This window comes from Tachypleus tridentatus, chromosome 2 (assembly GCF_004210375.1).
Source record: "Tachypleus tridentatus isolate NWPU-2018 chromosome 2, ASM421037v1, whole genome shotgun sequence".
Lineage (NCBI taxonomy): Eukaryota > Metazoa > Arthropoda > Merostomata > Xiphosura > Limulidae > Tachypleus > Tachypleus tridentatus.
In genome coordinates this window covers 134189184-134320531 of record NC_134826.1, presented here as the reverse complement: position 1 = coordinate 134320531, position 131348 = coordinate 134189184, and the positions used below count along the sequence as shown (strand labels likewise).

Sequence of the window (131348 nt, the reverse complement as noted above, 5' to 3'; positions counted from 1 at the left end):
GGAAAGTTACAGTTACATTCTTGGTATTCTTAATAATTCTATATGTTAAAAACAAATCTATGTGTTCTGAAAGTTACAGTTACAGTCTTGGTATTCTAATAGTTCTATAGATTAAAACAAATCTATGTGTTTTGAAAGTTACAGTTACAGTCTTGGTATTCTAATAGTTCTATAGGTTAAAACAAATCTATGTGTTCTGAAAGTTACAGTTACAGTTTTGTATTCTCTAATAGTTCTATAGGTTAAAACAAATCTATGTGTTCTGAAAGTTACAGTTACAGTCTTGGTATTCTAATAGTTCTATAGGTTAAAACAAATCTATGTGTTCTGAAAGTTACAGTTACAGTCTTGGTATTCTAATAGTTCTATAGGTTAAAACAAATCTATGTGTTCTGAAAGTTACAGTTACAGTCTTGGTGTTCTAATAATTCTATATGTTAAAACAAATCTATGTGTTCTGAAAGTTACAGTTACAGCCTGGTATTCTAATATTCTATAGGTTAAAACAAATCTATGTGTTCTGAAAGTTACAGTTACAGTCTTGGTATTCTAATAATTCTATAGGTTAAAACAAATCTATGTGTTCTGAAAGTTACAGTTACAGTCTGGTATTCTAATAGTTCTATAGATTAAAACAATCCATGTGTTTTGAAAGTTACAGTTACAGTCTTGGTATTCTAATAGTTCTATAGGTTAAAACAAATCTATGTGTTCTGAAAGTTACAGTTACAGTGTTGGTATTCTAATAGTTCTATAGGTTAAAACAAATCTATGTGTTCTGAAAGTTACAGTTACAGTCTTGGTATTCTAATAGTTATATATAAAAACAAATCTATGTGTTCTGAAAGTTACAGTTACAGTCTTGGTATTCTAATAGTTCTATAGGTTAAAACAAATCATGTGTTCTGAAAGTTACAGTTACAGTCTTGGTATTCTAATAATTCTATAAAAACAAATCTATGTGTTCTGAAAGTTACAGTTACAGTCTTGGTATTCTAATAGTTCCATAGATTAAAACAAATCTATGTGTTCTGAAAGTTACAGTTACAGTTTTGTATTCTAATAGTTCTATAGGTTAAAACAAATCTATGTGTTCTGAAAGTTACAGTTACAGTCTTGGTATTCTAATAGTTCTATAGGTTAAAACAAATCTGTGTGTTCTGAAAGTTACAGTTACAGTCTTGGTATTCTAATAGTTCTATAGGTTAAACAAATCTGTGTGTTCTGAAAGTTACAGTTACAGTCTTGGTATTCTAATAGTTCTATATGTTAAAACAAATCTATGTGTTCTGAAAGTTACAGTTACAGTCTTGGTATTCTAATAATTCTATATGTTAAAACAAATCTATATGTGTTCTGAAAGTTACAGTTACAGTCTTGGTATTCTAATAGTTCTATAGGTTAAAACAAATCTATGTGTTCTGAAAGTTACAGTTACAGTCTTGGTATTCTAATAATTCTATATGTTAACACAAATCTATGTGTTCTGAAAGTTACAGTTACAGTCTTGGTATTCTAATAGTTCTATAGGTTAAAACAAATCTGTGTGTTCTGAAAGTTACAGTTACAGTCTTGGTATTCTAATAGTTCTATAGGTTAAAACAAATCTGTGTGTTCTGAAAGTTACAGTTACAGTCTTGGTATTCTAATAGTTCTATAGGTTAAAACAAATCTATGTGTTCTGAAAGTTACAGTTACAGTCTTAGTATTCTAATAGTTCTGGTGCTTTTTTATTTCTATATGCCGAGACTGATTCCATGAATATGAATACTTCAATAAAGTGTTAGTTTAATATTTACACTTCTCTTGCGACTCAACATTATCAACTTTAATGCTCGAAAATAATTTGATATTATGTGTAAAAGTTTTTGAAACTAATTATACGTATAATTAAGAGAAAGGGAAGTCACCAGCAGCCCTTTCCGCCACATATTTTGATTCTGTATCTTTGAGGCAAATCACAGAATGAGTTGTCAATTTTTATATTGTACCTACAAGTTTTATTTGGTTGAAATTAAGCACAAAGCTACACAATAAGTCATCTGTGTTGTACCTACCACAGGCATATAAACCGTATTCTAGCATTTTAAGTCTACTGACATCCTGCTGTTCCACTGAGGTGCATGCCAATAGTTGATAACGCGGAGTATACTGAACAACATTTCGTTTTGAACCTTGGATTCTTAGATCCGCAGATTAATAAGTACAACTAAAACACCGATGGCTGTTCTTTTCAAACATATGATAATTTAAATATCTATTTAATTATCTCTTGAAACTAATTAGTTTCGTAATTGAACACATTTAAACTATTTACACACGCTATTTTTTATTTGCCCGTGAATTTTGTGGTTACAGAGTTTCTAATGAAATATCAGTCACAGAGAACGTGAAAAGAAAAAATATTATTAATAGTGTAATTAAACCCAACGCTTACCACTACGGTCGCGTTATTCATTAGCTCCAACAACTGAAAATTACTCGATATCTGGACCCTGTAACCGGTCAGTTATCTTAGGAATAAACTTTTAGTCGTCTAACTGACGTTTTGTGAAGCTATGAAGTTATCAATTGTCGTATTTATTGAAAACAAAATGCTCCCCAAATAGTTTGATATCTGTTTCTATTTTAAGCTTAATAACACCAAAGAAACAACACGTTGTCTTCAGGTGTTACGCTTGCCTCGTAGTTTGTTTGTTTAAAATTAAGCACAAAGCTATCTCTGTTTTGCCCACCATGAGTATCGAAAAACCAGATTTTTGCCGTTCCCAATTTACCCACGAATAATAGAACTGAACATCACATTACATTACATTACATTACAACACCCCCACGGCTGAAAGGGCGAGCATATTTGGTGCGACCGGGATTCAGAACCCGCCACCCTCAGATTACGAGTCGAACGCCTTAACACACCTGGCCATGCCTGGCCGCCTTGTAGTTAACCATTCTACTTGGTTTATGATATTATCCACTGGTTCACTGAATATTTATTACCTTGATGAAGTTTATCAGCGTCAGGACGAGGGGATTTTCGTAAATTATTTACAAACACAAATAATTTCTATAAAATACACCTTATTTTAACAGTACTAAAAGTATGTATATATATAATAAAAATAGTTTTTTAAATGACAAAGGATTTAAAGTTTGTTATCTATACCATACATATTGTTGTCTATATTTTGTTATGTATACCATTCATAATGTTATCTATAGTTTATTATGTATACCATTCATAATGTTATCTATATTTTGTTATCTATAGCATACATAATGTTATCTATATTTTGTTATCTATACCATACATAATATTATCTATATTTTGTTATCTATACCATACATAATATTATCTATATTTTGTTATCTATACCATACATAATATTACCTATACCATACATAATATTACCTATACCATACATAATGTTATCTGTATTTTTGTTATGTATACTATACACAATGTTATCTGTATTTTGTTATGTATACCATACACAATGTTATCTATATTTTGGTATATATATACCATACATAATGTTATCTATATTTTGTTATATATACCGTACATAATATTACCTATACCATACATAATGTTATCTATATTTTGTTATCTATACCATACATAACGTTATCTATATTTTGTCATCTATACCATACATAATTTTATCTATATTTTGTTATATATACCATACATAATGTTATCTATATTTTTGTTATATATACCATACATAATGTTATCTATATTAAGTATGTCATTAGTGGCTTCTGTGAGACTATCACCGATGCTTCACTGAATTACAAAGGTAGGATTTTCTTATAAAATCACGTTGTGGTATGAATTATTTAGACAATGTAGACTTAACGCAATTAGTGGACCTCGTGAATCATCAGTTCAGAGTGACATCTGAACAAATGAAACAAACTAAGAGAAACGGGTTACATAAAACTGGACTATTATGTCGTACAACCAATGACGTGCGTTTTCCAATCCACTATTACCGCAGAACAACCCGTTTTAGTAGTGTTAAACATGCGTGAGCTGGTCAGACGATAGTTGAGCAAATTTCTCTTTGTCACGAACGAACCTTGAATTCGCCAGATACGTGACCTGTACTCATTTAAAAGAAGTAATCAGAATTCTATCGAACCTCGGTTTCACGGAGAAAAGACACGACGGTGGCATCCGTGTGTGAAATGACCACACTGACCTCTGTGTACTAAACGTGGCATTATGAAAAGTTTGTTATAAGACAGCCTTACAAGTAACTAGTTGGTTAACTTCCGGAAGGGGGGTATCGAGTGGTTGGAATAGCCAGCAGGCTCATCTTGTTTAAATCCCATTTTATAACGAGGGGGAGGAGGTAGCCTTTAATCATGTAAATCAGCTCTGAGCATTCACTATTGTCAAAAAGTAAACAGCTCTGATGAAATAATGTGTGGTTTTGCTCCAAGATCACATTAATGTCCAAAAATGATCGCACGCTTAATTAATAAACAAATTTTTTTCTGATAATTTACTGGACTATGAAGTCTGTACTGTCCTATTATTATTCGCGGATATGGACTTCCAAAGTACACATTAACATATCAGATCACGTGACACTTATTTTGCATACGAATGAACTCAAGAGTATCCATGATATTACTTGCGATAGACGGAATACGGGGAACTCCAATTATTCATTAATTATTTTGAGCAGTGTGCAAAAAAAAAAAAATATTAGTTCCATATAGAATAACATAGAAATGTCAGTTTCTTCACAATGCCATATAAAATTATTTTCAAATACAGCCTGTCATGAACAGATGGTTTGGACGTTTGACTCTAAATTTGAGGAGCGCGGGTTCGTCTTTGTCCCACCAAACATTCTCGCCATTTCAGCTGTGGAGCTGTTATAATGTAACGACCAATCCCACAATTCGTTAGTGAGAGAGTAGTCCAAGAGTTGGCGGTGAGTGGTGACGATGCCTTCTCTCTAGTCTTTCACGGCTAAATTAAGGACGGCTAGAACAGATAGCCCTTGTTTAGCTTCACGAGAAATTCAAAACAAGCTAAATCTTATCAAAAAATAGATATTATAGAATTGATTGGAAAGTAAAATATATAAACATTTCATTTTATAAGACCATTAGTGTTACATGCTACCAGGAAGGTCATCAGTTCCTCACAGAATTCACGTACAAACATACTTTGTATGTTCTCGTTTTAAGAAACCTTACATTCACATTATTTACCATACCAAGCCTACAGCCACAGTTAAAAGGTTTCATGAGTTTTTAACAGGATACGATTTATTTACAGAAACGAATGTAAACTTCTGTCCCTTTTCAAGTAACATGTAAACAATATTCTTGTGTTGATTCTAACACTAAACATCATATTACAAACTACCAGAAAACATCATCTTATAAATTAGCAGTAAACGTTACCTTACAGATCCCTCATGAACTTAAAGAAAGTATTACTTTACAAACTACCAGAAAACATCATCTTATATATCAGCAGTAAACGTTACCTTACAGATCCCTCATGAGCTTAAAGAAAGTATTACTTTACAAACTACCAGAAAACATCATCTTATAGATCAGCAGTAAACGTTACCTTACAGATCCCTCATGAACTTAAAGAAAGTATTACTTTACAAACTACCAGAAAACATCATCTTATAGATCAGCAGTAAACGTTACCTCATAGAACCAAAGAAAATGCTGTCGTTCTATCAACTGACCGAAGCCATCACCGTATAGAGCCACAGAAATTATGGACACCTGGTGACCCGGCATGGCCATGGAGTTACAGCGTTGGACTCGTAATTTGAGGTGAGTTCGAGACTACTTGTCCCTCCAAATATGCTGAATCTTTCAGCCGTGGGGGCGTTATAATGTAACAGTCAATCTAATTATTCATTGCTAAAAGAGTAGCTCAAGCGTTGGCGGTGGACAGTGATGACTAGCTGTCTTCCCCCTAGTTTTACATTGTTAAATTAGGAACGGCTAGCGCAGATAGCCCTCGTGTAGCTTTGCAAGAAATTTAAAACAAACAAACTTATAAACCACCAGAAAACATCACTTCATAAGCTTATTACATCTTTATCACCGATCTAGAAGTGCTCAAAATTCAATAGTTCCTTAGAACTGACTAATTCAAATTAGTACGAAAATAATTAGGTTTATGTTTATGTCTATTTCCAATGTTAAAATTATTAGATGGTTGTCATCGGTTAACAGTTTGTCTCAAGTTTACAACTTCAATTCGACATTTCAATGTTAATACATGTTTTGTTTGTATTTGTAGGCCCACAGGTGACGCGAGGGTTCTTCAGAGTGCCGGATATTTCAAATTTCGAACGTGTTTTCTAGTTACGATTCTGTAACAAATGAGTTCTTTTTTTTGCACCTACCGACCATTTCCGAAACTTTTAAGATACATTGCTTATTACAATGTGATGCCTGCTCGTCGATTTTGAGAGTTTAGACTAGTGTAAAAGTGTGTTCAATCAATCCGCTAGCTAAATGTCTTATTTTCCCATATTTGCTCATAGCCTCGTCTTCTCGTAAAATATCAACGGTTTGTATACATACGCTATCTTAATCCTCATAAAATGTATATACATGCAATGTTTTCTTTGATATCACACAGAAACATGTGAAACTTTCTGTTTATTAACACATAAACATGACGTGTCTGCAAGTTTGTTTGTTTGTGATTAAACACAGAGCTACACAATGGGCTTCGCTCTGCCCACCAAGGGTATCAGGTCTAGTTTATAGAGTTTCAAGTCCGCACACATAACACTGGGGGAAAGGGGATGTCTGTATGGAACTCTTACGCACAACTTCCCCTTTTTGTTAACATTTGGAAACAACTGTTGTCTGTTCTATTTAATAACACTTATAAACAACACATGTCTGTAAGAAACTTTCATGTTTGAATTTCTTCTTAATAACACTTAGAAACATCACGTGTCTGTAAGAAGCTTCCATGTCTACATTTCTTTTTAGTAACGCTTAGAAACATCGCATATCTATAGCACATCTACGTTCACATTTCTCTTTAATAACATTTATAAACATCACATATCTATAGTACTTCTAGGTTCACATCTCTTTTTAATAACACTTAGAAACATCACATATCTATAGCACATCTAGTTTCACATTTCTCTTTAATAACATTTAAAAATGTCACGTGTCTGTAAGAAACTTCCATTCTACATTTCTTTTTAATAACACTTAGAAACATCACATATTTCTGGCACATCTAGGTTCACATTTGTCCATACTAGTACATAAAACTGAATTCATTTATCCAATAGAGTGATTAACATGGTCCCTCATCAATGAGTTCCACCTCGATTTTGTGTAGTGTTTCTTGCGATATTTAACAGAAACTCCATTTCCATATTTCGGTGCTGTATATCTAAACTTCAGTTTCCATCCAGAATATTAACTTTACATAAAGCTAGCTAACTCTAGTACCATAGGTGATCATGTAAATCTTCAAGTCTTACCTCTAAGCCTAACCATCGTGAAGTTATAGCCTTTTCTTTATACAAGTTTATTCCCCAGTACAGCGATAAACTTTCTTACCTACAAGCCTAATTTTACAGTAGAATTTTGCTATGATGGTACAATTAAAACTCAGACCGTGATATTATGGTAATGATACTCTTAGATCACCATATCTTAAATCGTTATGCCACTGCAATGATATACCAAAGATAACCAAATCTCAAGTCGTGATGTCACTGTAATAATACACCAAAGATAACCAGATCTCATATCATGAAGATACTGCAATAATACGAAGGAGGTAGGCAAAGTTCAAATATTTAAAGTAAGAACGTTTCAAGTGGACATTTGACTCTCAAGAAAAAATATATTTTGTAATTATATATAAACCATGCATATTAGGACTACTCATTTAGTGAACTGCAACCAAAGTGATCGTTCTGTATCAGGTATAGAGTTCAAAATAACTGTAAATTTGCTCTATAATCAGATCACATCTCTAAACCCATAAATGGTCCCGAAACTATAACATCGTTAATTTCTGTTCACATGTAACCAGATGTAACTAGTGAACTTATATGAAAGTTTGTTTCTTTGTTTGTTTGTGTTTTAATTTCGCGCAAAGCTACACGAGGGCTATCTGCGCTAGCCGTCCCTAATTTAGCAGTGTAAGACTAGAGGATTTTGGTTTGGTTTGAATTTCGCGCAAAGCTACTAGAGGGCTATATGCGCGAGCCGTCCCTAGCTCAGCAGTGTAAGACTAGAGGGAAGGCAGCTAGTCATCACCACCCACCACCATCTCTTGGGCTACTCGTTTACCAACGAATAGTAGGATTGACTGTCACATTATAACGCCCCAACATCTGAAAGGACAAGCATGTTTGGTGTGACGAGGATTCAAACCAGTGACCCTCGGATTACGAGTAGAGCGCCTTAACCACCTGGCCGTGCCGGGCTCTCACACGAAGGAAACTACGGTTTACACTTAAAAGGTTTAAATGGACAAGTATTCAACTAACAGAAGTTCAAGCTATCCCTACTAATTCCGTAAAACATTTATTAAAATAAACATTTCTGAAATAGAGAGAGAGAGAGAAAGAAAAGAGTGCAAGACTGTGGCAAAAAGATGGTTTAGTAATATGAAGAGAAACGTTCATCAGTGATTAAATTACGAGTAAGACAATTATACAAAAATGTGATTTCCTGTACAGACTCTGCAATGGATATGATGCAATTTATAAAGACAGGCATGACTTGCATGCCGACGTTTTTATGGTTGACACATAAAATATTACGTTGCTCGACTGGCAACCCAGATTTCGTCTCTATGCGGAAAGACGTGAATGAATCTACCATAAAATGATTCTTTTTGAATGCCGGTCTTAAGTATCAAATCAGAAACACTTGCGTAAGATGGCGTGCAGAAGACGTAAACCTTGACACTGTTGGCTTTAGAATCGTTACATAAACCTAAAATATGTTGTTTCCTCCACTACATGGAGTTCGAATGGAAAAATTCAATGTAGGGGTGATTTCATTTAATATATTTTTCCCGATTACATATCATGAATTCTTTAATTGTATATTCAATCGATAATTACGACTCAGATAAAGTCTACAGTTCTAGCTGCTGAAATTATTATTATTATTATATTTACTGGTATTCGCTTTAGCCAACTGAAACAATGTAAATATATAAACCTTCACATTTTATTGCGTTTTATTACCTTTGGATTTACGCTTTAAATTACATCATAACATTCTGTAGTGGTTTCCTGATATCAATAAACAGTGAACACCAATAAGAATTTGAAATATTTAAAAGTAATTTTAGCTAATTTTTAAAATGGCAGAGTTAACTTTTGAATCACAAAAACTAAAGCGACTATAAGAAATAGAGAAGGAATGTTAGAATAAGCAGTTAGAACAATCTAGTTTGGACGTAGTTTCAGATTCAGTAGCTATTTCAAACAACAATGAAGTTCATAAAAATATAATAATTTCTGATTGTTGTTCTACACAAAACTTACAATCACTCAATTCACTTCCTTATTGCCATCTTGTGGACACTGAAAGAGTTAATGTAAAGAATGTTTGTGTGTGTTTTCTTATAGCAAAGCTACATCGGGCTATCTGCTGAGCTCACCAAGGGGAATCGAACCCCTTATTTTAGCGTTGTAAATCCGGAGACATACCGCTGTACTAGCGAGGGGCAAAGAATGTTTGTAATTAAACACAAAGGTACAGAACGGGCTGCATGTGGTCTGCCAGCCACAAGTATCGAAACCCGGTCTCTAGCGTTGTAAGATATGGTGCTGTGCTACTTAGGTGCATACAGAAAATATTTAGTTAATTATCAAGGGTGTGGCGATATAGCGATGCAATGTTTATATCGTGTAGTGAAGCGTGGTACAATTGTTTCGTTACATCGTCTGATACGATACAATTCATGTGTCTTCACAAAATTTCGTGAGTTTCCAATTAACATTGTAATACTGTTTGTTTGTTTTTTGAATTTCGCACAAAGCTACTCGAGGGCTATCTGTGCTAGCCGTCCCTAATTTAGCAGTGTAAGACTAGAGGGAAGGCAGCTAGTCATCACCACCCATCGCCAACTCTTGGGCTACTCTTTTACCAACGAATAGTGGGATTGACCGTAACATTATAACGCCCCCACGGCTGAAAGGGCTAGCATGTTTGGTGCGACGGGGATTCGAACTCGCGACCCTCAGATTGCGAATCGCACGCCTTAACACGCTTGGCCATGCCGGGCCTCATTGTAATACTTTTGTCCATAATAAATCAGAATTTCTAATGAAGTATTTTGCTGAAAAAAATTAATTATTCAATGAAAAAAGTGAGTATTGAATACTACATATCTTTATTTATCAAAACGTCTCCCGCTGGGACATTGGTAAGTCTACGGAGCTACAATACTAAAATCAGTGGTTCGATTCCCCTCAGTCAACACAGCAGACAGCTCGACGTGACTTTGCTATTAGAAAAATACACTCTTTACTAAAAACATTACGTGAAAGTAAGAAAACAAATATCATTTTTTTTATTTGTACTTCTCTTGCCAGATTGTCAGTTGATCAAATCTGAGAATTTCAAAAAATCGCTGCAAAATAATGCTAGTGATACAAATAATAAATTACAGACAAGACTGTCAATCTTTGTAACAAACAGTTGGTAAAACTTCTGTATATAGATACGTATTTTATCGACTAATATTGAGACACACACCCATATTACGGCCCGGCATGGCCAGGTGGTTAAGGCACTCGACTCGTAATCCGAGGGTCGCTGGTTTGAATCCTCGTCACACCAAACATGCTTGTCCTTTCATCTGTGGGGCCGTTATAATGTGACGGTCAATCCCACTATTCGTAGGTGAAGAGTAGCCCAAGAGTTGGCGGTGGGTGGTGGTGACTAGCTGCCTTCCCTCTAGTCTTACACTGCTAAATTAGGGACGGCTAGCACAGATAGCCCTCGCGTAGCTTTGCGCAAAATTCAAAACAAACAAACACCCATATTAAATAAACATATATATATTTGTTTATCAAACATAATAACATAAAATTTAAATAGAACTTAAAATAAGAACATATTTCTAACATTAGCCTGTTTAATTCGTTCAGGTTCTATTTTTGTTCACCAATTTCCATAGATAATGAAATTTTTCGTGATATTTTTCCTACACGTAGAGAACTACAAATGTCTGTTGGCGCAGTTTATTGTAGCTATACAATATTGTCTTATTGTTAAATAATAATGTAAATCATCCTCATGTTTTATTGTTTATTCCTCATTTAAGCTGTAAAACTGCGCGTAAAAACAACGCAGGAATCGAACTCCGAATTTTACAGTAATAAGTGTTCAAGCTTACGGCTGAGCAACAGGAGCCAACCACAATTAGACTCAGCTCCCTTATAAGGTTAAATATATTGTTTCGTGCAATTTATTTGTAAATACAGGATTGTAATGTTTTTGTTTAGCAACGTACAATAAGGTCAGCGTTATTGGGTTAAGTATCTTACTTTGTTTAATACACCTGTAGACACGGAGCCGTCGGTAACATGCATTGTTTCTGTTTAGTAATATGCAGTGCGGTCAGTCACAAAATCAACTACCTTAGTTTCATATAAAAAAAACATTACTGATTTATTCATAAACGATTTTTCTCCGGATCTGAACAGTTGCTTAAGATCTGAGAGTACGAATATTTTGCGTCGGAAAGGATTTACGTACTCTCTCAAAAATCAGTCAGTTTTCGGTGGCACCGCACTATCATAGGCTATATGAGCTGTGCCTATAACGGGTATCGAACCCCATATTTTATTGTTATGAGCCCTAAAGATTACCACTGAACTACAGTGAAAGGCATCAGTTTTGTCGGAGTTTGGAAATATACACATTTTCATAAGCAAAACACTTCATAGTTCTGTATTAAAATCACTATTGAATTGGAACCATGTTTATCGTTTAAAATAATTTTAAATTCTTATATTTAATACAGATGAAATAAAGTTTTCAATTCTTATATTCTTTATGAGAAGTTTGGCGTATCGGAGGCAGAATGAGACGGTACTAGGGTTGAAAAGTTTATGGTGATTCTAACCAGAGCCATCTCTTACATTACTTGTATAGAAGAGCCGTAATTCTCTGACTTGTTGTCTGCCATACAGGCGAGAAGGTCAGGTCCCCTGAAAATGACTAATTACGTTGTAAACTACAGTTTTGGCGATTAATGCCTTGTTTAGTAAGTGTTTATGTTGGTTTCAGCGAGTAAAGACGCGAGAGTATAATTGTTGTACTTCTTAACTGTCCACCAATACGTATTCGTTTTAAGTTTTATCTCATATTTTCAACTTACGCTTGTACATCCACTTTAATTGTCAAGCAGTTATACTGCTCCCAGTGGCATGTTTGCAGACTCACACTAATAAAAACCGGGTTTTGATAGTCATGTTGGGCAGAGCACAGATAGCACATTGTGTAGCTTTGCACTTTATTCAAAATAGACAAACCAATTATATTATTTTATGCAAAAGCAATGGTAGTAGCCAGATGGTTAAGGCATTTAGCTCGTAATCCCTGAGTCGCGGATTCGAATCTCAGACACACTAAACTGTCGTGGGAGCGTTATAATGTGACGGTCAATTCCACAAAGCAATGGTGGTGGGTCTTTATCTTACTGTTAAAGCTGGTTCACTTCCTAATATTACAGAATGTGTATCCATAAAACGTAAATTACAGCCCTTCAAGACATGGTTGAGCCCATCTAAGCCACCCCTCAGAAAAGCCTTTTGCTAGTACAGCGATATGTCTTCGGATTTACAACGCAAAATCACGGGTTCGATTCCCCTCGGTGGGCTCAGCAGATAGCCCCATGTGGTTTTGCTATAAGAAAACACAGCACACTCCTCAGAAAGAGATTTATACTACCCCTAACTTTGAGTTAAAACACTTTTCAATACGTTATTGTCAATTTAATCCTCTGGTTCTTCCATCATCTTCCGTATTTTAATTACTTGTAAAACTAATGCATTCCAATCAAGAATACCAGCAAAATATAACTCCTGAGAAGTTAAAAATATCATTATATAAAATAAGCAGAAAATGCTCAACACGTGCGTTTTATTTTAAATATTTGTTTTGAATGTAGCGCAAAGCTACACGAGAGCTATCTGCGCTAGCCGTCCCTAATTTAGCAGTGTAAGACTAGAGGAAAATCAGCCAGTCATCACCACCCACCGCCAACTCTTGAGCTACTCTTTTACCAACGAATAGTAAGATTGACTGTAACGTTATAACGACCCCACTACTAAAAGAGCGAGCATGTTTGGTGAGACGGGGATTTGAACCCGCGACCCTCATATTACGTGTCGAGCACCTTAACCACCTGGCCATGCTGTGCTTTTTATTTACTTGAGAGTACGTTATGCCTTAAATTTATATTTTCATTATCGATACAATATTTTTTGTGTTACACTTTGCTAAGGCGTGCGACTCGTAATCTAAGGATCGCGGGTTCGTATCCCGGTCGCGCCAAACATGCTCGCCCTTTCAGCCGTGGGGGCGTTATAATGTGACGGTCAATCCCACTATTCGTTGGTAAAAGAGTAGCCCAAGAGTTGGCCGTGGGTGGTGATGACTAGCTGCCTTCCCTCTAGTCTTACACTGCTAAATTAGGGACGGCTAGCACAGATAGCCCTCGAGTAGCTTTGTTCGAAATTCAAAACAAACAAACAAACAAATACACTTTGCTATTATTAGGTACAGGTTTTTCATTGTGTTGTTCCTATGTTCAAGGTTGTTTTTTTTAATTTGCTAGTAAACATAATTCAATGTCCAGTTCACGTAACGATAACAAATTATTTTAGATTTTCCTTAAACTTTTTACAAGCTTAAACACTGAGAAAATTATAGGCCACTTTTGCAAATAACGATAAATGCACGACACTAACGTAAGAATAAACTTAATTGTACCACTTCGTTTGTTTGTTTTGGAATTTCGCACAAAGCTAGTCGAGGGCTATCTGTGCTAGCCGTCCCTAATTTAGCAGTGTAAGACTAGAGGGAAGGCAGCTAGTCATCACCACCCACCGCCAACTCTTGGGCTACTCTTTACCAACGAATAGTGGGATTGACCGTCACATTATAACGCCCCCACGGTTGGGAGGGCGAGCATGTTTAGCGCGACGCGGGCGCGAACTCGCGACCCTCGGATTACGAGTCGCACGCCTTAACGCGAAAGGCCATACCGGGCCGTACCACTTCGTAACTGAAACGAAAACACATATTGTTTCAATCTACCAGTTAGAAACAACCCTGCTTTCTTCTATTGTTCCTGAATCTCGTATTTATGAGATACCCTTGAATTTACTCGAAAACGTAACGTTAAAACTTTTAAAACTTTCTATTTATGCGAGGCTTAGATTATTAAACGTTTGATCTCTCTGCCATCATTACGACCCGTAGCTGTCTCTAGTTAAAAAACAAATTATAACATTAAAAATATACCTTAAATCAATATCCGTTTAGTGTGTGTGTGTGTGTGTGTTCTTATAACAAAGTCACAGTGGGCTATCTACTGAGCCCAGCAAGGGGAATCGAACCCCTGATTTTAGCGTTGCAAATCCATAGACTTACCGCTGCACTAGCTGGGGTCAATATCCGTTTAGACTGAAAATTACACAGAGAAGATATTTAAGAAATCCTAAATTTTTTTATACTTTGCTCAAAATATTAAAATACAATCAAATAAATATTTCACCAAAAACGTTATATTTGTTTTAATTGTTGTGATATTTTTTGTAGTCTGTCTCTTCAAATTAATCACTTTATGTTTGCTGAACTCCGAGTTCAAGCCCTACAGCTCAAGCCATCATGGCTTTATCAAACTCCTTCAAACAACATATTCCGTTTCTGTGTTAAGTTTCTCCATTGTGGTGACTTTCTTTGGATCATTTTAAATTTTTCATTTCACAAGACATTCATTTATGAAAAAAGACTATCCGCCTCCGTACCTCATTTTGAATTACTGACCATTGGAATGCAACTAGTCAGTAGCACCATATCATCGACGGTTCACGTTAAAGGATGATTAACTGTCACTCTTATAACTCACCGGGGTGGGGTACGATATTTTTTGGTAGGGCACAGATTCGAACCAAACTCGCTAGTTTCAGTAAACCAGGGTTCTACTACAGAACCACCCTGCCCCTCACCCTCAAATCCTACTTTTAACAGAACCAAACTGAATTAAAATGCAAATATTCGCTCTACAGGAATTTGTCAAACAATGATAATCTCAGGAGATTTGAAGGAAAGAGCTTGGATGCTGTTTCAAGGAATATGTTTTTGGAAAATGTTAATTATCATTTGATGTGTAATACCATTTATCATCAACTTACTTTCGCTGAAATTACAGGGAGTGGACGAGTGTAAACTGAATAATATCATTGCGAGCTTAGCGCCATCTGTGAAAAGTATATATCGTAATAATATTATTTTATCGTGTTTCGTTTGAAAAGCTTCGAAACGATTAAAGCTTTATAATTCAATATTCAAACTGTATATCTAAAACAAATACTATTAAAACAAATTATATTATAATAAACTGAGATTTATACTCAGATCTAACTAAAAGTTTCTTGTTTTCTCATTCCCGTCGCGCTAAACATGCTTGCCCTTTCAGCCGTGGGGGGCGTTATAATGTTACGATCAATCTCACTATTCGTTAGTAGAAAAGTAGCCCAATAGTTGGCGGTGGGTGGTGATGACTAGTTGCCTTCCCTCTAGTCTTACACTACTAAATTATGGAAGGCTAGCACAGATAACCCTCGAGTAGCTTTGTGCGAAATTCAAAAACAAACAAACAATAAATCAAGTTCAGACATTTGCGACACTTTGATATCGAGGTATCGATATATCAGTATTTGTGATGTGTTACTTACGTACTTTACTTGTTGCATAACTACGCTTCATAATCTGTAACTTTTCACCTTTGGTCGTTACACAACTCAATCTCTGGGTTATAACTTATCATCCTTTGTCACCACATATCCCTGTGCTGTGCTACATCACTCGTCAACTTTTCTCGTGAAACATCCTGGACGCTTGCATTTATTTGCATCTTTAATAACAGAGGACAAACACCCCATTGTGTAGCTTTGTGCTTAATTCCAATCAAACAAACAAACACAGACTACGAGCACAACGCCCTCACCACTTAGCCATACCAGACCAATTAAAACACAAACAATTATCCTTCAGTTAGATAAAAATGGACTTCTAGTGTAATCTGGAGTTCGGTTTCCTACAGTAGACGCTGTACATAACCCACTGTGTAGCTTTCCACTGAGAGACACATGAATGTCAGTTCCCATTTGACGTTTTTATGCATTTACATGTGAATAATTGGAAATTTAAACATGCCTTTCATGTGCAATGTTTTACATATTAAATACGATGTGGTCTTTAACATTAGTGTGTTGGAAAATTAAGATAACATAAATTATGTAAATTCGTGTTAGCGTTTAAGTTGAATGTCGATAGATGGCAGTAAAAGTTCTGTCCATTGAGGCATTATGGATAACACGTAGAATGTCTTTCATACTTTTCATAACGTGAATGAAATAAGACAAAATCAACGCTTTGTTTCGAAAAATGGTGGTTCTCTGCATGAACTATATTCGTTATAAAGGTGAACGCAGTACATGTCCACATAGGGTTGTACTTAGACAAGCCAAAACAGGAATTTGTAGTTTGAGTAAATAATTACCTACATTTCTTTCCTAATTATTACCTATTACCTACATTTCTTTATAACGCCTATTGGCACATTTTAAGTTCCCAGTTTCTTTAGTTATCTTCTTTTATGTTCATCTATGGTAAAGGATTACTTGACATGGTAGCTAACTTTATACATTGTAATGATAATACACACTGATAGCTGATACGGTTGGTTCATGATGATTTACTGTAGCTACTAACTGTTTGATCGCATTAGTTCAAGATGTAAAACGCTAATCTTCAGATGGAAATTATCATGGAGATATTTCTGGGAATACAGTGGGTATCTATAGCTCTATATAACTAACTCTCTGTTTATAAAGCACAGCAATGGGTACATATATGCCTAGACTCAGATATAACCTCTACTAAGCTCGTATAACATCTCATCAATTGAAAAGTTACCTTTTCAAATAAAATATGAACCTCTAAAACAACGCTTTAAATAAATGTATTTTAAAATAATTATTCTACGAATATATGTAATAAGCGTTATTATCATTATTGTAATATATACATATATTGATTTTTTTACGTCTTCATTTCATACAAAATATAGAGACTGGCTCTCTAAGTACAAAGATTGTATAGTGTACAAAGCATTGAACATACACACGTTAAAAATCACCTGATGTTCGTCTATTATTGGCTTGTAATATTGTTTAACGTAAATCTTTAAAGGAACACCATATATTTGTAAAAACGCTAACTTCAAGGGGTAATTATAACATCGTTTACCTTAGAATTATGACTGTTTTTAGCTTATGTAAAATATAAAATGAACAAATCGAGTTTTAAAACATTTGGACCTTTGGGTATATTATTTAATATTCTACAAGAGGTTTGAGTGCAATGTACTAAACCGTTTTTGTTGAAGATGACAAAAAAATAATAATAATTACAAACGGTCCATTTTGAGCGGATTTTCTTTACCTTTCAAGTCCAACATAATGCTTTTTTGCGTATTTTTATATGTATACAGCCTTCGCAGTCAACAGTTAAAGTTTCAAAGTGTTATTTAGGCTGAATATTTACTAGTTAAGGTGCTTTCTGTTTGCTCGAAAGTTCTATTAGGGTTTTGTACGATTCCTTGTTATTCATGCCAAGCGTGTTAAGGCATGCAACTCGTAATCCGAGGGTCGCGGGTTCACATCCCCGTCGCGCCAAACATGCTCGCCCTTTCAGCCGTGGGGGCGTTATTATGTGACGGTCAATCCCACTATTCGTTGGCAAAAGAGTAGCCCAAGAGTTGGCGGTGGGTGGTGATGACTAGCTGCTTTCCCTCTAGTCTTACACTGCTAAATTAGGGACGGCTAGCACAGATAGTCCTCGAGTAGCTTTGTGCGAAATTTCAAAAAACAAACAAACAGTTTCTATTATTAACCTCGATAGTGTTTCATGCTACAAATTAAATCGTAATTTATTTCATCAACAACAGATGGCAATACTTAACTTGAAAATCGAAATTAAAAAAAAAGTTATACGACAGACTCATAATAAAACGCCAGAAACTGGGTTTCGATATGAGAAGAGCACAGTTAGTTCGTTATGTAGCTTCTTTTCTTAACAGCAAACAAAACACTTTATATAAGCAAATGTTTGGTTTGTTTTTCATTTCGCGCACAGCTACACGAGGGCTATCTGCACTAGCCGTCCCTAATTTAATACTAAAAGACTAGATGGAAGGCAGCTAATCACCAACAACCCACCGCCAGCTCTTAGGCCACACTTTTACCAACGAATAGTGGGAATGACTATCAAATTATAACGACCACACGGCTGAAAGAGGAAACATGTTTGGTGCGACGGGGATTAGAACCCGCGACCCTCCGATTACGAGTCGAACGCCTTAACCCACCTTGCCATACCGGGCCAAAGACAAAGTTATCCCTCTTTCTCAGTATTAAACTAATTTATTTCCAATTTAAAAAAAAATACTTAGGTCATTGACTTTAGTATTTCCTTTATTTAAACATTTAAAATATGTTTATATACAAATCTTAATTTCAAATTTAAATGGCATATTTCGTACGAAACATATACAAGCAATCATCTCAATATTTTACATAATGCGCGCAAATTCCTTTATTTCTAAGTGTTTTGAAGCTTTCATTTATTTTTCGTTGCTAAACCAGAAACAGTTTTTCATTTATAAGCACCAATTTCTAAGGATCTCATACAATCAGTTGTTGTTTCTTGTTTTGAATTAAGCGCAAACCTAAACAATGGACTATCTGTACTCTGCCCACCACGGGTATCGAAACCCGGTTTCTAACGTTATAAGTCCGCAGGCATGCCGCTAAGCCACTAGTGGGGTCATACAATCACTTTTAGGACATGTTGAAATAAATGACCGTTTTCATATTCATTCCAACTGCACGCCGATTGTTTATCAGTAAAAAATAAATAAACTTCATAATCACAGTTGTTTCAGCACTTCTCTAATGTTTAGTTTCCCTCTGGGACGTTGGTAAGTCTACAGATTTACAATCCTAAAATCAGGGTTTATATTTCCCTCGATGGGCACAGTAGATAACCTGATGTGGCTTTGCTATAAAAAGAAACTCACAAACACTCTAATATGTGGCTTTCAAGGTTTGTCAAGAAGTCTCTGTATAATAATACAGTTATAAACAACAACATGAACCAATACAGGTGTTTTAAACAACAGGCCACAAACGTTCAGATTGTAGGGAGTTTCATAATTCATTGTTTTCCTCATGACGAGATGTTCTTTACTGTACTATACAGAGACAGGATACGTACTGTTTAAACGTTCTGGAACCTCACTACGTCGTTACAGTCCATGTCACCAAGTCTAAGACGATCATACATCTTGACAATAGTTCTGCAGTCTAATTTCAATGTTGAAAGGCTTCATCTAGAAACTGCAGTGTCTGAATAACATTCTTCCTTCCCTAATACTTGCTATAAGGTATCTACTGTACGAGACCAACAGTTTTCAATGCTCGTTTCAACAGTCCAGTCGCGTAATTGTCCATAGGCGCAACGTCCGGCGACTAGAATGGTACGTCTTCATATGAAATAGTATGAATATCCGTTTTATTCTACAACTTCTTGAGATTGATACGAGCTTATTATGTCCACGTGACTTGAAATTTGATGGTCGCGAGATCGAATTCCCATCATTGAGCATGCTTGTCCTTTCGGCCCTGGGGACGTTGTAATATTATGGTCAGTCCCACTATCCAGTGGTAAAAGAGTAGCCCAAGAGTTGACGGTATGTGGTGATGACTGTCTGCCTTCCCTCTAGTGTTTCATTGCTAAACTAGGGTCGACTAGCCCAGACAGCCCTCGTGTAGTTTTGCACGAAATTCAAAAAACAAACAAACAAGCATTATTCTTTGATATATACGTTATTTGAATATTCATCCAAAACTCAACTTTCCTATTTAGATATTAATTGTTTTAAGATTTATTAAGATGCAATGATTTGTTTAATATCGACTTTTGACTTATTTTTATTTTAATACGTACATATCGGGTAGCGCAGCAGCAAAGCCTATGTAGGCACGTCCAGTCTTCGATTTCCTTTCTTCCTTCTTACCATCTGTAACTCACAAACCACAGTGTGCTTACTTTAAGCCCTCCGTCATCTGTAACTCACAAACCACAATGTGCCTACTTTCATCCCGCACACCAAAAGGCTTCACTACTCCCTAAGACGTGCCTTTTAACCCAAGGCGCCAAGTGCTACGCCATAAGTTATATAGAGCCCAAAATATATGCGATGATATTGTTTAATATCGTCCAAAATGCATGTTAGTCAATAGATGGCACCACCCTTGACGCTAAACGTTATAAAAAAAGTAATGAAAAAATTGTGGTGATGTTGGTATGGACAAATATCAGAAACTAAAGAGGATTTGGGTTGGAACAAAAATCTTCACCCGATTTTCCTGCAACCCACCATCCAATATATCCACCCTTTAAGTGGGTAAATGCAAAAATTGGTAACAAATTTTCCTCCCATTCCAAAAGCTCTCTAGTTTCTGTTCCTTTCCCTACATCAAACAACTTTCGAATAAACATTTTCATTGCAAGTATATCTACAGTTTTGATGGGTTTTATTTACTATATTTCATTTCGTGAATTACTTTGTCATTAAACAGTTAATTAACAGTAATAACGTGATACACACATCAACGTAAATTTTATTTAACAAGATTCGTACTTATTACGTATTCCACTAAGATGTTTACTTTAATCCTCCCCTCTACAGTCCCGTTCCGGCGATTCCGTGGGGCACCCACGTTGTCCACATTGTTTATGGTTGATCTCATCGGCTTTCGTTTTTCTCACCGAGTTTAATGATTCTTTGATGCGTTTAACAACTGTATGGCCAGGTGAGTTAAGGCGTTCGACTCGTAATCCGAGGGTCGCGGGTTAGAATCCCGGTTGCATCAAACATGCTCGCCCTTTTACCCGGGCGGGCGTTATAATGTTACGGTCAATTCCACTATTCGTTGGTAAAAGAGTAGCCCAAGAGTTGGCGGTGGGTGGTGATGAGTAGCTGCTTTCCCTCTAGTCTTACACTGTTCATTTAGGGACGGCTAGCGCACATGGCCCTCCTGTAGCTTTGCGCGAAATTCAAAAACAAACAATAACAACAGTTTGTTGAGCGCCACCTATTAAGAGGTTCTCGGGTAAAGCAAGCTAGAAAAAACAACACGTTACCTAACTTTACATGCTGTCTATGACGTAAACATCGCTTTTGGCAGAAGTTGTACGAATCATTAACTTGTACTCGATATTTATGCACATCTATGAGGTTATTGAGTGTGTCTAGTCGAAATATTTTAGAAAATATTTGTCATTTTCCTTCAAAAAGTGATGTAAGCATTTGATTGTGAATATAGGCCACGTGACATTTTAACGTCATTGCCAGACCCCTCCAATAACATACCACTTATGAGGTGTGTCAAACTTACATACTCTATCTTTTGTCTTGGTGGCATTTGGTTGGTGTAAACAAACGTTCGAACTGACTTTTATGTGCTAATTAAATGGAATGTTTCCTTTCTTTAAAATATAAGTTAATTAAGTAAAATTACTATATTTTATATCTCTAAAATAATTTTAAGATAATGTTATCTAAAACGAAATATATAAATTTGAATTTCTATACTTTCGTTACAATGTGACACTTGTGTTATTACACGATATTTAAATTTACACTGAACTCTAAGCTTAATAAGTGAGTTTGTTTGTTAATGAATTTCGCGAATAGCTACACGAGAGCTATCTGCGCTAGCCGTCCCTAATTTAGCAGTGTAAGACTACAGGAAAGTCAGCTATTCATCACCACCCACCACCACCTCGTAGACTTCTATTTTACCAATAACTAGTGGGACTGACCGTCACATTATAACGCCCCCACGGCTGAAAAGGCGAGCATGTTTGGTGCGATGGGGATTCGAACCCACGACCCTCAGATTACGAGTCGAGTGCCCTATCCACCTAGCCATGCCCGGCCACCTTTGTAGAGTCAGCTGGAATATTCGTCTTGATAACCAACGTTTAAAACGCTGAACGTACATGTAATGCCACAATATTATATAAAGTGTTTTCAATCTACAGATGCAATGTCTTTTCAATAAGGCCCGCCATGGCCAAGAGTGTAAAGGCGTGCGACTCGTAATCTGAGGGTCGCGGATTCGCATTGCCGTCGCGCTAAACATGCTCGCCCTTTCAGCCGTGGGGGCGTTATAATGTGACGGTCAATCCCACTATTCGTTGGTAAAAGAGTAGCCCAAGAGTTGGCGGTGGGTGGTGATGACTAGCTGCCTTCCCTCTAGTCTTACACTGCTAAATTAGGGACGGCTAGCACAGATAGCCCTCGAGTAGCTTTGTGCGAAATTCAAAAACCAAACAAACTTTTCAATAAATGGCTGATTAAATTTTTTTGTTTCATTACCTTATTTTATTATTAAAAATAGTTTCTTAAAATGTTCCATTATTTGCACATTATTTTTATTAACTTCTTTGATAAAAATAGTCCTGGAAACTGAAAACTCTTCGTGCTTGGTAGAAATGAGAGTCCAGTATAAAATAAATAAATAATGACTTAGAGAGACTAAAATACAAATTTAATTAGTAAGGATTTAAGTTTAGCATGTTAATCAGTAAAATTGTTAGCATTAATTTATCAACTTTGAAAATGTCTGTTAAATGTTATTAGCAAATTAGGCCTACAGTAGTTTGTGTCGAAATAATTTGAAGTAAAGCCCGTGGGTGAAAGTGGCTACAGCAGACGTCAAAGATAAAATAAATTATTCAATTGCTGTTGGTTGAACCAGCTCTAAAAATGTATTTTTCTAAATAAATTGTCCAAAAGAACCCGCCCAACGATAGAACATACTTCTGCTGCAATAAACTAGATTCGCCGAATTCACGTCTCATCAATGCTGTAGTAGGCCTAGTACAATTATGTAACGCAACGTTTCTGTTGTTTATTAGGCGTTGATAATAACTGAATCTAAAATACTTTATCATTATATATGATATGACATACTGTCATAATTAATCATTCATTATTATTCAGTGGAATGACTGTTTACTTATTTGTTTGTTAAGTTCTTTTCTTCATCAAAAATGTAAATTTCAGCAAATTGAAGACTGTTTAAAGGCCCGGTGTATTCTTTCATTTGCTCCAGTGGTGGCGCGAAGGATGGGGGAAATTACTCCTGTGTACCATGCAAAGGCTGAACGCTCTTTGGGGCTGGTCACCAATTTTGTTTTGAATATTAGGGACATCAAAATACAGCCTTGCCCCGGACTCAGCGAATCCTCCTTCTGTCACTGAAACGACTAATGTTACCGAAAAATAAATAAAAGAACAAAATAGAGCTCTGCGTTATTGTATTTTAAATGAAAATCAGATTTTGTAAAAATAATCACAACTAAAAAGAAAAATAACATTCATAGATTTGTTGCAATATAAATACTTACATGCTTAAAAGTTCGAATGTGCCACAGAGGTATAAAAGATAACAAAACGAGGCACTTAATTTAAATATACTAAATGATTAGAATATTGTGCGTGTGCCATTACACCTGTTGTTGCTGCTGGGTTTTTTTCACTTTTTGTGGGAATTCAGTTTAAATCCAATAACCTCTCTGTCTTAAACGTTCCATAAGAAATAGTTGAAACATGCGTAATTGCTTTTAAATTAAACTGTCTCGAAAGCTTCGTGTAAGGTTCACAGCTAACTGGAATATAAGGTAGCATACTTGTTTGTTTGACGACGAAACATTTTAGCCAAAGCCAGTTTATCACGTACACTCAACCCCAAGCTTCTCAACTGGCGGGAAACCTGGTTTATTTAAATCGACACGTGTCCAATCTCATATCAGTTGAATTTTCAGTATTTCCCGTAGGGGATTGTTTACCCGCACGAGGTGACATTCCAAAAATATCCAATAAGCTCGAAGTCCTTTCAAAGAATTGGCGAGCATAAGGAAGAGAGAGAGTTTCATTATTATTTGTGACCTTGGCCAGTGGTTTGTTATGTTTTAGGACATACGTTTATCTTACAGTTACAGTACAAAGTTTTTGTCAAGTTACTCCAGGAAAATCCAACCCAACTGAAAGAAAGACGTACATATCCTATTACCAAGTTTCACAACAAGGTAAGGAATTCTTGTCGTTACATGAGTAGCGAATTCATTCACAGCATATCCTTTAAACCATATCTGTTTCGTGCGCTATAAATTGTATAATAAAAATTTACCTGTATAAACCAGACTCGCGTGCGTGTGAGGTTAATTCCCAGAGAGAACTGACGACACACTCTTCACCAAGCAGTTTACCTACACAATAGTATGTGGCTATTTTTATCGTATTTGTATTAGTTCTAGAAATTCTAAAATTCATGTAATACGCAAGTTATGATATCATTTAAGTTATACAATCGTATAAAAAATGTTTAGTCACAACGTAATAATATAATTTATCAATTTTTATTTTCGCAAGTTTACAACAAAACCACATTTTAGGCTTAGTTCAAAATTCATAATCTACTTGTATTTATGTAGTTATACGTAAAATTACATATACGAACCTCCAAATGTTTATATATTATTGTTTTGTAATAGAATGCCCTAGTTAAATTAGTATTTTTACTTTATAAACTGTTTTTGTCCCAGTATTTCCATTCCATTATTATGTATTAGCATATATTCTTGTTCCGTCATAAGCTTTTAATATGCATATAATCCCATATTATTATTATTATGTAGCAGCGTGGAAATTACCGTTACTTTGTAAAATGTTCCTTATGGTAATGTTCCTTTTACCAACATCGTAACTTGTTGTTGTTCCTCTTGACAATGTCCTTATGTTATTGTTGTTACTGTCAGACTCTTTGTAAATGTTCTTATAAGAGGGCTATGATTTACTGAACCCATAATCTACTCATCAGATATATTTAGGCCCGGCATGGCCAAGCGTGTTAAGGCGTGCGATTCGTAATTTGAGGGTCGCGGGTTCGCATCCCCGTCGCGTCAAACATGCTCGCCCTTTCAGCAGTGGGGGCGTTATAATGTGGCAGTCAATCCCACTATTCGTTGGTAAAAGAGTAGCCCAAGATTTGGCGGTGGATGGTAATGACTAGCTGCCTTCCCTCTAGTCTTGCGCTACTAAATTAGGAACGGCTAGCGCAGATAGCCCTGGAGTAGCTTTGTGCGAAATTTAAAAATAAACACAAAAAACAAACAGATATATTTAAATTGTCATCAGAACCTTTTGTGTCTCGTCTACCTTCCCATGTCGTTCTTACTGTTAGTACTGCTCAAAATGTCCAAACACCTTGATTGTACATAAATTTAACATTAATTTTACATAGCAATATAACTCCTATTAATTGGATTTGGAATCTTGTTATATAAATCTTTGTGAATTTCCGAAACCACTACCAACAACTAACTCCCTATGGGGAAAAAAATCATTTCCCTGTTTAACTGTTGTGAACTGAAACCTAACTTACCGTTTGATATTTAATGTGTCGTTATACTCTCATATTTTTCCCGCCTTCTTTTTTTTGGACATTTTGACGCTATTCGTTTTTTTTTTTCTCTACTCTAACATTATGATTATTTTTTAGCAATTTCCTTACGTGTAATTTAGTCAAAACTCTAAGTTTTTCAGCACAATTCATCTTTCGTGCTTCCATGACGTGAAGAAGTATGAAGTTACTATTGACAACCACTGATTAACCCTTTGAATACTGAAAATAAGTTGGTTTGGTTTTTTTTTAATTTCGCGCAAAGCTACTCGAGGGCTAGCTGCGCTAGCCGTCCCTAATTTAGCAGTGTAAGACTAGAGGGAAGGCAGGTAGTCATCACCACCCATCGCCAACGCTTGGGCTACTGTTTTACCAACGAATAGGGAGATTGACCGTCACATTATAACACCCACACGGCTGAAAGGGCGATCCTGTTTGGTGCGACAGGGATGCGAACTCGCGACCCTGAGATTACGAATCGCACGCCTTAACACGCTTGGTCATGCCGGGCGCAGTATTACATGAAATTTGGAAAACTTGCATGCAACAAACTTGAAGTATTTCGATTAGTTAGTTTTAGATTTATACCCAATTACATCAATATAACAATTTCAATAACTCAACTGCTTTAGTTTTAAATTATGTTTAATCCTAGGGTTAAATGTATCAAGACTTATTAATGTATTTTAAATGTGAAGGTTTCTACACGAGTCAAGGATGTGTAAAAGTTGTATTGCGTACAAAGTATAATAAAAAAAAAATATTTTCATGGACAAATTCGCCATCAGTAAATTTATATTATTAATGAAAAAACAAACACTGAGCGGGTAATCAAAAGTGGAGTTGGAAAAAAAACAACATTAATTTTCGATTGTGTGTTGAGTAGATATACTTGTTTTATTCTGTTTTTTATATTCATTTGTTGTCTAGTCGCTCTTATGTCGAACCCAGTGGCATCTCTGTAGACTTCTGATCTGGCATGGCCAAGTGTGTTAAGGCGTTCGACTCGTAATCCGAGGGTCGCGGGTTCGAATCCCGGCCACACCAAACATGCTCGCCCTTTCATCCGTATGGGGCGTTATAATGTGACGGTCAATCCCACTATTCGTTGATAAAAGAGCAGCCCAAGATTTGGCGGTGGGTGGTGATGACTAGCTGCTTTCCCTCTAGTCTTGCACTGCTAAATTAGAGACGGCTAACGCAGATAGTCCTCGAATAGCTTTGCTCAAAATTCAAAAACAAACAATTCTATCTGTCATGGTATTTTTCTAGTAGTTTTATTCCTTTTCAATTTATTTGAAGACTTCCATAGTCTTACCTTCACTTTACTATTCCAGAAAAATCTGAAATCCGTACAGTTGAACTGTGTTGGTTGTGATAAGGGGTTTCTTGTGAGAATTTAACTTTTTCATTTAGATTTACTCATGTATGATCTGGCACATACATCCAGAAGATGGTCTTAACATACAATTGTTTTGCTTTCTTCCATCAATCAGGGTACAAATCAATCTAAATTGTATTCAGTACTACCTATGAATCTCCAATAGTTTTAAAATCACGTGATATCCACGCTAGGTTTTAATAACTAGATGATATATAGTAAATACTAAAGCATTATGTATTTAAAATCTAAATAAAAGGTTGAAAATACAAACTCATTTCAATTGCACTGTTGTCTGGTTTGGTTCGTTTGAAATTGTGCGCAAAGCTGTCGAAGGCTGGAGGAAAGGAAGCTAGTCACCACCGTCCACCAACAACTTTGGGTTATTCTTTTACCAACGAATATTGATACTAATCATTACATTATTATGACATCACAGTTAAAAATGAAAGCATGTTCAGTGATAGAAAATCCGCTGTCTGATTTGATGAGAAGAAATCCACTGAGACAAAGTTTGAAGGCGGTTTGAATGTGTATTGATGAGAAACTATTATCTGTATATGATTATGACAAACTATTATCAAAACGTACATTTGTTATTAAGTTAAACTCTTAAAAAAGTTTTAATATCCATTCAAGCAGTCTTCAAGCTTTACGTCCGTCTGTTGTCTTCTATTTAAACTGATGTGAGTGATTTAATATCCATTCAAGCAGTCTTCAAGGTCTGTTGTCTTCTATTTAAACTGATGTGAGTGATTTAATACCCATTCAAGCAGTCTTCAAGCTTTACGTCCGTCTGTTGTCTTCTATTTAAACTGATGTGAGTGATTTAATATCCATTCAAGCAGTCTTCAAGGTCTGTTCTCTTCTATTTAAACTGATGTGAGTGATTTAATATCCATTCAAGCAGTCTTCAAGGTCTGTTCTCTTCTATTTAAACTGATGTGAGTGATTTAATATCCATTCAAGCAGTCTTCAAGGTCTGTTGTCTTCTATTTAAACTGATGTGAGTGATTTAATATCCATTCAAGCAGTCTTCAAGGTCTGTTCTCTTCTATTTAAACTGATGTGAGTGATTTAATATCCATTCAAGCAGTCTTCAAGGTCTGTTCTCTTCTATTTAAACTGATGTGAGTGATTTAATATCCATTCAAGCAGTCTTCAAGGTCTGTTCTCTTCTATTTAAACTGATGTGAGTGATTTAATACCCATTCAAGCAGTCTTCAAGGTCTGTTCTCTTCTATTTAAACTGATGTGAATGATTGTCATATGGTGTTAAATTCTCCCCCTTATTTTTTTAACGGCTGACATTTTTGAGGTTCATTGGTTGGTCTCGTGGATATAGCCTTTCGTCCTTGTTCGTTCTTCAGATTTTATATTTGTTTTGTTTCTTTTAATTTCGCGTAAAGCTACACTAGGGATAACTGAGCTAACCATCCGTAATTTAGCAGTGTAAGACTAGAGGGAAGGCAACTAGTCATCACCACCCACCGCCAACTCTTAGACTACTTTTTTATCAACGAATAGTGGGATTGATGAAGAAAACATTGAGATTAGGAATCGTGTGCCTTCACCAACTGACCATGCCGAGCCGCCATTGTTCAGGAGAAGAAATTCCACAGGAAAAGGAAAAAAAATTATGGAAAGCTTGGAAAAAAACTCCTGTAAAAGTATATATCCAATGTACGCTAGCGAATTTTTCTTCATCAACTTTAGGAAATCTTAATCAAACACATTTCTCTAAATTTATCTTCTGTGTATTTTTTGTACAGTATCCATTATTCACGTGTCTCTTAAATTCATTTTCTGGGTATCCTTTATGTGGGATCCACGTGTAACATACCAGATATGTAATGGCATGTCTTAAAATTCTAAGAATTTTTTACTTTTTTTACAGTTATGTCAGTTTTAACCACAATACTTCATGACTGAACTGATTTTACAGAACCATTGTGGTCAAAACACGTTTCACCGGACAATCACGTATGCTTAAAATATTCGCATATGTTCACAATTTAAAAATAATACATCAATTTCCTTTTCGTGGCCAAGCTGCAAGTGCGTGGAAAGTCTGTGGTTCGTGTCCAGCTGCTATAAAATCAATTTCTGTTCATTAGGAGTAAAATGTTTTATATATTTCTTTCTCACCAAAGTTAAAATTGATAATAACATTTATGAAACAAATACCAGGGGACATCAGCAAAAATTTATAGAACTTAAAATCCTAAAACCAATGAAACATCAGAACCCACATAAATATTATGTAATTTAAGTTTAAGTAATTATTTTTCTCGGGTCTGTTTTTTCTGCATTATTATCAGAAGCTGGAATCGTAAAAAAACATATACCTCATTCAACACAAACTCCTTAAAAATAACTTAAAACAACAATACTAATCAATAAAAAAACAGTCCGGCATGGCCAGGTGGTTGAGGCACTCAACTTGTAATCCTAGGGTCGCGAGTTTGAATCTCCGTCACACCAAACATGCTCGCCCTTTTAGTTGTGGGGCGTGATATTGTGATGGTCAATCCCATTATTCTTTCGTAAAAGACTAGCCCAAGAGTTGGCTGTGGGTGATAATGACTAGTTGCCTTCCCTCTAGTCTTACACTGCTAAATTAGGAACGGCTAGTGCAGATAGCCCTTGAGTCGCTTTGCGCGAAATTCAAAACAAAAACCAATAAAACAAAAACGTTAGATCTTTACCTTTAAATACATTAAACCTTAAAAGATCTCATGAAATTGTTCTACTTAAAATAATAATGCAAACAATATATTATACTAACCCGAAATAACACTGTGTGCATGTTTTACTGACTAACAGAAACAAATGTTTTACGTGCTGCCATATTGACCAGCTGAAGTAAGTGTTTACATGCTGCCGTATTAAACGTATGAAATTAACGCTGTATTCGGACTACCCTAATCCTTGTTAACAAGTCCGTAATATGTGTATTTTTAATGATATAGTTTGTGTTGCAAGCAGTTACGGTAAGTTCGATTTTTCTTTAACATTTACAATGACGATTATTTCACTTGAGCAGTTCTTCCTTATAAACAATGCCGAGTATACACGTGAGCTTAATGTTTAGCTCAAAATTATTAACAAATTAACTTGTATGTGACCAATGAAATACTAAGATATTCAATGTTACTAGATGCATCCTGGCACAAATTCAAAATGTTCGAGGTCGTAGTAATTTGTTTTATATTCAAGTACTGCATGCAAGTGGTAAAAAGGATAATTATTAATGGACGCTCTTAGTTTTATTCGAACTTACGGCTAAAGATGGAATTTTAAAATATTAATATGAAACTCTACTTCTTTAATACGTTCTGGAATCAGATCTTTGTGCGCGAGGTAACAAATTTAAAAATAATAATTACGAGATTTAAATAACTCTTGTAAACCTAGCCCTACTTTTCCTTCTATGTCTGTCACGATAAATATCACACGGAAACACACACTAAGTTTTCGTAATTAATTTGTTAATATTATTCCACTTATTACAAGATTAACTATATAACTGATATCCTGGTGTGAAATACGTATTACGTTAACTACTAGGAAATTAAATTTTTCTTGGATTTTACATCTGTGTCAAGAGTGCTCCGTTGGATCTGTCTCCAAATTTACGTCACGGTACGTAGAAACTTACCCGGATTTCACGCCCTGTGTCACGTTGTAACGTTAACTCGCGTGTGGTGTAACGTTGTAACTGCTGTCTTATAAATAACAGCATCTTAAAGATTTTGGAAAGTTAATCGAGTCGTAGCGTGTGGATTTAAGCGCAGAAAAAGTGTGAGCTCATACTAAAATGCATAAGATGGTAAATAGTGCTTCTGATTATATAATTTTTGCATCCTCCTATCTTGAAAGTAAGAAAGACTACTGAATAATTTGCGAAAAAAGTATTTAATCGTGTTTTTAATTTTTACCTTCACTGCAATTACCAATGATAGTGAACTTTGGGAAAATATTGTTGTTGTTTTTTCTCTACGAATAAGAATTTGCTGTCACTTTGCTAACATTTTATTTACATCCAAATATGACTTAACATACTTTACCCGAAACTGAAAATAGCTATATTACTGTTTTTGTTTTGTTTTCTTGTTGTTTTTTCGCAATCCAAACCTCGTTTATTTTGCTTAAAGTGGAGATAGTTACGATTGGAAATGAACTATATCCTGCTGCGTAGAACTTGCTGCTTTTGTCATTTCCTTCTGACGAATAGTAAACGTGAGAAGTTCTGTTGTTTAGTGAAATTATTTGTTTATTACTCAGTCACTACGATAACTCTGAAAATACAGATAGTTATTGTAACACTAAAATAAGTGTTACAGTTTGATTACAGATGCTACTGTTGTAAGTCGACGATATTTTTGTATGAAAATCATACTAATCGAAAAGTGTAAGACTTTTTTTGTATTGGTTGAAAATTATTGTTAGATGATATATCATACGTTATCTCGGAGACAAATTGTAAAAGTAACAAATAGAGCGATAATGCTAACATTATGTTTCTTATAGTTAAAACACAGCGCTGCATTTTGTTCATTTATTATTACATTTGTATTATTTTCGTCAGAAATTTCACATGTCAACAAACTGGAATATGTTATTAGTATTATTGTTACGTCAGTAATATAAACAAAACAAATGCTTCTAAAAATATAATAGCATCATTAAGGACAATAATAGTGCTTCTGAACTATGCAAAGCAAGACAATGATTCCTACAACAACTTTATTTTTCTTTAGCGAAGTCACACTTAGCCTATCTGCTGTGTTTACTAAGGGGAATCGAATCCCTGATTTTAGAGTTAAAAGTCCATAGCCTTATCGCTTTCTTACCGACAGACTAAATAATAATACTCCTTTTTGTATGAATATTAACATATGAAAACAAGAAGTTATAAGGTTATATTTATTATTATTGTAATGTTTGTTTGGATTTTTTAGGTTCACATTAACAAGATGGCCTTGCTGTTTTGGACAATTGCTGTTTTAGTTGTAGCCTCATGTGTTGCTGTAATGCCCTCTGGAGAACATCGTAATTCCTCTACTGAAGAGGACAAAGTGGTAGAAGCCAGCAATCGGTTCGCTGTGTCTCTCTTCAAAGAGTTGAATAAAAAAGGCAATATAATTATCTCCCCCTGGAGTTTGTCGACCGTTTTGGGAATGGCGTATCTTGGTGCTAACGGAAGTACGGCTCAAGAAATGGAAGACGTTTTAGAGTACCGAACCGCGGGTATTGAGGGGAAATCGGTCCACAATGGTTTTAAAAAGCAACATAATATTCTAAACGATGCTAATACAAAAAATGAAGTCAGTAGCGTGAATGTAGCACTAATTAACAGTGAATATGAAATTGCTAAGTCCTACAAAGACTACTTAGAACTATACTACAATTCCACAGTAAAAGAACTGAACTTTACACAAGCGGACTCAGTGTTACAGTGGGTTAATACGTGGGGTTATTGGGCATCTCGTGGAAAGATCACAAAAATGCTGACAGAAACCCCACCAAAAGAAACGAGACTCATGCTTCTAAATGGCGTCTACTTCAAAGGGAATTGGTTAAACCCATTTAATCCTGAAGACACACGTCTTGAAGATTTCCTCAATGACGACGGTAAAACAGTGATGGTTCCTATGATGCATATGACTGAAAGTGTAGCATATACTGAAGATGTAAACTTGGGCGTCTATGCCGCAAGTTTCCCTTACGAGGGTGAGAACATGAGTATGATAATACTTCTTCCAGCAGAGAATTACAACTTGACCGATGTAGAAAACCGGTTCACTCCAGTTATTTTGGATGACATCTTATCCAGTATGAACAAATATAAAATAAAAATTGGTTTACCAAAATTTGAGCTAAAAAACGATCACAAACTTAAAGACGTTCTGCAATCCTTGGGCATGCAATCGGCGTTCAGCAAGCATGGGGCTGATTTTTCAGGAATTACCGGGACATACGACCTTTACGTAGATGAAATCTTCCATAAGACCTTTATTCGCGTAAATGAAGAGGGAACAGAGGCTGCAGCAAACACCGTTATCCAAATACACAATAGACGGAAACTACCTGAATTCTTTGTGAATCGACCATTTCTCTTCGTGATCCGTGACAATCGAAACGGTATCATCCTTTCTTGGGGCGTGTCGCCAAGTTAATGTGATTCTGAGAATGTTGCAGTAGTTAATTTTATTTGAATATTTAGGGTACTTGACATTAATACGGGTGTACTAACTTCTTCCTAGCGTAAATTATTTACCACAACTTACAATCTAACGTAAAAACAAAAAAAAACAACAATCTGTTATCATATATCAATCTGTTTTAATTATATTTTTATTATAAAAGTGTAATTTTAATCTAGAGTTAAAAGGAAAATGCAAATAATTTACAAATATAGCGGATGTTTGTTTTTTTTATCTTTAAATATTCTGTAAAATTAAAGTTATTATGCAAAATGTTTTTAAATGTTCTTAAAAGAAATAAACTTGTCTCGTCATACCCGCGTTAGTTTTTTCCAATAATTGAGCTTTACGGGTCTGTACACAAAATAAGTTCTCTGAATAGTATTATAAATTCATTATACGTGTTAATAATCGATGTGTAAAAATAATTTCCTCATTTATAGGTTATTTATAATAGAGGATTGCAGAGGACGCCATTTAAAAAGAAGATAAAGCTAACTACTTATTGTGGATTTTTGAATGTTAGTTTGTTTTATTATTTTTATCTTCAGAATTAGAGGTGAATAGCAAAAATAACTAGATGTAGTAAGAATTGAAACTAAAGTGGTATATTTCAGTAGTGTGACTGTAGTATAACGTTAGATTAGGTTTAGTACACGTAACATTCTTTATGCTTAATTATAATTCAACTTGCAGTGAGATTTAAAGCTAAATAGTTAATAAGTAGTATATTGAAATCTAGTTAATTATTAAAAGTCCTAACAGTATTAACAACAGGCTACTGGTATTTAATCATAGGATCGAATTTGTATTTTAATTCTACAAATGTAATGGTTAAGACTAGTTCGAGGGTTAAGCGTTCCCAGTTTGTTAGGTGCAGCGAAAGGGTTTTACGTTCGAATTCACAATCGTTGTACACCTTTAGGAGAGCTAGTAGTGAGGATGCCCAATTTATATGTATAATTTTTAGGATGGAGGAAAAAGTGAAAGCTGCTCTAACTAAAGTTGAGGAAATAAAGATAAATATAAACTGTGGCAAATGGCAGGAGGACTTGAATAGAATCTTAGACTTTTACATGTAAGAGATTAATAATAACATTCAGAAATTTAGAAAGGGTAGCATTAAGATCAAAACTAGTGAACTTAGTTGTAAAAACTTTATCTTGAGTAACAGTTTTAAGCCCTTGGAACTACTAAAGGGAGGGAAAGCAAATGAATAGAGAAATATATGAATTATGAACTTAAAGATGTTAGTTATAGATGATTCCTTGATGTGGCATATGGAACGAATAGTCTGTAGGTAAATAGGGACAAAAGAGTTACATTATGCTACTTTGGGGCACAGATGAAAGACAACTAACAGAACAAGAGGTGTGAATGGGGCTGGCATTGATGCAGTTTATGTTGTGTACGTAGAGACTAACAATATAGGGAAGAGTAAGTCAGAGGAGATAACGGGTAAGTGGAAGGGGTTGATACGTATTTATAGATAGAGGCCATAAATTCATTTTATCAGGGGGATACTGTCAACATTTAATTGTGGAAATGAACTTGTAAATTGGTCACTAGACCTAAACCCAAGGCTGAAATTAATATGTAAGGATGAGCAGGTTAGATGGTTGGAGTTGTGGAATTGGCTCAGCAGGAAGAGGGAACTTTTTTGGAATGGATGATTTACACTTAAGTAAGATAGGGTCTGGCATGCTTGCAAAGGCTACAAACTCATCTGTAAGAGAAGTTTTAAACTATAACTGGATAGTGGTATGGGCAAAGATAAACTAAATGTAACAAAACTGAGATGTAGAGGAACGTTTAGCATAGGATATCAGTATGAAAGCAATTATAAGAATAGGGTTAATTGTTACTCTATTAATGCTAGAAGTAATGGAAGTGATTGAGAGAGTGGAAATTCGAGAACATTGCTATATTAGGCTTGATGGTTTGCTGCATATAAAAATCAGGAATAATAATATTTTTATTACACACTTCAAAACTAATACATTTTGAAGAGATGCAACAAGAATTATCTATTGTGAATTGGACAGCTGAGCTATTTGGAGACACTGAGCAATTGTGAAAATCTTAATGAAAAAATTTGAATATTCAAAATGAATACATTCTTCACAGAAAGGAAAGGGTATCTGCAAATAAAAAGCTAGGTTGGGCTGCAAAGGGTACAAGAGGTAAAATAAATTTAAAAAAAACATCAGAAATGCCAGTAATTTAAATTGACTTCTATCATAGATCAAGAAAGCTGCTCAAATAGTAAATTAAGACATTTAAAAGTATGTACAAAAAATTTGTCTCAAAACATAAAATTAATATTTTAAAAGTACAGTAAGGATAAAAAAACTTAAGATTGAGAGAGGACTCTTGAGGGATAACAAAGGAAGGCTTGTATTTTATGTGTATGAAATGGCTAGGTTACTAAATTTTGCTGTTTCTTCAGTTTTTACTAATTAAACTACAGCAGTATTCCTCATCTCGACCAACTGATAGATGAGAGCAAAGTTGAACAAAGCAATTGAGTAAATTCTGAATTTGTTAAAATAAAACTGGGAATTTAAAAAAACTGTTAAGACTTCTGGTCTAGATATTTCCCCAAGGTTTGTAAAGGAGGTCAAAGACTGGATATATGAACAAATTGCCACAATATTTTGTAAGTTCTTGAATAGTGGACAAATACCACAGAATTTGTTCCAGTAATTGCAGACCAGTTAGCCTTTATAGTTATGGGAAAATGTTTGGAAAGTCTGATAAAAGATACCTAGCTAAGTCATTTAACAAAGTTTAGAATTTTATTGGATAGTCAATATGGTTTCACTAAGGAAAAATCTTGCCTTACAAATCTTTTGACTTGCTTTGAAAATATTATGGCATATGTAGACGAGGGTAAATGCGTGGGTTTGATGTATCTGGATTTTCAGAAGATGTATGATAAAGTGCCAAATGAAGGCTTGTAAAGAAACTTATCTTTGTAGCTGTGGGGGATAAGTTAACTAATTGAATCGAAGAGTGACTTTATCAGAGAAAGTGGAGGATTGTTATAAATGGAAAGTTCAGTCAAACTGAATTAATATTGCAAGTGGTGTACCTCAGGGCTCAATTTAGGACCATTGTTTGTTTTTAAGTTAATAGCATAGATGAAGGAATGGTCAATAAATTACTTTAATTTGCAGATTATATCAAGGTCTTAGTGTTGCTGACTGTGAAGAGGATGCTGCTGATTTACAAAAGGATTTAAATCATTTAGTGGTTTGAGAAATAAATGGCAGATGGGTTTTATTTATGATAAATGCCAGATAACACATGTGAGTTATCATAATTTGGATTATTTGTATAATTTAGATAGAAATAACCATAACAGTGTCATGAAAGAAAAGTATCTTGGTGTAATAGTTAAGTCCCTTAAGCCATCCAAGCAGTGTGTTGTTGCAAATGGTAAGACAAATATGGTTTCAGGTTGTATCTTGAGAAATATCGAATACAAGTCTAAAAAAAGTTATTTTATTTTATAAGCCACATTTGGACTATTGTGTTCTGTCTTGGGCACTTTGCCTTAAGAAAGTCATTGAATTGTTAGAAAGGGCTCATAGGAGCGTTACTAAAATGGTACCTGGGATGGAGGGGGTTGCCATACCAAAAGAAATTAAGACCCTTTCAGTTGTTTTCTCTTGAAAAATGAAGAGTTAAAGGGAATCTTATTGAAGTGTTTAAGATTGTAAAATGTGTACGTGTTTTCTTATAGCACAGCCACAACGGGCTATTTGCTGAGCCCACGGATGGTAATTGAACCCCTAATTTTAGCGTTGTAAATCCTTAGACTTATCGCTGCACTAACGGGGGCGCGATTGTAAAACGAATTGATAATGTTGAGGCATCAAATTTTTTTTACACTTGACAGCAATAATTATAGAACTAAGGGACACGCACGCACACACACACACACACACACACACACACACACACATATTTAGGCAATGTAAGAGCCATCTTCAACTGAGATAAATTTATTTTTGAAATAGGATGTTTGTTTTATGGAATGGGTTGCCTTCAGATGTTGTGGAAGCAGTAAATTTGTGTGAGTTCACAAGAAAGCTTGATCGATATAATAATAAGGGCTGGCTTTAAGTCTTGTTTTTAAATTTATATATTTAATAGTTTGGCTTAGAGGATGGGACAGCTGACGGAAAAGGGGCATCTAATTTTAAAAATAAAGGTGAAAGCGATACTTAATTCCTATAAACAAAACAAAGATATTTTAAGAATTTAAAAAATAAAAAGTCTTCAACAGTTATATAAAACTAACGTTGCCTATTAAATCAATTTGTAGTTATGTTCACTACTGTAAAGCTTTTATTGACATGACACAATAAGTTAAACAAATATCCCTCGAGAGCGCAAATCAACCATGTCCATGACGTCATATGCAAATAACGGAAAATGTGAACACATGAATTTGTTTGTTCTGAATTTCGCGCAAGGCTACACGAGAGCTATCTGCGCTAGACGTCCCTAATTTAGCAATGTAAGACTAGAATGAAGGCAGCTAGTCATATCCACTCACCGCCAACTCTTGGGCTACGCTTTTACCAACGAATAGTGAAATTGACCGTAACATCATAACGTCCCCACGGCTAAAAGGGCGAATATCTTTGGTGTGACGGGGATTCGAACCCACGATCCTCTAAATTATATTTCGTATTGCTTGACAGAGGTAATACGTATCAGGGCCTTAAGAAGTTGTAAGGCCATGGCCTGACCGCTTTTTCATGGCATGTATAGCTACAGTTTATATATTAAAACTAGTTTCAGTTAAGTCGATGCATTACGTTGTGCGTCAGCAGCGTTTTAGTTTAAATAGCTCAGGACTGAATTTCATATATTAAATTTTGAAATCTTTTCTAGGTGGGCATACCTTCAGACCCACTTAGAAATGGTATGTTCTGCATGCTAGTTGTGTGCCTTTCACATGTCGTGTGTTACATTATTTAGATGCAGCAGTGCCTAAACATCCCATACAGCCATGAGTATTGAGTAATCAAAGTTGTACTTCCTTCCTACATTTTATATCTACTGCATGTCAGTGGTTGTACTAGATAAGTGAAATAGAGTACAATGTTCTTTTATTGTGCGGATTTGATGTTTCCTAAGTGTGAATTAATTATTAGATCCAGGAATGTGATTTTTGGAATTATGCACAAAGCCACACAATGGGCTACCTGTGCTCTGCCCAGTACGCGTATCAAATACCGATTTCTAGTGGTATGAGTCCACAGACATATCGTTATGCCATTGGGTGGCACACTGTGTATATCAAACCTGTCATGACATATCACATATATTAAGCACGTCATCACGTATACAAAGTAATTAAAATATACGTCACACGTAGTATTAAAATCGGTATTACGTCTCACGTTAACACCGCTGAAAACGGTAATAAACGAATTGTTATTATTGCGTATGTTTGGTATCATTTAGTAAATTGGACATCAATAGAACAATGAATCAACGAAATGATTAAAGTAAATCTTAAAATATATAAACACTGCAGTAATTGGTGGATTAATCTTCCATTTCACTATAATAATAATTATTAAAATAATGCATAAAAAAGTTAACTTGTGTTGCTCTTTTACTCACTAGATGGCGTTCCTATTGAATAAATATCCGTGTCTAATTTTAAGAAAATAAACTGTTTTTGCTTGAATGGTATAACATGTCTCTCTGTTATTACTGAACTATTACTAGTTCTTATACAGTACAGTGTTTTATTTCTCCTTTTTGTTTTATTTAATCGTTTAATGCTAAGTCATGTTACTCGTGTAAATATAAATATAATTCTGTAGAATTCACCTGTCAATATTCGTAAAGTATGACAAAGAGCAGTTTTCTGAAACGTTGATAAATAAATTTTGATTGTTTTACTTCGCACATAAGTATTCAAGAGTTAGCTGCGCCAGCCATCCCTAATTTAGAGTAACATACTAGTCAATAATAGGCATTTAGTCAACACTATCTACCGTCATCACGAAAAGTTGTTTAATTATTTGAAAACCATTTCGACACCAAAACTTCCTTTTTCTGTGAGTTTTATTGGTGACTGTGTAACGAAGTTCGTTAAAATTGTTTAAGAACCTGAATTGAACACATCAGAGTGCCAAAGGCGATGTCTTACTCGGGCAAAACAAGAAACTGGTATTTCTAGTTTTAGAGAATAGATATACGTTCAGGCTTGTACAAGTAAATTATTGATATAAGAGGAACTCCTCCCCAGACGTATTATAATTATTCAGTGAGAACTAATTAAATATGAAAATAAAATAAAAATAGATATCAAAATACATCCGTGTTTTTCAGTTATTATTTTATATTTTGCACGTTATGAATAATAGCAGTCATTTTACATATTGCGTCCTTGACAATTGTAAGAAAACAATAACCATAAAGAAGTTTGCTCATTCTTAGAATAAACACGCACACACACTGTGTTCATCTTGCATGTATACTGTTGGCCAAAATCTTAAGGCCAATGAACATGAAAAAAATATGCATTTTGCGTTGTTACACTCGACCACTTATTTGAGTAGAGCTTCGAAAGATGAAAATAAGAAAAGGGAAAATAAAAAAAAAAGTTTTTAGCATTTAATAGGGAAAATGTGAACACTATGAAATTAGCATAAATACTAGCTTGTCAAAAATTAAAGACCGTACCAAAAAAAAAAAGCCCTAAACAGGGTAGGAAATGCCCAACAAGAGGTCTCGGTAGTGAGTTGCACGGCCATCATTGCGTATAACTTCAAACATTCGTTTTGGCGTGTTCGATATAAGCGTTTGAAGAAGGCTGGCTGGAATGTTATTCCAAGTGGTGAAGATGGCTTCACGAAGATCTTGCACTGTTTGGAATTGACGTCTATTTCTATAGACTTCCCTTGCCATCCACCCCAAACATTTCCAATGGGATTCAGTTCGGGCGATCACACTGAATGGAAAAAAAAAAATCACGTTATTCGACATGAGAAAATCCTTTGGCCTGTGGGCATTGTGGATTGCACCGTTGTCCTGTTGAAAGATCCAGTCATTTTCACAGAAGCGAGGGCTTTCAGTAAATAAGAATGCTCTCTCCAATATGCCAGTGTAGCCAGCTGCTGTTTGACACCCCCTGTATAACATGAAGCTCCATTGTTCCATGGAAGGAGAAAGCACCCCAGATCATGATGGAACCTCCTTTACTGTGTCGTGTAGAAAATGTCTCCGGTGAGATATCCTTATCGTGCCAGTAACATTGGAAGCCATCTGGACCATCCAGGTTAATTTTTTTTTCTCGTCAAAGAACAAAACCTTCGTCCACTTTTCTACGTCTCATGTTTGGTGCTTCTCAGCAAAGTTTAACCGAGCTGTTTCGTAGTCTGGTAAGAGGCGTAGCCTTTGAAGACGTTTACGGTTTTCAAAGCCTTTCTCTTGTAGATGCCGTCTTATTGTTCTTGAGCTGCATTCTGCGTCCGTAAGGGCCTTAATCTGGTGTCTTGCCGGACAACTCGTCGAATCCTCCTGCTTAACACCGGCGAACTTTTATTGAGGCGACCACTTGAAATTTTCTTTCCGTATCCTTTAGAGTCTTTTAAGAAATTTGCAACAGCAGTTTTACTACGCCCAATCTCACCAGCGATGGCATGTTGAGAGAGACCTTGCTTTTGCAGCTCGACAATTCTGCCACGTTCAAATTCTGTTAACTTTTTAGTCTTTGCCATCTTTTTACCCAATGTAACACAGGAGATGTCAATGGGAGATGTTGACAACGCTAATGCTCGAACACAAATGACTAAATTTCGTTACGTGTTTACCGATTAACTCTTCATTTCAGTATGGTCTTATATTTTTGACCAGTTAGTGGTTAGGCTAATTTCATAATGTTCACATTTTCCCTATTAAATGCTAAAAACGTTTTTTATTTTTATTTTCCCTTTTCTTATTTTCATCTTTCGAAGCTCTTCTCAAGTAAGTGGTTGAGTCTAACAACGCAAAATGCATATTTTTTCTTTATGTTCATTGGCCTTAAGATTTTGGCCAGCAGTTTATATACACACCGTGTTCGTCTTACCCCACGAACGTTGAATACCGACAAATATTACTAGAAAATCGCTTTTAATCCTGTTCGTAAAAAAACTGTGTGCACATTTCTCTTACCCGCATGTCGGATACAAAAAGTGTTTGCATTGTAGTAGAAATCATTTTTAGGAGGTTATACCATTATCACGGTTTGACTATGTAACATAAGATGTATGTCTGGCCCAGCATGGTCAGATGTTTAGGGCGCTCGCTTCCCAATCTGCGTGTCGCTGGTTCAAATCCCTGTTATAAAGTTACGGTCAATCCTACTATTCGTTTGTAGAAGTGTAGCTCAAGAGTTTGCAGTGGGTAGTGATGACTATCTGCCTTTCCTCTAGTCTTATGGTGTTAAATTAAGGACATCTAGCGCAGATAGCCTTCAAAAACTTTCCGCGAAATTCAAAAACAAACAAAATATGCCATATCTAGGGTAGTCTGGGGGCACACTCCCAAAACATTGAAAATTTAATGCTAGAAGATCGAATATTGAGCCATTTTAACTATAAATACTGTTTACACACAGCTTAACGTATTGAATTAAAAGATGCAAGTCTTACCACATAAGTTATAGCTACACATGCCATGAAAAAGAGGTCGGATCATGACCTGACTGGCCTTACCGCTTCCTGTGGCCGCATTCACTTATCGGCTACACTTGTACAAATTTTACTTATTTGGTACAGTAAGGCCAGTTGATTGAAATGGTTATCGACGAACAACACCTAATACAACATCAGCTAGTGTATTAAGTTACTCTAACTGTCATTATAATTATACAGAGCTTATCTTGTGTGAAATACAGCGGAGAAGGTTACACATTTCACAACTGACTCACAGGATTAGAGACGTACGAGGACATCCGCCTGAGGATGGAGTAGATGAGGGTGTGGGTCCGAAATAAAATATAGGATTTGGTATACAACAAACATAGTGACAATAACTGTCGACAACTCTTGAAAAATCCGAAGTTTCACTACTCACTCACTTGCTTTTATACACACACACCCTACTCTTGCTAATTTACCGTAGTACCTAATGTTTTGTAATTGCAGTGATAAACTACAATTACTGTTCTCTATGCTTATTTTGGTAATCTGCTTAAGATGGAGTGTGTATGTTCCGAAACGTCCAATAAATATCTTGTTTTACCTATTGAGAATGTGACACGTTTTGCACAACTGTTGCCCATTTAACTCTGAGGTTCTTTGTACAACTTGGTTTATTCACGAGTGGAATAAACTTAGAATACAGAGAAGAAAAGTAGGTTAGAATATTTTTTTTTTCCCAACAGGTCACTAATACACGTGGTGTGCCCAACAACTCGGGAAGATTCTTATCCTGAAATAAGATATATTTCACGGTAGCATGGTAGCTGTTACCATGATTACTTCGGGTATTACATATCGACAGGTGGTCTACGCCGTAAATGATATAGATCGTAACAGTATGATGACTGTTACTAAAAGTTTTTAATATTTTTTGATGTTGCGTCGGATATGACGTAACTATTAGGTCTACGTCGTAAATGATGACGTGTTCGAAGCAACGTGATGACTATTACAAAGTATTCTCCAGCTTGTTTGGCGTTACGTTGGTTTTTACGTCAGTTTGGTTTGAAATTCGTACAAGCTACACGAGGGCCATCTGCGCTAGCCGTACCTAATTTTGCAGAGTGAAGGCAGCTAGCCATTACCACTCTCTGAGCTGCTCTTATGCAAACGAATAGTGGGATTGATCGTACCATTTCAATGCTTCTTCGCCTGTTTGGTGAGAAGGAAATTCGAACCTGTGACCTTCAGATTGCAAGTCCAGCGCTCTAACCTCCTAGCCACTGACGTAAGTATTACATTGTTTATTCTTTTAAAAAATATATCTAAACACGCAATGCCTGATCAAGACGATTGTAGGACCTAAGCGCCTTCTGTTCGTAGATCCTATCAGTCTTATAAATTAAACCAAGTATCAACTTTTAAGGAACATTTTCATGGGCCCATGGCTTTCGTAGGCCCTAAGTACAATGCCTAATAAATGATCCGGCCCTGTAGACATGCATACGCACATGCTTCTAACACATCAGTGAGGACAGCAGTAGAACAATGCGTCATTTTCAGCAATCACATTGTTTTGTTTTTTAGCGTATTTCAGCGTTCGTTTTATCTTGTATCAAACAGAACTACTTTCAGTCGAACATGTCCCTCTGTGGTGGAAAAACCTGCATCGGTTTTGTATATCTTATTTTCTACACGTTGAATAAAATGCTCGGGTTTTCACGTAATGACAGATTTAGCCTTCTGAAATCTGCTGATACGTTAATTGTAAAGTTGTGAAACATGTTTGAGAACTCTGGTGTATAATGACGGAACCAGCTCCACTTGTAATAGGTGTTTACTGAAACGAATTTTCCGTTGTTTTCATTTGTATGAAATCCTATTGAAATATACTTGAGCAATATTGGTCAATGTAAATACAACGTTTGCTACGTTGTATCGTTTATTGTTTTGTTTTTATAAATGTGTGTTTTATTGTTGAATGATTTGATTTCCCAATATAATCTTCATTATCTGGTAATAAATATTAAAAATGGATATTGTTTAAAATGCTTAAACCCTTTCTGCCTCTATCTGCCTCTTCAAAATTTGAAAGCTTTCAAATAATAAAAGAACAAATCCACACCAATTTTGTGCACATTCGACATATCAGCCAATGAAATCGTAACTTTCTAGAGCTACTTACACGGTTATACATTAGATATTACATTATGCTTTGAACATGAAATACATTTTGTACAACCTTGGAGCTAATAATGCTTTGGTACGCTGCTTAGTGAATGGCTTATAAGATCTGTGGCCTGGCATGGATAGGTAGTTAAGACACTCGACTCGTAATCTGAGGGTCGCAGGTTCGAATCCTACTATTCGTTGGTAAAATAGTAGCCCAACAGTTGGCGGTGGGTGATGATGACTAGGTGCCATCCCTCTAGTCTTACACTGTTAAATTAGGGACAGCGAGCACAGATAGCCCTCTTGTTGCTTTGCGCGAAATTAAAAAACAAACAAACCCACCAGATATGCTCGCTATTTCAGCCGTGGGGTATAATGTGACGGTCAATCCCACTATTCGTTGGTAAAAAGCACAAGAGATGGCGGTGGAAGGTGATGACTAGTTGCCTTCTCTAGTCTTACACTGCTTAATTATGGACAACTATCGCAGATAGCCCTTGTGTAGCTTTGCGCGAAATTAAAAACAAACAAACTATGAGAATTTTTTACAGCACCAGGTGTATTAGTGACCTAATAAGGAGCTTCCAAAGTTGTTGACCACACCAGGTGTATTCGAGACCTTTTCAACTAAGTCCGTATCTTGAGAGTTTTATTTCAGGATTTGATTTCAAACAGTCTTCAGTTACAGGATGCTGACTGACAAATATATACATATATATTTATTTATTTATTTAAACACCTTGATACATTCTACAAGATACGTATCGACAACCACGAAATGTCACTTTGACCCTTTCAACGATGGATTGTATCAGCATTTATAACTAATATCTCCTTACATAACGTGTTGCATGTTTTAGCTGATGTTCAACATATCATGAAGTTCATGTTGTGGAGTCGCTTCTTGTTTTATTCCTTGTTGTTATGCCAAATACATTATTCGTATAATAAACGAAACGTAAGTGACTTACGATGCCAGATTAACCCTAGTTTGTACTGTTACGGGAAATATAATGTGTTTGATTTATACCGCTGCCAATAAAATTTCCTGAATCTACTAAAACAAAAGAAAGAAATATTGTTCATCGGAATTGCGTTTTTGGACAATTTTATTTTTTTATTTTCCATGAATATCTAAGAGTGTAGTTAACAATTTATGTCTGAAAAACAGTGAAGAATCAAACTGTTATTACTTGTACCTATACATACATATATAGGGATATATATAGGTGGACATGAACTATTATACTACTGCTGTTAAAAATAATTTTAAATTGTATGGTACCACATTGATAATGGGCTGGTAGTGTCTGTCGTCTGAATGAAGATGCTTATTACAGATCCTTACAAGCTAATTAAAAACATCCAACTGTTAGCTATATATATATATGTGTGTGTGTGTGTGTGTGTGTGTGTGTGTAATATAGACATGGTTAGTTAAAAACCTTATGTCATTATACACATAATAGGGTTTTCATTCTGGTAGCTTTTTAATTCAATATTCACAGATAATTATGCTCATTTGAACGATTCTGTGGATCTAGTAGACTTAAGCAATGGCCCCTAATGTGCAGACTTGTTGCCCGTGATAGCATTTTATAACTGAACACGTGTCGTCAGTCTGCGCAATGATTGTGATATGACTCGACACGTGGTGTACTTTATATTGAAACAACATTTACTTGGGATCTCGGCAGCTAAGGTTCTCTGAAATATGCATAATTTTACGATAAGCGATATTTCATGATGACTGTTGGAGACACGGTTACACATATTTTACTTTAATACCAGTTTTGGTTTTCACCACTTCAATCTACATAGATAGTATGACAAAGGATCTGTGGCTGTTAGTCATAGTTATTTTTTTTTCCTGATTTATTATTGCATTTTTTGATATATTAAAGTCTATAGATGGGAATTTCCGCCGAATGATTAAATCATTTCAGGCAGAAATTCATTTGTTTTGAATAGCCAAACGTATAGCCTGTTGCGTCATTATACATTCTATAAAGGAATGAAAACCGGTCTCAGTCACAGAGGTATAACACACGTACGGTTATACAAGAGGCTTGGATGTTCTTCTCTGAACGGTAAGAACTTCATTTTTGTATTTAATCGTGATATAATCTGCAAGAAATAAAAATATTATAGACAGTCCTGACACACACACACTTTCCTTGCACTGATTATAGTGAAATTAAAACTGTTTTTAAGCACAGATTTAGTTTTTATTCTCTTCTGTGTACATAAAGGTCTTGCACTAACGTCAAAATGTCACGTGCTTTATGGTTTACTTCGCCATATTGAGTGTTGACATTCATTTTAGGTAAAAAGCGCCAAATTGGCCTTCTAATATTGTATTATCTAACGTTGTTAGACATTGAGAAACTAACCAGATGCAGAGTTTCGGACCCGTATCACTACTTGATAATGTTTACACATCATTGGTAGCGTTTAAAGCTTTACCTAACTTTGCATTACTGTAGATTGCTGTCGATTAGTAGTAGGGAATTTGTAGCGTCTAAGATGAGGGTGCGCCTAGTGGCACATAGGTCTGTCTACCGACTTATATCGCTAAGAAACGCGTTTCGATACCCGTTGTGAGTAGATCAAAGATAGCCCATTGTGTACCTTTGTGCTTAATTCAAAACAACAACAAAATAGCGGCGTTGAAAGTCGTACAGTGTACAGAAGTCACGTGCACGACCTTTATGTGAGCCCGTCTGTTTTCTTTGTACAATCATTTCTGTGTGTTCATCTTTACGTGCGAATTGTTAGATAAAAACAATATTAGAGCTCGTAGAAAAAGAAATCTATTTACCCAGCGTAGTTTGTCTTAGATAGTGTGTAACACTCGATGATGAAAATACGGCGTAGTTTGTTTTGGGTAGTGTGGGACACTGGATGGTGAAAATACAGCGTAATTTGCGACTGTAATGTATATCACTTTCACGTATCAGCCCTCAAATGTAGTCTCCTATCATGTTTTCGTTATACGCTCCCAGGTCACAAAAGCAAAGTTTAAAGAGAAAAATAGGTCTTTTCCATTTACTTTAGGCATAAGCAATTAGGAAATAACACTTTCTGCCCAGGAACAAGAAAAAGTAAAAATTTGTTACATGGTGTTATTCAACTTGCGTATTTACATCATTCCAGACATGTTTTAATGAAACCTAAAACTCGCGCCAAAATAAACCAGTTATTTCTTAAATGTATCAATTAATTGTTTCGTAACTTCAGTAAAGAACCACAATCTATTGTTATAGATTTACACAACAACAAATTTGGAATATATATATATTGGATTGAATGTTACAAAATTTGACCAAAAACAACGATTCTTAATTCAATCATAACTAGTAGTTACGAATCGGAAAACAACTCCTCAATCTGTACAGGAGAGAGTCGTCAAAGAGTTGATGTGAACGAAAGAGTTAAAGCAATTTGTGACGAAATATATCAACTCCAATAAATATATTAAACCAGTGGTATTTGTAAGATATCCTAGTCCGTTGCTAAACTAAGACACGATGCATTATAATTCTATGAATTGAAGAATGTCAAAAATAACACTATATGACTAAAGTGTTCATTAACCATACTATATCTGTCATGTGAAGTGCCAACAGTGTCTATATCGGGGCTTTTTAGAGTGGCTGGAATACAACATATATAGTAGTGGTCGAGACACTGCTTATATAATAAAGTTTGTTTGTTTGTCTTTGAATTTCGCACAAAGCTACTCGAGGGCTATCTGTGCTAGCCGTCCCTAATTTAGCAGTATAAGACTAGAGTGAAGGCAGCTAGTCATCACCACCCACCGCCAGCTCTTGGGCTACTCTTTTATCAACGAATAGTGGGATTGACCGTACCATTATAACGCCTCCATTAAATAATAAAATAACTTTATCAGTAACTATTTATTAGAAATTACATTAAGTTCGTCAAGTTCAATTTTTATCAGTTTTATGAATCGTTTCACAGATGGGTATTAGAGTTTATGGGCGGATATTGTAATTCAATACCTCTGCCAGTAAGAGCAATTAGCTAAGATGGTTACATTAAGGTATTAATATCATGCATTATCACCATCTAATCATACAACTTCCAAAGCATTATCTAAGGGAGAAAAACCTGTAATAAAGTGTTAAGACACACGTTGGTGGTTCATATTTCGCTAGCTTGATTCCATTATTTCCAGTTCTATAGTAGGAGTCTTAACAACGTTAACATTCTTATCTAACGTGCACACACACGCCCCCAAGTGGCATGTCTGCAGGCGTACACTGCTAGAAACCGGATTTCGACACTTGTGTTGGGCAAAGCACAGATAGCCCTTTGTGTAGGTTTTGTGCACAATATCAAACAACGACTCTCGAATGATTTTACTTGCGAAAATGCTGTCCATACCAGCTGGCATCTGAATATAATACAATATATACGTGTGTGGCACAAGGAAACGTGAAGCTTTCAGTTACTTAAGCTAATTAACCTACATAAATAACTAATAAACGTTCATGTTTTATTTTACATAAGAAACCGCCGTTTCTTGTTCGTTTCTTTATTTATCTACGTGCTATATAACAAAGTGCAAAAAAAAAGTTATAAAATAACGTTAGTTTCTGGTTTTCAGTGTATATATTGTAATTAAAATAAGTTTAATTTATTTCCACAAACTTACAGGTGAAAATCACCCAAGTCATGTTGTTGTCTCTGGCATTTATTTTGGGAACTGTATCCATTTATGATGCTCTCCCATTGGAGGATCAGATTGGTGTCGTCGACTCTGTGCAAAGCGATTACAGATCCGTGATAGCCACCAACCAGTTTGCTTTGTCTGTCCTAAATGCACTGGATAAGAAAGCGAATATTATTATGTCTCCTTGGAGCTTGTCCTTGGCTCTAGGAATGGCCTATCTTGGTGCTTCGGGTAGCACAGGTCGAGAAATGGAAGAGGCTTTGGGGTATCAATCTGCGGGAATTCAAGGCAATCAGGTTCACGAGGGCTTTAGAATACAAGAAAGTGTATTGAAGAGGGTTCAGGTTAAGAATGAACTGAGCAGTGCTAACATTGTTCTTGCCCAGGAAGGGTACACTGTATCTAAGTCCTATAAAGATGGCTTAAAACGATACTACAATTCTTCAACCATAGAAATTAACTTCGGGAAACCACAATCCGTACTCCAGTGGGTAAACGCTTGGGGATACTGGAATTCAAATAGCAAGATCAAACAAATATTGACAGAAACACCACCAGAAACCACCAAGCTGATGTTACTGAATGGCGTATATTTCAAGGGTAATTGGTTAAGTCCGTTTAAACCTGAAAATACGAGTTTAGAAGCTTTCACCAATGAAAGTGGTCGGAAAGTGACTGTCCCTATAATGCACATGATCAGTAATGTGTCCTATGTTGCTTATCACGAGTTAGGCGTCTATGCTGTAAACCTGCCTTACGATGGTGAAGACATTAGCATGATGGTGCTTCTTCCAGAAGAAGATAACAACTTAAACGCTGTAGAAGACAAACTTACACTGGCTGTACTGGAAGACATGTTAGCTCAGATGAAAATGCAACCAATAACTATTGGCCTGCCAAAGTTTGAGCTAAAAGACGATCGCAAACTGAAAGAAACATTGAAGTCTTTGGGCATGCAGTCGGCATTTAGTGAGAATAAAGCTGATTTTTCAAAGATTGCAGGAACAGACGACCTCTACTTGGAAGAGGTCATCCACAAAGCTGTTATCAATGTTAACGAGAGGGGTACAGAAGCAAATGCAAACACCATTATCAGTATAATGAGCAAACGGAAACTTCCAGAGTTCATCGTGGATCGACCGTTTCTCTTCTTGATCCGCGACAGGCGAAGTGGCGCCATCCTCTTTCTAGGACATGTCGTTGAGCTGGAGTGACCATACCTCATATCATTGTATAAGTTTATTCAGCTGTTACAAAGAGTCTTTGTAACGTGTGTCGCATACTTCAAGCACTGCATCTTTATAATCGAACTTGTCTAACTCGCGCTTAATAAAACACATTCTTATTAAATATTACCATAAACGGTTTAAAAAAGGGATATCTGAATATACGTGTCTATGTCAGAATCTACTGTGTTACATGTAATAACCAACTTTGTTAAAGAAATTAAACATCATTCTTAAACGTAGTAACTGTTTTCGGGTTTTCATCTACTTTTTTTTTTTAAGTATGAAATATGTATTATTACTAGGCACACTACACTGTGTCACAGCCAACTGTCTAACACGAATCAGTATACTCACCACAACAGGACAAACATTAGCGACAGTCAACTGGATAACAAGAACCAGTATCCTAACTATAGAGAGACAAACATTACCTACAGTCAGCTGTCTAATAAGAATCAGTGTACTCACCAGAGCAGAACAAACATTAGCGACAGTCAACTGACTAACAAGAACCAGTATCCTAACTATGGAGAGACAAACATTAACTACAGTAAACTATCTAATAAGAACCAATATACTCACTACAACAAGACAAACATTACCTACCATTTTTTGTTTAACAAGAGCCAGTATACTCACCAGTACAGGACAAACATTACCTACGGTCAGCTTTCTAACACGAACCAGTATACTAGGTAGAGAAGGACAAACATTACCTACAATCAACTGTCTAACACGAATCGGTGTACTTACTAGAGCAGGATAAACATTACCTACAGTCAAGTATTCAACTAAATTTACAACTAAAAAAATAACTTCACTTTAAAACATTTGCTCTGCGTGAAAGAAGAAAAAAGATTATTTAGAGATACCTTATTCACTTTAAATAATTTAAGTTTGTTTTCACTTCTGGAGAAACGTTATTGTGGTAAAAGGTCACTCAGGTAAAAAAAATAAAAATGTGTGCTTACAACGAAACGTTAGTTTAGCGGTAAACAGAAATGGTTCAGAAACATCTTTTATTGAGATTGATTCCTGTATAAGGTTTTGGAAACGAATGTGTGAAATATTTGACTCAAAGAAAAGTAGTTCTTTATTCTAACGCTAGGGAATAATGTATTATTGTGAATTAATTTCTAAAGCTACTAAGGTATTTGATTCGAGAATATAAAACAATGTTTAGCAACTCTAGTACTAAGCCAATTTCAGGACAGAATAATTCAGTTGGTAATTTCTTATGATACTGTAGTTAACTAATAGCTTATTACTGTAGAATTGTAACAACGCCTATGTATTATAATTTGTATTTTTTAGTACTAACTATGAAAATTAGTGAATTTCTATAAAAATAAACCAATGTTATATATACCTCTACAAATATATACACGTATAAACGAGGTTATGTGTGTGTGTGTGTAGATACACAAACAAAACTACAATGTTGAAATTCTTCTATTTCTTCGTTGTTTTCAACCAATTTCGTGGCTTCAATAATGAATATTCAGGATATAAATCTACTGATAATCTATAACAAACACACTGTAATATTTATTTTCAACTACATATAATTAACCTCAATTAATTATATACTTTTCGTAATATACAAATATAAAATACGATCCTTAAAAACATTAAAATACCGGTTACACTTAACACGTGTTTTTTCTACCCCCAGTAATACAGTGGTATGTCTATAGACTCGCACCGCTAGAAACTGGTTTTCAATACTCGTGGTGGGCAGAGCACAGATAGCCGATTGCACCAAACATGCTCGCCCTTTCAGCCGTGGAGGCGTTATAATGTTACGGTCAATCCCACTTTTCGTTGGTAAAAGAGTTGGCGGTGGGTGGTGATGACTAGCTGCCTTCCCTGTAGTCTTACACTGCTAAATTAGGGACGGCTAGCACAGATAGCCCTCGAGTAGCTTTGTGCGAAATTCAAAAACAAAAAACAAATTCTTGTTTCTGATTCTGTCTTCTGTTATTCAATTATATCTTCAAAATACCATTGTTGTCTCAATTATTTCACTTGTTTCATCTCCTTCATACCCTAAAAATACGCCACGAAATGCAGGTTTTCATGTTCTAAAACTCGTAAATTTTCGGGAAAGCATGACGGATCCCCTTATGGCTTACATTTTGTCACGAGGGGGCGCGAAAACTGACTTTGTCCCCGGGCGCTGAAAACCGTAGCTACGCCTCTGCAGTAATGTCATTATTAAAGACAGTTTCTGTGGCCAGCTCTTCAAAGTTGTGTGTTATCAGTGTTCAAAAAGAATACCAATCGATACCAGAACTTTCTTATAAGAAAACCGTGGTTACTAACCGTTGGTAACTGATGAAATGAAAATATTATTAATTGATTACTTGGAATTAGGCACCATCCCTCAGATTACGAGTCGCACGCCTTAACACGCTTGGCCATGCCGGGCCGCCAGAAACAAGAATGCATATAAAAAATTAATACAGAATTATTTTATACTAAAATAATAGTCAAATATAACATTGCGAACACTTAAAACATTACTTTGGATATAGTAACCCGAAAAGTTAACATAAAGTAAGAGAAATAGTTTGATATAATGCTTTGGATGTAATTATGTAACGTCAAAGAGAAATTCTTCTTGCCTTTGCTGCTGCAAATTTATCGATTAGTTCCTCTAAATGTATGCTGTCGGTAACTTCTCGCTCCACACTCACCAAAGCCAAGGCTGACAATCTTTCCTGTCCCATGGATGATCTCAGGTAAGACAGGATAAGTTTTAACTTACTAAAAGACCTTTCACAACTGGCAATAGATGTTGCAACAGTCAGTAAGATCTGCAGACCAACTCTCAGATTTGGAAATACATCATCCCCATACTGCACAATGAAGCGAAGCAGGTCCTCTGGTGTCGAAAGCTTAACATCAGCCCTTGTCTTGAGTAGCATTCGGCAGTCCATTATTTCACTTAATATCTCCAAACCATCCAAGTCTGTATCATAAGAGCTTCCCATAAAAATGCATCTCTGTTTCAAGCTATTCTCATTAGTTGTGAACATCAGTTCCTTTATGTCTAAAAGAAAGCCAAAACTAGAGTCCAGTTTCTTCAAGCTGATGAATCTGTCTCCCATTTCTGTGTGTATTTTGTCAATCATACTTTTCATCAGTTGTGGCATTTCATTTTCTGCTGTGAGTCCTACATCCTCTGCTGTTTCTCCGGACATTTTTTCTTCTTCCTTTGCCATCTCTCAATTTGGACATCACAACAACTGCACAGTTCCTTTGCTTCTTTAAGAGAATTCTTGCATATGGCATCATACAAGGAAATACCCTTGTAAAGCCTGAATATCTTGAGCAGCATTATTGAAATTCATGGTGTGGTCCTCAAGCCTTTTCTGAACCCGGTCAATCTTGGCAAGTACAGTATTCCAGAACTGAAGAAGTACCAAAACTCAAATGTTAGAATCTGATGTAACAACTGAACTGCATCACTTCTTGTATCTGAATTATCCTCCTGATAATCCGCAATATTTTCCAGTAGTTCTACCAATTGTTATAGTTGATCATGTATCAGTTTAACAGTTTTTACTTTGACACTCCAACGAGTTTCTGATTCTGACTTCACTGATACACCAAGAGCAGTTTTCAGTCTCTACCATCAAAGAGTTGACCGCGAAAAATAAACGTAGATAGCTTGCACAGTACTGAAAAATGTCACGCCTGCTACTTCATGACTAACAGCATAAACCACAACTAAATTAAGTCTGTGGTTATCACAGTTAACAAATATAGCCTTTGAGTTGAGTGCAGCAAGTCTTTGTTGCACTCCTGATTTGTGGCCAGACATTACAGATGCATTGTCGTAACACTGTGATTGATAGTCTTCGAAAGGTAATTTATCCTTCTCCAGTTGTTGTAATATTATGTCTGCAATACTTGCTGCATCTTTTTTATGGGCTTGAATGAATCCTACGAAAGACTCCTTCACAAGTACAGTTTTTTCCTCGAAGTTTATACCTACATATCTAATGGTCTCCGACATTTGTTCTTGGTGAGTAGCATCAGGAGTTGATTCAAACATTATTCCACAGTATTTGGCTCTCTGGATGTCACACACAAGTTTTTCTCTAACTGTAGATGATAAAAGCTGGATGAACTCATTCTGTATTTCTGGTGAAAGGTACGTAGTTGATCCTGGATTTTGCTGCACATACAAAAGGTGGCCCTTCATGACTGGATCGAACTCTTTAACTAGCTTCAGAAGTTCTATACAATTTCCAGCGTTTCCGTGACTCTTCCCTTTTTCAGTTTCAGTGGTACTTTCTCTGTGGCCTCTTAGAGCCAAATTTTGTTGGGCTAAATATTTTATGCAGCATAACTCCCTCTTAAGTACTTGTCACCATTGTTCCTTCACTTTAGCAGTTTGATTTGGAAGCTGTGTATCTATTAAACCTTATTTTTTTTATCAGCCTCCTTTCCATTTCCTTCCATGTTGTGAAAGAATCCCGATGGCTTTAGGAATTCTCATGTGCAGTAATTTTTTTCTGTTTTTTTTCCAACTATTTAAACCATTTTCAGTTTCCAGAGAAGAACAGTTACTGACTGCATCTTTCGATGGGAAAATAGATTAAGTCTATTTGAAACCAAATCCCTATTACATTTATCGTTAACAGCGAGGTCGTTATGAATATTTTTAAAATGATATGACCGATACATGAACATTGCAACTAATAAATGAATTATAGACTTAATAGCAATAATTTTCACCTTGGGCACATAACGGTGTATCCAAAAATCTTATCATAAAATCTAAAGGCCTAGCTTGAGCAATTTTGCTCTCATCTAAATCATTCTTGTCACAAAAATAGCTACGCACCTGAGATGCACCTATCCACGAATTTCTGATAAAAATTATTCCAAACGAGCGCCACTCATCCACCACCTCGGACGCGACCTTGTTGGTCTCTTGGTAAGTCAGATTCCAAATCAGCCGTTGCGCGCTCACCCGTTTCAGTTTTAAGATTAATACCGAAAAGGTACGAAAAGTCCGGACACGTATCTGCTATTCTAGTCCAGTGTTAGATTTTCTTGGCTTCGCTTTGATACTTCAGTCAGATTTCCTTGGCTTCGTTTCCAGCTTTACCAGACTTGCGGGGGTCTGATAAAGTCATTTTAACTCCCATTTCAATTATCTGTTACAGCCGTTCGGTTACTCCCGAAGGACAGGTCGCTGAGGTCATGGTAGCATTCCAAAAACTGGATCAAGTAACAGACAATTTACCGGCTTTGTTCCGTGAAGTATCTGTGTAATGTGCGTTCTGATTACTGATTTACAGCATATAATGTTACATTTCACAACGTTTACGCAATGTTACATAACAACGATGATTACGTTGCATGATGTTGCAACTCCCATATATGGGTCACTGGGCATTAATTGATTAAGAGGGGAAAACATTTCATTCTGAAATTCATTCCTGATTATGTAACATCAATTTCGCGCCCCAACCCCCGATGCTACGCCCGGGGACAGATGTACCTCCTTGCCCCCCCTAGCTACGCCACTGCATTACTGATAGATGAGTATCCACTACATGCCACTTTGAAAGTCTTGCGAACCAACTATTATATGACCGAGTGTATTGTACTTTTAAGATTTAATCTGTCACATGACACGTTATCTGTTCAATCTCTTGGACATGAAAGTAATTATCAATTGTCGCAAGAAGATACGGAGTCTTTACTAAACGGTCAACAAGTGTCTGATTGGGAATTTGACTTTATCAGCTATAGATAACGTAATCGAGTTGTTTGTTCTTCGAATTGTATAAGAAATTTACTAAAACAAGAGACTAAACAAGGTTATTTACGAAGATAATTTTTGCACAAAAATAGTATGTTATTTCTTATCCACAATAATGTTAACAAGTGTTGTTACTTATCTCAGAATGATTATGCGAGTTTTGAGAAAAATTAGCTAAATACATGTATTATGCTTATTTTATATACTATAAACCGTACAACAACAATAGCGAAAAGAAAAAAATGCATTTGAAGCCTTAAGTAAAAACAAACACATTAATTATAAAAGTTCTTGGAAAACAACTGAGTCTTCGAACGCTGATTTATTCCTTTAAAAAAAAAACAGTGTTGCCCCCAGTTGTTAGGAGATAATTATTGTATCAAAAAATCAAGCACTGGTTTCACTGGTTCTTTATGCTGTGTCAAAACTAAAAAATCCAGTGCATGAAAAAAGGACATGCAATTAAAACAAACGAATGGTAAAGTAAATATATTTTAGACTAATCATAACATAGAACACCTAATAAAATCTGTCTTTTCATTGGTTTTATGGTCGAAGAAGACTTCCTCGAAAAGTCCGTAATAGTCGATATGGAATTACATTTCTTGTAGCTCCAGGCGAAATTATTTGCACGTGCCTGAAATGAGGGTAAAACTATGAGACGTCACTAATAACAAACAGTAGGTTTTACAATTTCTTTATCATATGTTCTGATTGAATTTTGTGTTTTAGAAGATATGCTACATGTATCGCATCTTCCCGTGACACTGTCGTAACGGTCACGTGCAACTCACACAACACTTCAGGTAAATTATTAATTCTTATCTCAAACGCCTCTTTCTCCTTGCGAGACTGGTAAGAAAAAAAAAAAACATTAATTATACACTCGTGTGTTAGTTTGATGTTTTAACATGTACAGCATCTTGTGGGATACACTGGCTAAAAGGAGAGGTAAGAGACCCTCGAGGAGTTAGATAGAGCTGTTCTAATTTTGAACAACTGACTCTTGAGTGGAAAGCAACTAGCTAGTCACGACACGGAAGTGTCATCATGGAGCAAAGCTTGACCTCATCTCATACAAGAAACTTTAAAAAGTAGTGCTGTTTTGTAGTTTGTAAGATTTAGAGTAGTAAGTAATATAATAAAGAAAGGCAGCATATTTCAATAATGAAACAAAACTTTTGATTCACTTAGGTTTGACTTTTTCACTGTAAAACTTGCACAAAAACAACGAATAATAAAAAATTAAAACACATTAGACTGAACTACCGTATTTCCTGCTATTGAAAACACTATTTTTTCCCCCAAAATAAGTTTTAAAAATTTACTCTGCATCTTCCACGCCGAATTTTAAGTTACTCGTAGGCCTAAACCTAAGCCTAAAGGTAGCGTTTCGTTACTAGACAACTCAAGTTCCTCTATACGACCCAGAATAAAATGTATAAATTACTTAGTATTAAATAATAAATTAATAAACAAGATTACCGTAAATGATTACAAAATCCATTAGCGCTTCCATGACCCAACACCAACAGATCGTTTGAAAAGGCCAACAATTGCTCAGATGTGCGAGTGGTGGGTTGTAAAATCTTGGAATTCAGTGAAAACTGAAACAGTAGGTTTTTGTTTTTTTTTTTTAATGCGGCATCAGTAATGCGTTAGTCGGCACAGAAGATGGCATTCTATTTGAAGACAGCGACATTTCAGACAGCAGTAATGATGACAGTGATGTAGATAATTACTGAATTTTCACGATTTAAAGATTAAAATATTTCTCCTTATTTGTGTGTGTTGTATTAAATCCTTATTCTGTTATAATTTTATTCTATTGTAATGTTTGGTTTGCCATTTTTGTCATGTTAGTGTAGTGTTTACAAAACTGTGATGTTTGGTTTTTTCATGTTGGTGTGGTATTAAAAAATAATTATTAATTAATTAATATCAAGTCGTTTAAAAGAAAATTAGATATAACTAAGAGAATTATTGAAGCTATTAAATATTTAAGTTAAAATAAAGAAATATTTATAGTTTATTCAGAGAAAGAGAATGGCAGTTATTTGTAACGGATAAGATCGTGTAAATAAAGTACAGAAACTTCAGATGAAAGTAAATTCAGAAAACTTACATTTTGATCTCCCCCACCCTAAAGAAAAAGATCAGTGACAAAACATTTTGAAAAAATAAACATATCATTAAGAATAACTTTGAGGCCTCTAAACAATTGTCAGGCTTAAGGTTTAATAGACAGTTTCTGGTGTAAATCTTGATTTTTTTACATCAAAATTTATTTGAAGGAAATAATTCAAATAGCAGCACATTTGTTTCTTTCAAATAATACAATTGTACAAGGGTTAGCATATAATACAACTATACAAGGGTTAGCAAGATAATACAACTATACAAATCTCAATAAAATAATAAAACTGTAAAAAGGTTACCAATATAATATGACTATACAAGGATTAGCAAAATAATGCAATTACAGAAGTGTTAGTAAAATAATAATAACAACATTATTTTTATTGATTTATGTTTATTTGGTTTAGAGCAAAGCCACATTGCGTTATCTGCTGTGTTTTCCATGAGGAATCGAACCCCGAACCTTTACATTGTAAGTTTGAAAACGTACCCCTATCCCACCGGAGGAGATTAGTAATTTTTTTTTGCTAAGACATCTCATTTCAAATTTATAAACAATTCTTGTGATCAGATAGATGACAATATTACGAGCTTCCTGTTTCTCTCTTATTAAACACAAACACAATAGACCATCTGTGATATGTCCACCGCAGGCACTGAAACCCGATTTTAACGTTATAAGCCCTCAGAGTTACCGGTCACAAGAGGTCCATGTGCTAAAAATTAACAACTAGTCTATCAAATGTATTTGAGTTATCATGAAAAACAAAGGTTGAATTACTAACTGACTAGGAGTTTTAAGCTTGTTATGTATTGTAAATATACCGATATTACATTTGTTAGCTGTAAGAAACTTTTTTTTTAATATTTAAACAAAGAAACTCTTGTAGCAAGTTGAAGAAATAAAGGCTAACTTTCATTTTCTATCTTTATATTAAAACATTGGTGATAATTTGGAAATACAGAGGCATTATGAATGATAAACCGTTTACAGGGTTGTATAGTTGAGAGTATGTTGAGAGTTTTATATCCATTAAATATACGATTATAAGATCAGTTTCGTAAGTATCTTATTTTACAGAGCTAGCCATATTCAATGATTATTATTACTTTAATAAACAAATATGAAATGTAAAAAATGTTTTGTTAAGAAATTATTTTAATCTGCCATTACTTTACAAAATATTAAAATGGAGTGTGCAGTCCTCGTAGAGTGAAATACAATGTTCCAAACCTACCAAGTTATGTCATTCTCACATTTATAGGTAAAAAACAGTTATCTTTTGAGAAATAAAACAGAAGAGGTTTTAAACCCCAACTATACTCAAATCTCAGTGTGTGTAAAATTAGTGTTTAAAATCGGGAACTTTCAAAACAAAATAATAAACAGATTTGTATTCGTGAAACGCTTGTGCCCCATTAATGTTGTACTGTACGTTTGGGTACCTTCAATTTGATAATATAGGACAGGTTTTCTATACAGCATTGGCATAATGATCTAGACCTTTTACCCTTCAGAATTTATTCAGGATTAGAGCTTCACAAAATAATACATTTTAAAGCACAAGGTGGTTAAAAAATAAATAAATATATTGTTTAAACGGTATATTTTTTACAGTCAGAGTTATAATGCCATCATGACAGCCTACCGTGATTAGTTAGTTTATAAGAACTAGCTTAAAAATGCTCAATAGTAAGTAGTGGTTATGAAACGTCTTAGGCTGCTAACGCATTACATTTCTAACAAAACCTTAAGACGTTTGTTAAGACTCAAATTCTTTATTTCGACACAGAAAAATAAGTTTTAAAAAACTAACAGAAGTCTACTGAGGCAAAGATTCGTAATATGTATAAACCGTTATGTGATAAATTTGATACTCTAATATTAACCTGACTTTTTTTTGCCACACCATATGGCAGACTTGAATTTGTGGAAAATAAATTGCTTTAGCTATTTTAAGGGACAAAGCTACTCAATGAGCTTTTGTGTTCAGCCCACCACGGGTATCAAAACCTGATTTTTAGCGTTGAAAGCTTGCAGACTTACCGTTGAGACACTGGGAAAGTTTGGTTTATTTTGAATTTCGCGCCAAACTACACGAGAGCCTAGCTGTCTCTACTTTAGCAGTGATAGACTGGAGGAAAAGAAGTTAGGCAACACCACCCACCGCCAACTCTTGGAGTACTCTTTTATCAGTGAATAGCGTAATTTACCTTCACATTATAATACCCTTCCAGCTGAAAAAGAGAGCGAAATTATTCGGTGAGGGGGATTCGAACCCGCGACACTAAGATTGCAAGTCGATCGCCATCTCCAGGCCACGCCAGATCCAGTTGGGAATGGCGGGAAAATTAAATACGAAAACATTTTAAAGTAAATTCCTGTGTAACTTCTTTACTTTAACAAGTATAACTGAACCGTTCCTTTGTATAAAATAAACTTTTCACTCACACACACATTGGTTAAATTAGTAATAATGAAAATAAGGTACGAAAGTCCAGGAATGTTTAAAAGGTGTATTAATAACTTAGTTAAAACAGCAGGTTGGAACTGTTTTACAGAATAATGAAATAAGTTCATGATATTTTAGCTTTGTTTCATCAATTTTGTTTGAAACCAGATATGTATGTTAGTAACAACAACAACACTGAATCCTTTTCTAGCTAGTAAACAAACGATCAATGAACTTCGTGAGCGACGTCAGTGATAAAGTAAGAGCTGGCTTCTCCTCTGTATGTTCACAATCTTTTTTGATTAACAAACACCAGTCTCCCTGGTTCAAGATTAAAATCATGTAGAAACTGTTTGATGGTGTTAAAAGTGTTGAAGTCGAGGCTAGGTTCACGACTTAAAATCTCGAGACCGTGAAGATGACCTAAAAGGAAATCCCGGCAAGTCCACGTGATGGCGACATTTTTGTAATCAGTTGCTAGCACCCAATAGTCTAAATTAGGCCTCATGATGTCTGCAATGAAAACACACATGTATATATTTAATATTCTTAAGTTTGTTTTTACTTATTACGTTACTTATTACTTATTATAAAGTCAGTGCTTAGATCACGATGTCGTAAAAAGTAAATAAACGTTTTACAATAACTATGCTGTTTGAAAAACATACAGACTCGTACTTGTTTTACCGGTTGGCTTAGATTAATTCTAAAATTGAGGATTTGATTTTTGAGATGAACACAATCCAGCTTGCCTGCTAAACAAAAACAACTATTACTAGTCGCATATTTAAGGATAATGAAGAGTCGCTTAAATAAACCAGTTTTAGTTACATTCTTCTGTTTCATTGGAGGTAAGATGAAAGAAACAAAAACGAAAAACAAACTTTCGCCACCACGTGGTTTACTTTACTTTAACTTTTTCTTTTCTGTTTTTTAAATACTGGCGCTCGAGATTTATTCTCCAACACAAAGGCCCCCCTCAGTGGCCCAGCAGTATGTCTGCGGAATTTCAACGTGGTGGGCAGAGTACATATAGCCCATTGAGTAGCTTTGTGCTTAACTCAAAAACAAACCAATACAAAGTATCAAAGGCGCTTTTGTGTTATAAGAAGCAAATGATATTTTACTAGCACTCTTACCATCAAAATGAGTAACATTTTGTATCGGGGGTTCGATCGTCAAATATCGTTCTTGGAATTCAATTGCGGAAATAACACTAAACGAAATTACCAATTATAAGGATTTCAGAGTACATTTTACAGCAAAATATCGAATATAGATGAAGATATGGCTACTTAAAGACTGACGTATCAACGAATCTAAGCTACATAATATAAATATTATGTAACTAGCACTGCAGTTGTAAATAGCCTCATTCGGAGTGCGTTTATTTAAGCATTCCAATAGATTTTGATATCAATTTTACACAAATGAAAAACTTTTGTAGTTTTGTAATGAAGCACACAATAGAGCTAATAACGCACCTTACTGGATAGAATGTTATGAAAGTTCTTATTGTATTCCAATTATATTTTTCAATCACTTGTTACTTAATGTGATTTCTTTGGTTTCTCTGCTGTCTTACAATTTGTTCTCCTATATTAAACAGTAATTGATATTCATCGTTTGGTAAGATGATATAACATCTTTAATTTGGTACTGAAATGCTGTAGATAATTATAGGACTTGCCTTATTGATAAAGCTAAAGTGACTTTCGATGCAGTAAATTTTTCCTCAAAGAAACATCCGTTCCGAAAAACATTTTTGGTTTCACACGTAGTTTTGCGTTATTTCGTGATGTATTTACTCCTTTTAACATCATCACGATTTCAGTTAACGTCAAGACGTCAGTAAAATCCACATTATAATTTTCATATTCACAATATTCTTGTTGTAACTTGACAGTCATAGTTTTTCTTCGTTTGTTTTCTAACCATTCCTTGCATCATAAGAACTCGTCAATACTCGTTTTAGTGCTTCCTTCACGTGTCCGGCTAAGTTTAGTAGCAGTTGACGATCCACTACCGCGTTAACAAACACAACAAGCGCATGCGCATTTTGAACATCTAGTTCTTTTACGTTTGCAAGATAAAGGGTCCATTTTGAACTAGAATTATAATTTTTTTCAGCAGTTTCAAGTTGGAGCAGCTAGTGGTCCACTGAAGCTAAAAATAAACTAAATCGTTATTTAGTTTTGGACAATGATATTTCTTTAAAAAGAAAAGGAAACCGAAAAACTATTTCGATAGTGGGTTTAAAAAACATAAGCTTACCCAATTTACAAGTACGAACTGTGTTAAAAAAAACAACTTGTATATATGCCTTCCACTGGAAGGAAGGAAGGTAGATTAGACCCTGTAAACTTTATAATCTGTAACAAGGTATAAATAGCTTAAGCCTAAATCTACAGGTCCGATTTATTACCATTACTTTAGATGTCGGGCTAAAATATTCACCTTTTTGAGGACGAGAGATCATAAGTTAAAGGTTTGATTGAAACGTCAAAGTAAATTCAAAAAGAAAGTTCCACTTCTTGCAACATTCCAATCCAACCACTGTGAAAACAACTCCTTACGCTCACTTCTGATATCAGAGAAGCGCCCCCATTTTATATAATACAAGTATAGTATTTAATAAATTTAGTTTATTTACAACAAGAAGTTGTTTCTAAGCACCGTAGTAAGTTAGTGAGACGGGATGGGCCGAGATAAAATGGTTACCCATTCAACCTATTACTCTGTGTTAAGTTATAACCTTATCAAGGACTAATTGCCATCATTGTGTGTTTCACATCTTGTGAAACTCCCAAAGGAAGAACTGGCTAAACAGCCAAGTGTTCGTTTATCTTTTTGCTCTTTAACCTAAAAATGTGTGGAGTTTTCGCAATGATTTTAGTGCGACAGAAAAGCATTTTAAGAGCACTTGGGTACAAGCTGTTACAACGTTTAAAAAATCGTAGCTCTAGTGTAAACGATGTTATTATTATCTCTTTAAATTACTACTCTTGCAGAAATTTGGTGTTCCTTGAAATAACTTAAGTAGTAAGGACGAAACATATACCACCAGCCAACTCCTACATTATGTGTGTGTGTTTTATAATAGTAAAGCCACATCGGGCGATCTGCTAAGCCCACGGAGGGGAATCGAACCGCTGATTTTAGCTTTGTAAATCCGTAGACTTACCTATGTACTAGCTGGAGTCTTCTACATTATGTATGAAGTAAAGGAGAAAAAAATACACATAATATTGTATTATATTACACACATTCATAAAGTACATTAATTATCATTTGGGGATAAAAAAGTCACAAGACAAGCACTGAAAATATTTTGTAAACATAAAATGCTGTGTAGATGGCAGTACCAAAAGAACGGAAACATGAATATAAAAATGACAAAGCTATACGTTATTTACATGTTCTTCCTTTACTGTAGGATTCTCAATACTAAGTTCCAACAAGTCAAGATTATGACCAATGATGATTGGTTTGGTTTGAATTTTGCGCAAAGCTATACGAGGGCTATCTGCGCTAGCCGTCCCTAATTTACCAGTATAAGACTAAAGGGAAGGTAACTAGTCATCACCACCCACCGCCAACTCTTGGGCTACTCTTTTACCAACGAATAGTGGGATTGACTGTAACATTACAACACCACCACGGCTGAAAGTTCAAGCATTTTTGGTGTGACAGGGATTCAAACCCGCTATCCACAGATTACAAGTTGGGTGCCTTAACTATCTGGCCATGCCGGGCCTAACCAGTAATGATTAATTTTCTGTTGTACGATATGATATTAATATCCGGGGTCATTCTGCATGTGAAATTAAGAAACTGACGTATCATATTAACAATGATGAATTTATGAATATAAAACAAACTTTCACATATCAACCTCCTTAAGAGAAATTGTTTGAGAAAAGAGACTAAACAAGTAATAAAAATGTATGGAAACAATTAAGTATGATGTTGGAATGATAGTGGAAAATAGTACAGAAACAAAGTAGGTCGAATACAGAAAACAATATAAAAATCCCGACATAAGTATCCAAACCTAGAAACAAGGTAGGTTGAATACAGAAAACAATATAAAAATCCATACATAAGTAGCCAGACCTAGAAACAAGGTAGGTCGAATACAGAAAACAATATAAAAATCCCTACATAAGTAGCCAGACCTAGAAACAAGGTAGGTCGAATACAGAAAACAATATAAAAATGTACACATAAGTAGCCAGACCTAGAAACAAGGTAGGTCGAATACAGAAAACAATATAAAAATCCCTACATAAGTAGCCAGACCTAGAAACAAGGTAGGTCGAATACAGAAAACAATATAAAAATCCCTACATAAGTAGCCAGACCTAGAAACAAGGTAGGTCGAATACAGAAAACAATATAAAAATGTACACATAAGTAGCCAGACCTAGAAACAAGGTAGGTCGAATACAGAAAACAATATAAAAATGTACACATAAGTAGCCAGACCTAGAAACAAGGTAGGTCGAATACAGAAAACAATATAAAAATGTACACATAAGTAGCCAGACCTAGAAACAAGGTAGGTCGAATACAGAAAACAATATAAAAATCCATACATAAGTAGCCAGACCTAGAAACAAGGTAGGTCGAATACAGAAAACAATATAAAAATGTACACATAAGTAGCCAGACCTAGAAACAAGGTAGGTCGAATACAGAAAACAATATAAAAATCCATACATAAGTAGCCAGACCTAGAAACAAGGTAGGTCGAATACAGAAAACAATATAAAAATACATACATAAGTAGCCAGACCTAGAAACAAGGTAGGTCGAATACAGAAAACAATATAAAAATGTACACATAAGTAGCCAGACCTAGAAACAAGGTAGGTCGAATACAGAAAACAATATAAAAATGTACACATAAGTAGCCAGACCTAGAAACAAGGTAGGTCGAATACAGAAAACAATATAAAAATCCCTACATAAGTAGCCAGACCTAGAAACAAGGTAGGTCGAATAGAGAAAACAATATAAAAAAAATCCTACATAAGTAGCCAGACCTAGAAACAAGGTAGGTCGAATACAGAAAACAAGGTATAAAAATATAAAAATCCCTACATAAGTAGCCAGACCTAGAAACAAGGTAGGTCGAATACACAAAACAATATAAAAATTCCTACATAAGTAGCCAGACCTAGAAACAAGGTAGGTCGAATACAGAAAACAATATAAAAATCCCTACATAAGTAGCCAGACCTAGAAACAAGGTAGGTCGAATACAGAAAACAGTATAAAAATCCCTACATAAGTAGCCAGACCTAGAAACAAGGTAGGTCGAATACAGAAAACATTATAAAAATCCCTACATAAGTAGCCAGACCTAGAAACAAGGTAGGTAGGTCGAATACAGAAAACAATATAAAAATCCCTACATAAGTAGCCAGACCTAGAAACAAGGTAGGTCGAATACAGAAAACAATATAAAAATCCCTACATAAGTAGCCAGACCTAGAAACAAGGTAGGTCGAATACACAAAACAATATAAAAATCCCTAAAAAATCCCTACATAAGTAGCCAGACCTAAAAAACATGTAGCCAGACCTAGGTAGAATACAGAAAACAGTATAAAAATCCCTACATAAGTAGCCAGACCTAGAAACAAGGTAGGTCGAATACACAAAACAGTATAAAACTCCCTACATAAGTAGCCAGGCCTAGAAACATGGTAGGTCGAAAACACAAAACAATATAAAAATTTATACATAAGTAGCCAGACCTAGAAACAAGATAGGTCGAATACACAAAACAATATAAAAATCCCTACATAAGTAGCCGGACCTAGAAACAAGGTAGGTTGAATACACAAAACAATATAAAAATCCCTACATAAGTAGCCAGACCTAGAAACAAGGTAGGTCGAATACAGTAAACAATAAAAAAATCTCTACATAAGTAGCCAGACCTAGAAACAATGTAGGTTGAACACAGAAAACAGTATAAAAATCCCTACATAAGTAGTCGGACCTAGAAACAAGGTAGGTCGAATACATAAAATAATATAAAAAACAATATAAAAATCTATACATAAGTAGCCAGACCTAGAAACAAGGTAGGTCGAATACACAAAACAATATAAAAATCGCTACATAAGTAGCCAGACCTAGAGACACGGTAGGTCGAATACAGAAAACAATATAAAAATCCATACATAAGTAGTCAGAATTAGAAACAAGGTAGGTCGAAATACAGAAACAAGGTAGGTCGAATACAGAAAACAATATAAAAATCCCTACATAAGTAGCCAGACCTAGAAACAAGGTAGGTCGAATAGAGAAAACACAGAAAAACAATATAAAAATCCCTACATAAGTAGCCAGACCTAGAAACAAGGTAGGTCGAATACAGAAAACAATATAAAATCCCTACATAAGTAGCCAGACCTAGAAACAAGGTAGGTCGAATACAGAAAACAATATAAAAACAGTATAAAAATCCCTACATAAGTAGCCAGACCTAGAAACAAGGTAGGTCGAATACAGAAAACAATATAAAAATCCCTACATAAGTAGTCAGACCTAGAAACAAGGTAGGTCGAATACAGAAAACAATATAAAAATCCCTACATAAGTAGTCAGACCTAGAAACAAGGTAGGTCGAATACACAAAACAATATAAAAATCCCTACAAAAGTAGCCAAACCTAGAAACAAGGTAGGTTGAATACAGAAAACAATATAAAAATCCCGACATAAGTAAACAGACCTAGAAACAAGGTATGTCGAATACAGAAAACAGTATAAAAATCCATACATAAGTAGCCAGACCTAGAAACAAGGTAGGTCGAATACAGAAAACAATATAAAAATTTATACATAAGTAGCCAGACCTAAAAACAAGGTAGGTTGAATACAGAAAACAATATAAAAATCCCTACATAAGTATCCAAACCTAGAAACAAGGTAGGTTGAACACAGAAAACAATATAAAAATCCCTACATAAGTAGACAGATCTTTTCAATCATAACTTTTACCTAGAACTAAATGTTAAATTTCTATCAGTTGCATGGATTCTGGTTTAGATAAACTATTTAAAATGAAGAGTTTTCAATGGCCATAAGATTGACTCATTGGGTACTTATGTAGAGATTTTTGTGTAGTTTTGTATATTCATTCTTACTTTGTTCGTGTGCATCATACTGAATTTGTGCAAACAACATATATATGTGTATTTAAATATGTGTGTGTGTTTATATTTTCCATCCACTAAATAGGTAAGGACTGAAGAACAATGAAAGAAACAACTTGATTCTATCATATGTTTCTAATCCTGGAAGTCTACTTCGTGATCGTGTTGTATTCGAAATTAATCTGTTCCAATTAAAGGAGATCCTACTAATAATTTAAGGAGAAAAATTCCGAAATTAGACTGCGGAGTATTTAGGAACTTTGGGTTTATAAAAAATTCCTCCATCTCAAGTTTCATAATAATAAAAATAATAATATGCTCGTGTAATGTTGCTTATTTACAGGCTGGTTAGCTGCATCTTAGCAGGTTCTATTATCATGTATTGGTAGTTATTTAAAGGCTAGAACTTAACTGTCATGTTTTCAGCAGGTTCTATATTCATACACTGATACTCACTCAATGGCCGCTTAACTGTCATCTTAGCAGGCTCACTTTGTGGAATTACCAGCTCACCTGACCTTTCACCTACCAGAGGAAGCCTAAAAGAAACCCACAGAGATCAACAAATATTTGGTATTATACGTTATTTCAACCAGTAAACATGTTTTGGTTAAATAAACGTTTCTAGCTGTTATCCGCTGTATATTGTCACATGTAAAAATAAGTAACAGTCCTAGTACAACCTTAATATATCTTTAAATAAAACTACAATGATTACGTTACTGACAAGCATAAAATAACAACTTTAATAATTGTTAACTGATGTTAAAAATTGGATATGTAATGACACTGTGGTAAGGAGCAAGATGGCGAGACAATAAAAAGGGCTGTTTAAGTATTTAGTGTCTAGTTTAATCTGGAATAATCAGGCATGCAAATGGTGATGGTCAAGAACTATTAGACACGTTTTTATATCCTATAACAGTGAAAATTACAAATGGTCCCTTTATTTGGAAGCTAAGAAGAAATTCTAAGCTGGCGTAGTGGTGTGTAGCAAAGTATCTGCATCAAACTAATATTCAAATATTAGCGTTAAGAATAATGGAAAATCACCAGTAACCAAAACTATTGGTATTAATCTGGCAACAGACACAGAAGAAAGAATTTTCTTTCCAAGAAATATGCTAAACATTGGTGTCTTTGGACAAACGATCAAAACATACGATGATCATGTGATTGCATATACACTCCTGTTCTTCTGAGGAAGAGTTGTACTTTTCTTTACAGATAATTGGAATCTTCAGTTTCTTCTAACACAGACTTGTTCGTAATAATTTCCAAGCATTGATTTGGGCAAATTATTGACTTATTCTTTCACATATGCTCATAGACTGCGAATGCACTTCAGTGTCTTCTATCACGCGTGTCTTCACGGCTTTCTTATTCGGATCCTACCTAGCTTGACGTCATAATGATGTGGATGATGTGGTGTCATAAACATAACGCCATGCCTGATCTGGTCCTGGAAACTCCATCCTTGATAGGCTTTTATATAGCAGAAAACTGGCGAAATATAAGAGTTATTTACAGATATTTTAGTGATTCAATTCAACTAAGATGGGAACGAGTAATCAAAAGTATTGCAGGAGAAAAAAGTGGAAGTGAACTCGTATAACTCACAAAATTCGGAGAAATTGAGAGTGACAGATCGACACTTAGTTTTTATGATTATGACGTCGAATAAAGAACTGACCTCTTTGTTCGCCACAAAATATTTTCAAACTGTCGAACATACACTAATATAAAGTGAAGAATTACTTAGAATAATTTTAAAACTGAACCGCAAGTGATTAGCAAAGGGTTTACAGAGTGTACTTTAACTCAGAGCGAGCTATCTACCAAGAAGGAAATTAAAATTCAGTCTGTTGTCGAAATGTATTATAGCTAACTACATACACTTTTCTTACATTACTATTTATAAAAATTAAAATACATTACATCATCAGTTGAGCATTCTCGTTTTATATGTTAGTTACTATGATTTAAAACTCTTCACAGATGGTATATTTGTTTTTGAATATCGCGCAAAGCTACTCGAGGGTTATCTGCTCTAACCGTCCGTAATTTAGCAGTGTAACGCTAGAGGGAAGGCAGCTAGTCATCACCACCCACCGCCAACTCTTGGGTTACTCTTTTACAAAAGAATAATGGGATTTATCGTTACATTATAACGCCCCCACGGCTGAAAGGACGAGCATGTTTGCCGCCACGGGGATTCGAACCCGCGACCATCGGATTACGAGTCGGACGCCTTGACGCACCACCGTGCCGGGCCCTTCATAGATGGAGGTTGGGAAGGTGAAACTTTCTAACATAACATAAAGTTTAGAGATAACAAGGGAATTTCGACTGTCCCATCGTTGGTACCAAATTAAAACTATTAAATAAAAAAATTAAAGCCAACCCTTATCATTTATATATCTATCAAGCTTTTAAAAGTCACCCACATTTACTGCCTCCAAAATATCCAAAGACAATCTATTCCATTGGTCAATCACCCTATTTGAAAAATAAAACTGCCTTAACTAAAGATAGCTTCTACCTTGCCTAAATCTATATTTGTGTCCCCTGGTTCTGTAGATCTCGCTGAATATTTGGTATGTAAAATACTAACAAAGTTTGATCTGTACATTGGAGTTGCCAGGTAATTGTGCAGGGCTGTTGGTTGTTAAATTATTAGCACGTCTAGACCTAAGTAAGCCGTGGGTCAGTAGCAACCTAGTACATGGACTACAGCATAGTTCACGCCATATTGAAAAAAGCAGTAGTAATTGAAAGAGGTTATAAACATAAGTCAAGCAGGTTTTGTAGTATTATATACCTTTCATCGGCAATTTTGTTTTTCAGTGATGTTGTTTATTCGTTGTTTTCAAAAGTAAGTGCAAAGCTGCACAATAAGGTACCTGCTCTACGCACGTCATTGGAATCGAACCCTTAGCCACGGAGGAGATGGGGTTCTGTGACGAACATTTTCTTTCTATCCGTTTTATGCTCTGTCACATTTCAGACGTTGTTGTAGTGAACTGCTTTTGTTGTTGTTTTTTTGAAATCCTATATTATATTAATAAATAATTTTTCTACGCTAAAACTGGATGACGTAAATAACTTCTAAACTCTCAGTTGGTGGTTCAGCAATAAATCTGCGGGCTTATAACGGATAAAAACCTCGTTTTCGATATCAGGGATGGACAGAGCATAGATGTGTTTGTGTGTTTTCTTACAGCAAAACCACATCGGGCTATCTGCTGAGCAAGGGCGTAGATCCTAGGGGGATGGGGATATACATCTCCCCCTAATTTTAGGTGGGGGTATGGTGCATACAATCATCCTCCCTACAGTTTGGTCTGTTGAATTGTTTTATTGCATCACAGGCCTACAAAGTGTGTGTTTCTTCTTGTGATTCTCGTGTTCTCACCAATCGAATTACATAATTAGGCCTAGATGTAGTTTTTTTTCAGTAGCCGAAATGTATATCTTTAATATAGGTGAGCTTCTAAGCTTTTCGATCTAAGCGATAGTTCGTAAGTATCAGTCAGTATATATACAAGTATCGTGGCAACAAGATTACTCTGTGACTGCATGTTTACAGCTTTTAGGTTAACGATATCAGAGATTACCAATTTGCAAATTGAACAGTCCACATAAGTGGTTGCAAAAATAATATCCCCCATCGGATGTAAAAAATCTACGCCCCTGCTGCTGAGTCCACCGAAGGGAATCAACCCCCTGGTTTCAGCATTGTAAATGGGTAGACTTACCGCTGTACTAGCGGGAGACAGAGCAAAGACAATCCATAGTTTAGCTTTGTGCTCAACTAATAAGCACCTAAATTCCAGCTAGACCAACATCGATTATAACTCTAATAGATACGTTTCTGATTTACACCATCAGGGAACCTTGCAGGGACAAAAAGCATCACCCTATTTGGTGTTCATGTCTATGTAGCAAGGAACGTCTACATAAGCATACTATATACATAACTCTAAACAGTTATATTGTTACAAACATATTTTACTTACCCTCCAATCGTACTACCAGACTGAATTAAATAGAATCGTCCATCAGGTGAACGTGACACCTCTCGTCGAAGACACGCCCCTGACGTCGCGTGGGACTGAACTACGTACCATCTACCTAAAAACTAAAACACACACACCCAAAATAATTAGTATGTAATATTCACGATTAAATTTTATTAACCAAGTCAAATGAAGATTTAGTAAACAGGCTATAGAAAATAATTTCCTGCGTTGAATTTATAGGCGAATTTAAATATGTACATATTTCTACAAAAAAAACCAAAAAAACAATGACTCATGAGTCAAAAAGGTTGCTCCGAGCACAGATAGCCCATTGTGCAGTTTTTTGCTTAATTCTAAACAAACAAGGTTGCTCCGAGCACAGATAGCCCATTGTGCAGTTTTTTGCTTAATTCTAAACAAACAAGGTTGCTCCGAGCACAGATAGCCCACTGTGCAGTTTTTTGCTTAATTCTAAACAAACAAGGTTGCTCCGAGCACAGATAGCCCATTGTGCAGTTTTTTGCTTAATTCTAAACAAACAAGGTTGCTCCAAGCACAAATAGCCCATTGTGCAGTTTTTTGCTTAATTCTAAACAAACAAGGTTGCTCCGAGCACAGATAGCCCATTGTGCAGTTTTTTGCTTAATTCTAAACAAATAAGGTTGCTCCGAGCACAGATAGCCCATTGTGCAGTTTTTTGCTTAATTCTAAACAAACAAGGTTGCTCCGAGCACAGATAGCCTATTGTGCAGTTTTTTGCTTAATTCTAAACAAACAAGGTTGCTCCAATCATCCATCTTATATGCGCAGAAGCTATCTTGATATTCCACGGTATTTCTATAGTTTGAACCGACGGTACATCCAATTAAAACATTAGGAAGATAACGTATTGGAGATTTATAACTTGAACGTTTGTTTTGTATATCTGTAAATATATAGCGATTTAACTAAACACTTTCTAATAAATCACGACACTGAAATTCCATTACTAGAGGTAAACTACGTATAGAAATGGAAATCTCGAATATTGAGGGAAGCTCACCTTCGAACTTAAGTGCTTACGTAGTGCTACACGACGTAGAAAAAACTGGAGTTGTAAAAGATGTGTCGTGATAAAAAACAGGACTATTGAAAGAAAAGAGGAACACTAGACTTGACAGTAAGAGTTAAATAAGCACAGAACTAATCACTAGAAGAAAATAAGAATACAGCAAATAGTAAAATACAAGATAAATAGAGTAAATAATACTAAACAAGTATATAGCTATGTGGATACTCAAACGACCCTACAGTAGTGTAGGTTACAGAGTATCCCAACAGGCCATGGTCAGCTGGTTCTGACGCTCAACTTACAATCTTAGAATCGTAGGTTCGAATCCCCGTCCCATCAAACACGCTCACCCCTTCAGTTGACGGAGCGTTATAACTGTGACGGTCAATCGCACTATTCGTTGGTAAAAGAGTAACCCAAGAGTTGGCGGTGGGCGGTGATGACTAGCTGCCTTCCCTCTAGTCTTACACTGCTAAATTAGGGACGGCTAGCGCAGATAGCCCTCGAGTAGCTTTGTGCGAAATTCAAAATCAAACTTTAATCGAAATTAAGAATAAACTCAACAGAAAAATCTGTTCGGACTTGTACCTGCTATATCAGTAAACGTCACATTTAAGAACTTAAAAACGTCAGTTCATTATTGAGGTTTAATTATAAAACTAACAATATAGATAAATAGCAACTTAACCAACAGAAACATGTGTATGTATATCGCTGTGAGTGTCGGTAAAAAGAGAGACGCGATACTTTTAAAAGTGTTAAATATAAATACAAGTAAAGTGGCACTGCCTAGACCTGGACCCGGCATGGCCAGGTGGTTAAAGCACTCGACTCGTAATCTAAGGGTCGTGGGTTCGAATCCTCGTCACACCAAACATGCTCGCCATTTCAGCCGTGGGGGCGTTATAATGTGACGGTCAATCCCACAATTGTTAGTAAAAAGTAGCCCAAGAGTTGGCGGTGGGCGGTTATGACTAGCTGCCTTCTCTCTAGTCTTAGTGCTAAATTAGAGACGGCTAGCGCAGATAGCCCTCGTGTAACTTTGCGCAACATTCAAATTAAAACCAAACCATAAATTTAAACATGTAGCGGTAGGTAAAGCTTGAATGGTTGTACAAATAAATTAACACCTAAGACAGTACATCTACGGAATGTTTTGAAGTAGGTGGTAGAATGAAAATCGTGTGTAAAAGATATGCTTGAGTGAACACTAATTCTCACACTGCCTTAGTGGATATGATTCATAAGAGTAAAGTAAATTAATTTTAGATTTTTGATTTTAGAAGGTTAACACAGGTCATTTTTAAGGACGCATCAGATCAGTTACAAGAGACCTCAGATAAGTTACCTCACAGTAAGTACTTTTTTACCCGCGAACTTGCAAAGCGATTATTGGCAATTGTGGAAAATAGAAAGAAAACGCCATTTATTTTACCTTCATAGAAATATGAATTTATCTTCGGTTTAAGTGAAGCCTCTTCGAAATTCCATAGACTGATGGATAATCAGATTTACAAGACGATAAATGTGTATCTTATTTGGATGACTTAATATGTTTCAGCAAATTTTAAAGAGCATTTGATCAGATATTGTGTAAAGTTAATTCGAAGTTAAAAGTGTGTTTTCTTTTAGCAAAGCCATCTCGGGCTATCTGCGGAACCCACCGCGGGGAATCGAACCGCTGATTTTAGTGTTGTAAATCTGTAGACTTACCGCTGTACTAGCGGGAGACTTGAAGTTAAAAACCATTAATGTTCATTTTTAAAGAAAAAATGGATTATTTAGGTCATGTGGTAACAGTAGTTAGTGTAAAAACCAGACCTAAAAAATTATGTTAAGTAATTTTGAGCATCATTAATTTTATTAACGAATAAAATTACGATATAGCATTAATTAATTAATTAAGAGACAACATTGTATGATAAGGAAACTGAGGACATGTTGGGATAATGTTGTGTTATTAAGAAAGTATAAAACAGATAATATTTAGCATGTATACCATGAAATTATAAAGTTTAAAAAAGGAAGGTTATAGAGACTTATCATGATATTCCATTTGCTGCACATTTATCATTTGCAAAAACGTATTCGCGAATCACTTATCCAGTGTCAAAATCATAGGACTAGTCTACATTGAATAAATTCACCCTTATAATGAGTGCCGCGTTTACCTACAACATTTCAGAATAGCTGTGGAATTTTTATTTCTGTCATTGTATTTAAGAAATAAGCATACATTTGTTGTTGTTTTCAGACTATTTAACCAGACTTCTAGGGAAACGTGTTTTGCCATATTAAAAAATAAAAACTATAGGCAACGCTTTCCTAAATAAACTTGTGACAGACCCGTAATTTCCCAGTATTTATTGGCATGGAAGTACACATTTCATTTCAGTGTTAATGAAACAAATATGAAAACTGCATAACATCTAGCTGCTAATGCATTAGTAGAAATACCTAACAGAACCTTGTTGCACTTGTTGTCATGGTATTGCGAATTTAATCAGAAGACAAGGTATGACTGGAGTTCATTATCTTGTTCGTTTGTTGTTAAGCGCAAAGCTACACAATAGACTATCTGTGCTGTTCTCACCACGGGTATCGAAACCCGGTTAGTAACATTATCATTATAAACCTTCAAACCTACTGCCGAGTCACTTGACGACTAAAAGATAGTTATAATGTTTATACCTGTATTCAGTGAATTAATTAGAAACATACCGCTGTGCCACTGGGGAGACAAATAAGGGAACAGGTATCATAATCAATTAAAAACCTTTACAACGGAGTATGGTAGGGGATAATTTCAAATCTGGGGCTACATCTTGGGCATTGTGGTGTTGGTGATCAACACAAAACTGATAGAATCCTGACGTCTGGTGGGCATATTCTGTTCATTCCTTTAAGAATCCGATTCATCAACTAGGAACAGTCGTAAAGAAAGGCAGTGATCCATATTTTCAGCAAATGTAGTAAAATTGTATCCTTAACCACGACCTGCTTTTTACAAAGTCCCAATTTGAAGATTCTTTAAACTATATAGGCTTAAACTACCTGCTTTTTACAAAGTTCCAATTTGAAGATTTTTTAAACTATATAGGCTTAAACTACCTGCTTTTTACAAAGTCACAATTTGAAGATTCTTTAAACTATATAGGCTTAAACTAAAACTAAGAAGGTTAAGAGGCAGCCTTAGTTGAATTGTGGTGAGTAAAATATGACACTAACCTTGAAATACACTGTGCTAATAACGAAAGTAATGAGTAATTGCTTGTGTAAAATAAAGCACACATGATAGTAATTCATAATCAAAAATATTTGCCTTTCTTTTCTATCTTCTTTGATACTGTTTTGTACCATTACCGAATTTATCAAAATCGTAAGAAAAAGAACTCATCCAAATGTGCTTCCTAATCAGATTTTACTGTACTACAATTAACGTACAAGTATATACAAACATATGCATACTGTTGACCCAATCAGTGACAATTTTATGATGATTTTAGAATTAATCAACTAATATAACTTGTTGTTTTGCATATAGATAATCAGTCATTAAAAATTACATCCTGTTTCTTATAATAAACATTATAAGTTACAGTGAACGAGTATCTGTTGGTTTCGTACATTAGACGTCAGCGTAAAGCTTCATTAGGGCTCTTTACGTTAGCTGTCTCTACTTTTGACCCGATCAACAAGAGAGAACGTAGCTAGTAACTCTTGAGTTATCCATACTTTTGAGCTGACGTACAAGAGAGAACGTAGCTAGTAACTCTTGAGTTATCCATACTTTTGAGCTGACGTGCAAGTGAGAACGTAGCTAGTAAATCTTGAGTTACCTCTAATCAAATAGTGGTATCTGATCGTTACTCTTATAGCTCGCTCAAGGTCCGAATTGCCGAATATGATTTTGTGACAACAGAATACGAACCAGTGGTACTCGAATTCACAATTGGACATACCAACCTATAGGCCACGCCCGTCTTCTTATACTTAAAAACTATCAATATTTTGTCACTTTTATATTGTTCAGTCACACAGTTTATATCTTCAACGGTGTGCACTCTTTATAACAATAATTAGCTATTTTGTCACAAGCCGAAGGTCTATTTATATCTTTCAACAGGAACATTTTCATATGTGTGTGTGTATGTTTATTATAGCAAAACCACATCAAGCTATCTGCTGAGTCCACCGAAGGGAATCGAACCCCTGATTTTAGCGTTGCAAGTCCTTAGACTTACCGCTGTACCATTTTCATGTGCTTACACAACGTTCTGCATAACTCTGTTGTGAGCGTCCATGCTATTACTTTTGTTTTCTTAGTGCAAAGCTACCTAGTGACCGAACTACCCTCTGGCCATGGCGAGGAATCGAACCCCAGGTTTATACATTGTAAGAACATCCATACATGAAGCTCCTCAAAAGGCCTTTTTGTTTTATTATTCCTTCCCTCGTGTGAACTTGTTACCAGTAACATCCTAACCTTGGGCGAAACTAGTTCAGGGTATTCGTACAATCACGTGAATGTGCTTCCGTAACTCTACCTTGTTGGAAACAAATTATTTTCAAATTCTATTTGAGGTAGTAGGGAAAAAAATAGTACTTAATGTTTCTAACGTGCAGGAGCACGTTACTACTTTATTTATTTCATAATACAGGATGTCCCAAAAGTCTGGACACATTGGGAGAAACACACAACTTTTTATTTATTTATTATTCGAAATGCGTGATGTTAACAGCCATACACGTTAATTTGTCAATACTGTGCCATCAGGGTAATTTATTACTTGAAATATGTTCAACTGACATTGGACATTCGCTTGTTTAACTATAAGAACATAACGTCTATTTTTTCTATGGATTCAGACTTATGAGACACATCGATAGAATATATGAAAGGTTTTTTATTTCACTTAGGAACAGACACTATCATTAGAATACTTCTTTATCTGTTTATTCAAAGTAAATAAGACAACAACTATCTCTCTGTTTAACCAAAGCAAATTTCAAATTCCAATGATATAGGTAGTTGTTTTTATAAAATATATAACATATAAAGTTTCTTATATATATGTGTGTGTACATAAAGATTGCGACGTTTTATTTTTTCCAACCGTTTGTCAGTTTATCAAGAAACGTAGGCATGTTTTACACGAGAAGCAAATTCAGTGAAACACATAACCATACATTCCTCTGTATTCTAACAGTGAGACAATAAGACAATGCACTATTTTAGAAAAAGTCTTAAAACTGTTCTTACCATTTTGATATCAAATCCCGGATGAACCTTCAAAGGCGGACAGGCTCCTAAGCCAAAAATATCTGCAGCAGCATGGGCTAATAAAACTGTCGTCATGACAACAATAATAAAATTCTTCTTCGTCATTCTATCTTTGATTTTGCTGTGGTGTTAATTCATTCACCATTGGCTTAATAAGTACATAGCTCAGAAACTTGTTACACACAATATTTTTCACGCGCTGCTAATGAAGAGGTCAGTGACTTGACCGTGAAAAGTAACTCTGTGATCAAACGCGAGATGGCAGCACTTAATATACAAGAACTAATAAAACAAACAGTAACAAGCAAAGGGTTTATATAAGAAATAAATTTAAACAAGACCAGTAAAAAGTAGTAGAAATTATGTACAGGGTTAAGTAAAGAAACTTTGATTTATATGGCAGTGGCACGTGATCCTGGTTTTCTTTGACGATGTAAAACTGGTAAAATTGTCGATAACTCCTCATTAAAGCAAGCTACCGCATCACTCAGGATCGCATAGTTCTACAACAAATGTCATGTCTGATTCGATGACTGAGCTTTTCGTAACAGAACAACTTATAAACACGTATAGTAAAGTATCAGCACATGGCTTAAGTACAGTGAATAAGTCTTTTGCATCAGAAAATAGTGTCCGAACACAGGAATCTAAGAAGTTTGCTTGTGATTCATGATAGAGTTAATAGTACAAAACACATGCACGATAAAAATCAGGTTTCCGTACCCGTAAGCAGCAAAACATATGTAGCCCATTGTATAGTCTCTTGCTTAACAATAAAGAAATGTAATGCACATAGACTTGGATCTAAAGGGCGAAAATTATGTGTACTAATATAGCAGATGATAAAATGTAACTTAGATGTACGGTGTCTGATGTTGTGTTTGCCTCGTAATCGTGATTCTATATGTATATATGATTTATTATTCTGAATTATTTAGCAGACAGGCTGTTTAAAATACTAGAAATAAATATCAAGCCAAGTCATATCCCGGATGGATAGAATAACCACTGCTGTGAGTAAAGTTTTATATATGTCTTTTAGTTTTCATATTTCACCAACATTGTGTGGTTCGTGCTGAATCTAAAGCATTGTATCAATATTATATGAATATTCAACTTAATGGAGTTACCTTGGTACGCTAACAATTATGTCCGAGCTCTAAGTACACTGTTGTGCTAAATATAACTTAACATATTTTTTTTTTCATTACAGTAAAGAGTAGACTGGCTTCATTTACAAAAAATTATCTATAGTCTTGTTATCATTTGAAAGGCAGTTTGCGTTAAAAACAAAAATTTTAATCTCATGTTACTATAGAAGACTTCGAATGGGGCTTTATGAAACTTTAAAGTTCTAAACATAAATCTATCAAACTAATATTCAACTGCCATCAGAAAGCTTACCTTAGGCTCTTATTTATCGGAATGATTACACTTTAATACAGCTTTTACAATTTATCGGTAGAATGCGTCACTGTCTTTTTTGTATGAATAAAGAACATTAGAAACGACCATGAGAAATAAACTGTGTTTTATGATTAAAAAAACAAACAACTCTGCCAACACATGTTGTGGTCTTTTCCCTTTGAATATTTTCAATTCTTATTATTTTAGTCCAAACTAAATATTGGTTATTCGAAGTATCGAAAATAGAGAGTCCGAAAACTGCATAAAGGAACATTTCAACAATTATTTCCAAATATGTTCAATCTCACGTGGAGCCGCGCTGCCACGATGTCTTATGCATGCAGTTAAAATGTACCTCCTCTCATCTGATGGATTTATTTTAGTTCATCGTAGAAGAGGGTATATATTTTTTAAATTTTAGTATTCGTATTACAGACTTTTCTCTTGTGATTCGCAGTACACATTTAAATTGTGAAATATCAAAATATTTTTTACAAAAGGTAAACCTTTAATTAGCTAGCCATTCTTTTTTCTGCATAATACTTCTTTCGCAGATCCGGCTTAAGTGTGGCTTGATGGTTAGTATGTAGGGCTACACAGGGAAGGGTCCAAAGTTCGACACGTAATACCGCTGAAGGTGCTTTAGACTCTAGCTGTAGTTGCATTAAAAGGTGATAACCAATCCAGTTATTCTTTTCAAAGAACCAGAAAAAACCCTCGTGGTGGCGGTGGGTGCTTCTGGTATATTGATTTCCTTCTCTCTATGGACAGCTCAACATTATGAGCTGCTTACCCAAATCCGAGAGATCCTTGTCTTTATAGTCAATCTACGTGGACATAACGTGTGGTTCTGGTTAAGGTCTGCTGATATTATGTATTTCATGTTACTATTTTTGTTGTTGTTTCAGGTGTAAAACAACTTTAGACGTTTTGTTTGACCTTTTTACCTCCATTGGTAACTACCTTTCGCAGAATTGAAATTAACCCTACTTCTTTTAGTATGATTTGAATAATGTAATGATTAGAAAACATCTGTTTTTATAAATGTTAAGTGACTTCCACTTTCAACTAACAGCAAAACACGGTGTACCCCGCTGGTACAGCGATAAGTCTACGGATTTACAACACTAAAATCAGGGGCTCGATTCCCTTCGGTGGACTCACTAGATAGCCCGATGTAGCTTTACTATAAGAAAACACACACGCACACACACCGTTGAGTGAAAGACTAAAATTAAATGAAATAATAAAAACATTCAACTATTTCTTCATCAAGCAGGAGCTATGAAACATGTAGTAGACGACTTTAACATCTTAGATACATGTACGGAAGATTACATACACTTTAGATACTAATAAACTCAGATAAATATTTTAATCTTAAAATGAAATAATGAGAAGAGGACAGGTGAGCATAGTGAAACTAGTTTCTCCAACATCGAGGTTATGACGGTTTTCTGTTGTTCTTTTATTGGTTATATGAATTCGAAATTTGTAAAAATATCGATGTTCTTTAAATTTTTATTTTAAGAAAATATTTGAAACACTAGAGAATTGAAGTTCAAACATTTACATGAACTAAGTACAGCTGTTGTTACATGAACAAATACAGTTGTTGTTACATGAATCAAATACAGTTGTTGTTACATGAACAAATACAGTTGTTGTTACATGAACTAAGAACAACTGTTGATACATGAACTGAGTACAGCTGTTGTTACATAAACTAAGTACAGCTGTTGTTACATGAGCGATGTACAGCTGTTGTAACACGAACTAAGTACAGCTGTTGTTACATGAACTAAGTACAGCTATTGTTACATGAACTAAGTACAGTTGTTGTTACATGTACTAAGAACAACTGTTGATACATGAACTGAGTACAGCTGTTGTTACGTGAACTAAGTACAGCTGTTGTTACATGAACTAAGTACAGCTCTTGTTACATGAACTAAGTACAGCTGTTGTTATTTTCCTCCTATGTTCTTGTTGCTATGTTTCTTTGTTTTTATCTCACATAACACTATGTAACACAAATTTTGTTTCTGGATAGTATGTGTTATTTCTTAATTGCTTGTGTTGTAGAAGTACAGAAAATGGCCATTATTCCCTTCACCTTTTGTTTTTGTAACCTGGATAATGAAATTTATAAAGTAACCTATTTTCTATGTAAAAAACGGACAAATTTGCGCATTTTCATTTACACAAGGTATGAATAAAACAACGTATGAATCAAGATTTACATGTATTTATACTAAAGTTATACAAAAATATTTAGAAGTGAGTAGTTTTTCGGGATTTGCGACTGTAATGTAAATCACTCTCATGTATCTGCCCCAAATTTAGTCTCCCATCATGTTTTCGTTATATGCTCTTTGGTAGCGACGTGCAAAGTCCAGTATATCCTGGTGGAAGCGCTCGTCACCAGAGCCTCAACCAGTTCCACATAATTTTTGGCCTTGTGATTGACCAAGAAGCACCGAGCCACTGCGACACCAGTTCCACATAATTTTTGACCTTGTGATTGACCAAGAAACACCGAGCCACTGCGACAAAGCGGCCTCAAGCTTTATTTTTTTCTCTCTCTCCTACTGAACTTCTTGGGGAATTCTGTACACTCCAGGATCTTTTTATTTGTGGTCCAATGAAGACACCGTTTGACCTTTGCTTCAGACAGTTTAGGAAAGAAGTCTCGAAGGTACTTGAAGGCTGCAGACTCCTTATCAAAAGCTGTGACAAATTGTTTTATAAGATCCAGTTTTATGTGCAATAGTGGGAACAACACCTTCTGGAGGTTCACTAGTGGCTCACACTTGACATTGTACCTCCCCACAGAGGATAAATTGTCTTGATAAATTGGCCACGTACATAGCAGGATGCGTCTGGAGAATGCTTGTAGTTTCTTGATGCCATCTCTGATAAAATCGGATTGGTCTATACGTTCACTTAGGCAGCTAGAACTAAACTGAAGTGGTGAGTGGCGAGCCCCTGTATATATATTACTATGAAAAGTTCTAGAAAATTCTAAAAGGTTTTTAAAAATTCTCGCAAGTTCTACAACATTCTGGAAAGTTCTTGAAATTTCTTGTAAGTTCGAGAAAATTCTCTATTAGCTACTCATCACTGAATCTACGGGGAATGTTCTGGAAAATGGGCAACTTTGAAAATTTCATTACCCACGTCACAAAAGCAAAGTTTGAAGAAAAAAATAGGCCTTTTCCATTCAGTTTAGTCATAAGCAATTGAGAAATAACACTTTCTGCCCAGGAACAAGAAAAAAAATTAAAATCTTGTAACATAGTGTTATCTTTGTTAAAACTAAACTTCAACGTTTCTACACGTTAATAACATTGGTCTGCCCTATCAGCGAGGTGGTTAGGGCACTCGACATGTCAACTGTGGGTTGCAGGTTCAAATCCTCTTCCCACTAAACACAATCGACCTTGCAGCAGTTAAAGTGGCGGTCAATCCCATTTTTCTTTGATAAAAAGTACCCCAACAATTGTTGGTGGGTAGTGATGACTACCTACATTCTCTCTGGCCTTTTTCCACTAAATAAAGGGCAGTTAGTGCAGACAGCGCCTTATTCGGACGTTCAAGTCAGAAACGTTTAGAGTTTAGCTACAGCCGTTCTAAATATTAAACTTCTGAGCAGACAGAAGGTTGCCAGTCAACAGCACCCACCGCAGCAAGGTTTTTTGTCTTGCTTTCAAACAGAATAAGGGGATCAACCCCCAAACTCTCACTTTTAGCGTTATAGTGACTGCACAACTGAAGGTCTGACTACACGGTCATACCAGATTGACCTTAAAATAAGGGGTAGTCTACACAGTTACACGTTATATAGAAATATAAAAAATAAAGTGTGATGACATGTATTAAACTTTTACAACCAACTTATTTTGTTGTTGTTGTTGTTTTTTGTAATTTTCGCTACAGAATATACCAAAAGAAACCTTAATTATATGTACACATAAAGTACAATGAAACACTAAAAAAACTGTGCCGGAAATAAAACAGATTTCATGGCTAAACTTATAGCAGTCAACACTGAATAACTATTATGTTATACTGTAAAAGTTTGTTGTTGCTGTTTGTAAGTGAGCAGAAATGTGTGTTCTTACTTCAGTAGAGTAAGATATAACCTGTGGGTTAACAAGCATTTTGAAGCTGGAAAAAACAACATTTTTTTATAATTTGAACTACTCGGAACGGACACAATTCTTAACTTTCGTGGTGTACATTATTGGTTAGGATACAAAATATTAACGTGTTTTTTGTTGTTAAGCGCGATGTGACACATAGAGCTATCTGCGCTTTGCCTACTATGAGTATCGAAACCTAATTTTTAGCGATATAAGCCTTCGAACCTACCGCTGAGCCACTCGGAGTCATTTTAAGTTTAAATATACTTTATGGAGCACACAGAACAGTGGCCAATCTGTGGTTCTTATGATACTCGTAAAGTTCGCTTTCGGTGTCTTAACACTTGTAAATGATGGTGATGGAGTTCCTTTTATTTCTGTTTACAATATGCACACACATAAATATATAATTTACATGGTTTTACAATCATATAACTTTTTGTAGCTTTTATTAATATCTACATCAGTTTCTATTAATTCAGTTAACACTCGTAATAACAGAACAGTGCTGGACATTTTTTGTTTTTCCTTCTTCCAAAAGAACGTTGTTTATTTTTCACAAGACCTGTATCGGGGTCACGCCTATAGTAACATGTTACCCCATCAGGCGAAAGGTGTTTCTTATCAACCTCTTCTCCTAGACTCGAGATGTTGAAGCTTATTAAACCTGGATCCAGATAAAGCATGATAAGGAAAAACGTTAGAAACTTGAGAAAAAGTTAGAAATATAAATAAAGTGGCCTTCACCTTGTTTGTATGTTTTTTGAATTTCGCGCAAAGCTACACGAGGACTATCTGCGCTAGCTGTCTCTAATTTAGTAGTGTAAGACTAGAGGGAAGGCAGCTAGTCATCACCACCCATCGCCAAATGCTGGGCTACTCTTTCACCAACGAATAGTGGGATTGACCGTCACATAATAACGCTCCCACAGTTGAAAGGGCGAGCATATTTGATGTGACGGGATTCGAACCCGCTACCCTCGAATTACGAGTCGAGTGCCTTAACCACCTGGCCATGCCGAGCCCGGCTTTCCGCACAGAAACTCTACGTAAGAGAAACGTACACAGAACGCTCCTACAAAGAGACGGTTACGGTAGACTGCATTTTTTTCCTAGCAGCAAAACGAACAATATATCGTACAGGTCCAAACTCTACCGTTTATTTGTCAAAGATAAGGCTTTATTGCATACAAATAGTTTGTTTTTTAAATCGGTTCGATATTCGTTTGAATTATTGTTATCCAATATGTTTTGAATTAACTTTCCCTATTCAACAATGGACAATAAGTATAAAACATCACTCATAATGTTAAATAAACACGTAGGTTCAGTGTCATAATTAGGTAGGGGCTAGAGGAGGCTCAGCCCAAGAGCTCAAGGTCTTAATGGGGGCACATTGTTAATTTTATTTTATGTGAAATTGCATGGGATGTAGGGCCCACAAACATTGTTAGCCCCCTGGGTTCACACAACCCTAAATCCGCCAGTGGGTACGTTCAGGAAGTCTTGATAGAAATTAAAGACCCAATAACCTGATGATGCCTTATATAATATAACACGAACTCAGCTTTGGATCTTTCAATCTGAGGGACACGGTTCAATTTCCCGTCACACCAAACATGCTTGCCCTTTTAGCCGTGTGGGTGTTATAATGTGACAGCCAGTCCCACTATTTGTTGGTAAAAGAGTAGCTCAAAACTTGGTGGTAGGTGATGATGACTAGTTGCCTTCCCTCTAGTCTTACACTGCAAAATTAGGGACGGCTAGCGCATATAACCCTCTAGTAGTTTTGCGCGAAATTCAAACCAAAATCCTCTTGTCTTACACTGCTAAATTAATGCCTCTGTCGGACCTAAATTTAGGTTATGCATCACAGTTCGCTGACGATGTAGCAGTCTGGAAAAGTGCCCCCCACTCCGTCAATAGCAGCAACGAACCTACAACCAGTCCTAAATAACATCGAAGAATACTGCCAGAAATACAGAATCAAAGTTAATATTCCAAAAAACCCAAGTCATAGTATTCAGCAGACTGAATAAGCTGAAAAAAGATCCACCAAAACTCTATATGAATGGATCACTTTTACTGACTGCTACTTCTGCTAAATTTCTAGGTCTAACCTATGACTCAAAATTAACGTGGCTACCACATATTAAAAATGTACTGATACGAATCTGGAAAAGAGCAAACTATGCAAGAAGTCTTTCAGGTAAAATCCAAGGAACATCACCAGACAACATACTTAAAATCTACAAAACGTACATTAGACCAACAATAGAATATGCATCACCTGCCTGGATTAACATAGCACCCACACATGTACAGAAACTTCAACGTATACAAAATTCTGTACTAACTTCAGCATACAAAGTACCACGTAGCACCTCAACCACATTCATGCACAAGTATGCAAACATAGATACAATAGCTGAAAGACTCTTGCATAATTCTCTAAAATATTTCAATAAGAATTGGCAAAAATGACTTAATGTGTGATCTCGACAGATATCACGTACATGATGTAAATAGTACTAAATACCTCTCCCCTTTAACATATATTTAAGAAATGTAACACAAGCTGGCCACTATGCACTAGACACTTAGTCCTTGTTTCTTTTATTTTATAATTATTATTTTCTTTTTTAATCATTATTATTATTTTATTTTCTTCTCTTTTGAATTATTATTCAAGTATTGAATAATAATAATTATTATTACTTTCTTTCTGTGTGAGTGTTTGTGTTACTACAAGTAGTAGTAGCATTCTCTCAATCGAGAAAAAGGAGAAAAATACAAAAAAAATATATATATATGAAAATACAAAAAAAAAAAATTAAATGGAAAACAAAAAAAACTCCTTGTTCGTCCATGCATGGACTGAGCCCTGAAATGGACCTGAGTATGATGTTATACTTTACTCTGGCCCAAAGCTTTAAAAAAAAAAAAAAAAAAAAAAAAAACCCCTAAAGACAGACGCTATAATCGTTCGGGAGGGAGGAAGAGGTCAAATGTACCTGACCCTCCTGGGTATTTAACAACATCAATACCCAAATATCCACACAGTCAAACACACTGCTAAATTAGGGATGGCTAGCACAGCTATCTCTCGTGTAATAAACATTACCTTTGTTTCGACATAACTCATTAAGTAATAAACATTACCTTTTGTTCATACATAACTCATAAAAATAATAAACATTACCTTTGTTTCGACATAACTCATTAAGTAATAAACATTACCTTTTGTTCATACATAACTCATAAAAATAATAAACATTACCTTTTGTTTCTACATAACTCATTAAGTAATAAACATTATCTTTTGTTCCTACATAACTCATTAAGTAATAAATATTACCATTTGTTCATATATAACTCATTAAGTAATAAACATTACCTTTTGTTCAAAATGAGAAAATAATAAAATTACAAAAGCAAATCTAATTCTAAATGATACAGCATAAAAGTAGATTATCACGGAATCCTTTTCCTATGCGTGACTGTTTTGAACTGATTTCTGTGATTAGTTTTGGTGTCATTAGTATTTATTTACACTAACTTGTGAAACGGAAGAAAAAGGAAAGGTCGTTGACTTTCTCAAGTTTCAAGGTTACATAGACCTGAGAAAATCACGTTTTCTGGGAGCCTAAGGGGAGTAATGTTGTTTACTGTTGCAAGCGAATAATTTCCCAACAGGATTCTGACACCACAAAGCTGGGAACTAGCAGTTATGAAGAAATCCACAAGATCCAAATAGTTTTCACTTTCTGTGACTGCATTATCCAAAAATATTGGTATAGTGGGAAACAAAGAATAAAATGGCATTAAAAGTTGTTGTTGAGAGAAGGAATATTGCGCACGTCAGTTGATCAGATCTCAAAATGAATTGTTGTTGTGTCTTGAATTTTCGAGCAAAGCTACATGAGGGCTATCTGCACTAGCCGTCCCTAATTTAGCAGTGTAAGACTAGAGGGAAGGCAGCTAGTCATCACCACCCACCGCCAACTCTTGGGCTACTCTTTAACCAACGAATAGTAGGATTGACCGTCACATTATAACGCCCCACGGCTGAAAGGGTGAGCATATTTGGTGCGACGGGATTCGAACCCACGACCCTCAGATTACGAGTCGAACGCCTTAACCCACCTGGCCATGTCGGGCCTTCAAAATGAATTAACAGTTTGATAAACAGTTGTAAGTTGGGGGGTATGTCTAGGTACTTGAGATTAAAATCATGTGGTATAAATTCCAGCAAAATATAGATTAGAACGATGGCAAAATATACTAAAAATAATCCAGAGTTTTCGAAGGTTTCCTTCTTTTTCAACAAAGGAAATGAATGGTAAAGCTGTGTGATGTTAGGTTTATCAAAATAAAAACTTATCAAATGAATTGAGACAGAAAAGGGCAAGGACGATTGACGAAAAGCTCTATAAAAATAATAACAGCAGTCTGAAGATCAGGTGTCGCAGTCGGTACCGATACCGGCGGTACTCGACGTCCAGCACCGCTACCGATTTATAATATATGTTAAGAATAACATCTGTTATGGCATGTCTCGTCATCAATGTTTTAATCGAACCCTTTCTCTAGCATTTCAGTTTCGCTTTTCACAGAATCATAAATGTTTCATGTAGTAGTTTTAAGTTCATACTTCAATCGATAGGCGAATTTTACCGTGAAAATCGACAATAGTGTGAAGTATGGGAAACTGGTGACTCCCACTTTCTGGATAACTTGAACTTTTGTTATGAATACTTATCCACTTAAACATTTTAATAGTAAACCGTAGTTTCCTTCGTGTGAGAGCCCGGCATGGCCAGGTGGTTAAGGCGCTCTAGTCGTAATCTGAGGGTTGCGGGTTCGAATCCCAGTCACACCAAACAGGCTCGCCCTTTCAGCCGTGAGGGCATTATAATATGACGAACAATTCCATTATTCGTTGGTAAGAGAGCAGCACAAGTGATGGTGGTGGGTGGTAATGACCAGCTGCCTTCCCTCTAGGCTTACAGTGCTAAATTAGGATCGGTTCTGTCTGTTTATTGAATTTTGTGTAAAGCTACATGAGGGCTATCTGCGCTAGCCGTCCCTAATTTAGTAGTGCAGGACTAGAGGGAAGGTAGTTAGTGATTACCACCCACCGCCAACTCTTGGACTACTCTTTGCCAACGAATAGTGGAAATGACCGTCACACTATAACGCCCCCATAGTTGAAAGGGCGAACGTGTTTGGTGTGACGGGGAATCGAACCCGCGACTCTCATATTACGTGTCGAGCACCTTAACCACCTGGCCATGATGGTTTTGTTTTTTTCTCGGTGTGAATGCTCACCTGTTCTCATCTAAATAAAAATTTTGATATGAACATTGTCTTTTAACGTATATATTTAACCACTGCCTGTGTTTTACAGACTGCTAGAACAAAATCGAGTCTAATTGATACAACAATCAAGAATTCAAACCTCTAAACGCTACAAGATAGCACAAAGAAAAGAAAATAATCAGTTATGGGGATTGTTGTATGGATTATCTTTATTATCATACGAAAAAGGTTATAGAGATACTAAACCTGCTCTGGTTTAGGGTTGCACGTGCTTTTCAGACCTTTTACTTTTCCTTCATTGCTGTTTGTTAAAATACTGTCGAATGTTATTTTAAAATTCGTGTAAACAGGGCTAGAAAATGCATGATTTTAACGCTTTTTATGCTTTCCGTATGAGGGCCAATGTTCATTAATGTAGTACATATCATTTAGTGCTGTAGTCACGACTTCACTTCATTTGATAGGTACAAAACCCTTCAATAACGTCAAAACTGTTTGGTAGACTATGACATTAAGTGTGCATTGACATAAAAATCCTAAATATTCACATTTAGTTCGTAAATCGAGTTAATACTGTAAGTTCGGATATTGTATGACTTCTTATAAATTTTTATGTAAGTGAGCAATTCGTAATTGTTTTGATATCGTGGAGGTTATACAGGCCCGCGAATTTAAGCTTTATAAAAGTTATTTGTTATAATAACGGACTTTTCCAGAATTCAACTGCGCAGATTTCTAAAATAATTTTCTTTGTTTTTATTATGTACAAAGCGGGAAGAAAAACAAACACACACAAACTCTATTTATATCCCGTTTACCATACATTTGCCACAAATATATCAGAATATGTTTGGGTATTGAAAAGAAAAAATTATGTCAAAGTGCACGCACAAACAAATATTGTCCAGAAATGACACGTCATGAGATCTATTAACCGTCTATATAATAGTGGTGTGTTTCTAGTGGGTTCTAAACGACTGATAAGACTTTCACGTCGCAATTGGTCTTGAGAAATCTATAACCAGCCGTTATCAACATTTTAATAATAATAAAATGTGATCCAACTTCAAGGAAAATGGTTCATTTGTTTAAAAGTACATATGATGTTTAGTGAAAAACTGTAAATAATGGAGAATAAGGTACATCATTTTTGAATTCAGCGACAGGAATTACTGTTGAACATGTAAATTGTCAAGACAATAAAACCATCGCAGGCCTATGTTATTTGTTGAATGTGTTTCTTGTTTATTTATAATAATAATACTGTGATGTCATGTGTTTCGTTTAATGGATTTCAATGTTCCTGGTTAATTTCTGAAAAACTGATTACTGCACCCAGCGAGTTTCGTATTTTTAATCCGACCAACATCTTATGAGGCACGTGGGTCAGACGGCCAGTTTAGAGACTCCAAACAAAAGTCCAGCAATCAAGTAATAGCACCCGCTGCTTAAACGGCTTCTCATTACGTATTAGGTGGACTGACTGTAACGGTTGTAGTGACCCTAAAAATGAAATGCAAAAGGTATTCAGCTGCGGGTTTGAACCCTAGACCTCCTGATATGCTAAATACTAGGCCAAGCCCGCAATTAGCCTAGCACACGAATACTTTCATTTTAATTTGGTATCGTGTATTTCAAAGGTATTAATATTTTGTAAGTGAGATAACAAATTGACAATCGTTGTTTTTCTAAGACAGCAAAACTTCACGACAGTAGTTTAATTATTTAATAGTAATGTTTTCAAGCATCGAGTGGTGCCAAATGGTTGTTCAAATTTATAGACGGCTATGCGCTCATTTAGTACCTGTGAACATAATAAGTCTTTCAGATGAATAAACGAAGAACACTGCCAGTTGGAACATGTTCGTAAGAAAAAGACTGTTTTTGTTTTGAATTTCGCGTAAAGTTTGTTTGTTTGTTTTGAATTTTGCGCAAAGCTACTCGAGGGCTATCTACTCTAGCCGTCCCTAATTTAGCAGTGTAAGACTAGAGGGAAGGCAGCTAGTCATCACCACCCACCGCCAACTCTTGGGCTACTCTTTTACCAACGAATAGTGGGATTGACCGTCACATTATAACGCCCCCACGGCTGGGAGGGCGAGCATGTTTGGCGCGAAACCGCGACCCTCGGATTACGAGTCGCACGCCTTACGCGCTTGGCCATGCCAGGCCGGGCGTAAAGCTACACGAGGGCTATCTCATATTACGAGTCGAGTGCCTTAACCACCTGACCACGTACAAAGACTAACTGGTATAGAAGTATTATGAAGACCTATGTTTGAAAAGGTATAAATGTACAGAGACACCAACCGGAAAGTAGTTTAGTGAGTGGTTTAATTTAGGCTTACCTCTTTGTTTTCGTAAATTGGATTAATTGGTATATTTCTCAAAACTTATTTTGGGAAAAAGAAAATGAAAAACTGCATTCCTCCTAAAATAAACGAAGTTTCATGTATTTATGTAAATAAGTGGAAATTTTGAGAAAATAAAAACAATTTTTTTGTAAAATCTAACGAGACATTCAAGTTCATAACCACAGCAGACCCATAAAGGCTTCAATAAAAATAAGTATTCCTCTTTCCTTTAATTAATTGTGTTTTTTCTAAAATAATCATGTTTAGAGAATCGAGTCTTGAAAATGTGAGTGACCTGACAGCAGTATATCTTGGACATTTCGGTGCCAGCACCCAAACCCTTGCGCTACGTTCGGCTCTCTGCCAGTGAACTAGAAAGAACTTGGAAGATAAAAGTTAAATATAATGTTTGTTTTTGAATTAAGCACAAAGATACACAATGGGCTATCTGTGCTCTGCCCACCACGGGTATCGAAACCCTGTTTTTAGTGTGCAAGTCCGTAGACGTACCACTGTGGGGTATTAAATATAATGAGATTTTTTAATCTAGTTCAAGCGTACACACATTACATTATCTACAAAATAGAAAAAAAAATTGATATGAAAAAGTTAAAACAGGTAGTGACCTTATTAAGTAATAGCATCAAAATTTGTTAATCTTGAGGTAAAAAAAAAAGCTTTTGATTGATTGCTTGTTTGACGTTTTATGGTGCAAAGCAGCTAGGCTACCTGTGCCAAGTCTTTTGAAATGTGATTTTATGGACTTATTATGTACAGTAAAGAGAATAAAATAGCGATCATTGTTATTATTCTGAATGCCTTTTACAAAAGTACTGGAAATGTATTAATTTAATTTTATAATCTAAATAATCCATTTTCATAATTTTATTGTGCGAAAGAAAAGGACGTAGAATGTTTTCTGATATAAGGAAAAATATATATAATCTATTACGTCTCTCAATAATCATAAGGCTTATTGATACTTACGTGTTTCAGATTAGTTTTTTTTAAAACAATGTTGGCTATTTGTTTGAATCTGACACATGCAGACTTTTTTTGTTTGATTTCTGTTAACATTTTAACTCCAAAATATTAACGACACGTTAAAATTACCTTATCCATAACTGGGTTAAATTTCACTTCTGATCCATCAGAAGTTAATGATAATACACACAAACACACCGATATGTAACTTTTAGCTAAGTACAAGTTTACCTTGTACTGAAACATTTTATTATCTTAAATAATACATCGTGGCTGAGTGAAAGCCACAGCTGACAAGGCTTCTACCCAAACAGAAAGACATCAATACCGTATATATATGTAAAGCAAAACAAAAATTATAAAAGATTTGTTTAAAATCCCTACTCCTTTTTAAACAAACGATAAAATAATATGCAATACAAAACTAGTTAAGCCTAATTAGGCTAGAAAGTGAAATCTACTATCACAATACTAACTTAAAAGAAGCAGTGATTCCAATTTTTTAATTGTTTTATTTATTTATTTAGAGATTTATATTGACAGTTAATAACAGGATATTATACGTTTTAGATTTTACTAAACTTTGTTTAAAAAAACTACCATTTGATAAAAAATACATGTTATTAGTTATCTAAATTCGATCTATTCATACAAGTTCGATATAATATTAATGCCTGATCTTAGTTTAGAAAACAAATGCGATAAAGAACACTTCATTTAAAAGGGTGTTGATAACCGTGGGTAAAGTTAAATAGTTCAGAGTTCGCTGCACGAAACTGGTACTTTAATACTTAAAATTTTCCTTATATATATTATGATTTTACTCGAATAAATGCTTTTATTATTACATTAAACGTTATGCCTAAAACTGATGTGACACTTACCAAAGATTCAAAGTTATTTATTAAGAGTTTTACCATACTCCAATACTTGAATGATAGGCTGAATGTTTAAGTATTTAATAAAGTAAATGATGTAACTTATGAAACAGCCAAACAAGCAAAAACAATAATAATAATCGTTCTCTTGGCTACACAACTGTCCAGTTTTACACAATTAATTTTCATTGAACCTTAACCTTCTGGACCTGGTTATCAAACAATAACTCACGTTACGACAAAGAATTGTCTTGGTTTCAGTGACGTCGAGAAAACCCACTTGTAGAGAAAAATATATATGTAAAAACGGCTCGTTTGGGTTGAGAAAATAAATAATAAAATAATAAAATAAATAATATAAAATTATATATTCAAAAAAATTTTCTCAACCCAAACGAGCCGTTTTTACATATATATTTTTCTCAGTTTGTATAACCTACGCTCTCTTCCAGACATCGGCTGAAAATAATTTTACAGTCAAACCATTCTGTCTTGTTTATTATTTTTTAGATACTGAGTCTTCCGAAGATATTATCCAGGAACAAGGAGATGCCAACACCATTTCTCTTCTTCTTGTCTCGACAGTCTTTCTGGTCTATGACGCTGAAGTTATGTTCGTCGACCCCGTAGTTCTCAAACCGGCCACGAATCTTGTTTATAATGAGGTTGTCCAGCGTTGGTTTACGACTCAAAATTTCTGCATTTTGCAAGTGTCCAAGCAGCATTCTCCGGCAAGACCAGATGGCGGCGTAGTTATTATAATCTGTCATCACAACCCAGTAATTCACTTTACCAAACGGATCTGTAATATTTGTCATAACAGATTTCGTTATAAAGGCTGGTGTGTATAGATTACGATTCTATTTTAATTAAAGGGGAATGCTAAAATAAAGTGTTTAAATCGCTGTGTTTTATTCCACCATCACGTTTTTTTACACGACTGAAAATTGTACTAAATTATTTCAAGTATAAACAATATACCTTTGGAACTTATACATACCAAACATGCTCGCCCTTTCAGCTGTGGGGGCTTTATAATGTCACTACCAATCCCACTAGTTGTTGGTAATGATGAGTAGCTACCTTCCCTCTAGTCTTACACTAGGGACAGCCAGCGCAGATAGCCCTCATGTAGCTTTGAGCGAAATTCAAAATAAACAAACGATATGTGCGACTAAAGATTTAACGCATCCATCATATAAAATATAAAGTAGTTAATTCACAACAGACCTCGGTGTTAGTTGAAAAAAATTACGTGTGCGTAGGAGTGAAGCAGCCACAGATGATCACGTATACGTGGAAAAAAGTATGATTTCCGTACAATTCAAATTATCATTAGGTAAAAGAAGCTTATTCATGTTTATTGTAATGCATACATACACAATGGGTTCTTTTCTACCCACCTGATTCTTCAGAGTTTTAAGTTCTCAAACTTACCGCTGAGCCACAAGTGGGCAAAAGAGGCTTACAAGAACACTTGTTCACAAGAACAGGGAAGGTCATCTGGTGTGTAATTAAGACTGTCTAGCTTTTTAGATAGATTTACCTTGCAGAGAGGTTTTGTTTTCAAATATGAGTTTGATATCTTACGTTCGTTTTCGTTTTAGGGCAAAACTGCATAATCGTTCTATTTGTGCTAGTCCACTGCACGAACCGAGCTCCTAATCGGACATTGCAAACCCTCGATCTTACCATCGAGGTATCATTACGTTTGACAAAGTGTCAAGATGGCACAAAACTAAATGAAAAGAAATTACTAGTTAACTGAGAAGGTGGACAAACAGCTCGAATTCAGTTTTAGGTTTCAACACAGAATATTTTAATACCTTTGATGTGTGTATATAAGATGAATAATTGGTGTTTAAGAAGTTGGATGGTTGGTCATTAAGAAAGATCCAAAAGGAAAATGTTCTATGGTTGGTTTTGATCAGAGACAAAGTTATTGAAAAAAACGCGAGTGTAATGTAGACACTTAGGGAAAGTGTGATTATTTACAACAGTTAGAAAAATAAACTAGCATTAATTAGCTGGATGTCATCAGAATTTCTTTGTTATTCCAATCTTAAGCTAAAAATGCAACTTTCTTTCAGGTTAATAACTTACTAAGAGTGAATTCCACCTCCATCCTTGCCGGAAAATCTTCCTTAGGAATAAGAAGTTTCCCTTCATGGTTGGATATGTGATTTATCCTATCAACCAGAGAAAGGTGAAAAAAACATCATTAGTGTTAATCTATATACCAAAATTTCGTAGTTTTTGTGAACAGTAGAATTCTGGTAATTTATTAATATGTACATTGGATTAAATTAAAATACATTACAACCTATTTTGTGCTTACATATTAAAAAATATAAACTACAAATACATGTGTAAACAATTATCAATGTCAGCATGGTGTAAATCTTAACAGTCCCTTGCATATTATTTTTACAATAAATTCACCCATTACATTATCAGAAACCGTGTACTTAACATACAAATTTGCGAAGTGACGTCTTAAACAAACCAAAGAAACTGGTATGAATAATATAAGTTATGTACTTAAATGTTTGTTTTTCAATTTCGCGCAAAGCTATTCGAGGGCTATCTGCGCGAGCCGTCCCTAATTTAGCAGTGTAAGACTAGAGGGAAGGCAGCTAGTCATCACCACCCACCGCCAACTCTTGGACTACTCTTTTACCAACGAATAGTGGGATTGACCGTATCATTATAACGCCACCACGGCTGAAAAGGCGAGTATGTTTAGTGCGACGGGGATGTGAACCCGCGACCCTCAGATTACGAGTCGCACGCCTTTACACGCTTGGCCATGCCGGGCCATACTTAAATGACATATTTATTTATTTTTTATTTCAGCTCTTACCATCACTTCTGTTTACTTCTTGATTGTTAAATTATTTCTGAATATGTGAAGCTGACATTAAGAGCTACAACGTTTCGATGTGTTATCAGCAGTGAAGCTGATATTAAAGAGTCACAACGTTTCGATGTGTTAGCAGCGGTGAAGCTGATATTAAAGAGTCACAACGTTTCGATGTGTTAGCAGCGGTGAAGCTGATATTAAAGAGTCACAACGTTTCGATGTGTTATCAGCGATGAAGCTGATATTAAAGAGTCACGACGTTTCGATGTGTTATCAGACGTGAAATTTTTAAAATCAGTAAATAAGTGAAGAGAAGTGTACACGTATATATTTAAATAAAAATTTCTTAATAAACTTTCGGAAATTTCTTTTCTATGGCACAAACATTTGGTGATGACGAGAATGTCTTCTTTGAAACATGATAAACAAAGTGCAAAAGTTCAAATACACAGATAAAATGAAAATCAATTATGGTATTTTGTTTTTTCTTAATTATAGAATACTCTTCTGAATGCTATTATGGATATTTATAAGTTCATACTACGCATCACAACAGAAAATATTGATAACAGTGAGGATTCGCTTTGTGGCACTGTGTTCTCTCAGTAAGACCAGTATGTTATACTAGCTATTAATTACTGGCTTATTTTTTGGTTCTGATCGATGCAATTTATTCCATTCTGTCAAAAATTCTATTATAAGAATTATGTCTGGTGCTTACCAGTTTTAATTAAACATTCTTAAGCTAGCGTGGTTTTAAAGGTTATCCTACAAATACCTAAGGCCCGGCATGGCCAGGTGGGTTAAGGCGTTCGACTCGTAATCTGAGGATCGCGAGTTCGATTCCCCGTCGCACCAAACATGCTCACATTTTCAGCCGTGGGTGCGTTATAATGTTACGGTCAATCCCATTATTCGTTGGTAAAAGAGAAGCCCAAGAGTTGGCGGTGGGTGATGATGACTAGCTGCCTTCCCTCTAGTCTTACACTGCTAAATTAGGGACGGCTAGCGCAGATAGCCCTCGAGTAACTTTGTACGAAATTCAAAAAACAAACAAATACCCAGAATGAACACACAATTTTTCATTAAAAGAAAATGAAACGTGGTTTATTGTGTTAGTTCTGTAAATAATTACTTGACTAGACTGCGAGTTTATACTGTAAAAATGCTACAGGGAGGCATAGAAATTGTGCTTACATAGTAACCTCCTCAACATGACATATAAAGACATTTTTTTAAATTATCAACCAACCTTGTAAGTCTCAAGATCTTCGATGTACAGGTATTTTTATTTCACCAGCTTAAAAACGCTTCAAACATTAATATAACAGTGACTTGGTAAAATGTATCTCAAAAGTTATATACCTTCTCAATACTCTTTGCAAATGTTTGTATTTTTGTTTGTGTTTTTCTAATTTTGCGACGACTATCTGCGCTAGCCGTCCATAATTTAACAGTGTAAGACTAGAGAGAAGGCAGCTGGTTATCACCACCCACCGCTAACTCTTGGACTACTCTTTTTATTTTTTAACAGTTCATATAACTTTTGTTGCAACATTGTTACTTTATAAAACTCGAATTCAAAATGCAGGATTCTACTTTTTTATATTTCTACTCATAATCTAACATAAAATGAAGCCCCTACGGCGAAAAGGGCGAGCATGTTTTGGTGTGACAGGGTCTCGAACCCTTGACCTTCAGTTTACGTGTCAAGCAAACCTTTGCAAACGAGCTGGAGATAAATTTTTCCCAAACAAATGTTTGTCAAGCTAATGCCGTCCATTAATTTAATCTTTGGTATATTTTGGAATCGGCCCTTTTGTCAAGCTAATGCCATCCATCAATTTAATCTTTGGTTTATTTTAGAATCGCCCCCGTTATGTGTCTTACTGCTCCTTTCAACAGTTAAAACTCAAACGAAAAATAAGTCAGAAAGAAAAGTACTAACGAAAAAAATGTGTATGACGTAAAATATATTACCCGAGCAAGTCGCTGTTAAGTAATTGTCCATTCTCAGACAGGTAGTAATCTCCATCTTCCACGGTTATGTTCTGCGTCAGGCACTGACTGGATGACTGAAATCTTTGAATGACGTACCATTGTCCAAGAAACTAGAGCAAAAGGCACTCAAAATTTAAGTGTACAATAAGGAGGATCAACATTTTAAAAACACGACATATGTAGAAAATGTTAGATAAATGACTGTATTAAAACACATGACACTTACACTGCCGGTTGTAACACTGACAGAAATATAAAAGTTATTTAGATAGGTTGCAGTAAACGTTGGATCGTAGTTACACAAGGTTCTGAATAGTATAGGTCACATACACTGGTTCTAACGAACAAGAAAAGGTATTTAAACAATGTTTGAAATTCTAAATTTATAACTGCATAGCGATACGCTTATCATGGCAAAAGTTATGACTTTATGTGATCAAAGATAACATCCCATACCACATAGTAACTTAGCATTAACAATGAGGTGACATGATTAAATTTGACCTTCACATCGCACTGCAACATGACCCGTCACAGCAAACAAGGCAAGACAATGACCTCGCATGGCCAGAGTTGGCATGCATGTAGCACCGCAACATGACCCGTCACAGCAAACAAGCTAAGACAATGACCTCACACGGTTCTTTTCGACGCTTTCTTCCAGATTCCCAGGCTTAGATTAGATCAAACATAATGGAAGTTAACTTCTGCCCTGAGACGCAAACAGTCTGGCAGTCAAGTTCGAATATAAAAGTAGCAAATACTTGAACGATCCTATTTCTTAATCAATGGTACGATATTAGATTAACTGTATTAAGTTAAGAGACGAAGACTCATCTTCATTTGCATAGAACAACTGATTTAAAACGAACGTTCTCATGCTTTGTTTAAAATCAGTCAAGTATATTGCTTTCCAAATTGATTGTGTTTTATGATAGAAAAGCCACACCGAGCTATCTGCTGAGCCCACCGAGGGGAATCGAGCCCCTGATTTTAGCGTTGTACATCCGCTGTACTAGCGGAGAGCCTGAATTGATTGAAACTTCTAAAGAAATTAGATTATTGTAACATAGATAAGTATTTATTCCTAGAATATAATTAATACATTTTGTATACAAAAACTCCTTGAAAAATATAAAAAAAAATTACAGTCATTAGGTGTACAACGAAAGATAACCTAGAGAATTTTCAAAGAAACAAAATAATAACAACCAAAGCTTTTTACCTTGTTGATATTAAAATTTTCTTGAACTTGTACGTTAGGGCAAGACCCAAGTTTAAACACGCGTCCACATACTAAATGAAGAGAGACTGAAACATAAATAAGAACAATAAAGACTAGTCGAACCCCGTTCATCATGAAAGAGCGGCCAAGGTCAATGAACGAGCGACTTTGGTTCTACTACTTTCATCAACTGAACGATGACATACGAGTAAAACTCATTTCCCCTTGTTTTATAATGCCTAATATTTGAAAACCGCTGATTGGTTGATCATAGTCCAATAGACAGGCAAATACAAAGATATCACCTTTAGTCTTAAGGGCGGAAGTAACGAGAGGTAGGTGACATTCGCCTTGTTTAGTTTTCCTCACATTTGCGAATTTCTGGGTATAAATTCATGAAGTTTCTGCCATATTAATTTAGATCAGAATTAACGGAATCATGATAGCTTTTAGTCTCTCATCTCTTTCTACGTGAGTGTTGATAAAAAACCTTTCTTTTAAGTTATTTTTTTCACCTCGATCTTGCTGTTTCTATGCGGAAAATCTTTTCAAATTACTTTTATTTTCCCTTAAATAAAATTAAAACCAGTTTTAAGCTTAATCAAGAATTTGAGTTCAATATGTTGTTTAAATGGCTCCTTATTCGCAGAATAGGCTTAACAATCAGGTAACAAATTACTATAGGTTTAAGTATAAAATTCTGCGTCTGTTTTAAATTAATACCGAATTTTTACGAGCCGTATAATGTATACAGCATATTCAAATATCGCAGGTGGATCGTACAGTGTACAGCGAATCGGCAGTCAATGGATTAATTTTGAACAGCCCGAATTAGCTGCTCTTGTCTGAATAAGCAATACTAATTACATAGCCCTGGGATTGTTTTATTGTCTTGATATTTTTAAATGCTCTACAGTAATTGTTGTACGCTGAAACCGAAAACGGTACCTATTTTTATCCATCACGAACAGAGTTTCTTCACAAAACGTCATTTGTACTTTTACATATATGAATCATTTTTGAGAGTATTCTCAATCGTTCTAGAACCCACGAGAAATACACCACTGGTATACGAACAGTTAACAAACCGCATGACGTTTCATTTCTGGATAGTATTTGTTTGTACGTGCATTTGACTTTTTTTTTTCTTTCTTTTCAATATTACTTATTCGTTGCTATGGCAACAAAAGTAGTGTAAATGACCCAAACATATTCTATTACATTTGTGGAGAGTTTGATGTCAGTACTATTTTTTTTAACTAATTAATAAAAAAATCATTAAGTGATAGAAAATAATAATATGATTATTACTTTTTGAAATCTGCATAGTTGAATTATGGAAAATCCGTTATTAGAACCAAAACAACTTTCATGAAGTTTAAATTCGCAGGCCTGTATTATGACTCGTATAACCCTCTCAAAGCCGAACGTGTAAAATCCCAGAGTCTCATATAAGCTAACCATTACGATATCCTCAAGCCCACTAAAATAAGGCATTTTGAAAAATTTAGACTGGTTGTGGCTCCTTCTTTTTTTTTTGCAATATATGGAGCACGGAAACTTTACTGACTAAATTATTGTTGTTGTTTGCTCAGTGTTAAACCCATATCCAACGTTTGTGGTGCAGTCGAACTCTTTAGTTTTTTTTTCTGGTTCCGATAACTTCGATTCCTTGTTGTTATTCTGTTGCGTCTTTTAACGTGTGTCATGCAGACACGGTAAGAAAAAAAAAGAAAACAATATAATCAATGAACTGTATCACTGAAAAGCCTCAACTGGGTACATCACAGCGTGTAGTTCTTCTGTATATACCTTCAAAGTGTTCTAAAACTTGACAATTAGATCTTTTGACCTAATCTAAAAGAATGAGGAAGTATATGAATTCATCTAGTTCAACAACTTTTTAGGCTAAAAATATACAAGTGTTGTTCTGGTCGCGAATCCAAATCTAGTGTTAAGATGAGGCTTAGTATCATATATCAGTAGAGTCGGCATGGCCAAGCGTGTTAAGGCGTTCGACGCGTAATCCGAGAGTCGCGGGTTCGAATCCCGGTCGCACCACACATGCTCGCCCTTTCAGCCATGGGGGTGTTTATAATGTTACGGTCAATTCCACTATTAGTTGGTGAAACAGTAGCCCAAGAATCGGCGGTGGGTGATGATGACTAGCTGCTTTCCTTCTAGTCTTGCACTGCTAAATTAGGGACGGCTAGCGCAGATAGTCCCCGCGTAGCTTTGCGCGAAATTCAAAACAAACCAATCAGTAATGCTCTTGTAAAGTAATACCCATGTATTGTGGTAAATTCTTAAATAATTTCCTAGAACTAGAAGTAACTACTTGTACTACAAACTGTTTGAATGCTGGTTAACTCTTATTCTGTTTTTATATATACCTTTTTGCGAATATTTTGGTTTAAATTTCGCGCAAAGCTACACGAGGGCTATCTGCGCTAGCCGTCCCTAATTTAGCGATGTAAGACTAGAGGGAAGGCAGTCCAGTCATCACCACCCACAGCCAACTTTTGTGCTACTTTTTTACCAACGAATAGTGGGATTGACCGTCACATTCATTTTTTTTAAATGAAATAGCAGCTACTGTAATAAACGAAATACTAGTAGACGATCTAGAAGTAAAGCCCACATTCCTCAATTTATTATACTTTGATTTTATATTATGTAAAACAAAAAAAAGGTTTAATTTGAGAAAGCAGTAAAAAGCACATGGAATATTTAGCCATTAGTATCAAATTGCTTTTCAGGACAAGTTCCACTGTGACTGCTTTATATATCGCTTTCTTCTCCTCTCTTCATCACAGACCACACGTTTTAGCTTTGCTTTTCCACAAGGCTAGGCCAAAGTGCGACTATATATATATGTATAATTATACAAGTTATTGGAATTTGATTACAGTCTCTGTCAGCATAAAACATAATCTAATTTCACAATCTTTATAAAATTTGGCCTCAACAAAGCATAAAATCGTTATAAAGAAAATATATACTAGTACCTTTAATTATGACTCAAAAGGACTGTTGTACGTCCCGGTAATGCATATCCTGCACACCTGGCGGCAGTAAGGCAAAACGATTTCGAGCGTACAGAATATGTTAAAAAATTAGAATATATACAACAAACAGCTGCTTCAGAAGGAGTGGAGTCGACAAGTTTTGTTGCCGTTTTATGCAACCGATAATTGTTGATAGTGCACTATAAGCACATAAAATATACTTTTCTGAACTTTAATTTCATTAAATAATGCAGGCTCAAGGCTCTGTCCCTTCTTCGTTAAGATTCTGAGCAGCTGGTAGTGTAAATCTGTAAATCTCGTGAGCTTGCCTTTCTTCCACAGGTAAAACAATGGATTGAGTACATTATATTAATAAATATTCTCGAGCATCATCATGTCATTACAGTCCATGTTGCCCTACAGCATCATTTCCATTACAAAAAGCTCTCTATTAAGGCTGTCCTATCTGAAGCAAACAACCCCTCCTTCCTTACTTTCCATCATCCATCTGTTGTACGAGGGTGGATACAGAAATTCACATGAACTGTGCTCGGTAACTTGACCACTATGCGAAATAGCAAGAATACCTACTTTAATTTTCTGCTTTTTTGAACTTTATGACATGGGATGCATGACTGGAAGCCATACACTGTTGACCTCATATTCAGATGAAGATTCTTCTTAATTATGTTGCATATTGTTGACTAAAACCCATGGACAGCTACTGTTACTAAATTTTGAGGTTGGATTCTCACCTATTACAAGCTTAATGCTTACTGTGGCTGAAATATGACTTGTATCAGATCTCTTTCTGGATAATCTTGGTGCCCCAGATGGATCCATACTATTTTCCAATGCTATTAAATACAAGTAATACATCCATGTTAGAAATTCTAAATCCTTATTCTGAACACACCTTCATGGTTTTAATGTATGAATATTTTGCATCTAAAAGGACGATTACAAACTCTTACAAAAAGTGGTCAATTTTTGGGGTATCACAATATTGCATGCAGTTGTAATAACTTGCTAATCTCTGTACTCAAAATTACTGTAATGTAATAGTATTCAACCCCCATAGACATCAAGTTTTCCATAATTACAAAACAGAATAACATGGATAGATTTCAACACCTCATAGAAACATTACCTTGCAGAAAAGGTAAGTAACCATTCATTGGAGAAAAATATTAGAATAATCAATCAAATAAACTATTTTAGATTTTGTTAAAATTATAACTGTTTTGAAATATATTTCTTTATCCATACGTTTGTATTTCTTTAAGTAAGAAAAAAAAGTCAAGAGTCTCTTGTAAAAATGTTAGTATTTCTTTAAACATATATATAACACAATAAGCAGTATCAAATTTTGCTTTATAACAATCAAAATGCCAAAAACTGAGTTTTCAGTACAGTTATATTTCTTAATTCTACAGTTATATCTAATTATACATTTCACTTCATCAAACAATTCTTAATGTACAGGGTAATAATAAGGAAAGTTTTGTTGCTTAGTGTATCATATCATAAACTGCATAACATAATAAGGTGAAATTCCATAAGGGTGCTACAGTTATCATGCAGATTCAAAAACCACATTTATCAGATATTGCCACTATGGCTTAATTGATCAAAATAACTGTTCTCTTCCAGAGTCCAGAATGAACTACATATATGTGACAACAGACATTAAAGCAATCACATTTATATCATCTGATATGCTGCACATTGCCATAATAATTACAACCTTGAGGTCTAGAATTGTCAAGTGTTTCTCAGAACACTTACGGCTTTAGATACATCCTCAACCACAAATTGGCTAGTGTCAGGTGAACAGTGTGGCTGTTCACAAGGAAAGTGATGTGAAATCGTTACATCTTAAAAGTGCTTCCATATAACCTAGTTAACCTGGTTACATTATGCAGAGAAACCTCATAGTATCTACAACATTTCATTGTTGCAGTATGGAAAGCATACTAGTTGTGAGAACTGCATGCTCTTCCAGCATTCACGTGACAATAGACATTACAGCAACAATTCAAATCTCATCTGGGATGCTGACCACATGTCAAAGAACTGCAACATAAAATCAACATTAGATTAAATCCATCTTGTCTCATGCTTGAACTCATGTAACTTGTAAGAACTGTTTGCAAAGTTGACCAAAGAGCCATGCAAACAGTTTAAACTGACAAATCCACACTTTGGATGATATATTATGCACTGCTGCTCTCATGCACACTTGTGTTAGCTTGTTCTACAATGGCATGACTGATTTCAGCAATAGTTACAGTAGGGGTTGGTAGTCTCCCTGTATGTATCACAAGTGCAGCCTATATCCTTACTTTCTTATTAATGTGCACACAACAGCACTGGAACAAAACCCTCTGCAGATGTTGCACATACTTTACAGTATTCCCCAAGATCTATGTCAGCACTGCATCCTTTTGTGTAAAAACATTTCACTAGCTCACCTTCTTGCACACTTTTCAGTTTTATATTGATTAACTGGACTACAATGCAACCAAAAGGACCATTTATACCCATGGAAAATATTCAAAATATTTTCACCTGATCTGGTACGTTGGCCACTTCCACAATAATTGCATACTTGAAATCTGGAATTGTGTAACGTTTCCCACAGTGAACTCATGGCTTCAGATACCTTCTCAACCAAGAATTGGCTGGTTTGAGATTCATCATAAGAGTGATATGAAATAATTCTTTCCTAAATGTCCTTCCAAAAAAAACCAATTGAACCTGGTTCACAATACACAGAGAAGCACAATTCTACTTGAAAACTAGTGTCTATGACATTACATTGTTGTAACATGGGGATCACACTGGATGCTCCTTTAGGATCAGAATCCACCCGTTACAACAAACTCGGCATTAGCATCTACACGAGACCCTTGACAATCCTAAGACATTTCACCTTCCTGTGTCATATCATTTATGAGATATATAGTGTGATGAACTATAGAACTTTCTTTCAAATCAACCTATGTCACTGTTCAGTGTTTGGATTGTTTGAAATTCTCTCGTAGTAAACAATGTAGCTCAAAGAATCAGATACAGAAGAGCATGACAGATACACTGATGAAGAAAGAGCATTCTGTTTGGTAGGAAAAGTAAAATACTTAAATAATTAGAAATTCATCATCATCTTGTTTCTTTGCAAATTTAAATCTTTGAAATTAATCATAATTTTTCACTTTGTTGTTGTTGTTGTTTTGGTAAAATATGTTATGGAAAACTTTAACTAAAATAAAACCTTGGTTCAGCTTTTTTCATACAGCTGCTTTAAAATATTTAACAGAAAATAAAACGAAGTAAGGACCAGTAACAAGTGAAAGATTTCTTTATTTTTATTTACACATGGCCTTTTTTTTCAGCTATTTCATTTATTGAAACTGATATTTTTAAATAAAAATTCTAACTTCAGAAACATGAGGAGCTCTAAAAAACAATCCCTATTTTAATACAATAAACAAAATTGTACTTAACAATTACAGTAATAGTTATCACTTTCAAAATCAGATGAAAATCTTTCTCAGTAAGGATGACTGTGACAGCACTATTATACACAGAGAAATCAACACACTGTACTTCCTGTGACAGCACTATTATACACAGAGAAATCAACACACAATACTTCCTGTACAAGTTCACTTTTATAGTTTTCCAGTAAACTATAGAAGGTGAAAAGTAAATAAAAAATAGGCACAGCTTGTACAACAAATTGTAGGATATAATATGTACTAGTTTATACTATATATAATAAATACACTTTTAAATAAAACACAATTGAAAATTTGAAAATGCTGGTGTTTAAAACAAATACACATGAAGTACGTATTTAATACACTTAATGTAAATTTTGAAAACATTTTACTCGTGGACAGAGATGTAGATAGTGAAGAAAACAGAAATAGTTTTATATATTAAAAAAAACATTTTTCTTCAGTGATGATAATTTAGGAAAATATATAAAATGCCATAAAAATTACATACTTCCAATAATGAACACACAAAGGAGTTTTTAAAGAACAGTCACAGGGGCTGAGAAAAAATAATTTACAAGAGGCATCAGAGGAAATATGTTGAGGGACTGCCACTTTGTCTAGAATTACTGACCACTACAGATTCATACAATTCTAAAACAATATATATTTGTCATAGTCCTAAAATACTACTAAATATAATATATAATAAAGTATTTCAAATCCTCTGAAGTTTTGGTAAATATCCTACATAACATAATATTTGAACCCAAGAACACATGACCAGAGTATTCATAATTTACTACTATTAGTTAACAAATTCCTCACATTTAAGCCAAATACTGATTAACTTTGATGAATTTTATATCATGGCTAATTTAGATTCAGTATTGTGTAGCACTTTTCTAACAATCCAAATGATGTGTTGTAGAGTGGGTTACTAAACAAACTGTGGATGTGTTGTAGAGTGGGTTACTAAACAAACTGTGGATGTGTTGTAGAGTGAGTTACTAAACAAACTGTGGATGTGTTGTAGAGTGGGTTACTAAACAAACTGTGGATGTGTTGTAGAGTGGGTTACTACACAAACTGTGGATGTGTTGTAGAGTGGGTTACTAAACAAACTGTGGATGTGTTGTAGAGTGGGTTACTAAACAAACTGTGGATGTGTTGTAGAGTGGGTTACTAAACAAACTGTGATGTGTTGTAGAGTGGGTTACTAAACAAACTGTGGATGTGTTGTAGAGTGAGTTACTAAACAAACTGTGGATGTGTTGTAGAGTGGGTTACTAATCAAACTGTGGATGTGTTGTAGAGTGGGTGACTAAACAAACTGTGGATGTGTTGTAGAGTGGGTTACTAAACAAACTGTGGATGTGTTGTAGAGTGGGTTACTAAACAAACTGTGGATGTGTTGTAGAGTGGGTTACTAAACAAACTGTGGATGTGTTGTAGAGTGGGTTACTAAACAAACTGTGGATGTGTTGTAGAGTGGGTTACTAAACAAACTGTGGATGTGTTGTAGAGTGGGTTACTAAACAAACTGTGGATGTGTTGTAGAGTGGGTTACTTGTGGATGTGTTGTAGAGTGGGTTACTAAACAAACTGTGGATGTGTTGTAGAGTGGGTTACTAAACAAACTGTGGATGTGTTGTAGAGTGGGTTACTAAACAAACTGTGGATGTGTTGTAGAGTGGGTTACTAAACAAACTGTGGATGTGTTGTAGAGTGGGTTACTAAACAAACTGTGGATGTGTTGTAGAGTGGGTTACTAAACAAACTGTGGATGTGTTGTAGAGTGGGTTACTAAACAAACTGTGGATGTGTTGTAGAGTGGGTTACTAAACAAACTGTGGATGTGTTGTAGAGTGGGTTACTAAACAAACTGTGGATGTGTTGTAGAGTGAGTTACTAAACAAACTGTGGATGTGTTGTAGAGTGGGTTACTAAACAAACTGTGGATGTGTTGTAGAGTGAGTTACTAAACAAACTGTGGATGTGTTGTAGAGTGGGTTACTAAACAAACTGTGGATGTGTTGTAGAGTGGGTTACTAAACAAACTGTGGATGTGTTGTAGAGTGGGTTACTAAACAAACTGTGGATGTGTTGTAGAGTGGGTTACTAAACAAACTGTGGATGTGTTGTAGAGTGGGTTACTAAACAAACTGTGGATGTGTTGTAGAGTGGGTTACTAAACAAACTGTGGATGTGTTGTAGAGTGGGTTACTAAACAAACTGTGGATGTGTTGTAGAGTGGGTTACTAAACAAACTGTGGATGTGTTGTAGAGTGGGTTACTAAACAAACTGTGGATGTGTTGTAGAGTGGGTTACTAAACAAACTGTGGATGTGTTGTAGAGTGGGTTACTAAACAAACTGTGGATGTGTTGTAGAGTGGGTTACTAAACAAACTGTGGATGTGTTGTAGAGTGGGTTACTAAACAAACTGTGGATGTGTTGTAGAGTGGGTTACTAAACAAACTGTGGATGTGTTGTAGAGTGGGTTACTAAACAAACTGTGGATGTGTTGTAGAGTGGGTTACTAAACAAACTGTGGATGTGTTGGGTTAGTGGATGTGTTGTACTAAACAAACTGTGGATGTGTTGTAGAGTGGGTTACTAAACAAACTGTGGATGTGTTGTAGAGTGGGTTACTAAACAAACTGTGGATGTGTTGTAGAGTGGGTTACTAAACAAACTGTGGATGTGTTGTAGAGTGGGTTACTAAACAAACTGTGGATGTGTTGTAGAGTGGGTTACTAAACAAACTGTGGATGTGTTGTAGAGTGGGTTACTAAACAAACTGTGGATGTGTTGTAGAGTGGGTTACTAAACAAACTGTGGATGTGTTGTAGAGTGGGTTACTAAACAAACTGTGGATGTGTTGTAGAGTGGGTTACTAAACAAACTGTGGATGTGTTGTAGAGTGGGTTACTAAACAAACTGTGGATGTGTTGTAGAGTGGGTTACTAAACAAACTGTGGATGTGTTGTAGAGTGGGTTACTAAACAAACTGTGGATGTGTTGTAGAGTGGGTTACTAAACAAACTGTGGATGTGTTGTAGAGTGGGTTACTAAACAAACTGTGGATGTGTTGTAGAGTGAGTTACTAAACAAACTGTGGATGTGTTGTACTAAACAAACTGTGGAGTGTAGAGTTACTAAACAAACTGTGGATGTGTTGTAGAGTGGGTTACTAAACAAACTGTGGATGTGTTGTAGAGTGGGTTACTAAACAAACTGTGGATGTGTTGTAGAGTGGGTTACTAAACAAACTGTGGGTAGAGTACTAAACAAACTGTGGATGTGTTGTAGAGTGAGTTACTAAACAAACTGTGGATGTGTTGTAGAGTGGGTTACTAAACAAACTGTGGATGTGTTGTAGAGTGGGTTACTAAACAAACTGTGGATGTGTTGTAGAGTGGGTTACTAAACAAACTGTGGATGTGTTGTAGAGTGGGTTACTAAACAAACTGTGGATGTGTTGTAGAGTGGGTTACTAAACAAACTGTGGATGTGTTGTAGAGTGGGTTACTAAACAAACTGTGGATGTGTTGTAGAGTGAGTTACTAAACAAACTGTGGATGTGTTGTAGAGTGGGTTACTAAACAAACTGTGGATGTGTTGTAGAGTGGGTTACTAAACAAACTGTGGATGTGTTGTAGAGTGGGTTACTAAACAAACTGTGGATGTGTTGTAGAGTGGGTTACTAAACAAACTGTGGATGTGTTGTAGAGTGGGTTACTAAACAAACTGTGGATGTGTTGTAGAGTGGGTTACTAAACAAACTGTGGATGTGTTGTAGAGTGAGTTACTAAACAAACTGTGGGTTACTAAACAAACTGTGGATGTGTTGTAGAGTGGGTTACTAAACAAACTGTGGATGTGTTGTAGAGTGGGTTACTAAACAAACTGTGGATGTGTTGTAGAGTGGGTTACTAAACAAACTGTGGATGTGTTGTAGAGTGGGTTACTAAACAAACTGTGGATGTGTTGTAGAGTGGGTTACTAAACAAACTGTGGATGTGTTGTAGAGTGGGTTACTAAACAAACTGTGGATGTGTTGTAGAGTGAGTTACTAAACAAACTGTGGATGTGTTGTAGAGTGGGTTACTAAACAAACTGTGGATGTGTTGTAGAGTGGGTTACTAAACAAACTGTGGATGTGTTGTAGAGTGGGTTACTAAACAAACTGTGGATGTGTTGTAGAGTGGGTTACTAAACAAACTGTGGATGTGTTGTAGAGTGGGTTACTAAACAAACTGTGGATGTGTTGTAGAGTGGGTTACTAAACAAACTGTGGATGTGTTGTAGAGTGGGTTACTAAACAAACTGTGGATGTGTTGTAGAGTGGGTTACTAAACAAACTGTGGATGTGTTGTAGAGTGGGTTACTAAACAAACTGTGGATGTGTTGTAGAGTGGGTTACTAAACAAACTGTGGATGTGTTGTAGAGTGGGTTACTAAACAAACTGTGGATGTGTTGTAGAGTGGGTTACTAAACAAACTGTGGATGTGTTGTAGAGTGGGTTACTAAACAAACTGTGGATGTGTTGTAGAGTGGGTTACTAAACAAACTGTGGATGTTGTAGAGTGGGTTACTAAACAAACTGTGGAGTGTGTTGTTACTAAACAAACTGTGGATGTGTTGTAGAGTGGGTTACTAAACAAACTGTGGATGTGTTGTAGAGTGGGTTACTAAACAAACTGTGGATGTGTTGTAGAGTGAGTTACTAAACAAACTGTGGATGTGTTGTAGAGTGGGTTACTAAACAAACTGTGGATGTGTTGTAGAGTGGGTTACTAAACAAACTGTGGATGTGTTGTAGAGTGGGTTACTAAACAAACTGTGGATGTGTTGTAGAGTGGAGTTACTAAACAAACTGTGGATGTGTTGTAGAGTGGGTTACTAAACAAACTGTGGATGTGTTGTAGAGTGGGTTACTAAACAAACTGTGGATGTGTTGTAGAGTGGGTTACTAAACAAACTGTGGATGTGTTGTAGAGTGGGTTACTAAACTAAACAAACTGTGGATGTGTTGTAGAGTGGGTTACTAAACAAACTGTGGATGTGTTGTAGAGTGGGTTACTAAACAAACTGTGGATGTGTTGTAGAGTGGGTTACTAAACAAACTGTGGATGTGTTGTAGAGTGGGTTACTAAACAAACTGTGGATGTGTTGTAGAGTGGGTTACTAAACAAACTGTGGATGTGTTGTAGAGTGGGTTACTAAACAAACTGTGGATGTGTTGTAGAGTGGGTTACTAAACAAACTGTGGATGTGTTGTAGAGTGGGTTACTAAACAAACTGTGGATGTGTTGTAGAGTGGGTTACTAAACAAACTGTGGATGTGTAGAGTGGGTTACTAAACAAACTGTGGATGTGTTGTAGAGTGGGTTACTAAACAAACTGTGGATGTAGAGTGTAGAGTTACTAAACAAACTGTGGATGTGTTGTAGAGTGGGTTACTAAACAAACTGTGGATGTGTTGTAGAGTGGGTTACTAAACAAACTGTGGATGTTTGTAGAGTGGGTTACTAAACAAACTGTGGATGTGTTTGTAGAGTGGGTTACTAAACAAACTGTGGATGTGTTGTAGAGTGGGTTACTAAACAAACTGTGGATGTGTTGTAGAGTGGGTTACTAAACAAACTGTGGATGTGTTGTAGAGTGAGTTACTAAACAAACTGTGGATGTGTTGTAGAGTGGGTTACTAAACAAACTGTGTGATGTAGAGTGTTACTAAACAAACTGTGGATGTGTTGTAGAGTGGGTTACTAAACAAACTGTGGATGTGTTGTAGAGTGGGTTACTAAACAAACTGTGGATGTGTTGTAGAGTGGGTTACTAAACAAACTGTGGATGTGTTTGTTGTTACTAAACAAACTGTGGATGTGTTGTAGTGGGTTACTAAACAAACTGTGGATGTGTTGTAGAGTGGGTTACTAAACAAACTGTGGATGTGTTGTAGAGTGAGTTACTAAACAAACTGTGGATGTGTTGTAGAGTGGGTTACTAAACAAACTGTGGATGTGTTGTAGAGTGAGTTACTAAACAAACTGTGGATGTGTTTGTAGAGTGGGTTACTAAACAAACTGTGGATGTGTTGTGGGTTACTAAACAAACTGTGGATGTGTTGTACTAAACAAACTGTGGATGTGTTGTAGAGTGGGTTACTAAACAAACTGTGGATGTGTTGTAGAGTGGGTTACTAAACAAACTGTGGATGTGTTGTAGAGTGAGTTACTAAACAAACTGTGGATGTGTTGTAGAGTGGGTTACTAAACAAACTGTGGATGTGTTGTAGAGTGGGTTTACTAAACAAACTGTGGATGTGTTGTAGAGTGGGTTACTAAACAAACTGTGGATGTGTTGTAGAGTGGGTTACTAAACAAACTGTGTGTGTTGTAGAGTACTAAACAAACTGTGGATGTGTTGTAGAGTGGTGTTACTAAACAAACTGTGGATGTGTTGTGAGTGGGTTACTAAACAAACTGTGGATGTGTTGTAGAGTGGGTTACTAAACAAACTGTGGATGTGTTGTAGAGTGGGTTACTAAACAAACTGTGGATGTGTTGTAGAGTGGGTTACTAAACAAACTGTGGATGTGTTGTAGAGTGGGTTACTAAACAAACTGTGGATGTGTTGTAGAGTGGATGTTACTAAACAAACTGTGGATGTGTTGTAGAGTGGGTTACTAAACAAACTGTGGATGTGTTGTAGAGTGGGTTACTAAACAAACTGTGGATGTGTTGTAGAGTGTAGAGTTACTAAACAAACTGTGGATGTGTTGTAGAGTGGGTTACTAAACAAACTGTGGATGTGTTGTAGAGTGGGTTACTAAACAAACTGTGGATGTGTTTGTAGAGTGGGTTACTAAACAAACTGTGGATGTATTGTGTGTAGAGTGGTTTACTAAACAAACTGTGGATGTGTTGTAGAGTGAGTTACTAAACAAACTGTGGATGTGTTGTAGAGTGAGTTACTAAACAAACTGTGGATGTGTTGTAGAGTGGGTTACTAAACAAACTGTGGATGTGTTGTAGAGTGGGTTACTAAACAAACTGTGGATGTGTTGTAGAGTGGGTTACTAAACAAACTGTGGATGTGTTGTAGAGTGAGTTACTAAACAAACTGTGGATGTGTTGTAGAGTGAGTTACTAAACAAACTGTGGATGTGTTGTAGAGTGGGTTACTAAACAAACTGTGGATGTGTTGTAGAGTGGGTTACTAAACAAACTGTGGATGTGTTGTAGAGTGGGTTACTAAACAAACTGTGGATGTGTTGTAGAGTGGGTTACTAAACAAACTGTGGATGTGTTGTAGAGTGGGTTACTAAACAAACTGTGGATGTGTTGTAGAGTGAGTTACTAAACAAACTGTGGATGTGTGTGTAGAGTGGGTTACTAAACAAACTGTGGATGTGTTGTAGAGTGGGTTACTAAACAAACTGTGGATGTGTTGTAGAGTGGGTTACTAAACAAACTGTGGATGTTGTGTTGCAGAGTGAGTTACTAAACAAACTGTGATGTGTTGTAGAGTGGGTTACTAAACAAACTGTGGATGTGTTGTAGAGTGGGTTACTAAACAAACTGTGGATGTGTTGTAGAGTGGGTTACTAAACAAACTGTGGATGTGTTGTAGAGTGGGTTACTAAACAAACTGTGGATGTGTTGTAGAGTGGGTTACTAAACAAACTGTGGATGTGTTGTAGAGTGGGTTACTAAACAAACTGTGGATGTGTTGTAGAGTGGGTTACTAAACAAACTGTGGATGTGTTGTAGAGTGAGTTACTAAACAAACTGTGGATGTGTTGTAGAGTGGGTTACTAAACAAACTGTGGATGTGTTGTAGAGTGGGTTACTAAACAAACTGTGGATGTGTTGTAGAGTGGGTTACTAAACAAACTGTGGATGTGTTGTAGAGTGAGTTACTAAACAAACTGTGGATGTGTTGTAGAGTGGGTTACTAAACAAACTGTGGATGTGTTGTAGAGTGAGTTACTAAACAAACTGTGGATGTGTTTGTAGAGTGGGTTACTAAACAAACTGTGGATGTGTTGTAGAGTGAGTTACTAAACAAACTGTGGATGTGTTGTAGAGTGGGTTACTAAACAAACTGTGGATGTGTTGTAGAGTGGGTTACTAAACAAACTGTGGATGTGTTGTAGAGTGGGTTACTAAACAAACTGTGGATGTGTTGTAGAGTGAGTTACTAAACAAACTGTGGATGTGTTTGTAGAGTGGGTTACTAAACAAACTGTGGATGTGTTGTAGAGTGGGTTACTAAACAAACTGTGGATGTGTTGTAGAGTGGGTTACTAAACAAACTGTGGATGTGTTGTAGAGTGAGTTACTAAACAAACTGTGGATGTGTTGTAGAGTGAGTTACTAAACAAACTGTGGATGTGTTGTAAAGTGAGTTACTAAACAAACTGTGGATGTGTTGTAGAGTGGGTTACTAAACAAACTGTGGATGTGTTGTAGAGTGGGTTACTAAACAAACTGTGGATGTGTTGTAGAGTGAGTTACTAAACAAACTGTGGATGTGTTGTAGAGTGGGTTACTAAACAAACTGTGGATGTGTTGTAGAGTGGGTTACTAAACAAACTGTGGATGTGTTGAAGAGTGAGTTACTAAACAAACCGTGGATGTGTTGTAGAGGTAGGTTACTAAACAAACTGTGGATGTGTTGTAGAGTGGGTTTACCAAACAAACCGTGGATGTGTTGTAGTGAGTTTACTAAACAAACTGTGGATGTGTTGCAGAGTGAGTTACTAAACAAACTGTGGATGTGTTGTAGAAGTGGGTTACTAAACAAACTGTAGATGTGTTGTGGTAGTGGGTTTTGCAAAGCAAACTGTGGTTGTGTTGTAGAGTGAGTTACCAAACAAACTGTGGATGTGTTTTGGAGTGGGTTACTAAACAATCTGTGGATGTGTTGTAGAGGTGGCTTACTAAACAAACTGTGGATGTGTGTTAGAGTGGAGTTTACTAAACAAACTGTGGATGTGTTGTAGAGTGAGTTACTAAACAAACTGTAGATGTGTTGTAGAGTGAGTTACTAAACAAACTGTGGATGTGTTGTAGAGTGGGAGTTACTAAACAAACTGTGATGTTGTTTGTAGAGTGGGTTACTAAACAAACTGTGGATGTGTTGGTAGAGTGGGTTACTAAACAAACTGTGGATGTGTTTGTAGAGTGAGTTACTAAACAAACTGTGGATGTGTTGTAGAGTGGGTTACTAAACAAACTGTGGATGTGTTGTAGAGTGAGTTACTAAACAAACTGTGGATGTGTTGTAAAGTGGGATTACTAAACAAACTGTGGATGTGTTGTAGAGTGGGTTTACTAAACAAACTGTGGATGTGTTGTAGAGTGGGTTACTAAACAAACTGTGGATGTGTTGTAGAGTGGGTTACTAAACAAACTGTGGATGTGTTGTAGAGTGGGTTACTAAACAAACTGTGGATGTGTTGTAGAGTGGGTTACTAAACAAACTGTGGATGTGTTGTAGAGTGAGTTACTAAACAAACTGTGGATGTGTTGTAGAGTGGGTTACTAAACAAACTGTGGATGTGTTGTAAAGTGGGTTACTAAACAAACTGTGGATGTGTTGTAGAGTGGGTTACTAAACAAACTGTGGATCAAATACAAATTGTCAGAATATTTCAAATGGATCTTTAAGTCATATGAAATTTTAACTTTTTTTTTTCCAATCACACTTACATCAAGAACTTTAGGAAAACACAGAAGACACTTTGTATTAGATTAATTAATAAATGTACAATCTACAAGTGCCCCAGGTTAAAACCATCAAAACCAAACTATACTAGAAAAAAAATAATTTAAGTGTTGTCTTATTGGCCTGTCTAGGGTGTTTGTTTAATAGGTAGGGACAAGACAGTGAATGTAGGCAAAACATTAAATTTGGACATTGACAAAAAAAAACAAAAAACAACTAACTATTCATGGATTTAGGATAGTTTTAAGATCATGATACATATTCTAAAAATTTTTAATTAAAAGCTAAACACAAATCCCGTGAAAAGTAAAGGCAGTAAAGTGTATTATTATGTATTCTATTATTACTGATATTTTCCCAATCATAAGGACAAACAAAACTACTGCAACCATAAGGATTTCAGCTTTAATTTTTTTTCATATGTCATGGTTGCAAGCTACAACACCATTTAATGAGAAATACAGCCTGACTGAACATTTTGTTAACACTTAATATATTTTCACTGACTAGATTTATTAATTATCAATAATTCAGATTATACATTTCTGACTGTGATAGGGCATTCTACAAAACAAAGTGTACCAATTCCCCAGTATGTTATTTTTACATAATAATAAGTTATAAGATCTATTCTGCATCCTGGTATGTCATTTGTTTTACTAGAAGAAAAGATTAATTTCACTTGTCAACACAAGAAAACATTTGGGTTTGGCACAGATTACAGAATGTCTTCATTGTGTTTTTTTTTCATTGCACCATTGATGATACAAAAGAAACCAAGACAATGCGGCAGCATTAAAAGTAATCTAACATAAAACATATTATACTCATAATGACTTAATATGTAAAAACAATTAACTATGTATAAATATACACTCATGGCTTTTAACATGTAAAAAACAATTAACTGTATAAACATAAAGTCATAACGACTTAACATGTAAAAAACAATTAACTGTGTATAAACATATTATACTTAATGACTTAGCACATAAAAAACAATTAACTGTGTATAAACACATTGTACTCAATGATTTAATCCACATAAAACTTTATTACTCATAATGACTATATGTACATAAAAAAAAAAAAGACTAGGATCTCAACAAAATATCTATATATTCATATATTAAGAAATAATTAAATTACTATGCACATAAGGCAGATGGCAAAAATTAGCTTAGTGCTTAACATGGAATATAAAAATGGTTATTTTTTTAGTTCCGTGGATAAGAAAATTTCAAAATCAAAGTTTATACTGTTTTATTATATATTTTCAAGATTGGAGGAATATTTCTAAATTTTTAACCTCTTTAAATCATTATTAAAAAACTTCCATACCAAATTAAGAATATTTGTACTATTAAAAACATATGAATATCCAACAACACATCCTTACAGTCAATGAACAGAAATGCAAAAGCACTAAAACAAATACACAAATAACCAAGGGTATTTCCAATACATTTCACCTCCAAGCCTCATCTTTCATCCTGCAGTGAAACCACTTTATATCTATTTGATCTATACATTTCTCAGCAGAAAAGCAACTCACAATACTTGTAACAAGTTCATAATAATAGTTACAACGGAGCTAGAAAAGCATTTGTGGTGACAAATTGGAAATTTGATTTCAAATTCTCTCTAAGTACATTTCAGAATAACAGGTTCTTATAATTTTTCTACTGGCCTATAACATAAGGTTATTACTCACCAAGTGGTAGGTATGAAGGTAAAACATTACCTTCATACAGTTAACTAGTTGTAATTGGATTTTGGAGAGTGTTATTTGCATATTTGCTTTGTCATTTCTGTCTAAATAAAGAACAAAATTAGCAATAGAATATTAACTAATGTAATAAGGAAAACCTTTCCATATTCAAACATTTATATTTATTTAGCCCAGCCAACCTAAATTGTGAACAAACAATCTGGTTTTCACTGGATTGTTCAGTGGTTAGAAAAGTATGTTATGAACAATAACTAGCAGGTTAAATGGTAGAAACACTTGCCTTTATGTCCCTCTTATTTCAAGGGCCTCTATCCCAGGAAGCGTGATTGTGGTGACATCTCATATATTACAAAGCTATCAAGAAGATGAAAAATAGAAGTTTATACCCAAATCTATTGAAAATTTACTTTCTTTTCTATTAAAAAGTATCATCATACACTGGGGTAAAATTACTAATATAAATAACTTCTAATGAATCCTGGAGAATTTGCTAAATATTTGTATCAGGAACACCTGTGTACAATATTGTATTTATGATAAACAATACAACTAAAAGGATCTACATAAACATAACAGTACTGTCTGTTGTCTGTCCATATAACTACTTTTATGGGTGTGAATGGATCTTGACCAAAATTACTATGAAGGTTCATTAGGTCCATGGGAAGATATCACATATTTACAATTTTGTAGTTTATGAGTTTTATGGGTGGCTTTGCATTTTTTATAGTTAAATATGAGAGAAGAAACTTTCAATATTTTAAAATAGACTTTATCAATCCTGAATTTACATAACTTACATTCAGAGGACAGGCACTCCAGCTGTAACAGTGTAAAATAAATATGGAAATGTCAAAAATTAACAAGTGACTTTTTGTTACTTACCGAAGGCTCAAGTGTTTTGACTAATGATGTCAAACTGTGTGACAAAATAACAGAAATGTTTATAGCAAGTATTCACAAGAGCTTCCTATAATGGCTGAAAAGGAGAAGAAAAAAGAAAATGACATGAAACATAGACAGAGTAACATGCACACACACAAATTTGTAATTCAAGGCAGTTTCACTGTAAATGAACATGTATAAGAAAACATTCATTTTCTATCATGAAACTAGGTTAACATTACACACATTCATTCTTCCTGTTCACAGATCTTCTCTGAGTGATACAAATCATTGCACAAGTAGCTAATAAAAACTTTCCAATGGATCAGTTAGTAACGAATTGTTTATATTCGAAGATAATCAACATCATTTTGTTAATAGAAATGTCAACTGCTATTGTTTTAAACACAATTATATTTAAGTAAGTGATCTTGAAAAAGCATAAGAAATAGCTGAGCATGTTTCCAATCAGGCTACCTATTTCTATTGAATTGTATTGTAAGTGAATGATATTCCAAACACAGGAATACGTTACACTTAAAACCATTCAAAATGTATTGACTACAGCACCATCTGGTAGCAAAGGTTATAAAAGGGTAATATTTTCATTATTTTCCATAAACATACAAAAAGGCTATAATTCAGTAATTTTATAAATACAAAGTATTTCTGACACTTATCATCATACTACATATTGATTGATATCTGGATATTTCAGAGCAAAGTGTAAGGTATGAGGTTTAAGAAAGAAGTAACTAGAAGCTAGCTTCTATATTCATAATTAACCAGATACCTTAACACAAAATAAAATTCACATATTTAAAACATTTTTTTGCTATTCTAAAAGTGTTTCAATAGTTTCATGGATTACCTTCAACTGTTGAACGGTTTTGGAGTAACAACCATCAATATAGCCCTTGCATATTTAATAAGATACTAATAGGAAAAAGTACAAACATAAATATATTCTTTTTTTCTAAATCTTAAGACTTTTTTTGTCAGTAAAATATATATCAGACTCAAGTATTGAGACATAAAATTGTCTAGAAGTATGTATTTACTTTGAATAGCATGTTTGATATATATATATGTAAAATTAAATATTTCAATATACTCTTCAAAGTATGTTTTATATTTTTGAATTCTGCACAAAGCTACATGGGGGGCTATCTGCACCAGCCATCCCTAATTTAGTGGTGTAAGACTGGAGGGAAGGCAGCTAGTCATCACCATCTACCACCGACTCTTGAACTACTCTTTTACCAATGAATAGTGGGATTGACTGTCATATTATAATACCCCCACAGCTAAAAGGCAAGCATCTTTCACGTGACAAGGACCCAAACATGCAACCCTCAAATTACGAGTTGAGCGCCTTAACCATCTGGCCATGCTGTGCCCTCTTCAAAAGAAAATAAGTACTTATAGTAATATTCCACATCTCAATATTCAAAACGATATATATTTTTACTTACAAATCAAAGTCTTGAACTTACTCTGAATATTATTTTGAAATATTTATTTTTACAGATACAAATATACATGTATGGTACATTACCTTTACTACCAGCATGAAAAAAACTCAGTAAACTATTTAAAGCTAAAATAACAAGGTGCCAACTAACAAGTTGCACACTTACAGCATCTATGGAAATGAATTTATCAAAGTGGTGAATATATGCATGAAAAACACTCAAAATAATCGGGTCAGGATCTCTTTTTGTATGGGATGAAGTTCTGTGGGATAGGTAAGCCTGAAATTAAATATTAATAATATTGATCCAATGGCATAAGTTTAAAATTGAGCAAAATATAAGTACAAGATGATTGAGTTATAACAGTTATATAATGCAGATTTTCTGCTATTTTTGAAAAATTGAAAGAAATAATATAACAAAATAAAGGTGTTTTTTTTTGTAAAGAACAAAACTTCTCCAACACCTCTGTGTAAAGAACAATATTATTAAACTGTTAATGCTTAAGGGTAAGTCAAAGTGCGCCTTATAACTTTTCTACAGAGTTACATTAAATGTTAATCAAGCAACATTATCATCAATGCATACCAATAAACACAGCATCAGCCATTGTTTATACTATCTATGTTTGATTTTCTTAACTTCAAAGGGAAATATTTAAAACAATTCTCAGTCTTAATTTTTCTGTGTCACATGACATGCTTGCATTATTCTAAAGTCTGTTATAGATTTTGTATCTTATTTAACATAGTTCTTGATTTCCAACCAACCAGAAACACCAACAAGGCATACTTACAAGCAAAAATATGAACTTTGGACCTCTCACCTTCTGAATATGGTGATATATCAATAAATTTGCAGAAGCTCCTGCCATTTTATTATATCTATCAAGACAGTTATCCAAACCATGTTATCTCATTTGATGGATATGTTTATAACCATTATAAAGTGCAATTCTTCCAATACAAAAAAATAAACTTACCATTTTTTTATTACCACTCATATAGTTGTGAGCTTTAGATTCTTTGCCTGAGACAAATACTGTTCAATCCAAAGCATTTCACAAAACTTTTTAACCTACTCACAGTTAGAAAGCAAGCTTAATTATCACAGCTTTGGGTCATTCTTCTCCAGTTCCAAATATACTGTTAGTGTTGTAAAATGCATATGTAAAAGGAACATCAACACAGTGAGAAAAAAAGAGCTGAGTTACTGAAGCACAGAGCAAATGGCCTCAAAACTAAAGTGCAAAATGTCACATTTATTTGTTGTTATATATCTTCCAATAAATGTAAATACCATGTAAAGATTAAAAACTTCCTCAGGTAAGTTAACTAAAATTAAATTTGATGAGGAAGCTAGAATATCCTTCATGGTCAGCTAGTGACCAAAAAATATAGACTGCAAGCATTAAAGGGAACCTTGTTTATAAATTCAATACACATTCCAATTTTGCAACTTCAATTAGTTGTAATTTATTTACCTAGAGTATATATTATAAGTAACAAAAACATAAAAATATTAATGAAGACATTCATATTTTACAATAGTTTCTTTCAGTACAAATAACTTCTTTATGATTCTGTAAAAATATACACACATTTTATTACATGAGTTAAAAAAATCTAGTATAGCTTAAAACCTGTTCTATGATGCATGTGTTTTAGTACAATTGTCTAATTTCAAAATCCATTTCTTTCAGATTACATACAGTGCTAACATACTGATAATTAATTGCACTTCATAAAAAAGAAGTGTCCCAGTACTATTTTCTCTATCTCTAATGATACTCAATTTGATGACCATGATTAAGCAGCAATGTCCATTACTGCAATTTCCATTGCAAAAAGCTTCTGCAAGGAACAGCAAGATCAACCTTAAATCACAAATCTTGACATTCTCAACAGGCCTTTCATTGTATATGGATGTTAACTTCCAACACCATGTTTAAGCACAAAAGGAAAAGCTTATTGGAACTGCATCAGGGGCCTAAAGTAAAACTTCACTTTTTTTCTGCCACCTTTCTAACGAAAACAAATATTGATTTACAGGTGTGAAGGGGTGAGTATCTATTGGAAATTCATTTTCAGTCAAAGAAAGGTTAACTTCTGAGGAATTACTTTACCTCTTTACACAGAATAGGTAGAATACCACATTGAAATGATGGAGTGGCTGGTACAAACATTACATTTAGATTAGCTTCCTTCAGAAAGCACCCAAGGGAAAGTCCAGGGATCATGACCTCCACATGCAGGAGCTTCCTAGGAACAAACCCATGTCAGACTGTATCTCATCTTGACTAAAGTATACTTTTCATTCAGAAGGAAAGGCAAAAGAGCCCCAAGTGTGTTGTGGGTGAGCAGAATTTTAGCATGACCAGCCAAGCATTGTCACACACACGGTCAACAAGTCAAGAAATGTAATGTGGTTAGGGCATGATCAGGATGTACAGTGTATGTGTGTGTAACCAGAAGAAATGTCCAGATCTTTATTGGATGCTTACAAGAAAGATCTGTTACCAGAACCATGCAATGAGTAGACATGTTTAATTTAGACTTTCTGTGATAGTTGACTATCATATGAACATGTTTAGCTTTGAAAGCTGCTTATAATTTTATGGCTTCATCAAACAAACTTACTTAAAGAAGAAACCCAAATCTAAGTTTTTCATTTTTTTACTTTGATGAAGACACTTGACTTGTCACCGTAAGACATAGGTTAGGTGCATCCTTAAGTTAAAGAATTTATTCAAAAGAGATAACCAAATTTACCATGGTGTTGCCTCAGTTAATGCATTCATAGTAGCATTTTTTTGTCATTAGCTTAATGTTTTAAATCAAATGCTTTTAGTCATGTGACATACGTAGTACAGGTTTAAAACTTAAAGTTTTGATAAAGTAAGAATAACACAATAATAATATGAAAAGTTACAAAACCACATTAAACACTGAGCAGACATACGTTTTAAATAAATTAATATACGTGTACACATGATTACATAAAAGATAAAAGAGTCAGAGGGCAAGAACATATAGATGGCTGATTAGATAATTTTAAACAAAGAAAATCCAAGTCTTTCAAGCAATATGTATTACAAGAAAAATATTCAAACACAGGAAACACTTACTTGGGTCCCCTGACATTGTGGGGCAAGTTTCTTCAAAGCAAAAGTCTATGATAGAACCATATATTGGATTTATTCTGTTAAAGGCCACAACTAAAATACAAATTAAAAAGTTTATTTTTCTTAAACGGCTTATGCACAATTTTTTTCTGATTTGCATTACCAAATGTTTTTTGTGAATTATTCTTAAAACACAAACTACATAATTATCAAAATACAGAACAAAGTAGCACTAAAAGCTGTCAAAAATGTGAAAAGTTCCCTTGAGTTTACTTAGTTTAAATAAAGACTAAAAGATAAAACCAGCACAAATATCAAACAAAATAACAGCTTTAAATACAGGCTTTAACTTTATGTGTGTAATATCTTTTCCTCATCAAAAGAGACTTGGAGTTCAGCAGCACAAGAACCAAGAATAAAACACACTAACCACTTTTGGTTACTAAGGTTTGGGCAATGTTATTGCTGGTTCTTTTTTCACCATAAAAAAGGATACAAAATAACTTATGTAAATATAGTGGGTATTAAACAGTTTAAAGTAGTCGTTAAAGAGAAAAAGACATCTGAAGGTTAATTCTGTACTGTTGTACATGAACACATGGGGGTTTAATATCTGACACACAGAAATAAAATGTTATCTTTTAAATAAAAAAAATGCAAACAAGAGTGCAAATTTTTTATAATTTGTAACAAACTACATTTTTCTCAGCATTTTAACCCTCTGATCAAATTGAATCTATTACTTATAGAAAGCAAAAACAGAAATTAACTACAGGGGCAACATAAAACAGACCACTGGAAATACAAAAATTAGTAATTAAAATAATTAAATTTTTGTTCACGAATCTCTAAGAGTTTAAGCAAATGCAAATCACACTGCAAAGACTATGTCTACCATTTATTCTGTAATTATTTAATGTTTATCTGTTAAGAAATCTATACTATTTCAGGCATCATAGCTATTAAATCTGAGTTTTAATAAACTTGCTCTTAATATTTGCTTCAACATTTTACAATTTTTTGTTTTGAAAAACAAATACAGTATTGAATATTATGATTATTATATTACTTTGACACCAAAATTTTAGTTGAGAGAGATGAATATCTAATGGGTAATATATGCATCAAAATACCATTTACTATTCATTAAGACAAGATAAATCTAATAATGGCTTCCTATGTATAACTGTTAAAAAAGGCACCACACAAGATATAAGCTTATATATTGTAAATCATGATACTGAATATTTAATAAGAGAACAAGTTCAAGCAGCTGAAGACAACATACAAGTTGTACAACTGAATTATATATATTTCAAGCCATCACTAATTAACCCTCAAACGGCGGCCATCATCAACTGGTGCTGCTACCTACAACATTACCACTGTTTAAGAGTTTATGTTATGAAAGTTATCATTTTCCTTTGCTGAAAATACACTTCTGGGAAATAATCACCTCCTTTCATGCATAGCTTTTCTCAACTTATATACTGCTGCTCTCTTTGTAGAAATGGTTGCTCACCACTAGTCTTGATACTTCGGAGACCGCGTATGATATCGTGCAAATAATCCTGCATCAACCCTCCATGAATAGAAGTGTGATGACACTCCTATAACCACTAACACCTTCTCTTCTGTGCAGCCCATAATCACTTCTAAACTGGCAGCACACATAAAACCTACAGTAAAAGTGGAGAGATCAGATGGAAAATGTAGAGAAGACTTAAGTATCTTAGCAATACATTTTCAGTTTCAAAAATGTTAACTTCTGATATATCTTTCTGCTACTCACAAAGTAGCTAGGATCCTACAATAAGTTTGTGGAGAGTCCAGTGAGAAAATGACCACCCTTAATAAAGTACCAAAAGAAACACCAAGGGTTGAGCAAACAAATGGGAGGTAACATCCATGTAGGGGAGACCACACCACTTCTGAACCAGTTATACCCTCTTCCCACATGAAAATTGTTTTGCAAAAGAAGAAGAAAAAATGGAGAGACATCTTCAGCTTAAGCATGTGTGCACATACAACCCACCCATTATCATGTCTGCCACAAAATGATGTGTGCACCATAACCCACCCATTATCATGTCTGCCAAAAAATGACATCCAAGGGATATGGATGAATGTGGATAACAAAGTTGGAGTGCATCTTTAGTTCATCACTAAGTGGTACAGGGAATGCATCATCCAGTCGGATAGGAGGAGGGTACCTGGCCATACACATGTGAAATTAAAGAACTCCAGGTGTACAATGACCAAAGTGCATCAGACCATAAATGGTAAATAGATCTTAACCAACACTGAGAATCTGTATCACTGTGCTGCACAAATCCAACACAACCATTACCACATTTCCCAGGAATCAACATCTGGAGGACAGTAGCAGAATTACAGCAAAGAGAGAGGGTGTGCACATCAGACCCATGGTAGAATGAGCATAAATGCCATCTACACCAGAACATCACTGCCCTTCTCTCAACTGAGTTGATTGAGCACACTCAGGAGGAAGCCTCCATGGTTTACCAATCCACCAACTAGAAACTGGTAAGTGACAAAGGCTCTCATACTTTACTAGAAGAAGAGAGAAACAGTGCTTTGTAAAGTCTGGAAGGAATGCTATCCTGAAGAAAGTGCAATGAGTAACCACAATACATTATTCTGAAAAGCTGGTCAATCTTGTGACCTATGATACATGGATCATCCAGGATGCACAGTAATCCCTGTCTGCTTTATTCGTGTGAATCCATGTGTGTGTGATCTGGGATGAACATCTTTATAAAGCAAAATACTGTGAGGAATATCAACAAGTAGTCTTGCAAAACACACTATCTCAACAGTGGGCATATGTGACACATAGGTCTTAAGGAATGATAATCCACAAAACCCCAGGATTCATAATGAAGAACTACCAGGTTTCCAGATGGGACATGGTCCCAACAGGACTCAAACCTACTACTTAGTCTCCAAAGCCTTTAGCTCCTTCCAGAAGGGCACTACAAGTACTGACAAGAAACCACAATAATAGAAGGGATGAAACCCAAGAAGAGAGAATGAAGAAGAATAAAACACAGGGGAAGAGCTGAAGAGGGGTTGAAAGAAATGGAAGGCTAATAAGAAAAGTAAACAACCAATCAAACTTGACTATGGTTACTAAAAAATTAGTAATTTCCCCTAAAAACAACAACCTCATAATACAGAAAAAAGAAAACACATGCAAATCATGCAATGAAGAGGAGAGCAAATATATACCTGTAACAAAAAGGAACCCTGATATCATAAAGGTCCCAAAAACAGAGAAGTCACAGTTGGAAGGAAAGGATAGGCATGGAGTGGAATGCCATGGTGGAGAAACTGAAGATAAGGCTAAGAAAAGAAACCAAAGTATTGGGGTCTGGATCCCCAGAGAGATAAGGGAGAGAAATACTGCAAGCCTAAAGAGAGAATTCAAAACAATGATGTATCAAAGCATGATCTGTCCAGAGTACACAGGGGTGACAGCATACAGACTAACTGATACTTAAAGTAATTCCCATGAATCCCAATATCTGGTGAGGGAGATAAAATATTAGCCCACCAGCAAGACAGTAAGGAATCAAAGAGCAAAATACAACATACATGAATCATTAGTTCTACAAAGAGAGAAGGGGTCCTAAACACCTCTCTCAGAAACAAAAAACTATGACAGCAAGCATATGTGGAAGAAGGGAACAGGTTGTCAAGAAATACAGGAGACAATCATCTGGTGGCTCACAAGAACAGAATCATTACTTCCTCAGCAGGAAAAGTGTTTGAAGCTCCATATGAAAGTAAACAGCGTAAACAAATTATATGAAACATACATGATTTTGAAAAACTACAGGATGTGTTTTTCTTGGAGTAAAGCTACACTGCACCATCTGCTGTCCCCACCAAGAGGAATTGGACCCCTGATTTTAGCTTTGTAAATCCATAAACTTACCACTGACCTAAAGGGCCAACAAAATGAAAAAAATTAGTATAAAAACATGAGTGTATAACATCCTATCTACAGGACTGCCAATCAATAAGTGATCATGGGCTACATGGAAGAGAGAAATTAGTGGAGGGTTGTTACAAGATCATTTATATTACAGCAAGCAGCTGTCTCATACACCAGTGGCAAGTGAAAATTTGTGCATATAGACAGCGGTATAAGTCAAGAAAGCTATTTGTGATAAAAGGTAAAATATCATATTCTAAGGTAACAATCAGTAAAATACTCTAAATATGAGCTACATGGTTATAAATGAATGAAACTGCATAATGTTCAAGTAATGTAATTATATAAACTTATTATTAAATATCTTTATAACTAATGCTACAGAGAAACATTTATATGAAGTAAAAAACTGAAAAGAAAGGTTGTCTTAGTTTCAACTTCTCACAATAAAATCAACACAGATAAAATTAAGCAACCTTTTCTTAATATTCTGTTGTATATTTATAAAAGAAACACCACAAGATTTTTGGTTTCTTTAGTAACTTTTGTCAATTTTTAGTTTCATAACAAAGCAACAAGTTCTGTCCATGATGTAATTCAGTTTTGGAACAAATAAAATTACCATGGACAGCTAGATAATCATTGAAATTTTCCCCTTGTTGTAGTTTCACAACATCTCTTAGGTTTATTCAAGAATTTAATGAGACCTCGGCTTGTTTGTAGAGAGAGGGTCTTAGAGCTCCTGGATGAAACTTCTGTTTTGGTTGAAATGTCTGAAAAAGTTATAAAAATAATGAATCCATTTGCATTACACATACCTCATTGCATAAAAAGTCAATTTTACATAAACATTCTTAAAACAAAGAAATTATTCAAGTGCAGCATATCCTAAACCTCATTAACATTTTTTCATAAGATCAATTTTAAATTTGAGTTTTATTATAAAATTATTCAAAAACTAGTTACATTTGAATAGGAGTAATTATGCAAATAAATAAAAGCATTCATATTAAAAATATTATTGTGGCAATAATTTGCATCTGGCTGATTGACTACATCAGCATCAACTACCCAATGTTACTGATACTATACTAAAGAAACTATCAGATTCCTGGTGACTGTTTAAACATTATAAAACAACAATTCACGTACTCCAACACTAGACTACACAAATGACATTCATATCATGAGTGCAAGAATAATAATATAGAAAACTATTAGTTTACACATCACTAACCAACTTATTAGTATCACACATCTGTAATTTACATGGTATAACTTGTTACATGGAATTACAGCTCCTATTACTTTCTCTCTATACCTAACTCCTTAATCAACTATTTATTTTATATACATTTGCAGCTCAGTTACAAATCTCTTCAAAGAGAACAAATATACAACAAATACAAGGTACATAACAAAACTCACACAAAGGAGAACAGGCTTCACAGAAGGTTCCTCAAAATGCAAATACTAAGTACTAATTAATATACATATAAACACATACATTTCATGATTTCATGTACGAGAAAATGATGAGTTATACATCGTGTAATGGATGACTGTTTACTCATATTTGAAACAAACAAATAGTGCAAGGTTGGTTCACAAGTTTAAGGACAAGAAAAGACAGGTTATGCTCCAATTAAGACCATTTTATTTTTAAAATAGTTTATGAAAATGAGCTACTGTCAGTAGTATCAGAAGCCAGCACTTTACAAGTTTAAAAGAGAATTCATTGTTTTTCTGAAAAAAATAATGAGTGGTTCTAAATTTTAACTTTTTTCAAGGATGGGTTTAAAAGAACAGTCTCAAAGACCAAATGATCCATTGTTTTCCATAAATTACTGTAAGAGACTCACAAAGAGTCAAGAAACAAATTAACACTACAAAGTAAATACATCCAACATGCTATTTTAAACATGTTTTCAGTCTATATGGCAAACAACTATTGTTAAGTTTTATAATCTTATGCATATTCTCTCAGTGCTATTATTGAGCTGAGTATTTGTATTGCTAGTTAACAAACAGCAAAGAAACTTTTTTACAGAATTGTGAGATACTGGTACTACAGTTCATTACGTTTATATTTGTTACAGCTACTGACATCTTACAGCAAACATACTGAAAAATTGTTTGAATCTTCAACTGTTTTAATCAAATCCTCATCTGGATAGTTATTTGTATTGAGAAACTCTGAGAAAACAAGATAACAAATATTTCTGTGTAATTCATTACACATTACCTCAGACTCATACATTTCTAACGTCAAGAGCTTAAATATTAATTCTTCATGTTAACATTTTCACATGGAAACGAGATAATTTCGTACTTTCATCAAAGTTTGAATATATATATATCACTTATGATGTGAAACACAAAAGTTAAAGTAATAGTGAGATAAAATTATAGTTTGTGGAATTTTCAAAATCATGCAAAGGCACAAGAAGGACCAAAACTAATACCAGCATTGAAAAACACACCATCATAAGTCAACTGAACTAACTTATTACTAATAGTATTAATGGCATTTACGGAAAAATATTTCATATGGTATACCGCGTAAATTAAACACTGCATCATAGATTCAGTTTTTTTCCAAAAATAATAATTCAAAGAACCTCAGAATAATTTAAAATCCATAAAATATTAGTATTTATAAAATAATATGATTTCACTCACTTTTCCTTTCCGAAACAAGTCAACAAAGTTCGCCATCTTAACTTATATCAAATAAACGAAACTACTGCAGTGTGAAAACTAAATGAAAACCTTTATTTGTCATTCTCATAAATTTCTTAAATATACATCTATATATAAACAAAGACTTAAAACATTTTTTCTTAGCATAAGTTAGATTTCAGCTCAAAATGACCATTCATGAAAAAGCGATATTTTACATAAGTTTCCTTAATTGAAACTTTCGGGTTAAAACAACAACACAATAATAGAAAACAACAAATGTGACTGACGATAAAGTTTGTTTGTTTTGAATTTCGCACAAAACATGTTTGGCGCGACGGAATGCAAACCCGCGACCCTCAGATTACGAGTCATCGTGCCTTAACACGCTTGGCCATGCCGAACCTGACTGACGATAAAGACCAAAATAGATTCTGTATCTAATTCTATAATTTAAATAAATATGTTTTGTCATTAAAGTTGTTGTTTTAAATACAACTGTTCGAAGTATTGCTATTCAATACAGAAAAGTCATTATAATTACACATATACACTGCTGGCCACAATCTTAAAGCCAATGAACATTCAGAAAAAAATATGCATTTTGCGTTGCTAGACTCAACCACTTATTTGAGTAGAGCTTCGAAGGCCACGCCTCTACCATACTTCGAAACAGCTCGGTTAAACTTTGCTGAGAAGCACCAAACATGGGACGTAGAAAAGTGGACGAAGGTTTTGTTCTCTGACGAGAAAAAAATTAACCTGGATGGTCCAGATGGCTTCAATGTTACTCGTACGATAAGGATATCTCACCGGAGACATTTCCTACACGACACAGTGGAGGAGGTTCCATCATGATCTGGGATGCTTTCTCCTTCCATGGAACAATGGAGCTTCAGATTATACAGTGGCGTCAAACAACAGCTGGCTACATTGGCATATTAGAGAGCATCCTCATTGACTGAAGGCCCTCACTGACTGGATCTTCCAGCAGAACAACGCTGCAATCCACAATGCCCGCAGGACAAAGGACTTTACATGGCGAATAACGTGATTCTTTGGACTATCGCTGTCTATAAAGTCTACAGAAATGGACGTCAATTTCAAGCTGCATGATCTTCGTGAAGCCATCTTCACCACTTGGAATAACATTCCAGCCAGCCTTCTGCAAACGCTTATATCTAACACGCCAAAGCGAATGTTTGAAGTTGTTCGCAATGACGGCCGTGCAACTCAATACTGAGACCTCTTGTTGGGCATTTTCTATCCTGTTTAGTACTTCTTTTTTGGTATGGTCTTAAACTTTTTGACCAACTAGTATTTAAGCTAATTTCACAGTGTTCACATTTTCCCTATTAAATGCTAAAGCGTTTTTTTTTTATTTTCCCTTTTCTTATTTTCATCTTTTAAAGCTCGACTCAAATAAGTGGTTGAGTCTAACAATGCAAAATGCATATTTTTTCTTTATGTTAATTGGCCTTAAGATTTTGGCCAGCAGTGTATATCTACATTATCATGGCAAATAAAATATCATTTATTTGTTTATTTTAGAAAAAGCCACATTTGACTCATTGCTATAGATCATTGTGTAAAAAAAGTTCTAGATTCGATTCTAATGGTTTCGAAAAGCTGAAAATTGGCATGACTCGAAAGTAAAAGCGTAATTCATAACAAAAAAGAAAAAGAAATGTTTTAAAGAAGATGTTTTGCAGTTATATAAATTTTTAAAGTAAGGATTTCTTAACATCTAGCAAAGTCTTACAATAACTAATCGCTATTACCAGAACATTTTGTTGTTCTACCTAATTCCTTGGTTCAATCGGATCGAAGGTCAGATGTACTCTGAAAGTCTTCTTAATTAGTTGTTGTTTACTTACTTGTCTTACTTGTTGAAAACTAGTTGAAAATATGATGAAAATATCAGATACATTCTCTTATAGTATCTCTTTCATATGTTACAAA

The 131348-nt window shown here is 35.2% G+C and overlaps 4 protein-coding genes and 3 long non-coding RNA genes across 12 annotated transcripts; 3 read left to right on the top strand and 4 right to left on the bottom strand.

Annotated features, from left to right (window-relative positions):
* Positions 1–24219: 24219 nt before the first annotated feature.
* On the top strand, positions 24220–33540 carry LOC143245171 (intracellular coagulation inhibitor 1-like). 4 transcript variants are annotated; one of them, XM_076491204.1, is made up of 2 exons: positions 24220–24462; positions 32181–33540. In XM_076491204.1, the coding sequence occupies exon 2, from the start codon at positions 32196–32198 to the stop codon at positions 33396–33398; it is 1203 nt and encodes a 400-aa protein (XP_076347319.1). In that variant the 5' UTR covers positions 24220–24462; positions 32181–32195; the 3' UTR covers positions 33399–33540. The 4 variants fall into 4 exon arrangements, with proteins under 4 accessions (XP_076347319.1, XP_076347320.1, XP_076347317.1 ...); XM_076491205.1 differs by lacking the exon at positions 24220–24462 and adding an exon at positions 24635–24652; XM_076491202.1 differs by lacking the exon at positions 24220–24462 and adding an exon at positions 30917–31048.
* A 9429-nt stretch (positions 33541–42969) lies between these two features.
* Positions 42970–94075, top strand: LOC143245176 (uncharacterized). The gene is made up of 3 exons (XR_013025492.1): positions 42970–43373; positions 68166–68309; positions 93694–94075. It is a non-coding gene; the product is annotated as an uncharacterized LOC143245176 (long non-coding RNA).
* On the top strand, positions 46192–50422 carry LOC143245172 (intracellular coagulation inhibitor 2-like). Its single transcript, XM_076491206.1, has 2 exons — positions 46192–46347; positions 48941–50422. The coding sequence occupies exon 2, from the start codon at positions 48959–48961 to the stop codon at positions 50168–50170; it is 1212 nt and encodes a 403-aa protein (XP_076347321.1). The 5' UTR covers positions 46192–46347; positions 48941–48958; the 3' UTR covers positions 50171–50422.
* On the bottom strand, positions 46245–78232 carry LOC143245174 (apolipoprotein D-like). 2 transcript variants are annotated; one of them, XM_076491210.1, is made up of 4 exons: positions 78073–78232; positions 71756–71877; positions 68193–68275; positions 46245–46384 (listed from the first exon to the last, which is right to left on the bottom strand). In XM_076491210.1, the coding sequence occupies exons 1-4, from the start codon at positions 78196–78198 to the stop codon at positions 46314–46316; spliced, it is 402 nt and encodes a 133-aa protein (XP_076347325.1). In that variant the 5' UTR covers positions 78199–78232; the 3' UTR covers positions 46245–46313. The 2 variants fall into 2 exon arrangements, with proteins under 2 accessions (XP_076347325.1, XP_076347324.1); XM_076491209.1 differs by lacking the exon at positions 46245–46384 and adding an exon at positions 59522–61075.
* Positions 93578–99559, bottom strand: LOC143245173 (apolipoprotein D-like). Its single transcript, XM_076491207.1, has 4 exons — positions 99273–99559; positions 98027–98157; positions 95287–95372; positions 93578–93985 (listed from the first exon to the last, which is right to left on the bottom strand). The coding sequence occupies exons 1-4, from the start codon at positions 99405–99407 to the stop codon at positions 93690–93692; spliced, it is 648 nt and encodes a 215-aa protein (XP_076347322.1). The 5' UTR covers positions 99408–99559; the 3' UTR covers positions 93578–93689.
* Positions 99560–116841: 17282 nt separating this feature from the next.
* LOC143236620 (uncharacterized) lies at positions 116842–119854 on the bottom strand. Its single transcript, XR_013019627.1, has 3 exons — positions 119785–119854; positions 118145–118238; positions 116842–117613 (listed from the first exon to the last, which is right to left on the bottom strand). It is a non-coding gene; the product is annotated as an uncharacterized LOC143236620 (long non-coding RNA).
* A 2892-nt stretch (positions 119855–122746) lies between these two features.
* LOC143236616 (uncharacterized) lies at positions 122747–129470 on the bottom strand. 2 transcript variants are annotated; one of them, XR_013019616.1, is made up of 3 exons: positions 129387–129470; positions 127327–127477; positions 122747–122836 (listed from the first exon to the last, which is right to left on the bottom strand). It is a non-coding gene; the product is annotated as an uncharacterized LOC143236616 (long non-coding RNA). The 2 variants fall into 2 exon arrangements; XR_013019626.1 differs by lacking the exon at positions 122747–122836 and adding an exon at positions 123174–123214.
* Positions 129471–131348: the final 1878 nt, after the last annotated feature.

Excerpts from the sequence above, each read along its gene's own strand:
- LOC143245172 (XM_076491206.1), top strand. The coding sequence starts at position 48,959 with ATGTTGTTGTCTCTGGCATTTATTTTGGGAACTGTATCCATTTATGAT.
- LOC143245174 (XM_076491209.1), bottom strand. The coding sequence starts at position 78,198 with ATGACGAAGAAGAATTTTATTATTGTTGTCATGACGACAGTTTTATTA. Across the intron at positions 68,276-71,755 it reads TCTGGTAGTACGATTGGAGG|GCTTCCTCTGGTAGGTGAAA; the intron begins GTAAGTAAAATA and ends GGTTTCTTTTAG. Across the intron at positions 61,076-68,192 it reads GACAGTTAAGCGGCCATTGA|ACATCATGAGGCCTAATTTA; the intron begins GTGAGTATCAGT and ends TTTTCATTGCAG.
- LOC143245173 (XM_076491207.1), bottom strand. The coding sequence starts at position 99,407 with ATGATGAACGGGGTTCGACTAGTCTTTATTGTTCTTATTTATGTTTCA. Across the intron at positions 95,373-98,026 it reads CTTAACAGCGACTTGCTCGG|GATAAATCACATATCCAACC; the intron begins GTAATATATTTT and ends TCTGGTTGATAG. Across the intron at positions 93,986-95,286 it reads GGAGGTGGAATTCACTCTTA|ATCCGTTTGGTAAAGTGAAT; the intron begins GTAAGTTATTAA and ends CAAATATTACAG.